The following is a 144,179-nucleotide window of genomic DNA, read 5'->3' as shown; positions in this document are numbered from 1 at the left end:
ATATATTCTTTTTTAGGTTCATCCATTTTCAAGCTGATTCCCATTTTTCCATATCATTAGTACCGTGTGTCCTCAATATTCCTCTTCCAAACAGGTTTCGACACAGAGTATAGGCTGTTCAGGTATAAGTTGAAAAAAGTATCCAAGTTGGTATTGCACAAAAACACAGTATATATCTTTAAAGAAACCAATGCTGTCAAATTCATGTAAAGAATTCTATTATTGAACAAAATTTTATATGACCATTTAACTCTTCAGATTGTATTAAAGAAACCAAATTTGATTTTATCAACATATCCCTCAACTGACCGCAATCCAAGACTGCTAATTGTTGTTTCTGTAGAAGAGTGCAGATCAAGACCTATAATTCTTCTTGCAGATTTTCTTTGCCATAGTTCTATGGCTTTTATCTGTGACGGAGTAATGCTTGACCACAATTAGCACCAATACATCACAGCAGGCAAAACTATTTCTTATCAGATTTTTAAAAAAAATTCATAATTCAAGATAAAGGTAAAAAAAAATCAATTCTTAAAATATACTGTTCAAATGTATTATATAAACCGCATTCCGTAATAAAGTAATAGATTTTCTTTGGAGGATCATCAATGTAAGTTTTTAAATGAGATCACATTAAAAAAAGGGTTGAAGTCGACACATTTGTCAATATTTTTTCCATCTGTTAGGGGACACTAGCAGATATGCATTACACATGAATGTGTAAAAAAGCTGTATCACAAAGCACCATTGTCTGACACAGCGTCAGTGATAACGCCTCATAAAAAAATGTGATTGTAAAGAAATAATGGTATAATTTTTTTTAGTAAAACTCATCCTTAACATTTTCTAGAGGACGAGAAAGATATAATAAGCCTTTAAAGTTTGTATTTGCATGTTATTTTTCTGCACGTACTTATTTTGAATTAATTTAAATTACCATGTTTTACTTTTAGATGTCTGTAAAAAAAACGTAAAACACGACTCCCTTTAAGTATTATTTTGTTTTCAAACCAATATTAAAATAAAGTTGCTCAAGCCAAAATTAAAAAAAAGAAGTTTCCGAAATCTTGAATTAAGAAAGACACTTTTGGAAGTGAAAGAAAAACAGCGAATATTTATTTATTTATTTGTTGATGTTTTTGTTTTATTAATTAACTTTTAAATTAATATGTTAGAAAGGCAGTAGAACACACATTGAGTTTGTATGAACGTCCTTCCAGCTGTATAGAAAATTGAACATACACATGTAGTAGATACGCAGTGGGTTTTTCACAAAATTTTCAGAAAAGAGATAACAAATATAGCAACTTTCTCCAGTTGAATTAGTTTTTGGGTTCTGTCAGATGGTACTCAGTTCAGTTTAAACAAATCGCGTGATTCACATGGAGTAACTGTCAAAAGAGAGTTGTTTTACTGTGCATGCATTTCTCGTTCTGATATAATCACTGGTGTGATGAAACGATTCCATTTATGTGTTTTTATTTTCTTTAGAGATGCATTGATTCAAACAAAAATAGTCTTTTTTTTTCCTGAAGATACTCTCTGGGAAAGACAATATAAACTGCACTTTATCAAATGCAACATTAACTGTACTATATCCAATAAAAGATTAACTGCATTATATCAAATACTACATAAACTGCATCATACCAGAGACAACACAAAATGTTCTGTTTCAAAGAGAGAATATAAATTCCACCATATCAAACACAATTATAAACTGTTCAACGTATCTAGTCTTACAAAACTCAACTTCACAGTGAGGGTTTCAAGAGAATCAGAAATATTGGTTTAACTTTATCTTCATCTTCTTCCATTCCTCTAGCTCTTTTTCTTTTTCCTGAATAAAATTTTCTGGAACACCACAAGCTCTTCCGGACCCAATCTCCGACTCCCGGTGCTTTATTACAATATAAGCAAGTCCCGGCAAGGTTCGAACCTCAGACCGAAGGGTGGGGTTTCTTAAATCACTGACCACTTCGCATGCCTTATTCATGGTATCAGAGAATCCATTTGACCCGGGAAAGATGCTTTTCCAGTCTGTGACACAGTTTATAGTTTTATCTACAGCACGATAAAATTTCTGCATAATTCCCGTATGCTGCCCAGATTGCTCTACGCATTCAAATAGCTTCTTGAAGAAGACAAATTCAAACTTATCAATATTGAGTTCTACACTGCCGTCTTCCATTTCTTCCCAGACGTCGTTGGTTTTGTATTCGAGTGATATACTTGATACCAGCTCTGTGTTACAGTTGGACAATACAGGATACGAGTTATGAAAACAATCTGCATCAGCTGATCTTCCGCAACACCGAATGATAACGTATCCAAACCCCACTCTTTTCAGCAGCTTCAAACAATTGTCACTCTAGCTCTTCGTTTAGGAGCGCACTTTACTAATGTCTTATTTCTGAATATGACAAAGCTACAAACTGAGATACCCTTACTTGAATACGAACCCCCCCCCCCATTCCTCTCTCGTAAATCTTCATGTATAGATTACGTGTTTTAATCGAATGAATGTATGTATATGATGTGTATATATTTAATAGTTACATGTGTGTCAGACACTGAGGTTAGTAGAATCATATTGTACTATACGTTGTATTGAAATTTAATATTCTGTTATTGAGGACTACACGTAAGACAGATTGTTTTACTAAAACCAGATGTAGTATCCTCAGAATAATAATAATAATGATAATAATAATAAAATAATACTATTATTATTATTATTATTATTAGTAGTAGTAGTATTAGTATTAGTAGTAGCAGCAGTAGTAGTAGTAGCATTGCTGTTGTTAATATTATTGATGCAAAAAACTCTGGTTTCTTATATTTTTCTTCGATTAAATCTATCCCCCTGCAATTTCATTCACAAAAAAAACCAGGAGGTCAAGAGCGCTTAGGTACTTGCGATCCTCTGGATTCATTCCTTCGCATTAAACCTCACCCACTCATGATCGCGCACACATTAATGCATTCTCCTAATATGCAAAACAATATTCATATTTCAATTGTATACAGATACCGAACTTATGTAGAATACAGCGATAATGTCTACGTTTTTTGAGTAAGTACATATAAGCAATTATTGCGCGATTGAAGTGCAAACTGTGTATTGTCACAAATTGCGAGAATACAGAATGTTTTCAATTCACTCGTGAAATACTTTCTTATTGCTACGAAAAAAGTAGGTTTTCTTTTTATTGTAAATTTTAAAATCCAAAATCTGTCGATTTGCTTGTTTCACCATTTTGTGACAGGAGGATCATCGGCTGTTTTACTGCATCAATTGAAAGAGGTTCCAAACTTTTTCATAATTTTTAGGACAGCGACTTTATACATATTTAGATTTTACATATAATGCTTAAAATTGTGAATTTTGTCAAATTAATGAACTGTTTCATACGAAAATGAAGAGATTTTATTATTTTCGTTACAAAAGTGTTGTTGGTGCCAATTGATAAGTGAACATAGCTGGATTAAGGTTCCTATAGTTCGGTCTAACAGACTTCAGGGCCTTATACCATTAATCAGCAGTTCTGCGATGTTTAATTTCAAAGCTTGTAATATTAACAATGAGAATTAAAGAGAAATAACTTTTATGACCATGTTGTTAGGTGTCAGAACACTGGAAAATGAATGAATCCTTATCCTGGTCATCACAGACTCCGGACTTCAGTATGGCAGATATTAAAATTCAAGCTTGAAAAGAGACTATGTGAAATTAAATTGGATTTCATTCGTGTTCCTCTTAACATTTAGGTCTGATGTGGGTATGTGAGAAAACTTGCCGGTAGCTTCTCGTGGGTCGATGGTTCTTTCCGGGGTTTTCCCGGGTTCTTCCTCCATCATTAATACTGGCCGCCATGTATAGCCTATCTTGTGCTAAAAATGGCGTTAAACCATATAACAACAACAACAACAACAACATTTAAGTCGCTTTCAATCATTCTTACGCCATAGGGTGTTATGACGCCATAACTCATCAATTACAATCTATGACACGAGACAAAGGTTTAATTACCAAGTCTTTGATTTTTAAGTGCCATTATCTTTAATGTTTGTTTCATGAGATTGGTTAGGTTTCGTCCTATGACGTAAATGTAAGTGGCTACTCACTTTTGACTCGAAATCCAACTAACTATCGGGGCACGACATGATGTCACTACATGTCATGTATGTCATGTAGGCGTTTAGCACCGACTATTTCAGTAATGGGCACAATTTGTTTCATTATGTATATCTTTAAATGGCGATTATTCATTTTACGGGAATCCTTATACATCCATACTAGTCTGGAAAGTCATTATTTACACGCATCGAGAAATGCATACAGCAAAAATCAAAGTTGTAGTACGTTGATAGTTTTGGACGGGGTCAGCCTAAAGGTACGGTCCAGTTCAAACCTGTTTGAATGTCGCATGCTGTGGTGTCATAATTAAAGCTGCGCGGGTTGAAAAAAAAATCATACTACACTGTTGTTTCTTTTGATAGATCAGACATATTCTCTTCTTCATCCACTTTAGTAACTGACCACCATTGTAAAAGTCCATAGCGATTAATAATTTTTGTCTGAAATTTTTACAAATTATAATTAAGGTGCACATCATTGAAAAATCGGGATTGAATACGCTTTGGTTAAACAACGTTAGCATCAAATTTCTGAACAACAATGAATATTTAATTTAATTTGAGTTAATAGCCAACATGTTAACATTCATTTTAGTAACATTACGACGTACTAGCTGCGTCATTTTATGGACGGTTTACCAAGCATATGTAAATAAAGGATATCTCCTTAAAAACGTACATTTTCTTTATTCAACACTCATCACTGACCTTTTTCTCTGTCGTTTTAAGATATGATTATGGTTGTGTTGACAGTTAAAATCTCATCTTAAAACAGTTTTATAACTATAATTTATCAAGATTGCTTCCTAAAACTATATGTTTCTCCTAGAGTGTTATAGGCGTATACTACCGTATGAGTGAAACAATATGACGAATATCACAACAGGTCATGAAGTTCAGTCACTAATAATTAGCATCGTTCATGTGAAAAACTAATTTAAATAATAATAATTGAAGCCTACGCTTTGTTGTTCGGAGTTCTTTTTTTGTGGCAGTTTTTGAAGGCCCCTTCTTGTTGATTACATAACTCTCCTTCCTATTACGCAAAAGTACACTAGATGATCAAGAGATTTTACGTATCTCAAGGTCTGAAGAAGAAGAAGAAGAAGAAGAAGAAAAAGAAGAAGAAGAAGACGGTGCTGAAGATAAAGAACGACGAAATATTCCTAAATAGGGATATATAGATTTGAATGACATACTAAAGAACAGAGACTTTTCCTATGTGGGAAAAGAAAGTAGCTGTAAAAAGTGATATTGTCATTAAATTTGGCATTGCCGCTGCGTCGATATCCTTATGCTTCCATTGATATATTTCAATAACTGATTATGAAATATATGCTAAATAACGGTTATCTTTGTCGATCATTGCGATAACCAATTTCATACTCCTCACTATGGATTACCTCCCTTTGGAAGGATACAACGAGGCAGTATAAAAATCTCATACTTCTTTAGGGGGCGCTCACCAGATAATATGTACTTTTGAGAGAGTGACGTATGTAAGGTGAAGTAGTTCGCATTTAAAACATGCACAATGGAGAGAATGTTGGCATACCTCTATGCTACATTAATGTAATGTGGATGATATTTCTTTTGGATATTGTACTTTTGGAAATTTTACATGATTTAAGCACACTGCTAACTAAAACGACTGCTCCCTTGTGTTAAAAAATCAGCCTGAATTAGTCTAAAGTACACTATACATAGCAGCTATTAAAATAGGGAAAATAAATTTTGCCACACTAGACAATACCAGCTTCTGAAAGTGCAATGAATGAATTACCAAATATATAAAATGTAAAAAAAGTTATCGGCTCTTTTTTATACAATTTACCTCTGAAGTTCAGGAAGTGAAAATGACCAAGTAGAGCTAGCACTTTTTTGAAATCTGCACATATGAAGTAAGGCCAAGCTGTATGCTCTATAACCCATAGTACAACCATCAATCATACACCAAAATAAAGGGAATTAAAGGTACTTTGCATTATACCTAAGATATACAAGGTCTTTTTTAAATAGCCAGTATAACCAGTGAGGAAAGCCGGGGAAATTCTTTTTCTTTAAAATCCTAACCCATGCAAAATACGAAACTGTAGAGCGCCACCTTATTAGTCCTACAACGTAAGACACAATATTTTTTTGGGGGAGGGATGGGTCTTACAGCCTAACTAACGTCGCTGTGTAGCGTGTTTTGATGTCGACTAACGGTGTAACGAAAGTCAAATTTTCAGGAATATCACACACAACTGGCAACCAATACCGACGCTTTTCTACAAAGTAAAGTTATAATGTTTTTGCTAGACTTTACTTACCCTGATGTCTTTTCTCTAATAAATTCATATTCTCACAAAAGAAATGGACATGTTTTCAAGTTTCGTTGGCCTACATTTCAGTTGGCTGGAAAGCGATTAAAGCCGATAATGCCGAAATCGGGTTAAGTTGAAATATTATTCTTTAACGAAACGAATAAAAGTATATTATGCTTATTGGAACTGTAAGCAACGTTTCGTTTCGTTCAAGAAACATGTACACGACATGAAAATACTTAAACAGTCTTTGGTATACCTCGACTACCGTCGCATTGCAACAAATTCAAATGTAAGTCAACGGAACATGAAAATGCATCCATTTGGTAGTGTCATATTTTCATTCTTTCAGGATAAAGACAACACAGTAAGTATATTAATTAGTGGAAGAGTGTCGATATAGGCGTCCAAGTGTGTGAGATATTCCTGAAACTTTGACTACTCATTCCGATATCAACCGACATCTGAACAGGCTATACAAGACCGTTATGTGGATAGAGTGGCATAGCATTAAAACAAAACCAACATGTGCTATGTCTTACATTGTAGGACTAACTTCTTCACTTGCAGAGATGGAACGCATGGCAGACGTCACAATATACCAATAACATAAAATGAAGCGAATCTATATGTATTGGATTTCAATCAATGATAATAGATGGAAGATAGGATGCAGTCAATGTACTGGTGTATTACTGTTCAAAGACGATGTATTAGAACTTAGATTACTCTGGGGTAAAATCAGCCTTCTGAAAGGGTGAGTGAGTGATTTGGATTTTTAAACGTAGCTTTACCAATTTTTGAGTCATATTGCTACGATGTCTGCAGTGTGTCAGTTTATAGTGATGCCTAGCATGCCGCAGTAGAAAGGGGCCGCGACGTATGCTACGTGATAAGTAAAGATCATCATATCCAATGTGATATGATGCTCGCACAAAAACCCGGTGTTCCGAATGTATTTTGGGTCCGTCCTCTCTGCTTCCGATTCGAGTCAGTTTCAACTGCAGAAAAGCGTCCCAAACTACCTCCGACTGCGTGTGCGAAGAAAAATAGATTCTTTTTAAATAACAGATATTGAAAATAATGCATTATCGTACGCGTGTTGATAATCCTATCAACACCCACCACACCCCACGTTTAAGCGATAGAAAATCAACTCCCTCCATAAAATATTACAGCCGCAAGGACACATAGAGCCCATCAGCACAATGTGGGGTTACCATTAGAGTAAACAAGGTGGGGAAAAAGTGCTATGATGGCGGCAAAGTTTGTGGGTCTTACAATGATGTCAACGTACACCTTTCGTGGCTTCATCTTGCGGTTTACTGGCTCCTTCACATCCACAACCAACCAACTAATACACAACGTAGACCGTATTGGCGGCGTCTGAGGAGTCCACAGGGTCTGCTAGGTCCACTACACACAAAGCGTTTATATCCAGGTCACCTTCCATCGGGGCGGACCCAATTTTACGTTCAGGCAGGCAGCATCCACAAGGTCAGCAGGTCAGCAGTTATGTATAAATCTATTTTGAGTTTTTAAATTTTGCCCATGACTGTAGATTGTAAGGTTAATTTGTAAAAACATTTACATAGCTAACTTATATCCTTGATTGTGAGTTGAACATAAAAATAATATTTTTAAGCATGTTTACATTGCTTTTTGACCTTAGAAGGTGAGAAGGTGAACTTGTTTATGAATTTGATGAGAAAGTGACCCAAAATCCTGGTCGTCTTCTTGTGTTTTAGTTTTTTTTTACATAAGGTTGTGGTCAACAAAATTATTTATTCCTATCTTAATATTAGCTTTTTAATTATGTTCAGTTATAATTTGAAACGAATCGTTTACAGGAAAAGATTTCATTGGAATTACAAAGTTAAAATTTATATATTTGACTAAATCATTCTTTTGGGATGATTGCGAATTCATTCTGGATTGCATCACCGTGTTACATCAAGACTGCTGGCACATCAGCTTATTCAAGACTATTTTTGCACATCAGCACTTTTAATACTGGAATTCATTCGGAACATTCTATACTTTTGGACTTGTGACAGAACTTTTAGGTATATTTAGAATTTAATTCACAATAAGATAAGTTCCTTTAAATTTTCACTTTGCATTTAGGGCAATACATTATTTGCTGTATTTTGAATAAACGTCTGGTTTTGCTGTTTAGGACGATAAAATCGTAACACAACATACAATTTTGGTGGCGTCGGCCTGTGAGGCGGTGTTGTGTGCAAGGTCCATGGCGCATCTTAAGGACATGCCCAGATGCCCTGATCACCAGTCATTGTTTTAGCGGCCTTAGCCACACATGTAGTAACTGCATCTACATTCCCTGTGGTTATCGCCACAACAGTTTCTAGCGCGAGATCAAATTCTGTCTATCTGACAATGCCTTGATCATACTATACTTTTCAACAGCTTCGTCCGGATGATCCACATTGTCCTATTCAACAGCATTGGAAAGCTAATATTGTAAACCCCCACGTTCTTTTAAGGCCGCATCGACATAGGCTTTGATTGCCGTATCTTGAGCATCCACATGCTACCCGTGTCAAAGACTCTAAACAAATACATAACCAAATTTATGGTCATGATATCACTGGCCGTATTTAGTTTTCTTCCTATGCGACATTGAAAATCATGTTTAAAGCTTCACTGACAGATTCATGACCTCAAGAACCGGTTCATCAGCACGCTCTTGGAGAATTTCTCCTTTAAGGGGTTCTATCACCTCTGGTTTATCCTTACGCTGCTCGGGAGTAAGAAAAGCCTTCAGACCCTCTCGCGTTGGACGCGGGTGCGAATTGTTCCATTTTGATATAGTAGCTGTTATTACTTCATGATGCATCTGCAGCTTTTTTTCTTCTCAAGCAGGCGAGAGAGTTCATCACTGGAACCGATTCCAGTATCGTTAACGGTATCGTCTCCAGTACCAACCGCGGAACTGATGACATAACCAAAGACGGTGGAGACGGCAACCAAGAAAATTCATCCAAGCAGAGTCTCAGCTAGACAAAAGACTGCAGAGGAAATGTGAAGGCCACGAGAGACTCCCAAATCGGATAGGCCAGAATATTGCAAAATGTATCTTTTCATTGCTGCAGTAAATTTTGGGCTGCTACTTGTGTGTATCTGCTCCTAAACCTTACAATTCAGCTATTAAATCCAGTCCACCTCCTTCAATCATACAAGCGGTTGTCCAACATGACCATTTTCGGATGGAATAGTCATTCCTATTAGACTTGATAGAATCGAATATTTATAGGTTACTGCATTTGTATGGGAAAATATGAACGATTTTTTTGGATTGGAATACTGGAACATGGGAGTGAAGTATATCCATCCGACAAAACGAGTTCATATTTTCTCATACAATTGCAGTAAACTTTTTATTATATGTTCATTTTTTAAATTCTACCCAAGGCTTAATTATATAAACAAAATACACTACAAGAAACAACGAAAGAATATGCTCTTGTGTATTCAGTATGCCGTATTCCAAACTAAATACACAAACGATTATTCATCATTACACAAAAACAGCATTATTACTGCGCACATAACTCAGCCCAGATAAATTTAAACTTAGTCGCGCGCTCGACATAACTTTTGAAAGAAAATGGCGTGTCTAGTTAAAATTTAAATTTGGAGTCATATTGTGAATGAATGTGCATGACAACAACTATTCCATTTGATCTGGAATGAATAGATTTTGGAATTTTTTTCGATTCTACGAAATTTCGTGATTATGGACTGGATTTGTATGTGACAATTCCACATGAAATACATGGGACTGAAGAAGCTAGGGAGAAGCGTGTTGACATATGCATATGTGTTTCTGTTTCTGTCACTGAATATTTGAAATCATAATGTGCGAAAAATATGAAGTCTTTCAATTGCAGTTGTCAAAAAGACGCGATGGAATTTAATGCTTATTTCATTTTGAGTGCAGTAAGGAGGATGTAATTGCACTTATCATCGAAATTACAGTATAATTTCGTAATATGTAATCAAGATTGAGAACCTATAGTATGGCCCATGTAATTCGGATTTGCAGAACTAAGAAAGTACATTTTGACGAAATTCCGGATGTAAAACTGTAAGTATATTTTTTTGCCATTCTTATCACCAGCTAAAGAAGACAGTATATAACTTGTCACTTGTATGTTATTTGTAAGGACTTTTTCTTGCGTCTGTTGTATACTGTAGCTAGGCTAAATCCGAAACATTGTATCAACGCGGAATGTGCCAAAGAAGCTGGTATGTGGCAGTCCACGAAACATCTGTTTTAGTTCATTCAGAAACAATTTTAAACAACCACGACGTAAAGCGCCTCTTACGCGAGTGCACATGATTTGTTTACAAATAAAAAGTGTTGGCTTTTGCGTCCATTGTTTGTTTACAATAGAAAGTAGTTCCTTTATGAACGTGAATGCTATATGTGTATTGCTGGGCGGGTTCAGTATCGGGTACTACTGCACGATTCTGAAAATATAAACTTAATGGGGAAAAAATGAGCATATAATAAAATAATAATACTAATGGTAATCAAGGATTTTGGCAAAATTCTCTAGCACGAGTCCGTGCATGCTGAACTTGAAAGTTTGTACTCTATGTTGGCTGCGTATCTGGGTCGCTTTAGATTTCGAGGATGCAGAGACGGCTGTCATTATTACAACGCTGAGCTTGTGGACTCAAAATATGTATCCTTTCCGCTAATATCATTACAAAAACATAAATGGTCTCCGCAGGAGGTATGAAAATGGGGTGTGCAATCGTTAACGGCATCTCCTTCTCTGACTTCAAATATGCCATTTCCTAGATAGATAATAAAAAAGGCAGATATCCGCGGTGATAAAGTCCTGGAGTCGCTACAGGAAGCTCAGACAGAGTACCAAAGCTGACGAATTGAATATTATAATCAACGTTCTTAATGAAAATAGGAGGCTCGCTTAGCTAAACATACTTATTAGGGAGTATGCATATGATGGGACGTAGGAGACTCCAAATGAGGCAACGGTAACTAGATTGGGGAGAGAAGCAGGATCAAGGCCAAATTTTTCTGACTTTTATACACTATTCACCGAGTAAACAAAAATGAATACTTATAGTCCTGGCGGAATGTCCGTTGTTGGCCCCTCGCCTATACGTCTTTTAATGTTAGATTATGAACTTGAGTAAAAAAAAAAAACAACATAATTAAGATTATTCCTCAGTTTTGTTTTACGGACCCGGTAGATACTGGACCATGAAGAAGCTTGCTGACAAGAATATGGTTTACTAAAGCAAGCCATATGACAAGTTTATCTTCCGACTATCCCAAAAACATTCTTAGGCCTCAGTTTGGTGTATCCAAGCCCAAATGGACTACATCATGATGACATCGTCTAGCTGTCTCACGATAAGGTTAGAAAAAAGACGTGTAAGTACTTCTGGACCTTAGTAGATGTTGATAGTTGCTGTAGGGAGGTAGGCTCCTAGCATAGCATAAAATCGTCTGAGTTAGCGAATGCGTTAAAGTCTGGCTATAAGATAGGTCCCCTTCAGTGACGTCTTTTGCTGCAGATTGATTCCGGTAGATAACTTATGGTCGCGGTGTCTCAGCTGTTGGTTAAACACCGCGTCTGGGTAAGGAAAGGTGACGTGGGTCTCCACCAGGCGCAGTGTATAGTAGATCGGTTTAACCGCACGCTGAGAGAAGGATTGCTCGGACATCATTATTTCCAGGAAATGCTAATTTTAGTAAGTGGTATAAAATCTCGTAATGTTGAATGGTTGCCCTCAGTGATAATGTCCTCAACAGCAAGGTAATACAATCTACAGGTAAGGCGCCTGAATATGCTAACAACAATATCCGCATAGATCTGTGTAGCTATCCCAACTTGCGTAGGCCTAATACGAAGAGGGCGGTGGGCGACGTGCCAGTTGTCCCATGTATTCTCTGCACACGTTTACTATTCGTTTTACAGCGATGGGCGATTCGTGCGTGAAAGGAGCTGCAGATCGTGTCAGGCGACTACTCAGCTAACTCCAAAGACAAATTTAGGAAGTTAGAGGGGTATTTAACCTCATTTAGATAGCTGTGCCTAGTCGGACATATCTTTCCATGAGTAAATAGAGAAGACTTGGTCATTGAGTGGACAGGTTCTGACGTGGACATTGAAAACACTCTTTGGTATCGATAACAGCTGGATCTTTCAAATATACTCATCCACAGAGAGTAAAACGTCACGTGAAAAAATATACTTTCCTGACCAAATAGAAGACATTCGGTCTTACACATTTTTGAACACAGCTAGGACAGTCGGTCAGAAATTTCATTACCGTGCGCATAGTTAATATAATTTGCCTTGTACAAGATGCAAGGCCCACATGGTATTATTTGATGATGCCGGGAAAATGGGTTCTTCCTTGTGTAATGAGATAAAACACCAATGCTTTACGATATAAATAGAAAACAAAAACTGTAGATGAAATTACTCAGTAGTTTAAGATTAGCATAAGTCATGTTAAAAAATAAAATATGATGTTTAAAGGAGATTCCAACGTTCACTAGAGACAAACCTAATTATTTATACGATAGATAGTAGAGATTGGGTTCTTGCGTGGAAAGCTTCTTATATATGTTGCAACACAATGCTTTGATATCAGTAAAGGTCGTGTCTTAAAATAAAGGTTCCACACAAAAACGAGCGACCTTGCGCCTGAGCATATTGAAGAAATGTGTTCCCTATATGGACAGATTCGTCAGTGGAGAGTTGCAAAACAGTTAAATATTGGTGCCTATCTGATTTATAAAACGAGGCTGCTGAAAGAAACAGTATCCTATGATCATATTTAGGAACGTAATTCGTAGGAGTCAATCGTATCGTGGAGGTCTGCGTCCTCCGCCATATTCTTACCGATGTATTCTGTCTTAATCTTCAGCTGCATGTAAGCGATATCGGTGTAGAGTAGCAGTGCTTTAGCACCGTAACGCAACATTATGTGTTTGTAATACAAACCATGCATCAAATATGTCGATAGGTCAATGAGGGTTTGGTCTGTGGATGAATCAGTTAAGATCGAGTCGAGATTTAGTGGAGGTTAGTGTCAGGACATTATCTTTAAAGAACTATGGGTCTCACAGGTTGGCTCGGCAATCAAACGTCGCAGCTTGTCATCTTGACCGTCAGACCGGATCATCAAATATTAGATAGAATGACTTCTAACAGCATTTCAAAGAGGGAATACTAAATCGAAGAAGCATCTTACTAAAAGCATTTCAAAGAGGGAATACTAAATCGAAGAAGCATCTTACTAACAGCATTTCAAAGAGGGAATACTAAATCGAAGAAGCATCTTACTAAAAGCATTTCAAAGAGGGAATACTAAATCGAAGAAGCATCTTACTAAAAGCATTTCAAAGAGGGAATACTAAATCGAAGAAGCATCTTACTAAAAGCATTTCAAAGAGGGAATACTAAATCGAAGAAGCATCTTACTAAAAGCATTTCAAAGAGGGAATACTAAATCGAAGAAGCATCTTACTAAAAGCATTTCAAAGAGGGAATACTAAATCGAAGAAGCATCTTACTAAAAGCATTTCAAAGAGGGAATACTAAATCGAAGAAGCATCTTACTAAAAGCATTTCAGACGCCAAAAGGCATGAAAGAAAGACATCTTGCTAAGAGCATTTCAAACAGCCAACACTCAATAAAAAGTCTTCTTAATAAGAGAATTTCAAACAGACAATATTTGATCGAAAGACATCGCACTAAGAGCACTTCAAAGAGAAAATACTAGATAGAAAAAGCATCTTACAAAAATCATTTCAAACGCCTGAATGCTTGATAGAAAGACATCTTACTAAGAGCATTGCAAACAGACTATACTAGATAGAGTGCGATCTTTCTAAGAGAAGTTCAGACATGGAATACTAAATCGAAAGACATCTTACTAATAGCATTTCAAACAGATACTACTAGATTAAAAAAATCTTCTTATTACTAGCATTTCAAACAGGCAATACTAGAGCGAAATACGTCTTACTATGAGCGTTACAAATGGCCAATACTAGACAGAAGAAGCATCTTACTAAATGAATTTCAAACGCGACATGCTTAAAAGAAAGACATCTTACTAAGACCATTTCAAACAGCCAACAATTGATAGAATGACATCTTTCTAATAGTATTTTAAACAGGGAATACTAAAACGAAAGACACCTTACTAACAGCATTTCAAACAGTCAATATTACGTAAAAGAAACATTTTACTAAAAGCATTCAAAACGCCAAATGCGTGAAAGAAAGACATCTTACTAAGAGCATTTCAAACACCAAATGCTGATAGAAAGACATCTTATTATTATCATTTCAAACAGCTACTAGTAGATTGATGACATTTTTCTAAGAGCATCTCAAACAGGGATTTCTAAATGGAAATACATTTAACTAAGAGCATTTCAAAGAGCCAGTACTAGATAGAAGAAGCATCTTACTAAATGCATTTCAACCACCAAATGCTTAATAGAAAAACATCTTACTAAGTGCATTTCAAACAGTCAATGCTAGATAGAATGACATCTTTCTACGGGAATTTCAAACAGGGAATACTAAATCGAAAGACATCGTACTAAAAACATTTCAAACAGAAAATACTAGATAGAAGTCTTCTTACGACGAATATTTGAACAAGACAATACTAGATCGAAAAATATCTTAATAAGAGCATTTTAAACAGCCACGTCTAGATAGAATGACATCTTTCTAAGAGCATTTCAGACAGGGAATACTAAATGGAAAGATATCTTACTAAGAACATTTCAAACAGCGAATACTAAATAAAATGTCTTCTTACTACAAGCATTTCAAATAGGCAATACTAGATCTAAAGACATATTACTAAGACCATCTAAACCAGCCAATACTAGATAGAAGAAGCATCTTAGTAAAAGCATTTCATACGTCAAATGCTTGACAGAACGACATCTTACTAAGAGCGTTTCACACAGCCAATGCTAGCTAGAATGACATCTTTCTAAGAACATTTCAAGCAGGGAATACTAAACCGAAAGACGTCTTACTAACATCATATCAAACAACCAATACTAGACAGAAAGTCTTCTGACTACTAGCATTTCAAAAAGACAATGCTAGATCGAAAGACATCTTTCTAAGGGCATTTCAAACAGCCTATACCAAATGGAAGAAACATCTTATTGCAAGCATTTCAAAGGCCAAATGCTTGATAGAAAGACTACTAAGAACATTACAAACAGCCCACACTAGATAGAATGACATCTTTCTAAGGGCATTTCAAACAGGGAATAATAAATCGGAAGACATCATACGTAGAGAATTTCAAACAGCCAACACTAGATAGAAAGTATTCTCACTAAGAGCATTTGAAATAGGCAATACTAGATCGCAAGACACTTTACTAAGACCATTTCAAACAGTAAATACCAGACAGAATAAGCAACTTACAAAAGGCATTTCAAAAGCCAAATGTTTGATAGAAAGACGTCTTACTAAGGGCATTTCAAGCGCCAATATTAGATAGAATGATATATTTCTATTAGCATTTCAAACAGGGATTAGTAAATCGAACGACATCTTACTATGAGCATTTCAAACAGCCAATACTAGATAGAAGAAACACCTTACTAAACACATTTCAAACTCCAAATGCTTGATAGAAAGACATTTTACGTAGAGGATTTCAAACAGCCAGTGCTAGATAGAATTACATCTTTCTATTAGCATTTTAATCAGGGAATACTAAATCGAAAGACATTTTACTAAGACCATTTCAAACAGACAATACTAGATAGAAAATCTTCTTACTACGAGCATTTCAAACAGAAAATGCTAAATGGATAGACCTCTTTCTAAGACAATTTCACGCAGCCAATACTAGATAGAAAAATCAAGTTACTGAAAGCTTTGCAAACGCCAAATGCTTGATTGACAGGCATCGTTCCGCGAGCATGTTAAACAGCCAATACTAGATAGAAAGTCTTCTTACTGCGAGCATCTCAAACAGGTAAATCTAGATCGGACGACATCTTATTAAGAGCATTTCAATCAACCAATACAAGATAGAAGATTCCTCATACCAAAAGCATTTCAAAGGCCAAATGATTGATAGAAAGACATCTTACTAAGAGCATTTCAAACAGGCAATACCAGATAGAAGCAGCATCTTACTAAAATCATTTCAAACGTCAAATGCTTCATATAAAGTCATCTTACTAAGAGCATTCCAAACAGCCAAATGATTGATAGAAAGACATCTTACAAAGAGCAATTCGAACAGCCACTACGAGACTGAAGAAGCATCATACAAAACGCATTTCAAACAGACAAATGATTGATAAGAAGACATCATACTAAGAGCATTTCAAACAGACAATACTAGATAGAATGACATCTTGATAAGAGCATTTCAAACGGAATACTAAATCGAAAAACAACTTACTAAGAGCATTTCAAACTGTTAATACTAGATAGAAGAAGCATTTTACTAAAAGCATTTCAAACGCCATATTCTTTATAGAAAGACATCTTACTAAGAGCATTTCAAACAGCCAATAATAGATATAAAGTCTTCTTACCGCGATCATTTCAAACAGACAATGCTAGATCGAAAGACATCTTACTAAGGGAATTTCAAGCAGCCAGTGCTAGATAGAATGACGTCTTTCTAAGAGATTTTCAAACAGGGAATGCTGAATCAAAAGAAAAATTACTAATAGCATTTCAAGCAGCCAATTAAAGAGAGAATGACATCTTTCTAAGCGAATTTCAAACAGGGAATACTAAATCGAAAGACATCTTACTAAGAGCATTTCAAACAGCTAATACTAGATAGAACGTCTTCTTACTACGACTATTTCAAACAGACAATACTAGATCAACATACATCTTACTAAGTGCATTTCAAACAACGAATACTACGTATATGATGCTTCATACTAAAAACATTTCAAATTAAGTAAATAATTCCGAAATCGCAGAATTACATAAGTAGAGATTTCTCTAAGCCACGGATAATCGTGGGCATGTTATCGCTAACCTCGATTACTTACTTGATAAGAATCGGCTTTAGAGTTAGGGTTTGAAGGTCAATTGAAGGTCAAGTGCATTGCTCTTCACATGTGACGCCTTTTCTTTTCATTGTCTGAAGGATCTATTTCACACATCGGTCATGGAAGTGAGAATTCGGTTTTCCTTGACCTGTTGTTTTTTATTACGTAGTTTAATGACTGCTTTTTTTTACAGGAGACCGGAGCATAACTGGTTTCATGATCGTCTTTCATTTTGGATGTTAGTGCTTTTTTTGTGTTCACATATAAAAAGCTGCAATCATCCGCATAACTTTACGTTTACCAATCGTATGTCACTTTGTTAATGTCATGCTTAGTGGTTAAGCAAAAGATCATCTATATGAACTTCAAACACAGCCGGGCTTGGTTATTTGCTGCGTCGGGTCCCTTTTTGTGATAAGCACTGGGTCATGGTGTAATGCAGTGATTCTCAAACTGTGTGCCGCGAGAGATTTGCAAGTGTGCCGTTTGAGTTTTTAAAAAATATTTAAAATTGCTAGCGTTTTGAAACCTTTAACATATCGAAAATTTAATGGTAAATCAATGCCGCAAAAGTTAAAACATAATATATATAAGTTCTGAATCAAGTTATTCAAGTTGTAAACTTAATAAAATCTCGACCGCTTCAATCTCGACTTTTCTTTCAACTCTGTGAAGCGATGGATTCAGATTACAACTGCCTGCTGTACCATACCGACGTTCGTTGGCTTTCAATGGGGAAAAGTGTTAAAGCGTCTCTTCCATCGCAAGATTGAAGTGATTTCGTTCTTGGAGTTTGAGAAAACAGACTTTGGATTCTCTCTTCATGACGAAATCTGGTGGCTGAAGGCCCATTTTCTCTCCGATTTATTCGACTAATTAAATTCCCTGAATTTAAGTCTTCAAGGACCATCAGAAAACATCACTGCAACATCAAAACTGAAGTCGTTTGATGAAAAGTTGTCGCTGTGGCAAAATAAGGTCTCGAAGGGAGTCCTCGACTGCCTTCCTACTGTCAAAGAATCTCATTCAAACAAGAAAATCATCCCCGAAATTCTGGATACACTGAGAGACTTACAATCGGCACTGCAGCATTACTTCCCATCACATGCAAGCGAGGAATATGGATGGGTGATCAATCCATTCGGAAACAACGAAACTACAAATCTTACAACCGAAGAAGAAGAAAAGCTCATTGATTTAAAAAAACGATACATTTTTTCAGTCAATATTTCTCGAAAAGAGCCTGGATGAGTTTTGGATCTCAATCAAGAAGTCATATCCTGCAATCAGTTCAAAAGCAATCAAAATAATCCTGCCATTTGTGTGTTTGTGGTTTTGTGAGTTTGGATTTTCAGCATTGACTGAAATCAAATCGAAAAAGAGAGAGACTTCTAAAAATGGCGATGAAATGCGCGCTTGTTTGTCGAATTAAAGCCCATTATTGTTAATATCTTATGTAGAAGATATATACATTATATGCATTTATATTTTCTAAATTATTCACCCATTTATATTAGATAGGAACGAACACCATTTCACCTGAACTGTTCGTGCCTGTAAGGGATGTTATAGCACAGGTGCCTTCGGATTGTCCTTGGACCTATGGGGCACTGCCTCCATATATTTGTCCAAGGTAAGGTCATCAAACTTTTACTTCTCATTTTTCTCATTGCTGCTTTTGTCTCATTTAATGCCTTTATCATAAGCTATATCTCCTTTTTAGATACACACTTTCCTCCTGTTTTAACTCCATTTGACTCACTGTACTTATTGTTTTTCTTTGGCATTTTTCTGTATTTTATTCCCAAATTTTACACCAAAGCCAACATAACCTCTTAGAAGCTGTGATCTACTATATTTGGTGACATATTGGTATATTGCATCAATTTTATTAACTACACAAAAGAGGGAAGCTTCCTGGTTGTGTTACAAAGAGGATGGGTAGGTTGACTTCTGTGTGAAGACTGGGGGTTGGTGAAATCATGTATCGGCAGACAGTGTAAAGTGTTCAAAACTTATTCATTTTAATAAGAATGGGTCATGTCCGCCTGTCTCTGATGTTAGGTTCTGCATCTACCAAACAGATATAAAGTTCTTTATTTTAGGTCAATTGTACTTTTTGAGGTAGAAGAGGTATATAATACTGACACATTGACCTTTGACCTAGTTATTAATTAATATGATATAATATAATTTATCCCATATCACCCATGTGGAGTTCAATAAGTGCTGATATGAATAAACAGCAGCAGGGGGGGCGAATCGGACATTGTGTCCAATCGTTATTTTGCTTAATTATTACTTCTGCACTCAGCGGATCCGGTGTAGTCAGCGCTGGTAAAAAAAAAACGACGACGACGCCGGGGGATCGTCCAAACGTCATTTGGTTTAATTAATACCTTCTGCGCGCCGATCCCAGCGTCGTCAGCGTCCGGTAAAAAAGCGCGACGACCGCGTCGATGTCATCGCCCCCCCTGCTGCTATGATCTTACAAACAGAGTGATCACTAACTCCTCCTCTTGTAGGTCAATTAGGTTATTTGACTGATCGGTAAGTCTGAAATTAATTCTCGTTAAAAACCGATTATGGCATCGCATATAGACCGGATTAATCGGACTCTCAATGATCAAAAATCCCGGAGGGGCTGTTGGTGAAAATGAATAAAGGATATATCCCTGTTGAGCTTGATTTGATTGCTTGGTATCCACCTGGTAACTCCCTTCGATAACATCACACACTAGATTGATCGCTATCACTGATGCGATATTTACGTTGTACGGGGCAATATGCCTACCACCATCTCCGTTATCGTGTTTGAGGATATAAGTTGATGGACCGAGAAAATCATTAAGAGACTTTCTTAGTTCTGGCGCGTTGTATCCTGGAAACTTGAAATCGGATAAATCGGCTTCTGTGATATTATACTCGGTTAGGAATTTTTGTTTACTACCATCGCTGTTATCGGATATCATTTTAACGACTCGTTCATTGATATATTCCATGTGTGATATAAGTTGATTTAACACCTCAACGTGTTTTCGTTCTTTTGTTTCCCGTAGCTGTTCTAGTTGTAATTGGTAATAATAATCAATCTCGGCAAACATATCAGTGATATCACTTAAAATAAATGTTAATATGGCGACCGATTCAGTAGTTTCCTTATGCTGAAAATACCACTGCATGATATTCCTGTCTTGAAATAAAAACCAACTGGGTGATAACGTGCTTTTTATAGTAGATAATTTATCTAGATACCGGGGGGTAATTTCATGATACAATTTCGCATTCGTGTGCAAGTCCTCGGGTGGATTCTTAGGCCATCCTAGTATGGTTCTTATTGAACTGTTATAAATATCAACCATATACCCCGGTGTGCTTATTTCAATCGTCGACGATAACGTCGGTTCATGAACCGTAATAGCGATTTTTGATTCTTTTCCTGTGATCGATTTTATCCTGCGCTGAAATTCTCCATTGATTTGTTCTATTTGGTATGACCCGGTTGGTATTGTAACCTCATTCCAGTCTGGGGTCCCATCGGGCTTATTTGTCCATGCAAAAACCAGCGAGTTATTAGGTTGTTGTCCGTTAAATGCGTCCGCTCGAATATTAGGCCAACTGTGATATACTCGCAATTTTGCCAGCGCTATTTCCTTCACTGGAACCGGCGACGGGAAGTTCACACTGAATTCTGGCTTCGTTGACGTTATCGATATCATACTTGTTTGTACCGGAGTGGTGTTCTCCGCGATCCGCTGAAGTAATTGAGACCCTTCGGGGTTCAGCGACATTATTATTATTCGTTGTTTTTAGTGTCTAATTTCAACAACCAGGTGGTTCCGACTTCCAGTTAAAAATCCTCGATTTTTGACATCGCGGAGCTATACAACTGGACCATCGTGGAGAATTCAACATCGGATATGAACAAATTATCAATCGATAACGAGATTAACCCGGATAATTTCGAGTACGCGTCGGATACTATTTGATGTTTTACTGTATACTCGTCGAGTTTTTTCTGAAAACACGATGATATCTTTTTACTGATTGCGTTGGCGACTCCAGCAATTGTTGTCATCGCGGAGATAGCGATTGGAACAGCGATCGGGGCTATCGTGGTCACCGTGGATAAAATAACACCGGTACCGGCTACTATACCCGACACCGAGTACACGACCGCGTCGATGGTGGTTATTTTTCGACGGTATTTTTTTATTTTTGCGCGGTATTGTTCGGAAAGCGTTTTCAAGTTCGCGGAGAACTCTTTTGCGGTATCGAATCGATATTGATGTGACGTCGGTGATACCTCTGATTCAATTACCCTGGTGGTCATTTTTATTTTAAAAGAGCTAGTGTTTTTAATTACTTAGATTCGCTACAAATTCCACATACCATGTGATGTTTGTCCTAAATAGACTGCTATCAACGGCCTTAATTACAAACCGTTCAATTGTATCCTTGTCAATGATTGTTGACACTGTATTGTTAAACCCGGATGAACTCGACGATGATATACTAAACTGCATCGCCGAAATCAATGTCAATCGATAAATGCCCTTAACAGTTGCGGTGATATTTACTGTATTCTGTGTAGGAGTCCAATCGAATGATCCATGCCGAATTGTGTATACTATGTTGATGATGTTCTCATGAGGGATTTTTATTTTTTCGAATCGCTCTGCTACTCTCGGTAGTCCGTCTTTAATCGCTTCAACATCAGTTCTGATTGTTCCTATTTCCTGTGTATGCCCGTCTATACTTTTTTTGTTCGCTGCAACATTAGTTTTGATCGTTTCTATTTCCTGTGTATGCTCGTCGATATTTTTTTTGTTCACTTCAGTATTAACAGCGAGTGTATTTATTTTCCTTACCCACCTGTCTATATTCCCTCTGTTCGCTTCAACCTCGGTTCTGAGCGTTACTATTTCCCCTGCACGCGCGTCTATACTCACTGTGTTCGCTTCAACCTCGATTTTGAGCGTTATTATTTCCTGTGCATGCTCGTCTATATTCCCTTTGTTCGCTTCAACCTCGGTTCTGAGCGTTGCTATTTGCCTTGCATGCACGTTTATACTCCCTGTGCTCATTTCAACATCAGTTTTGATTGTTTTTATTTCCTGTCCATACGCAGTGATATCATTTATAGTTGTTGTAATCTCATCCAGCTTGACATTTTTTTTACCAAAGAATTTATCAAAGTTGTTATCGATCCTGTTAAAATTTTTTCGTAACGTGTAAAATTGACCCGACAGCGTTGTAAAACCGTCTCGGATTAATGTTATCGTCGATAGATGTTCACCCGGTTTGAGTCGTCCGTCGCCGGTATACAACGCGATAGCGTCCTCGGCGGCATCACGCTGTCGTGTTAAAACGTCATCCAGCGACACATTACTGGATTTCAATTTACCCTGGCGGTCTTGAAATACAACTATTTCACCTGGGTCAACACTGGTTAAATTCAACGTATCAGCGATTTCATCCTCGATTAGTTTTTTTATGTCATCGGTGGCGGGCGTTTCCGTGGGCTTTTTCAGCGCCGAAACCGGTCGTCCCCAAATATCAATCATCGTTATTGTAAAAAAAAACGGCGTTTCTAATTAACCCGCCGGGCCTCTACGACCCCACTAGTGTATTCGTTTACAACCACATGAGGTGGTTTTCGCGATGATGAAATCGCCGCGAGTACGTTCAATACCTCACGGCCGCATATCGGCGGGTCGCTTAACTGCTGTGTTGGCAGCGTGGAATAAAAAACCCGGGCTGAACACGTCCGGATATACCGCATGAACTCGTTCGGCGGGGCTAACCCGTATGAATCAAAATAGACGATCGCACGCGGATCAATCGCGTATGCAACCCAATGAGTTCCCGCTCCGGAGGACCCATCGAGGTTAGTTATGCCGGTTTCAATATTCCTTGGTGCCGCCGGTAATTGATCCCTCATAAAAACACCCCTGAAGTTTTTTATCGCTAGCGCGTTTGCGGCGTCTATTAAATCAAAATTAGACATGGGAGTCAATGACTCCTGAGTCAATAAACGGTTCCCGGTAGTCTTAGACCCTTTCCCGAGTACCATGAATACGGGGTTCCCGGTAGTCTTAGACCCTTTCCGGCCACGGATCGTTTTTTTTTATAGCCTTTCCCGGTTGCCTTCTTCAATGCCATCCCCGCCGCGGTACCAACGGCCCCTAACGCAGCCGCCTTAGCCACTGCTGGGGCCGCCGCGGCAATCAATGCCGGAATCGCGGCTAACAACGGAAATATCCCACCGGTCTTTTCCATGTCTTTGATCGCTGCGGCCGAGAAATCTATTTGAACACCCTTTTTATTCTTCATCGCATTATTGAAATGTTTTATTTGACGCGCCGTCAACGATATCTTATGATTACCACCTGCCATCTGTGACGGCTTCAGCGTTATTGTGGTCCCGCATTGTTTAGCCGACTTTGATCGTAATTTCTTGACTTGACCATCAGTCAACTCTACACTGACGACATTATACGACATTTTATTGTAAACGCGTTTGTGCTTTCAATTACATGTTTTCCACTGGTGCATCAATGATTCTCATTCGTCCACCAACACCTTCCAACAGCATTGATTTATCGCTGAGAATGACAGCAACCGCTCTATATTCGGCAATACCACCAGGACGTTGCACACGAGCTCGGAAGTGTATATCAACGACGGATTGTCTCGTTAAATCGAGATGTTCCAACGAAAAATAATAAATCGGATACAGGTTTTTAAAATCAAGTTGTGATATTTGCAAACCAGTGTCGACGTTTTGATCACGACCCATATATGACAGCAATCGATGATACACACGTGCGATATGGTTGTCACCGTAATTGAGTTGTATAATCTCGGATGGTTCCTGCTGTCCGTTTATTCTCAACGAGACCTCATTGACACCGATTTGATCAAATATCATATGGCTGCGTTCTTGGGAGCCTAATCGCGCCTTATTCTGTAGCGCTACAAATATATGACGCGGGGCTGAAACACCCTGTTTGGATGCCAGGTGCCATGTAAATATACCATCCATATTATCCTCTTTAGCATCAGTGGTTACTGTGAGCCAACTCAACAGTGATTTACCACCTGTCTCCATGAATGAGAGTAATCGCTGTTCTGCGGTGATTGATGGGGTCATTACTGGCATCCACAATACTATATTCTTTATATTGACCTTACCGTCGGCAACACCAGCATCATGCCAGATTGCATCATTATCATTGCCCTTTCGCACGAGTACTACTGTATGCTTAGCCCCATAGATGACTTTTCTGACGTTTCTGCAGAATCCGAATATATGATGCAGTGGAATCGCGCATGAAAACTGTCGGCGTTGTCCTTGCAACATCCCTACTCGTGTTGCAAACCCTAGATTGTAATTAGTAATAACATTTATGACATCGAAGCTCCCAGCTGGTCTTACATACCCGGCCGGTGCTGGATCAACCGCGGTGGCATGTGTTGCCTTTACCCTAGAAAACTGATTGTGTTCAGCGTTATCGGTAGTATCCTTCGCAAACATCATAGACGGACCAGCCGACCTTGTATAATCATCTGAGTATCTCGCTAGCCCGATTATCGTCGTTGCAACATCAACATCGCGTTCTATTGATTCAATTTCTCGCCCGTCAATGAGATATTTTGCGCTCTCAAATAACGCCATTACGCCGTTGTTGACAAAACCAACTCGGATAGCCGGGTTGTTGTCGTATGGTGCATTATCGGCAGCATTTGTCACGAGTTCCCCCTCAATTTCGATAAACGCTTCACATGGCAGAAAGTATCTACTGGTATCTTGGACTTGAAGTTCAATTCGCGATCGTAGATTCGGTTGCGTTGCATAATAAGAATAATATTGATAATCACGGACAGAATCATCCCTGCGCACTGGGGCATCCATATCAAACGCGGGATCAGCGGTTCGCGCAAACATTTCTATTATTTATCATGTTGATATTTTCAATTGCGATTTTTTCGTCGTAGACCACTTCCCGCTATCGCGTTCATGAGCGCGTTGGTGGATGACTCAGCCGCCAACGACTCTAGTTTTTCTTCCACGGCGTTATTTATTACTTTACTGACATTTGCAGGCATCACCGTCGTTGATGGCATCACCGGTGGTTTCTGTTTTTTTCTTGAAAATCTCTTGGATTTCACCAACGACATTAGTTTGTCCCGCGCGGCTGAAAGCGCCTTTCCGGCAACGTCTCCAATAGCACTAATACCCTTATCACGAATAACATCAATAGCCTTCATTCCTAATTGTTTGGCTAACGGCGCTACTTTTGGAGCCATTCTTGTAAATAACCCCGCAATGGTGCTACCGAGACCATCTCCATAGTACGCGCGGTAAACAGGCAATCGCGAGTTTACCACGTAGACGAGTACTGGTTTATCGTGGTTGTAGTGTATGATCATCTTTATTATAAAAACACCGGTTTTTCAATTAGTGATTGTGATCACCCCCCCACCGCCGTGTGGAAAACCGGAATAAATTTTATCAAAATTTCCTGGGTTTTTTGCCCTCGATAAAAATCCGGTTTTTTTCCGGTTTTTTCTTGATTTTTGGTCATTTTTGGTCGTTTTTTGTTGCCTATAGTCGTTTTTTTCGATTTTTCAGCAAAAACATCGATTTTCTCTAAATGATTTCCTGGGGTTTTTGCCCTCAAAAACCAACCAAAAACGGTCAAAAAACGACCAAAAACGGTCAAAAAACGACCAAAAACGGTCAAAAACGGTCAGAATTAACAAAAACGATAATTTTTTTAATCATCCACGAGTTCGTCTATGAGCGTTCGATACGCACTAACGTCCATGATACCGCCCGTAAATAACCGCTTGCAAATATCAGCGGCCTCATTGATTATTTCCGGAGAGTTATTTCCGGCTCGTTTTCCTCCGATTAGTACCTCTAGCCGTGATATATCACTGAGAACACTGTTAGGACAGGTAACGCCGTAGGATTCTTTGCCAACAGAGTATCCTTTTCCTTTTTTTTGTTTTGCCCTTTTTTCAACTTCCTTGTGGAATGAGTCGTAATCGGGGCCATCACCACGTAGTAATACTTTTTCATGTTTACTCGCTAAATACACTATTCTTGTCCAATCCCTTAACGACTTTATATATTTTTCTCGTAACCGCTATTGATATGCTCCTTATCTCGTATGCTCTTAGCAAAATTGTTGGCGGTAAAATCAATTAATTCTTCCCTGCTCCTGCTGCTGAGGGCTCTAATTTGATCTATTGTGCTCTTCTTGAGTATATTCCCCCTTTTCTCTTTTTTTTCCGGTGTTTCTTCCGATGTTTCTTCCGGTATTTCTTCTTCTGGTTCTCTTGCGGTGGCGCCTGGTTCTTCCTCGTCGGCCATTGTAACATAAGGTTCTTGTGGTTCGGTTATAGCGAGTGGTGGTGGCCTCCGTGTTGCAGCAGCCGCTAGTGTTTCTAAAGACCTTTTTGTTTGTTTTGTCTCCGCCGCTATCTTTTCAAGCGCATCGAGGACGGGTACAGTTGCCGCCGTAACATCTTTGGTCGCTTTAGTTACCGGGGCAAAGAGTTGTTCGCTTCCAACAGTAAAATCGGTTTGTAGTTGTTGCCGCGTTTGAAGTTGCTCTCGGACCCTGTCTCGTAACGGTATGAACTTTTTAAGCGCCGCTAGCCGCTCTCTGGCTAGCCGAGTAGTAAGTGATTCGCCTACCATTATTGCAATTGCGAAGCAATTTCTAATTTCCCGCCGAGTGTACCATCGGGGGCTCCACGGAGTTTTCGTCTATAATCCTTCTAATGTTTTTGATCTTGCTAGAAATCTCCCGGCGTCGTTCATAAACACGTCCGAGTTTTTTTCGTATTATTTCAACGGCGGTAAATAGTCCAATGAATGCATTTGAGTCATTGTGGTACAAGTTTTCATTGATCGTATGTTGTAATCGTTTTATAAAAAAATACTCGCGGGCCAGGGTAAAACGCCCCCGTTTCGATTGTTCGTTAATAATTTCATAATCGGATAATATTTTTTCACTGTCGAGACCATCAGATAATTCAATTCCTTGATTTTTTAATTTTGAAATCTCGGCTAATATATTATTGATGTCTTCGATATTCATTATTCTTATAAAACATCTTGTTTTTAAATATAAAAAAAAATGAAACCCCCGTGTATCAATTCCGAAGGTGTTTAATAATTCGTTAGACGTGACCTCGTCAGCGCCATAGGCGCCGGTGACCTTGTCACTCGCTGATTTCTGTTATATATGAAAATCGAATTCTATGCCCGGTCTTTTTTGAGATCGCTGAATTCTGTATTCCTTCTGCAACAAATCGTATCGAGGCTCCACAAATGTCAAAATATTTTCCTGCCTCATTCATCGACTGAAATATTTTTTCCTCGTGAGTTGTTGTATCAAATGACTTTACGGGTTTTGCTTTCTTTGAGTATTTACCAGTTTCGCCTTTTTTGGTATTCTGACTTTGCGAGATAGCTTGCAAGTTTATAAGAGAATTATCAGTCTTATTATTATTAATATGATCAATCACAAGCCCATTTTCGATTAATCCGTTGAATGCTTCAAATACAATCCTGTGAACATAATAGTTTTTTCCTCCTGCAGTAAATTGCAAGTATCCCTGATTACTTACGGTGCCAACTGGTTTCTTCAGTTTGCGGTTTCTAACAACGCCGTCGCAAGATTCCTCGTAATTAACGAGCACAGGATGCGGCTGAAATTCTTGGTTCATTTGTATAATAATACTACTTGTCTAATTTATTATTTGGTTTAATTATGAATCTTTCAACGTAGTCCTGGGGGGTTTTGATGACGAAGTCTGCGGTAGGGTCAATGACGGCGTTTTTAATTCGCTTGTCATAATAGCGTTTTAGTTCCCTGTATCGCTTTCCGCCACAATTGATACACAACTGCGATTTTCCTCTTACACCGACGTGACAAACCAAGCACGGGAGGGGGCCAAGAGAACCATTACGAACGCTTTGTAAATGATACCCGCAGAATTCACCTCTACATGATTTATTGCACGGGGTTGTCGACCCAATCATCAACCATTTGCAGTGATTCATTACACTATATTCTTTCATTTAAATACTTGTTTTAATTATATGGATGAGTTCGAGAGATTAGCAGCAATTAAGCCCTGGAAAAATATTAAGTTCAATCTCGATAGAGTCCTCAAGGACGCACCAAAAGCATTAATAAACGATAAAACCCTGTTGAGTAAAATACGCGATTGTATCAATGAATTCAAACGTGATGGTGCATCTCATAGTTGGTCAACATTTCGAATTGATGGTGTTGTTGATGCTACCATGAACGACAACCGCGCAGCAATGATAATATCACAACTTGACGGTAAAAAGTATTTCTTCAGAGTAAAATTCATTGTCCGGGTGGAATCAGGTGATTGGATCATACGTGATAAATTTGAACCAGTTCTCAGCGACAAGAAAACAGTCACTGTCAGCCGCGACTCCAAGCCGGGGTTGTTAACCGGAATTGATAGACCATACTATGAACGAGCGTATCCTGAAACAGCAGTTGTTTATGGAATATACCCGTTAAATAAGAAACCTGATATCGGAAAACTGAAACCGATGAAACAGTCAACGGGGATAAATTGTGTAGCAGAACGAATAATAGAGCATTTTACAAATGCATGTCGAGGAAACAAATTGACTGATTTACGACGTAGCAAAATCAACCAGTGGGAACTAACCGTAAAAGAGCGTGGAGCAACCATCAGCGACATAGCGAGATTAGAAACATCGCTGAGATTTCCAATAACCGTTACAACGATAACCGGTGAAGTATTATACGAATCGAAGTATAAATCGAAGGGAGCCCCAATCAAAATTATTGATCATAACGAACACGCATGGACGCCCGCGATCACAATATTTCCACGGGATAGAACAGTAAAGTATATCCCCGAAGAATTCCTGGGAGAACAATTCTCCAGGGATGGTTTTCTCGCGGAGAGGAAACTATTTGATGCTATTGCCTACTTGTGTAAAAACGACCCTGTATCAGTGTGGTTACTTCGCAGCGCTGAAAACGATGCGGATACCTTTGATCAGTTTGTAAGACCAAACGGCGAATTATATCGCACTGAAGCATTTCACAACAGTATGAAAAAAACCGCCATAGAATTTGAAGAGCATGATGAACAACTGCTAACAAATTGTTTTACGATTACATCGGTTGTAGCTCATGTTGCAGCAAGGAAAAATGCGTGGAGACCAACGCGCAAGGAATTTCTGCCGGATGTACAATCCAGTTGTTTGGAATACTATCACGGTGGACTATGGAACACTGAATACAACCGCGACGCTATGATCTCGGTTGATATGGTTGCCTGTTATCCAGCGAGTTTTCTCGGGTATGGATCCGCCGCTGAGTATTTCAAACGATTTGGACACCCCAGTCATGAAATGACTCGTGTTGCTATTAATGGACCACTGCTTGATTTTGATTTAACCGGATTCGCTCGCATAGTATCATTTGAATTCGCGGCAGGACTCCATCGCTGTTGCTATATTTGGATCGGTAGACACATGGCTGAAAAGAAGTGGCTGCCAATAGCGCTGCTACGGTATATGATTGATTGTAGCATGCTAGTTTCGTTGATTGTCAGTGACGCGATTATATCATACCGGGCACAGACTGAAGTCTGGTTACCAGAACCGGAGCGTCTAGATAGCATAATTGACGAGTCCAGAAAAAACATTGATGCCGACGAGGAATATATCATCGAATGGTCCAGGAGGATATTTAACCAACGAAACCGCGAGGCAAAAGATCTCGGTAGAAGAATAATTGGTAAGTTCACACAAGGTGGAAAAAACCACGACTACAAACGATATTGCTCACGGCTGATTATAGATGACGCAGAATATGATTTCGTAATCAAGGACGCAGTGGCAAAAAATAGATACGTGAACTGCAAAACAGCTTTCTTGTCCAATGGAACAAGGTTGGGTACAGTTGTTACCTACAGCGATGGAGACAGCCCGGCGTATCCACATTTGAGGGCGTCTATGCTGGGTTATGCCGCTATCAATTTATTCTCGATGATAAATAGATTTCCCGATACCGCGGTTAGAGTAGCCGTTGATTCGTTTTATATTGACGTAGCGTATAAGGGAAACGTAGCCGAGTTTACTAGTCCGGACGAGAGTTGGGGTACATGGAGAATTAAAAATGAAATACGACGCGATTATTCCTCGTCAGCAGATGTCACCGTTGAGAACAACTACTTACGTGGTGATAAATTGTCAGAATGGTCTAATGCACCATCGTGTTCTGATCCAATTTGTAGACATAAAACAGTTTATTTAAGCGGCTGTGGCGGGTCAGGAAAGACGACTCGGGCAATTGAATTATTTCGAACGCGGGCAAGTATAATCGTGCTTACACCGACCCATAGACTAGCGCGAGAGATAAAACAACGAAATGTTGACGCCGTTACTTATCACAGCTTTTTTCGATACAGCGGCGGTGAGTGGACTCCTGATCGAATGGGTGAAAAATTTATTCCCGACATTATCATCTGGGATGAGATATGTACTGTTTCGTTAGATGTTTTACAAATGTTTCTTGAGTGGTTGCTGCGCGCGAATACAGCGGTGATCATGTGTGGCGACCATGGCCAACCACCACCATTTGTCGGCGAGGGTCCACATGATTGGTTAAGGGGTTTTGTGGACTATTATGAAGAAACCGATACTGATTACCGAGCACTTGATGAACAACTGCGCGAGGTTAAAAAATTAATCAGATTACAGCCGGATAGAATTCAATGTGAAATAATTCGCGAGGTGATTCCGGAAACGCCGTTAAATGAATTCTGGGAAACATGGAGACCAAACGATTTGATTGTAGCGAGTAGAAAGATAGTCAGAGACACACTTCAGCGGAAGTTGTTTACGTTGCATAAGAAAAAGTTTCCAACGCGCCCAGTGCCGTTATGCTATAGACCCGCGGACACACGGCGGCAGAACATTGAAGTTGAAATTCCAGCCCCGACAGCGTCGGGGACAAAAAAACAAATTCTCGTGCTGAATGATATCGTGCTCGTTGATATCGGTGTCGTCGAGGACGCGCTACGTGCTGATAAATCCCCGTGGACGCTAGGATACGCAACAACAATACATTCCTCGCAGGGACTAACCATCACGGACACAATTGTTTGGATAGTTGATAATCGCATCGAATGGTCGAATCTAGTCTATCTTGCAGTGTCCAGAGTACGAAGGATAAATCAGCTTCGAAGAATTGTTGTTGACGGAGTCAGTGACGGAGTCACCAACGACGAAGCCGGCGACAAAGTCACCATCGATGCAAGCGTCATTGATAGAAAACTCTCGGGTTACCGCCAACAGGATAAAAAAAAACAGCGGCGTTTTGATATTGATGCCGAATTAATAATCTCGCTACGACAACAACAGAATAATCACTGCGCGAGTTGCAATTGTATAATGAGTTGGCGTTATTCGGATAAAGACACTCGCCAATTTACCGTGGATAGGATCGATAACAGTCTCGGTCATGTCAAAAACAATGTGAGGTTGACCTGTCTTGAGTGCAATAGACGCAACGGCGCTAGTTAAGACCACGTGGGGGCAATTGAGTATCGTTAGGTATCACTTGTAGTTGCTCGCGTGTAAATCCGCGCTGAGGAGCAGTTGAATCCAGTCTGTAGATCGGTGGTCTACCAGTTGATCGTGTTATCGTTGATATGTTATGTGTGGTAACACTCCAAATAGGATCGGTAGCCCTTTTTTTACCGCCTTCAAGCTCTCCTGGTTCATATAGATATCTAACAGTGACATCGCCAAGAATCGGCTTGGAAACGCTATTTATTTTTGATTTTCCGGGTATATACTCGTATTTAATCACGTCGCTGGGCTTCATGTTGATTGCTCGGGTAATCTCGTTATTTAACGCTGCAATTACACCTGGCAACCTTTTAACCCATTCACGAGATCGTTTTTCTTGGATGAATTCCTTCGCGTATTGATATCCAAATAACCGTTCAGCGAGAGTCCGATTGAATCGTTCAACAATTGCCTGATCACGATGTAGCGCAGTATAACCTCGTCGTATCGCGACGCTATGATGTTTCAGCGTTGATAAAACAGCGCCGCGAAATTCACTACCGGGATCAACTTGTAATAGATTTGGCCAGCGCAGAGGGCCTCTTCGATAAATTCTTTCAAACGCAGCGGCTACTTCAGTTGCCGACTTTGTTTTTAACGGCTCCGCTTGTTTGTATCGACTCGCAACATCAACTACGGTTAGCGCGTATTTGTAACCGTTGTCATGCGGCAAAAATAGTATATCAGCCTGATGAACTTCATTAGGTACGCTGACATCAAAGCGCGAGAAGTTGATTTGTTTAGGCGGTGGTAGATAGATTTGCCATATAGCCTGTTTGGATAACCAATTAGCCGCAGTGGTCTTTGTTACCTTTGCAGCGCTTGCAAGCTTACCAATTGCGGCCTTCCCCTTCCAGTATCCTCTCGGAGAATAATAGATGGATTCCATGTTGTTATTATAAACGCTATCGTTTTCAATTACCAGCGCCAGAAGCTCCGCTTCCAATCATTAATTTACCTTTCATAGCCGATTTTACCAACCATGAGGCCAATTTTTCTTTGACGGATTTATCAGGAATAGCATTTAATGCGTGAATTAATTTTACATCCGCGATATGACGCTGTTGCAGATCGCTACTTTTGTAAGCAATATCATGAGCATGACACGCCTTATCGATAGCGTTTATTGGATACTCACCGGGTTTGGGCTGATTTTGATCATCGAGTCTGATATCTAATTGTGTTCCGGGGCCACAGCAGTTATATCCTGGGAGGTGTTTTTCTCCTGGATACTTTGCCCACGGTGTTCCGGGGAGTTTTGCCAATTTGGCTGCGATGTCACCTCCTCGCTTTTTTTTAAAACATCTCCGGGTCTAATAGAAATAAATCTAAATTTCTTTGTACCGCATTGTACACACTTGCCAGTAAGCGCCGATCTGTTATTTCTTGTCGTAACGGTTGTCATATCATTTGTGCCAGTACGTACTCTACACTTCACACAATATAGATCCATAATTTATGTATAGAGATATGAATATAATTGATTTTTCGGCGACTAAAACAAGAGAACCAGTTAAGCATGTTGCAGCGTTACCAAACTCGATCCGGATGATTATCATCGGACCATCTGGATCCGGCAAGACGCAATTGTTACTCAATTTAATAATGAGATGGATGAAGTGGGATAAGTTGTATTTGGTTGCTCCTAGCGTAGATGATCAACGATGCTACGAGGTGTTGAAAGATTTCAACGAGAATGCATCAGCGATCGCTAAAAAAAATGTTATTGAGTTTATTACGGATATCAATGATGCACCGGGTATTGATGATATTGATGGCGACGTTAACAATCTAGTCGTGTACGATGATGTTATGCTAGACAATAAAAAAAACCCAGCTAGGATATTTTCCAGAGGCAGGCATAAAAACACTGACGTGATATATGTCACTCAACGATACACTCAGATTCCAAAAGTAATTAGAGACAACTGTAATATTCTTGCTATGTTCAACGGCGTTGATACACACACGCTACGAAATATTTGGCAGACATGGTGCGGCGGTGACATGGACTTTAATGTTTTTCGAAACTTTTTTAGTCATGCTCAGTCGACCCCACATGGATTTGTAACGATAAATTTACATGATCCTCGGACACGATATCGTATCGGACTTGACCAAATATTCGGTTAGTTGTAAATAATTTTCATTGTAAATAACTCCTTAGCAGCAGGGGGGGGGGGGGCGATGACATCGACGCGGTCGTCGATGTGCTTACCGGACGCTGACGACGCTGGGGATCGACGCGCAGAAGGTGTTAATTAAACCAAATGACGATTGGACGATCCCCCAACGACGACGTCGTTTTTTTTTTACCAGGCGCTGACGACACCGGATCCGCTGAGTGCAGAAAGTAATAATTAAGCCAAATGACGATTGGACAAAATGTCCGATTCGCCCCCCTGCTGCTTAAACCACAACTCATAGTTAAAACAATTCATTTTATTCCCAATATATAGTTTGGTAGTAAATCACAACTATGAAAACAGCAGCTGAAATAGCTCAAAGACCATTACATACACATTAATATAAGACACAGCTTGGCACCTCATAACATTGTTTTTGACAAGCGAGACTAAGTACACTTGATTTTTGTACAGTCCCAAGCTATATCACAGATTATTGAAAAAACGTATGGTTAGCTATAGGTATAACGGTACCGATTGTATAACATCAGGTGGGCAGAGCTTAATATATAGAGAACATTGTATTCAGATATAAACAACAAAAGTAGCTGTGATTGGTGCATGATGTAAAATTTGTACTTTCTGTCAGGCTTAAAAAAGTTGAGCCTCTTGGTAACATGTGAGATTATGTTAATTCATATCTTGATCACATTTTGTACTTTTTATGATTTTTTTAAAAAATGTGGTACACATGACTGACAATGTGGTGTGACTTGATAACTCTTACCCATGTTTAGTTCCAGCAGAGTTATCTCTCTTAAATACAATGTAGTACCTGGTTCTGTCCTTGTCAAATTGACAAACTAACATTGTTCTCAATGACAGTGTGTAACATGCATGCTGAGCTAGGTTAAAAAGTATATTTAGTTTACAAAACATTAGCATTGAGGCCTATTGAGAAACAATTGGTACCGTATTACCTTATAATGGCGGTAGCTGTATTATAACTTCGACCACCATTTGCTGTCAATAAGAGGTTATTCTGTTATATTCTTTTCTATATTAGCACGAAAATTAAATGTCTGTAAATATATAAACTTGGACGAATTTAAGTATCCACACTAGAAATTTCATTTACACATGACCTTTTTATTTATTCCTTAGTGTACCGTAGAGAGCGAGAAAAAAGAAGGTGCAAGCAAACAATGCAAACAATAAAAGTGAAAAAGACACATAATACTGTTAGGTTTCGAACTGCTTTTCAGATTTTACTATCCAAGCTGCGGATATGGATCACAGAGTTCAAATAAGACTGGTGTAGCTCTACACATAATTGAATCATGCGTACAGAGTTCAAATAAGACTGGTGTAGCTCCTCAGAGGCGTAGCTATGATATTTTGCGCCCGGGGACGAACTATAAAATTGGCGCCCCAGCCCCCTCCCCGTTAAATCACATTTTTGAATATTACCCTTGTTTACTTATTATAATGTAACGTTGTAAGCCTCATTTTGGCGCCCCTGTACCTTGGCGCCCGGGGACATATGTACCCCCTACCCCCCCCCACCCCCCCCCCCCAGCTACGCCTCTGTAGCTCCTCTACACATAATTGAATCATGCGTACATAGTTCAAATAAGACTGGTGTAGCTCTACACATAATTGAATCATGTGTAGAGAGTTCAAATAAGACTGGTGTAGCTCTACACATAATTGAATCATGCGTACAGAGTTTAAATAAGACGGATGAATACTACAAATCATGTGATGAATTCCAGTTACGATACTAACACGAACAGCTATTGTCAGTTTATAAGTTGACAATCAAGTATGTCTCCTGCTGCTATGACGGCAGGGAGATAACTCCGAATGTAGCGAAGAACGCTTGTGCTAGGTTTACAAGGGATATTTTCTATTCATGTGTATAATGCCGCACCAAGCTGCCAAAATAAAGTTTATAAAAAATAAAATACGTCAGTAAGGTGAAACGATCCATATTTTGGGATAGCTATGATAGAACAAATCATAAGAATAGCATTCACTTGACCTGACACGTCCAAGGAAGTACATATCAAAGAAGTTTACACACCACATCTATAAATTCATGAATGCATTTTCCACGTCCAAAGGTGTTCATCGGTGTAAATAACTTGCTGATAGCATGTTTATAAATAACTAGTCTCTTTAATTAAATCTCAGAAAGAATACTAACGCTTTGTGCAAAACAACGAACAGTGCCGGTTGGAAGTCTTAACAGACTGCTGATTTATTATTATATTTTTTCGTTTCATTGTTGATGTGGATTTGTGGTACGTTCGTATAGAGACTCTTATGCTTCATTATCATAAACATCTAATTCCTGGTGTTCAGTATTTTTACTTTATCTATCGAGATTCCGTTTCAATATATTTACACTACGAATCAACGAGAGAAGTATTGCACAGATAGAACAAAGAATGAGATTACGTTCCGGACTATTGTGATTTACTACACTGAAAACAATTCATCATCGAGTAGTACCCATAGTTGAGAAGATACCCCTTGGATCTTATGGAAGAACAAACGTTATCTCCAATAGCTTCTGGCTACTGAGGAATTCAACAGTTGTATCATGCCGCTGAAACCAAGTTTGCGTCAGCTAGATGTACGACATTGGTTTATAAAAACAATCGACGTACATGAGAGATAAAACCATTAGATGAAACGTTTCCAGCAGTCAAACGAAGGTAACAGGCGACGAAACGTCAGTGGCAAGCAGATTTAGAAGATATATTTCATGTAGCGTTGACCAATTGAGATTAGGCATATTTTTGTGCGATATGGATCTGTTTTCGCAGTTAGCGTAGGTTGTTCGTTTGACTTCTAAAACAAGTTCAGAGTTTGTACCGGCTTTAAAACTGGTCTTAAAACTGGTCATCATCCTCTACGATGAAAAACAGATACAGTCACATAATTTCTGAACTTTTACTAAAAGAATTGTAAAAGGACATACTCATATTTCCACCAAGAAAAATCCCGAACCTAAAACTTGTGTAAAAGCTAATTTTGACAGAACGTGTGTCGGACCTGTATAGGCTGGACTCATATTAAAATTCAATTCATGCCTCCAAACACGAGAGATTAATTATTAAAAAATTCCATGTTATAGCGAACCTAGCCAATGCACCAATTTTAATGTTTACGTGTCACGCTGACCACGACTTAAAACACTGAGAAATTATACTACAGAAACCATTCAACAAAATTTGCACTATTACAGGTGGTGATCATTTTATTGTTAAGAGTTTTAAATTATATTTCATGCAAGTTATTTTACACCATACTTTGTGTGAATGTGATGGCAATTTTGTTTACAATAGGGGTGAGATGGAATATTATAGAAGGAGGTACAAAATTAAAATTCATAGGGTTGATGTTAGGGCAGTATGGGATGATAGAGATGGTATTTTCAATGGATATTTAATTGTTTGTTCTTTGACATCGTACCTTGTTTGAATGGGATGGTAGATTTTTAAAAAAAAAATATGAACGTAGGGGAAGGTAGAAACATTACAGAAGAGGATAGAGATATTAACCGTATAAGGGTTATTCTGAAGGGGTATAGATAAGGATTTCCTATTTATGAGGGTTTTAATTTATATTTGTATATACATTCTTTTAAATCATACACTATGTTAATGGGATGGTAATTTTCTTTAAAATAGGAGGGTAGAGAATTGTAAGGATATTATACATGGCTGTAGTCTCCCCCTCCTCTCTCTCATTTTTACGCCTGTATGATTATGTCGAGAGTAGTTTTGCTTTTGAAAAATAGGGTTGGTGAGGATGGGATATAATGAAAAGAATAGAAATTGTAGGTTTATAATGGGTATCATAAGGTGATAGGAAAAATCTATTTGTATTGAAAAGGGTTTTATATGATAATTTATATAAGTGTTACGTATATTTTATTTAATTTACATTGAATTTAATTTGTGTCTGATTTGATTTGATTGTTTTTTTGGGTTTTGGAATCTTTTTATTTTCTTGTCATGTCAATGTAATGTACTTTTTTTTAACTAGGAATTTGATATTTTCCAGAAAAATCAGTCTGACCTGATTTTGTCCTTATATACTTAATAACAGAAACACTTGTTTCTATTTTTAACTTAGTTCCTGGCCTTGATTGAGGGTCAAGTAAACAACTTTTTCTCGGAGTACAGTGATTGGTTGTTATCAAGGACAATTAGGCATTTCCGAAATGGCGATATACTTAGTATTAATAGTGATGTTTAGAGAGAGAGAGAGAGAGAGAGAGAGAGAGAGAGAGAGAGAGATCAGAGTCCGGGGTTTTAAGCTCTTGATGTCAAGTTGTTTTCTTCTGTTGTGAAAAGTATTGAAATATTGAAGTTTTGAGTTTTTGGATTACATGTTAATTTTTCTTCAGATTATTTGGACTCTAGCAGATTAATTAGTTTCTCTGGAAATATTATTGTATTCATACAGAACTCTTAAACAAGGACTTTACTTGAAAATTTTACTTGGATTTCCAAGACCAGAGGATTAATTATTATGTTTCTACAAGGAACCGTATACGTCAACACAGTACAAGCTACAACATACGTCATTGCCTTCCATCTTGGATTCTTCGTCGGGACTCAGACTTGGAATCATTATAACATTTCAATATTAGGACTTCAAAAATTTTATTCATGGAGTCTTCTTGGATTTTTTGGGAATTTGATTCTTAAAACCGTAAGTTCATTTTTTCCCCATTTTTACAAAGAAATAAATTATTATATTTTTAACAGCTTGTTGTTTTCACTCTTTCTTGTGTTACTGTTTATTTGAGTCTAAACACGTAACATAAGAATAAGTTCTTCTACTTTCTACCTTGTGTGAATGGAATGGTAGTTTGGTTTAAAATGTGAGAGTAGGTGAGGGTAGGTATTAGTAATTTTACCTTTATTTATAAGAGGGAATCATATTGCACCTGCACAGCATTTCAGTGGGTTCTGATAGTAGATAACTGATCGGTGGAAAGTAGATAATTAGGTTGTGGATAATAGATAACTGGGTGTTGATTGTAGATAACTGATCTGGATAGTAGATAACTCGTTGGTGAATAGCAAATAACTGAGAATAGAACTGGTGATTGTGATAAATGCCTTTGAAACCAGCTTGTGGAATAAAACAAAAATACAATATACATAAAAACAAGTGCAACTAACACAGTGACCTGTTTCCAGTTGATCGTTATTCTGTGCGTGTACTCTCTTTTCACTATACTACTTATGGTATGTAATGATAGACCTTCTTGATATAATCCGATGGACCTTTACCCAGATAAATATGATAACATTACAGATTGATATACATAATCACGTTCCTAGTAACATTAGCTGGTGTGTAAATAGAAAGTTAAAAGCACGACAACAAATACTGCTTTTGACAATAGAGAGCAACCGAACACATTAACCAGTGGATACCAATTTCAAGGTGAAGTTACTTTTTGGACTCGAGGTGAAAACATAACTCAGAATGGAGGAGCCTAGACAAGAAAGAGATGATAACAGGAAAATAGAAATTGAGGAAAACGTGTCATCTTATCTTCACTTGAAGAGGCGTATAGGTATCTTTGGAGCAGCATCTTTCGTCGTCGGCGTCGTTATAGGTGAGATATTCTTGATTTACTGTTCTGACTTCATGATATCTCAGGTCCTGCCAGCATGACTGGTAAACAATACAATATTGTTAGCAAATATAAGAAACTATATTGCGTCGACTTCATTAATTCGTATTTGCGAAGAGAGAAAATTGCGTGGTACACAAAATCTGGGACCGCTCCTGTGACCTAGTGTTTAGAGCGTCCACCTCGGATGCGGGAGGTCGCAGGTTCGAACCCCGGCCGAGTTATACCAAAGACTTAAGAAAATGGTACTAACAGCTGCCTCACTAGGCACGCAGCATTAAGAGTTTAGTGTTAGAACTGGTCGGCCTGGCGTCATGATTATCTGATTGGGTGGGACATGATTCTACATGTCTGCGGCATGATGACCCAGTGCTAGAAATAACTACAGCTTCCACACTGCAAATACCGTAATAATATGACTGGAAAATTGTTAAAGCTATGTTAAAAATCCAAATCACACACACACACACAAACACAAGCTGGGCATCATGTTTTAGAGCAAATTATCTTACAAATCCATTGTATTAGAGGCCGGTTAGGTACATAATAGGACTATAAAATAGCATATTGTACAATAGTAAACACTATTAACATTTACACCAGATATTATAAAGTCAGATGGGATTAAAGATCGTATTATCTGAATTCTAGTAATATCTCTTAAAATGCCGAAGATTCGAATTCGCAGACCTTTTAATTGCTGTGTTGTGCATTTGTCTTTCTACCATTGAAGAAAAAGCTTCAGAAAGCCTTCATAACTCATCAGTTAATGGCAAAGATAATTTCATCAGGCACTTGTTTGGAGTATGTGGTCGAAGCTTTTATATTTATACTTGCAATACAAAAGAAAAGAACGAGAGAGACCGCAATACTTTAATGAACTGCAATTTTAGTGAAAACAATCGTTTGGAGTTTCACACTTTTGTATCGACAATTTTTTTCGAAAACTTGGGTATTTCTGCGAAAAGAGCAACAAATGTAAATGAATGGTAATAGTAATTGTTATTGAAGCTGAGAGAATATATATATATATATATATATATATATATATATATATATATATATATATATATATATATATATATATATATATATATATATATATATATATATATATATATATATATATATAGTTTGTCTTTATAGGAACAAAAAGTTACAAAGATGACAACCTGATAATTGTGTATGTTAAATAGGACTAATAGAAAATCCATGTCGCGCGATCGTAAATTATTCGTTATAATGAAATGATATCTGATTCAGGTTGAAACGAATCTGAAGCAGTGCTACTTCGACAATGTCTAGCGATTGTAAATCTTCACATCATCCGCTGCCCTAGCTAATCCTGAACCCCCTTTTTCTGCCCTACCTAATCCTGAGACCCCTTTCCCTGCCGTACCTAATCTTGAGCATGGTGTGACATATCAGTTGATTGGAAGTGTTCGTGATCATAGACAAGATGCCACGAGATAAAAGCAACATATATGTTGATGGAATAATATTCGGTTTTGCACCACCATACTTTTCCACGAGTTATAAATTGACTACATTTGTTTAAAAAAAATCCATATATTGATCATATTGATTTATAAATCCATACATTGATCATATTTATAAATAAATAATTACATTGATCGTCAGTGTTAAGAAACTCATGCACCAATCATCTGTGAAAAAAATTCATTCATTGCTCATATCCGATGATAACCGATACCACTAGCGATTATTTGTTGATGAACAATGTTTTAATCATATTTGTCGAAAGTTGTTATATCCGTCAGTGAACGTCGTGTACATGTCTAGAGTAGGTTTTACGTTGTTTTAAGTTTAGCTAGCGAGAGATGGAGCAAGTGTGTGAGTCAGCTTGTGAGAGATTTAATTAGCATAAATAGCCTCGATGTGGCTTAACGCCATCGCCCTTACAGGTCACTCACATTTTATCTCTCTCCGCGTCTGCTCGAGTCTGTACTCGACCAACTTTAGCATTTCAGAACGCTTGCAAGTATCTTCCCGGGGGTCGGTAGTTCTTCCTGAGGTCTTCACGTATAGATGGCCATAAACCCTACAAAATAAAATTAGCACAGGGTTAATGTACCCGTTTCCATGGATACAACAAGTAGTTTGGTAATGTAACTTCATATGAGTATATCATAAACAACGCCTTGTAATTAAATAAAGCCGAGAATACTAATATTACCTTGTCGCAAATTATTAATAGGCAAAGTATTAAATCAACTGCGAAATAGCAGGGAGGGCTGACCAACCCCACATTTGAATTTATAACGCTCCATTTTCACGCTCGCCACGGACCGCCCCTTGAATTTCTAACTGTCTATTCTAAAAACTGAGCCTATTTTTTTTAATATAAAATAACTGGCTTTTCCTGAGCCGTAGTAGAATGAATTGTCTTTTGGAACAAGGCAGCAATCGGTAATGAGTGTCCCATAAACGTATACTACTATTGCCCACGCACGTCGCCAGCTTTACTAATGTTTGACGGTTTGATGTAGAACATTTTAGTATATAATCTATTTGATTACTAAACTAAAGATCCTATAGAGACCAATGTGATATCTTGTTGATGGATCCTATATATTGATTATAATGAATCCATGTGGGGTTTTCTGAGCATGTGCAAAGAAGTTTTTAAACTATGACATGTTCATATCGCCGGGGCACCAAGCCTGATGAATATTTCTCAGCGTATGTGTATCAGAGCCGTTAAAGATTACCAAAACAATTACAATTAGTTCTCTGATCACTTCGGGGATCTCAGCGTATCGCTGCGTAAAGTACAGGACGTTTGCGTTTTATGTCTGCCTCGTGAAAATATTCTGGCTGAATTTGTGTGTTTGTCAAGGATGACATCGTCGTTAACCACAATATTATTAATGCGACCTTCAAGATATTCGATAGACAGAGCATCATTGATGTCAGTGATTAATTCAACAACATCTGTATCAAGATCTTCGATGCAATATTTTCCAGCATCATTGAGTTCCTTGGGGACATTATAACATAGCTTGTCGTTCGTCTGCGGTGCTGCTAAGTAAAGTGAAAACCCTATCTGAGCCATCTCATTATCAAACTGAGTAGCAGCAAAGTTTTACCAGACTTAGACGGGCAAATGATAATGGCGCAAACATAATTTGGTAATGCTGGATGATGTTGGACGGGTGCTTGTTCTTTTGTCGCTGGAATGTCAATCACGTTCATGTTGGGTGAATCTATTATTTATAATCATGAGTCTCTATTGAGTTCGGCGCAAGATGGGCACTGATACAAGTGGATTAAAAACAACAACGACAAAGCATCGTAGGCAAGCACTGTTAGGAACGTGCGTAAAATGCGGTACCAAAAATATAAGTTTGGGCCTTCTAGGACTAAAGGTGGTGATATCACCGCGGCACTCGGGAAATTACCAGGAACTCCATACGCTAAATATCGTGGTGAGAAGTAGAGTCTAGCGGGCAAATAAATGTCCGATAATTGATAATGGAATCGATTTATTATAGTTCAAGAGGATACTGGGAAGGTACAGTGGCGATTAGCAAACTAACTGATGCAGAAGGTGGCAAACCTGTTGTTACCGAAGATTGGTTGCTTCGACAGACCATATGGCAAATTTATTTACCACCACCTAAAATGATTCAATATGGATGGTTTGATGTCAGCATTCCCAACTAAGATCGTCAGGCAGATATCTTGTTTTTGCCTCACGAAAAGGCAAGCACACTCACAAACAAATATGCTGACAGTCGTTGACGTTGCAAATAGATACAAAGAAGCGGAACCATTATCAAGTGAAACATCAACTGAATTTCAGCCGTGTTTGAACGAATTTATCAACGTGGCGGTCTACATTGGCCGCGATTGCTAAAGGTTGATCATGGCAAAGACTTTCTTGGTGCAGTATCATCGCAGATGAATGCTAAAATCTGACGTCGACACGCCACAGTGCCTTGTGATCAGGCAATCGTTGAACGATTTAATCGAACACTTGCTTAGAGACTGTTCGAACGTCATTATGATCAGGAATTATAACTGAATAAACGCCCCTGTACTGACACTCGATCTCGTGAATGGGTTGCAAGACTACCAAGCGTAATAGCCTTGTTAAACAACAAAGAAACGCGTGGAAGTTCTATAAATCACATGGACGCAGTTGCGAATAAACGCATACCGGCATATCAGGTCTCACAGAAACCAGTCCTGGTTGGCAAAGTAACAGTCAGGTACTTATATGAACCTGGTGAACTTGAAGGTGGTAAAAAAGCAACTGATCATATCTTGAGTGTAAACACACATACAATTTCCAGTGTGCTAAGATCTATGAGTAAGCCTTCAATCTACAGACTAGAACAATGACAAGTAATTCCTGACAATACGCATGGCTACTGGGTTAACGTAGCGTTGCCCGGGGGGGGGGGGGGGGGGCTAGCCTACCCCTCCGCGTCGGTTACATTCAAAACAGGTCACCATGACATTGTCGTGTGTACGACCCTGGCTACTATCGATTCGGTCTACGGTGAATTGTCGTGGGTCATTACGAAAGTATTGCCACAACATTATTGTGTTGCATTGAGACAGCGATTATTTTGATGTTGAAATTAGGATCACGATCAAACTCGAGTTTTTATTCTTGTCTTCTCGCAGATAATCAGCTAATTTTTTCTTCACCGTACCAGGAATAGGCGCGCCATGGACTTTAGTACCGTGAATTGCCTGAAGTTGATTACTGTCGTAGGACAGCTTGCTGAAAGTGTAGACTATCTTCTATAGCTGAGACAGTCTTGTAACTCTTGATACTGCTAAATATACTAAATTTGACCATTCAGCGTAGTCATCTACAATCCACTTATTGGTATCTGAGATAATTAACCCTGCGATGAAGGAATTGGTATTGCATATTCTAAATTTCAGCATGATGGTTGTACTAGATCTGCTTCAACAACGTCTATATTAAAATGAACGATATCTTTAAGAACAAATTTTTGTTGAGAACTGGAATCTTGAATCTCTACAAAAATATTCTAAAGACGAATATCTTCTAGACGGCAATACTGTGGAACTGGCAACTTGGGAAACTTTTCCTTACGAAACCTAAATAATTCTTACTGAAATGAATCGTGAACTATTTTTTCTGGATGCAACTATAAGATCGTTAGGCAGCCAGAAGTTCCAAAAATCATCAATTTTTGTTACAGGAATTGCACTGCGTATTATCTTGCATTGAATCTTGTCAGATTGAAGACTAATTCTTGTTTTAAACTACGTTGATTATTTGTCTATGGCTCTATGATCTATCAATATGTCTTTATAATAATCAACATGATCTTTTAGCCAGCTAAGTGGCGATTCTCTCTTGAATGTGGAGGTTGCCCTTGATCTCCACACATGATAATATCAGTTTGTTTAATTTCTAACTAATGAAGATACTTTTTTAGATCTTCTTTTGGTACCGTGCAAATCTCGTCCCAAATGGCGATTTTGTGATGTATTTCTCGCCCGTTCTTTCTGGAATCCATTTATCGCTTTTCCATCTGAATAAACTGTGGTATGAGACTTAACTCCCCTCACCTTCATCTCTCAAGCAAGCATGTGAGTAGGCGCTAAAAAACCGTCTAAAACGTTTTGAATAATTCTTTAACCCTCATTGTTTCACCAGAACCGTCAGAACCATTCAAATAAACAGTTCTACATCGCGAAATAGGATCAACCAGTGATGATAGTTATATTTTAAACCACCCAGCGATAAATAAATCAGAAGCTAATGTTAAACGATACGAAAAAAAAACTGTGAAACAAATACGAGATGAGTTTGAAACTATTATAAAAACCATGCAAATAATCACATTTCCACAACTCCTTTGTGAATACCCAAACAAAGAGTTACAGAAAAGACCTGATGTTGATAACGCTTTGTTATTGATCGGATTAGAATCTGTAAAGTATCATTTTTGTAACAAACTTAGCGAAAGCATGAGGTGGAGAGACAAGTGGAGGGTTATATGTTATTAACCCTCTTCTCTTTGTGAAACGGTATCTGATGATGCAAAACGTGCTTATCATATTAAGTTCCAGTAATTTACATAGCGGGAATTAGGAGTCGTGTAAATAACACGATTTATACTCAATTGTTACAACTGGTTTAAAACAAACTGGTTACAAATGGGAATCGATGGAAGGAAAAACAATTCTCAAACGTAACAACGACCCAGATCGTGGTGGTCGTAATATATCGCCGGGTATATTTAAAATTAAGTTGACGATTTATGTAAATCCTTGTTTGTGACCCCGTGGATTGTAGTTATCAGGTTGGAATCGGCGGATCACAAGCACAGCAAGGATATGTTCTTTATTGCTTTTCTCCATAGGTACCCCATGATAGCTTGATTGTGTCGGTACCTACTAATCATGTTTATCTACGAGATCATAATCAATAATACAATTTCGTCTGCCTGATCAGATTCGACATTGTCGTCCACGTATTTTTTTGTTGCAGTGTTACTGTCTAATGCTGGGTCTCTCAGAAGAACAATTCCATTTCCGTTCATGTGGAGTTCACCGGTCATTGTATTACTGGTTTAAGTAACATGCTTATCGTTTCTGATCGCCTCTATTGATACGTTTGAGTCTCTGATTGTCCCACCATCAGTAAATACAGCGTTGTTGTCGGTGGTTGCACCTATAACTCGCTAGATAATATAGACATGCTTAATATTGCTCGTCTTTAACTTTCCATATTGATCCTGAAAAAATAACTTGATCTCTGTCAACCCAGGCGAGATTCATGAGATCAGCCATCTCATCTCTATCTGCATATTTGGACAAATCAACGTCACCGAGACCAGGTTTAGCTTGACCACGAGCGGAAGGGGAGGTTCTGATGAGTCGAAGCAGCGTACAGTAAAGCAAGTACTTCTGGACCACATATCAGTGACTCTGTCAATGTCCGCGTTACTAACAAATCTATCGATGTATTTTAACAATTGTTTCGGTAGCACCAATCCATGCGAATAAAAAGCTCTATGTGGCTCAATAGCATATGCAACCTGGACCTGAACTTCCATTGACATTAATGAAACCAGTTTCAGCGCGGTTTGGTCGTTTTGATAACTGATCACGCATGAAAACTCCTCTAATGTGTTTTATGCTTAATCGCCGAGCAGCATCAAGTAAATAAAAATTGAACATGGGGAGTTTTAGTAAAACGTTCCCAGCCATCTAAGACCAGATCCTTAAACGGGTCAACAAAGCCGTGTTCCTGGTAGTCTTAGACCCTGGCCTACTTGTCTTAATTGTCTGATTTTTTTAAACCGTGTCCCGTCGCTTTCTTCAATGTCATCGCAGGAGCGGTTTCAACGGCACCGGCAGCAACTGCTTTTAAAACAGCTGGAGCTGCAGCGGACATCAGTCATGATATAGCTGCAAGAAGTGGGAAAATACAACCGTCTTTATTTAATCGTTGATTGCACTTGCAGAAAGATCAAGTCTAAGGACAGTCTTTGATTTCTTAGCGTCATTAAAGTGTTGCATCCGACGTTCAGTTAATGCCAATTTATTTGGGCCTTGCAACTCCGTTGATTTCAATAATATTGTTGTTTCACAATTCTTTTGTGATCGTTTCAATCTGACCTGGTGTCAGTGTAACATTGACGTATTTATATCACATTTTATACAACATCATAAATGATTCAATTATATATTTTCTATAGGTAGATCAACGACCATCATTCGTCCACCAAGGCCTTCGTGCTGCATCGTTTCGTCTGTTAATATTACAGCGATTGCACCTGCTGATCGTACACGAACTCAAAAATGTGTGTCAACGACTGACTGTCTGAACAGATCCAAGTGTTCCAATGAGACATATTAGAACGGATACAATGTTGTGAATTCACGCTGAGATATATGCAAACCAGAATCACTTTCTGATCATGCCCCATAAATGTCATCAACCGATGATACGCACGTGCAACACGATTGTTCTTAAAATCCAAAAACACTTATTCGGATGATTCTTGATGTCAAATTATTCTCAGAGAAACTTCACTAAACCTAATGGTTTTCGCGTCTGTGATTCTACTCGGTCGGTATCCTAAAAACCTATGAATAAATGTCACGCTGCTGAGACTCCCTGCTCTGATGCTATATGCTACGTGAAAAACTAGCAACATTAATATGAATATTATATGCAGTCATCTTCGATTATGACAATGCTGAATGGCCGCCACTATCCATAAAAGAGAGTAGCTGTTTTTTTTCAGTCAGTGATGGTGTCAATGATGGCATCCACAACCAAAGTGTTATCAGTATCACCTTACCATCATCAACCCTAGCTGGGTACCAGATTGCATCGTTGTCTGTGGCTTTTAGAACAAGTACAATTGTGTGTTTAGCACTGACAATAACGTTTTTAACATTTCTGCAAAATCCAAAGATATGCAATTGTGGAATTGCACATGAAACTTATTCATCGCCGTTTAACATTGGCCGACTGCTGCGAATCCCTGGTTGAAAAATTCATTCATCGATGCGATTCTAGTCATTGTTATGTTACGGTTCTTGGGTTGATCAGTGTTATGTTTGGTGATTATCATTGGCAGACCAACGAACCGCGAATAACCATCAGAATATCTTGCCAGACCCAGTATCTTTGTGGGAACATGATTCGTGTTCTCTTCATCAATCATGTATCTGACTGTTATACAACACCATAACACCATTGTTAACTCGTTCTCCAATCTGATATGCTGTATTATCTGCTTTCATAATTTGACCCTCGATCACTAAGAATGTCTCAGCGGACAAGAACTATCTGCTTGTATCTTGGACTTGTAGTTCAATTCGCCACGTAGGTCAGGTACACGCGCATCAAAATATGGTAATTATGCACTGATTCATATTTGAATGCGGGATCAGATATACGCTTGAACATGTTATTATATTAGCTGTTTTTTAAAATGACGTCGAATCAGACCAATTCCTACTATTAAACTTGCGATTATCATTTTTCTCTCTCCACAGCTTATTCTTTTGTCAGTGACATACCACCTAACTGAGTCGTTCATTTGCAGCTTGATTTAGTATTCTACTGACGCTTGCTGGCATCATTTTGGTGCTGGGCAGTTTTACTGGCTGCGGTTGTCGTCTTATTAATCGTACGGGTCTGTCCCTGACGACTGAGAATGCTTTACCAGCAACATCACCAACGGCACCAATAGCTTTCTCACGAATAACGTCGGTAGCTTTCATTCCTCATTGATGTGTAATCGGGATCGCTGTTGGCGCTACACTTCTGAATAGACCTTGAACGAAATCACCAAATCCATCTAAATAATTAACTTCGTATGTTGGTAATCGTGAATTTATAACCTCATTATTATGGGTCCACGTTGAATATTTTGAAGAATCATGCTTGATATAATTGACAAATTGTTGTCATGATACATAAACAGATCATCATCAATAATGTCACAGATAAGCGCACGATAGATGTGTCTGTCCATAACACCACCCGTTTAAAAACGATAACATACTGCATCTGCTTTATTAACGATTTCAGGAAAATTACAGGGAAAAGGTTGAACATCTGATTGTCTGTTTAAACTTATATGCTGGTTTCTATTTAATACAAAGTAACATTCTTCAGACTCGTTAGCAAATCTCCAGGAAAAAAAGTAAAATTATTAATGATTTTTTTATGGACCATAACATAAAACAATAACAGCTGACCGGCCTAATTAGTGTAGTGATACCTTAGGAACTCTGAATACCGGAAATGGCAGTTGTGTGGATCATTAACCTAGTCTCACACAGCGTAGATCGTGCAGAGTCAGGCGAGAGTCTGAAGGAGACTTAGGATGCACTAAACACTTTCGTTGAATGCGGTAAATTTTGGACTGGACAGACATCCATACTTTATTTACATGTTTTTTTCCTCTTTCTTCATTGGTGTTAAGATCGAACGATTTCGTGTTGTATGCACATGGGAATGATACAGAAACACATTTGTGCTAGCTTTAGTTTGAGATAAAGTTTTGGCTTGCATTGTGCATTACCGGCTGCCTATTGTATACTAGTCATGTTTTCATGTGTTTACCAATTTTGCAATAGTATGTGATTTTATGGGAAATCAGTCTGTTTATGGTCCACTTTTGTCATCATTAAATCAGCGTTTGGGTCGTAGCTACCATAACATTAGAAATGAAATGTCTCAGATATTATTTAAATGTTCTTTATAGGGTTGAAAATCTCGAGTTTTAAGGATTTTCACGCGTTGCTGGGAAGAGGATTGATCTGACCCTGTGCGGGCTAATCATGGAAGGATCAGCTTTGTCGTGTCAATAACTTTAGTGACGAGTTTGCAGACGTATACGTCTGATATTGATCACATAGTCGGTAAACTTTGCTTACAGTATGTGCAGTTCCATAGTTTTGATATTATATCATGTAAGCATATCGCATTTTGTGATTCTGATTGGTAAAATTAAGCCCACGAATCTAGTGTGCAGTATTCTCTTTACTAATTGCTTGCGATCGCGGGAAAACGTTTTAAACCCCTCCTTCTGGAATGTTGTGCTGTGAATGAATATTTTGGTCGTCATTTTTAGATTCGATTCACAAAATGAATTGGGCACAAAATGGTCCCGTCTGTCTGAATATAGCCAATTTAGCACAGCAGGGGCTTGGTATATCATATATAACATATCATAACATGAAAAATGGATAAAACTACAAGACAAGAACAACATCAATAACAAGTACAACTAAGGGTATTGCTCAGTTCGTAGCGAATGTGTAAGTTGGGGATGGGGGGGGGGCGGTAAATCTGAAGCATGGAATCCACCCTGTATACAATCGTGGTTTAAATTTTACTTACAGAAGTAAATAAGCTCATCTCTGATTAACAGAAGAATGTGGATATAAACCGGTCTCCAAAATTGTCAGAAATTTATCCAACCACTGCATATTTACGCGGTAAATATGTGATGCAATTATGACTAAAAATTAAATTTGTTCAACTTGTATATTCTGTAAGCTGTTGTTCCAAGTCAAATACTGCAAATATCCTGTCACACATACATTACAGTAGTTATGTGAATTTCTGCACCCAGGAAACCTTCTTTCAAATGAATATTGCAACACTGTCATGTTTAGTGGTGAAAGTGACATGTTAAGTTACGTAAACGTGAACCATATAATGCATTCTAAGATGTACTGCATCAACCAATGTGACTTTAGGAGTATTGGACATTCAGTAGTGAAAAATGATTTTGAATGTGTAAAATTTTGTTTATTCGGAAAGACACTTGTTCTTTGACTGATAGATTGCAAGAAAAGTATAATCTACTTTTAAACGTTAATACCAGTTCAACTTTGTTTGGGACTATTTTTACGATGCGTTGAGATTAAAGATTTTTTGGATGAAAAACTCGCAAACGTTCAAACTTTCATTTTAAATCGGGTGCAATGCATATGTCTTATCAACAGTCTAAATTAGATTTTCTTTCCTGTAACAATAATATCTTAGACGTATTCACCACGTTTAATATACTATCGACGAAAACTATAGACTGATATAAATCTTTTGTTTATGCCAGGTTCCGGGATTTTTGTGTCACCAAAAAACGTGCTAGTTTATTCAGGATCCATTGGACTGTGCCTGTCGATATGGGTTGGAGTCGGGCTCTTTGTCCTGATACGTATGTACAAAATCTACTTTACCGGCCTAAATATAAGAGCTAATAAAAGCTTACCTTCAAATGGTTGGAGACTTTTATTTTGATTATTTTATTTTAAAAAAATCAATAAAACTTCTTAATACATGTTACAAAAACAAGACTGATAGTTACACAATCGAGACTGATTTAAGTCTGGGAAAAGAAGACTTTAACAGTGTTACAAACCTCTACATTTACATTTTGAAAAGCAATCTTTTTATTCAGAAAACAACCAGAGTACTTCATGTTATAACCCAGACATTCTATTTCAGCTCCTTATATATTAACGATATTGCCTAACATCTGCAGTATACCACGGAAAGTACTCCAGAGTATTCTTATTTTAGTGTCAAGCATAAAAATTGTGATTGAAGCATTTGCAAAGCATACACAGATTTTAAATTGGAAATCCTATTTAGTAAAAAAAATACAAAGGTGTTTTACCACATAAACACTGAAAGTAAATACTCACATTACACACTGATTCACAATGAGCTGGCGATGGACTGGTCAGCAATTGATAGAAATGGATATTTCTGTTATTCAACAGATGAGTGACAGATGTCGAGCGTTATCACCAGAAGTTAACTTACTCTGTAAATCAATAATCGTACAGCTTTCAATCATTCCGGTGGGGACTACATATACATCAAAGATGCATTCGGCGGTCTTCCTGCCTTCCTTGTCGTATGGGTTCAGGCCATGCTGCGAACACCAGCAAGTAGAACTCTAAAGGCCCTCGTATTCGCCGATTATGTTGACAGAGTCGTTTCTAGCACTTCATGCAGCATTCCTAGAAGCATCAAAATAATGATTGCTATAATCGAAATATGTACGATATAGTTTTTTTTCTCCACTTTATACTGAAATTACAATCAGCTACACGTAGGCAAAACTTTATAATGAAGAATAATTGATTGTAGGAAAGCAAAGTATTTAAACAGTATTATGTTGGTGATGATGATGGTGATCATCGACTAAGAGAAGACCACGACTTGTTTCACAAAACACTAATCTCATGGCCAAACATTTGCTCTTTGCAAATTCAAGGTTGACAGGCGAACATGTCAAAAGGATGGGTGGTTGAGTGGGGAATATATGTTGCAGTATATTACTAGTCACTTAGGATGAAATCGTGAAATGTAGGCCACGGCGGTGAGTCTAGGACACATACTGAAGAAAGTATAGGTCAGTTAAATTGTCTGTAAATCATGTATCTAGACTCACATTTGCTTAAAGTTCAAAGTTTAAACATATATCAAGTAAAATATATTTTGCTGATATCAAACAACCATAAAATGTAGGAGAAAGCAACGCAGCATTGGAAACGTACTGTGTTAACGCCGAGGATAATTTATATACAACGTTTGATGAAAGTTGGACAGAACGTGTTTGAGTAAAAGTTTATTTAGAGACAAAAAGAATGAACATGAAACGTAGGTCACGGTGCCCTACTTTTTGTACCAGTATGTACCTATGTTTTATACCAGTATATACGTATCTTCTACACCACTTTGTAATTCTTGCACAGATGGGTCGATGCATACATTTTGAATAATGTAGGACATCTAGTGTCAAAGATAAGATGCTAAATGCCTTTAGGTGACAAAAATGACTAAACAAAAATCGGTCAAAGTGACATTTGGCATGGATTATGTGTTATTTATATGATGTCCCCACCTGTCAATTTAAATAATTGAGCGTGGAAAAAGGTCTATAGTTTGCGACGTATGACTAACAAGCCTCTTAAAATACAAATTATTCAAACATGAAAATGATTACAGTGTCCGAATTGTGATATGACTGAGTTAGGTATGTTACGTCCTATCCACGTGCTAATTTTCATGATCATTGGAGTCCAAATGCGTGGAGACTTTCTCAAGATTTGGAGACTGTTATTAACACCCCTCACAAAATTTAAAAGTCAATAAATTTTTGAAAAAGGTTCGCAGTGACCTACTTGGAAATGGTTTATTAATCTTCTATTAATCACCCACGCACTATTCTTGATGATTATATATGAATTGGGGCGCACCCTATAAAGGGTAATGAATGAACCTATAAAATTACAAAACTACTCAAGCGTCAGATAGATTACTGCGACTTTTAATTTTAGTATTGCTGAAATACCATGCATTTAAGATCCATCCATATATACATTCTTATGAGTGCAGGCACAACAGAATTCGGTATATGAATTTTTCAAACGGGCAAGTCTCTCTAAATGCACAAGACGCTAAAGCATGAAATCAGGTCAGATTGGCCTGTTTTGGTAACACATAAATTACCAAGCTTGAGACATATTTACATTCCAGTTATGATAAGTGCAGGTGAAATTGAGCCCAGGTAGGAGGGTGTTACTATCGAACTTCTCAAATTACAGCGTGTAACACAGATCACAAAGTTCAGGTAGATCTTTAAAAAATAAAATAAAATCTTTTATCAAGACGAAAGGAAGATATTATGAATTTATTATAAAAAATAACCAAACATACAAATGAACGAACTAGCAACAACGTACATTCAATTTCAACTTTTTTGGGAGGGTGTAGTGCTTTGAAGTTTAAAAACATTCAATTTTTAAAAATTTGCTACATATAAGGGACATTTTATTCAGAAATAAGGTAATCATCAAATATAGGGGACAGCTAAGTACTGTTAAAGGAAAGATATTGAAGATATTGGCTAGTATTGAACTTTGATATAAAATGACGGAAGCGACAAATGTTGCCTCTCTTTCATTATAACAAATGGTTAAAGGTAGCAAATTGCTATTTATGATATATATATATATATATATATATATATATATATATATATATATATATATATATATATATATATATATATAGTGTCTCTCGCAATAACCAATATGATCAGTGTTCGTTTGACCACACATATACAAGTATTTTTCACGGCCACGAAGGTTGTCGCCCTAGTCGTCATAGGAGTTGGAGGAATTGTGAATCTGGCTCAGGGTAAGTACCATCAATGAAATGATGGGTGAACTGCTCTTTGATCTTCTGTATCTGTCTACCTTTTCACTGAAATTCGCAAATAATTGTTCTTGCTTTGAAATGTTTAAAACAATCTTTCCCTTTGCGCGATTGGCAACAATGCCGTTTTATCTGAACCTTTCTGCTACGGTTCTAAAGGTTTTGTTATTGACAAAACAGGAAAATAGATCGTGGTGGTCTTCGAAATGTCACCTATGATAAGAACTGATACGTAGTCCGAATTAATTCGAATTCACTAAAGAATAAAGGCAAAGCCCTTGCGATTAAAACATAGTTTGTTTCATTTTATTTTCAGGAATTCCGAACTTTTCAAAGAATGAAAAATTCCCATGTTCACAAAATTAATGTTTAAAATACATTTTTCATTTTTGTAACCTTTTCCCCTCCTGTGAAGAATCCCAAAATAGCCATTAGTTGTCCCAGCACGATGATGTAATTCTCTTCAGAGTAGAAATAGTGCAAGTGAAAACTGTAGCTTGGATCGTAAATTCTAATATTGTGATAACGAAAGAAACGCAAACGAAACGCAATTCAGCCAAGTGACCTTGCAATGAAAATGGAAAGTTCTGTCCCCGCTTTGATAAATATTACAATTTATAGACGTAAGGAGCTACAATTTTTCACACTGATTAAATTTCAGTGCAGTTTGCTCCAAGAATAATCTATCCATATATTGCAATGTTTCAAAATGTATTCAATGGACTTTGTGTAAAATAAATTGCACATAGTTTAACCTGAGATTTTGAGCAGAATCCATAATAAAATATGTTCATTTTAAACAGTTTGGGCCCATTATATTAAAGAAACTGCCGTCTGTATACAGCCTGGGTATTGATATGTATAATTTATATGTATTGGTAACAACGGTTTTTTTCATCTCCACTGATAATCACCGATTAAAATTATTGTTCCTTTCATGAGTTGCATCTTTAATATATTCTACACACGTGGATGCATTTTAAGAGTAGAATTCTTTTGCAATCCTAAAGATTCACACAATTATATTATTACTCCAGTTGGTTTATACACCGAACATTGACCATCTAAAGTGGATGCAATTGCATTAAACTGAATCTATTGCTGTCATGGCACACAGTTTCAGAATCCATAAGCTTTCATAGCATGGCTGTCACTGTATTTCATTCCAGATCCCAATCGCTGTCGTTTAATTATCATCAGGGCACTCCATTCTAGGACTTTGACGCTTTTATTTAATGGCTTCATTGCTCTCCATTCCAGAACTCAGACGCTTTCATTTAATGGATGTCATAGCAATCCAATTCCATTTCAGTCGATGTCTGTCATTTAAATCCATTCCAGAACCATGATGATTGGATGCATTTCACTTCCACAATATTGTCACGCTCTGTTAATGGTTGCTGTTGCACTTAAGTCTAAAATCGTCCACTTATTAAGTGTTAGTCTCTGCATTTAACCCATACATAGTGGCACATAATTGATTAGTTGTCATTGCACTCAAGTCCAAAACATGGATGTACTGATAAAAGTTGTTTACATTGCTTTACTCATTAAACACTCCGTCCTGTGCTTAAACGACCATTATTGTAGTCAACTCCAGAGTAATAACGTTTTGATTAATATCTGCCATTACATTCCACTATACTGACTTAATCCCATCAATGTCTTGAATCAACACTTAACAAATACTGCCTCAATACTTCTCCATCTCTTTTTATTTCTGCATATATTATAGGCTAGCTAAATATGCATATTTAATAAATATTTCAGTTTAATTTAATTTAAATATTAAATGATATAATCAATGCCATACACTTTAAAAAATAATATTTTCTACTATTCTAGGCTCTTTTGGAGAATTAAAAACGGGATTTGAAGGCACAAATGAAGATTTTACAGTAGTTCTAGCAATTTACAGTTGCTTTTTTGCATATGACGGATGGTAAGCATGGACAGGTTAATATATATATATATATATATATATATATATATATATATATATATATATATATATATATATATATACAACCGTAAATTATATTGACATCAAGAGAGTTGTGTTTTTGTTTCTAGTTTCATTTCAAACAAACACAACAGCTACTTGCTCCACTGAGTAGCATTAACTTCGTTTCCTTCTTGTTACATAAATGTACGGAGCCGAACCGCATCTTGCATTCTACAGAACATACAGTTTACTATGCATTCGATACTACAGAAATGAATAAACAAAGCTATAGATCCTGTAATAAAAGGTCAGAATATACATTTCAGAATCTATTAAACAGTTATTTTGTAAGAAAATTACAAATGTTTAACGTGCCTTATTGCACTTTATTTTTGCTCTAAGTATTGTTTCTCATTTCCTTCTAATGATTTGTTCTATCTCTTGTGAGTGGGTTTATTGAGATTTGCTATTATTCCAAACCACTCCTGTGCCTTTTTAAAATTGTAATCGTAGAATAAATGGATTCGTTCTATTTGTTGTCTGCTTAACTCTATCCAACATCCAAGATTTTCCACTTCATTCACTAAGTTTATCAACGATTCACCTAAACGTTACCATATTTATGGAACGAAATTTTGCAGAATATAAAAGGATGCATTTTAAACTGAGCACAATGTGTAGCTGACATGTATTTGCTAGACCTCACTTTAACATTTTCTTTCACTATTTATATGAAATCCGTATCGTGTAAATATTACAAATCTCACTCATTTACTGTACTGTACAGATTGTACATTTCAGCCATTATCTTTATTCGGTAGTATTCGTGTCATTGAGGAATAATATCTTTTTACAAAATTTAAGACAAAACCTTGCATGGGTCTGCTGTCAGTCATGTTGCCTACAGAAAACCATAATCTTGGGCTATTTGTTATATGAGCTTGCACACTTTTTACCATTTTTTTTATAGTTTAGTTAATTTATCAATCTTTCTTTAATTTTGTAATTTCTCTTGCCTACGCTGTATTTGATCATAATCATTCAATCGTACACGGTTTGATACTTGAGGGAATAGTTCCATAATGATTCAATTATACACGGTTTGATACTGAACGGAATAGTTTCATAATCATTCAGTTGCACGCGGTTTGATACTGGACGGAATAGTTCCATAATCATTCAATTATACATTGTTTGATACTGGCCGGAATAGTTCCATAATCGTTCAATCGTACACGGTTTGATACTGGACGGAATAGTTCCATAATCATTCAATTATACACGGTTTGATGTTGGACGGAATAGTTTCACAATCATTCAGTTGTACACAGTTTGATATTGGACGCTATAGTCCCATAATCATTCAATTGTACACCGTCTGATGTTGGACGGAATAGTTATATAATCATTCTGTTGTACAATGTCATGTTGGACGGAATAGTTTCATAATCATTCAATTCTACACGGTTTGATACTGCGTGGAAAAGTTCCACATCATTTTGCTTTGTGGCTTTTCAGCGCAGTTTTATTTGTGTATCCTTTATATAAATAATTTCAACGTTTATTATATACTGCATGTCCTTCTGCATTCTGTCGATGTACGAGATAAGTTTTTTTTTCAACGTTTTGGCCTCATGAAATGTCGCCAAAATGCTATCTGAAACTATTGTTATTTTGTCCACACGTGTTTATGAAACGTATACTGCTTTGCATAATCAATTTAGTACAGTCACTGATGATATTAATTAGAAGAAACGGATCCTTATTTAGTTTTAGTTTTAATTTGTACTACACTACTGTGCAACTCTATTTCCTTATTTTTCCGTGTCAACGAGTCATCGAATAGAACAGCAAAACGTAACGAAAATGCTAACAAGTGATGGTTTTGAAGTAAATCAGTGTATTGCTAATATAGTCCATCTTTTTCCGGTATGTAGTATCTAATTTTAGTAAATTGCTGGTAGTATGGAAGGTCAGAGTCTCTAGCGCACCAGATGTAATGGTTTCCTAAATGTGTCTAATAGCACACATCTGAGATTGCTTTTACTTGGATTACCAGAGTAGCTGCTGTACGTAAAGTTATACAAGAAACAAATAGCAAGTAGACATGCCTGAATGATGTCCGTTCATGCTGCAACGATAGCATGTAAACATTCTTTTTTATGAAACTAACCGATGCCGATTTTTCCAGAAAGTAATGTAAAATTTTATTGTAAAATTTACTAGAACACTAATATTTATTTCACAATTTCTTGTGCCAGGCACGTCAAATTAATATTGCTGATGATTGTAACACTGGACAACAAATTTTTACAAAAGTCATGTTACTGAAATAAAATTAGTCAATTCTTATCAATTTTTATGTGCTGAACACGAATATGACAGTCAAATTGCAAAATTGGCTCTAGTTTTTTTGTAATCTGCAAGAAATTAATGTTTACATAACGAAATGCATTCCAATAGTAAAAGGTCAACTGTAATAGCCTACCTATAAAAACTCAAGTCATTGACTACATCTTAGATTTCTTCGCCTGTCTCTTGTACAGCTGTTCGGGAGCATCTCTGAGGAGTGTCCAGCAGTAGTCAGCCAGCATTGTAGTGGACCATTTTCCCTGGTATCTTTGTTCCATTGTTGCGATATCTTGATGAAAACGTTCGCCGTGTTCATCACTAACAATACCACAGTTGCTAGGAAAGAAATCCAAATGGGAATGAAGGAAGTGAATCTTTAGAGACATATTGCAGCCAAGTTTCTTATACTTCATCAACATGTCTTCTACTAGTTCCTTATAGTTTTCTGCCCTAACATTTCCGAGGAAGTTTGTAGAAACTAGGCGAAAAGCATTCCATGCTTGTTTCGCGTCACCTTCCAGCAAGTTGTTGAACCGGTCATCTTTGAAAAGCTCTCGAATCTGAGGACCCACAAAAACTCCCTCTTTAATCTTTGCTTCGCTGAGTCGAGGGAATTTTTCATGCAGGTATCGGAATGCAGGCAAAGTCCGGTCAATGGCTTTCACGAAGTTCTTCATCAAACCTAGTTTGATGTGAAGGGGTGGTAGCAAGATTTTCTGAGCCTCAACCAGAGCTGGGTGTTGGATATTCTTCTCTCCAATGGCTACATTCTGCCTGTGAGTCCATTCCTTCCTCATGTAGTGCATTTCCCTTGCTCGGCTATCCCACTCGCATAAGAAACACATGTATTTTGTATATCCTTGCTGCAGTCCCATTAAAAGGGCAACTACCTTCAAATCACCACAGAGGTGCCAGCTGTACTTGTTATACTCAATGGAATTCAGTAGCTGCCTTAAGTTATCGTATGTCTCTTTCATGTGGACAGCATACGCTACTGGAATAGATGGAAGAATGTTTCCATTGTGCAAAAGCACAGCCTTGAGACTCAGTTTCGAAGAGTCCACAAATAGTCTCCATTCTTGTGGGTCATGAGTGATTTTTAAAGCATTCATGAGGCCCTCAATATCGGAACAGAATATCAGATTACTTTCCTTTCTGAAGAAAGGCTCCAATTGCTGGTGGCGCTTTCGATATGCAGTAATTGTGACATCTTCTTCTAGAAGATTCCATTGTTGGAGTCTTGATCCTAGCAATTCTGCCTTGTTCTTTGATAAGTCCAAATCACGAATCAGGTCATTTAGTTCTTCCTGTGTTATTCTGTGTGGGGTTGATGATGCACCACAGTGAAAATCTGGATCACTGCATGCTGATGGACCAGGAGAAGAACAGGTCGACTCACCTTTGTCTTCGTCAGATGAATCAAGAGAATATTCTGCTGGAGGTTCTGGAATAGGAAGTCCCTCACCATGTGGAACTGGTCTCAATGCAGACGGAATGTTTGGGTAGACTATTCTCGACTTCTTTCGCTTCGTTATTCCGCCGGAAAGAGGAGGAACCAAGCAGAAGTAACAGTCATTTAGGTGGTTGCTTGGCTCTCTCCACACCATTGGGACTGCAAACGGCATTGATGACCTTTTGCAATTCAACCACTGTGAAAGCTGTGTTGTACATGTAGCACAGCATATATGCGGAGCCCAAGGCTTGTCTTGGTCACCAACCTTGCATCCGAAGTAAAGATGATATGCCTTCTTCACTTGAGAATTGATACTTTTCTTCTGGTTGGCAAATGTCACTTCCCCACAAACATAGCAAAAATTGTCCGCGGTATTAACACACTTTCGAGGCATTACTGTTCTTTATTGTACGTAAATGGATAAAATAATAAGTTTTATGTAACAGTAGCTTGAACTGTCTCGCACAACGTCTAAAATATTTTAAATGCTGAACCTATCTGATTGGGCTTTATATAGTACACTGCTTACGTCAGCTTCAGCAGCCGCCTGGCATTAGTATAATAGGCCTACACATGTATAGTACACTGCTGACGTCAACTTACTTCAGCAGCCGCATGGCATTAGTATTGCATTGCATCAGAAAATGATGCAATCAACTGTGGATGATGTGAGCATGATGGTATTATGCAATGTTACATCATTATTCCGGATGTTGCTGCAGTCCTACTGGAGAAATTTACACAGTGAAACATAGAAAATGAGGTATATGAATATCTTCAAAACGAGAGCCAATACAAATTTTTCACGGTTATATTCGTGTTCGGCACACCAAAATACTACAGATTAGGGCCTTTTCAAGTCAGTAATGATTTCACTGTTGACCAGTGTAATCTTTACTATCAACCTCATATTTATTTCGCACTCCCTATGCCAGGCATGCCAAAAACAGTATTGCTGATGATTGTAATCTTTACTATCAACCTCATATTTATTTAGCACTCCCTATGCCAGGCACGCCAAAAACAATATTACTGATGATTGTAATCTTTACTATCAACCTCATATTTATTTCGCACTCCCTATGCGAGGCACGCCAAAAAACAATATTGCTGATGATTGTAATCTTTACTGTCAACCTCATATTTATTTCGCACTCCCTATGCCAGGCACGCCAAAAACAGTATTGCTGATGATTGTAATCTTTACTGTCAACCTCATATTTATTTAGCACTCCCTATGCCAGGCATGCCAAAAACAGTATTGCTGATGATTGTAATCTTTACTATCAACCTCATATTTATTTAGCACTCCCTATGGCAGGCACGCCAAAAACAGTATTGCTGATGATTGTAATCTTTACTATCAACCTCATATTTATTTCGCACTCCCTATGCCAGGCATGCCAAAAACAGTATTGCTGATGATTGTAATCTTTACTATCAACCTCATATTTATTTCGCACTCCCTATGCCAGGCACGCCAAAACCAGAATTGCTGATGATTGTAATCTTTACTATCAACCTCATATTTATTTAGCATTCCCTATGCCAGACATGCCATAAACAGTATCATCCTAATATTTATTTGACACCTTTTTATTCCAGGCATGCCATAAACAATATTGCAGAAGAGATAAAACAACCGAAAAGGTAGGAACCAGCATCGTGCAGTGAATATGTCCAGCTGACCCCCCGCCCTCTAAATAAAATATCGTAACATGTACGATTTTTCTGGGGATTTTATTGTTTGTCATGTCTCTGTTTTGTGTTTGCCTTTGAAAAAGGCTCATTTAGAGTCGAAAGTGCTCATGCCAGTTATAAACCAATTTGCACACTGTTCATTGTCAGCATATTATTACACACACACATACACGCATACATACATACAAGCATACAAACACGCACACACACAAATTACACACACACACACATATATATATATATATATATATATATATATATATATATATATATATATATATATATATATATATATACATACACATACATACATACACTAAACACATTACTTATCCTGAATACTTACTCTTAATTTAACTTTCATATTACACCTTCCCATAATCAACCATTTGTTTATGTTAAGTCCTGTATATACTGGCTTTATTTAACTATGTTTTGAAGAACGCCAATTACAATATAGGGATTTTAATTACGGCTTCCTTAATGCATTAAATCATACATTCTCAGGCTCTTTGTACATTACTGATGGTGAGAAGGTGGGATTGGACGTGTAGAGTTATACCTCATTATACAATTGTTCCTGGGAAAGGTAAAAGTGTAACTCGTTCTACCGGTCGCCTGATTCTATGGTATGCGATACCCAGTTTAATTTTGTTATCGTCGTTATTTACCCAGAATAACATTATCGTGAGGTGTTATGTACGCTGGTTTTGGAAAGATCTGTAGATCATACTATGTCTTTTTCGCTTCTTTTTTTTTCATCCCGGAAGAAATATTCCCTTAGCTCTGGTTCTTTCTACGCTGGTCATCATGACAGTGTACGTCCTTGCCAATGTGTCCTATTTCTCCGTCTTGACTAAGCAGGAGTTTCTGGCCTCTTGGACCGTAGCCAGTGTAAGTACCGTCTGTGACATTGTCACTGTCGTCGTTGTTGTCACCATCATCATCTTATCGAAATCGGCGTCATTATCATTGTTCCTGTCAAAACTATTGTATTGTTCTTGGCAATTATAAAAATAAGACCATGGTATAGTTATTGATGCTGTCATTGCATATATTTTTCCTAATCATCTGCGTTTTCTTTTTCTTCTGTCTCATACACGTGTAACAGCTTTGGTGGCCTATTGGTTAGAGCGCCCGCCTCGGATGACAGATGCCGCGGATTCAATCCCCGGCCGAGTCATACCAAAGCCATAAATTGTACCTGCAGCTGCATCGCTTAGCTCTCAGCATTAAGAGGTTAGTGTTAGGACTGATAGGCCTGGTGTCAGGATAATATAACTGGGTGGGATATCATGCTACATGTCTGCTGGATGATGCCCCAGTGTTAGACATTACTATAAACTGCCACACCGCAGATATTGTAACATATGACTGAAATATTTTTAAGATGTCCCTCCTCGTAAGCATATATCTTTACGGGCCGATTATAAAGTCATCATCTCCACTCTGTAAGTAGAAACCATACCTGTGGGTACGATTCATGGATGATGTGGAAATGAAATGGAACGACTGGATGGCAAATCTAGACAAATTCATCATGCAGATCACTGCTTTCAATCAATCGATCAAATTTCCTGGCAAAATTTCGAACACAGACCATATACTTGTTGATACAAAATCTAAAATTGTCAATAACACACTTGATAGAGACATTTATTCCAAACCGACTGACAAACACCAGTACCTTCTTCCATCTAGCTGCCACCCAAGACACTGCACCCGTAATATCCCTCACGGTAAAGCACCTAGGATCAGGAAAATTTGCTCTGCTGAGGCAGACTGCAATAACAGGTGTAGAGAACTGATCCAGCATCGGACAAAGTGGGGCTACAACAAAGATATAATCGTCGAAGCAAATCATAAAACCAAACCAACAAACTGTGCTGACCTCCTAAATTACAGGGAAAAAGATAATGTGGAACGAAACCCTTTAGAGAACCCACAAGTATGTCGCATCATTCGCAAACAATGGTCATTCATGGAATCGTGTAAATCGTTTAAATTGATCTTTCCACAGAAACCAGGAGAAGCGTTTCACAGAAATCAAAATTTGAGAGACGTGCTACTCAGTGCAAATTTAAAGCCACCCTCAAATCAAAGATTAGATGGGAAACGGAAGCCTTGTGGAAACAAACGATTCAATACGTGACAACACATGCGTAGAAAAAACACATTTTCCAACAGCGACGCAGGCGAAAAGCTTAACATTCACAACAATAATGTAACATGCAGCACAGACAATGTGATGTACCTTATCACATACAAGGTACGCAGCTCCCTATCTGCTGGAGAAACGTAGAAATTAAATATTAGAATGAATCTCCACAGATCACACTGGCAAAACAATAAAGTGGAAAGGAGCTTAGCGGTTGAACTTTTCTCGTCTCCAGGTCATACTTTCAATAACGTAATCCTGACTGGGATCGCCCATAAAAAAATCGTATTGGATTCGCCGGCTGGGTACACTCAAACCCAGCGGCTTTAATCAACAGCCAATTATCAATGCATAGATAACAAGGAACTTACAGGTGACTAAATTCACTGTTTCCTGCCAGTTATTCGCTTTTTGAAACACATGGCCTTAACTATCATTTTTATGTAAAAAATGTCAATAAAGACATATAGAAGTCATACAAAGTTTATTAAGCTATTAAATACTACACACTTAGATGATTCAGTTCTGCTCTAGAACATCAATTCATACAACTTTTAACATACAACCAGAGAAATTTTAGATCCAGGATGAACTATTACATTCGTGATTAACTGCCGACCTATTAAAACGCTTCGATTGGGATCGGTTATTCTAGCCTAGTAGCCCTCGCCCTTTTTGCTTTGCTAGCAATAAAATGTAACGAGACCCAACATCGTTCAACCATTATTTTGTAAATAACTGCACCTGTTTATAGAAACACAATGTAGACTTTTTATATATCGCACGTGTTTGTAGTTTCCTGAGCTTGGTGGTTTTCGTTTGTGTACTTGTTCTTTTGTAGCTTTGTGCCCTTGAAAAAAAGGAATCTTTAGATTCCGAAATCGCTTTGGCTGGTTTCGCACCAGTTTTACACCGTTTGTCAGTTTTTCTGTCATACTGTTTATTTTCCTGAATAAAACTGTCTTTTTTGACCCAGTCTCGTTGAGATGACAGTTATTGGTTGTGTGCTTTTTGTAACAATCACATGGTATTTCATTTCAGCCATCGTATCTCTCTATTAACATGTTTATATGCGTATCTAATCCATCAACATATTTATCTTGAAATATCTTTGCATGTAGATACAAATATACTTTTGCTCTATCAACATGTTTATATTTAAATATTTACGAATGTATTTTGAATCCATTTCACGTTTATATTTAAATATCTACGCAAGTTTGTACCAGTGTAGTTTTAATCTATCAACATGTTTATATTTAAATATCTACACATGAACTTTTAATCTATCAGCATGCTTGCATTTAAATATCTAAGCAAGTTGGTACGAAATGAACTTTTAATCTATCAACATGTTTATATTTAAATATTTACGCAAGTAGGTACGACTGTCTTTACAATCACGCATATTCATCAAGTCAGAATTAATTGATTTGTCTTACAGTCCTGGGGACAGAAAATCCTTGGTCCGGCAGCAATAATCGTACCTATATCAGTTCTGTGCTCCATCCATGGATCCAACAATGGCACGAATTTTGGAGTTAGCAGGTACATTAACAATTTACACTGAAAGACAAACGAACCATACGTGAAGCAATAATTAACAAGAATCCCAGCTGGGCTTGATTTGGCATACCAAGGGTAGATTGCTCTAAAAGGCCAATGCGATGATAAAAAAGCAGGTGATAAGGAAGGTAGCTTGGGTTAAAAGACCCCTTGACAAGATAGTTTCCAGTCTGACCTGGTGGGGGTGAGGGCGACATTGGGACGATAGTCCAATCTAGTTTCCAGCTGTCTGGTTTAAATTTGTGGTATTTGCCGTGTTGTTTGGAATAAGTTTTGCTGAGATGTATGTTGCATTAGCGTGGAAAATAAGTAATTGAAAAGAATTATTGGCAACAAAGTTTGTAAAATTCAAAATATAATTCATTTCCTTAGAATACATAGTGAAAAATGTAAGAAAGAACTTACCGTATTGCGAATTAAATCACAAATAATCCTTGAATTTCTAACACAAGTTCTGAATAAATTTTAAGGGCGTTCCAAATTAATCCAGCGCTGGAAGTGTTGATATGCCTGTGTTGGCCCGTGTCGTGGTGATGTGCCAACAGTGTTTTCTTGAATCACAATACTACAATCCAAGAAAATATGCTTACCTGAGATTTTACTATAAATCCAAGTTTCTATTTCCAGGAATATTATCTTTTTCCAGAGAAGAATAACTTGAATTAAATAATTTGAACATCTAAATTCCAACCCAAATTAAATAATGGACACGACAATAATATAATTGCTCTGATCGTACTGCACGAATGAATAATTTCTAGAAAAACAAGATTATATAGCTCTCTACTTGACTTCAGGTCACAATTAACATTTTTCAAAAAATATTTTACCTAATGGAAAATTTCATTGTGGAAGGTTCCAAATGTTTCCAGTATAAATCGTAGTTACTGTTAAAGGCCTGTCACTAAATTTTCGATATAAAATGTGGTAAACAGTAGGTAGACCCGTCATTTCATGGGGTGTTTGAAATGTTCTGGACTCAGACTGAGATAAACATGTTTGCAAAACCAATTGTGGACTAGGTCAAGCAAAAATATAATTAACCATATCAGATAATGAATAAAGAAACTAATCAGCAATGCAAATTAAATATACAGATCAAACATACGTTTTCAGGCTAATATTTAAAAAGGCTACACTTTTGCTCTTGGAAAAGACCAGCACAAAATTTTAATAGAGCATTTCCTTAGAAACACTCCAACAAAGTTTTATAGAATTGGCTTCTCCGTTCTAGAGAAGTCGAAAATTGGTTTTCCGTATTGGACAGGCTTTACGCCTTACCATAAGTCCACAGGGTCTTCGTCCACGTCATCTAATAAAGATATTGGAACACTGACATGGGACCGGCAGTGTTTTCCGTAGGTATCAAAGAATGCGATCAGTTTCAAAACGAACCTGTTCCAGATTTCTGATATATGAAAAATTCCCAAATGTAACAACTGCAGATTTAGAAGAGTGCAAGTGATTGTAGCAATAAAAGAAAAGGAATTTCCCATGCTATTAAATAATATTGCAAAACATAAATTAGATAAGGTTTTGTTTGATTACATTATGAAAGAAATTTTGACGTTGGATCGTCTGAGAATGAAAGAAAAGTAACTGTGACACTTTCATTACCTGTGCACATGCTTTTTAAAAAAATAATTCTTCTGCGTTTTTCGCGCAAAATTAAAAAAGCTCATAAGAATATAATCTAATGCTTATTCTGCATGAGAACAAAACAAAATGTATAGTCGAACTAAAATAGATAAAAATAGGTCAGACTGGCACACCGGTACCGATACTGTCATTACGTCATTATTACTATTGAATATAATATTGGTCGCCTGAAGCATTTTGATATTGATTCTAGCTCATTTAAAATATTCTTGAAAAGAAGTATAGAGTGGATTTTTTATATGGATAATAGCAAATAATCCAAAGCAGGGATTCCATCAGTGTGCTCAGGAGATTATGAAATATTTCTTCTTTTTGTTTAAATAGGCAGAACGAAACCTGAAAAATTGATAAATTTATTTTTTCAACCCTATGAAACATTTCACACACACGCGCGCGCGCGCACGCACGCACACACACACACACACACACACACACACACTTGCATTTGCTGGTTGTCGAGGACTCGGGCATGGAACCTCGCACCGAGGACATTTGTTAATCAGTTTCTTGCAGTAAATTTATAGCAAGTGGTGACTTATCGATGAGGGTACTGTATGATTAATTCTAAGGAATATAAAATTTAGCAATGCATGTGAGGACGAACTCATTATCATTGATATTCTGTACAATCCATTCAAACTAAGGAAACGCATAATATTTTAATATTTACAAAAGTAGTGTCTACAATCAGTTAAAACATGAACAGTGGAGATAATGGCACGACATAGACAATCAGGACATATTTACAAAAACAGTCTGAAATAACAGTTCAAAAAGGACTAACGTAATTATTGACACAATATATATAAGCGGAGCAAAATGGGATAGGATGGGGAAAGGGAGCATACTTACACGGTCTAAAGTATCAATTAGAACTAAGAACTAGTATAATTATTAAAATAAAACTGATACTGTATACAGTCTGACATCACATAAAACTGTTATGTTACGTGTTTAGGCTCTAATAAACAGTAACAAAGAAAAAGTAAAGACAATAGCATTGTAAAATTTAACAAATAATTTATTTCCCTGGAAAAACAAGATATATATATATATATATATATATATATATATATATATATATATATATATATATATATATATATATATATATATATCCTTCATAAACCTTCGAGCATGGTAATACTGTAACACACACGGTATGAAATTGATTGACCTGCTTTTTCACTGAAGATTGCAATTAGCATTAATAAAAATATAATCAGATACATTTTATTTGTGCCTGGCACATTCTCAGAATCAACTGCAGTGTTCCTCGAGGTATTCTGCCAGAATGATTCGTATACGTAGCAATTCGATTATCCCATGGATCCGAAATTCGCGTATCTCGGAGTAATACGACAAAAACAAAGATTTACAAAGCTTGTTGTCCTCTTGGGTTTATCGTTTATTCATTTTAAAATTAATATTGACCAATGCCCACCTTTCTTGCTTCAAGTTTGTCATGTAACTTTGGAAATTGTCACTTTTAGATACCTTTAAAAATTGTGTGAATCAGAAGACATAAATTAGGGATCTGACTTTGATAATTCTTCGATTTGGAAGTTGACGTCATAAATTAAGGTTCTGACTTCAAAAATGCTATGAATCGGGTCTTGAAGTGATAAGTTAGGGGCTTGACTTTAAGAATGCAGTCAATCAGATCTTGAAGCCATAAATTCAGGGCCTGACTTCAAATGCCATGGATCAGTTTCCAGTTATTGTTGACTCAAATATAAGAATTAATAATGAAAAAAAAAAATCAGGGACCGTTATACACACCAGATTTGCCTCTCCCGGTTTGGCGCAGTTATTGGTATTTAATGTTGACACAATGTTAATTGGAGGAAATATGTTTTGGAACTCTGCACTTTGATAGCACAAATTTCTTTCCACTTGCCAATTGAAGACATAGTTACGGGTGAGTGTAACCATAGCTTCTGAGGAAAGGTACACAAAAAAGTTGCAAACACTCACCAAGCCTGTAAACGGTGAAAATGTTAAAAATAATGATTTTACAATTGAAGGTGAATTTTTTTAGTATATATATATATATATATATATATATATATATATATATATATATATATATATATATATATATATATATATATATATATATATATATGAACAGTCATGTTTTTTTTTTCTTCATTGTTATCTTCTATTTCATTATAGTCAATGTATCCTCCGTTTCATTATCTTCAATCGTTGATATACCTTGCATTATCAGCATGTACCATTTCTGACTTCACTTTTTTCGGAATAGAATTATGTTTGCCGCATCACGAGAAGGACAACTGCCAGAACTAATGTCATACCTACACGTGAATTCGCTGATCCCCACATTTTCCATCGCTTTCTCGGTAAATATGTATTTGAAAAGAAACCATATCATATAATTTGACGCCATTTGTTGTATACACCATCCAAAAGTCGATATTATTTCATTTGAAGCGGTGATTTACTCAATATTGATCGTTATCACTCTTTCTACCTTAGGGACAGGTACAGTTTTGAAACTGCACTGAGCTAATTAATAGATGACTCTCAGCCGCAGTATATTATTTGACCGGAAGGATGTAGTTTCGATTCTCATCATCTAATCAGATCTAATCAGTTGAAATTTTAAGACCGGTGTGAGTCTCTGATCAAAGAACTTTACTTAACCCATCACCAAAACATTTTCAAATGGTACTGTGCAACCAAGCACCAAACCGCCCATACATCGTCATTTTTGGACAATCCTGAAATTTTAATTTCAAATTTTTGCGTTTACTTCACTTGCACGTTTTTGGGAATATGATTACAATTTCCACAAAATCGAGAGACAACATGATATTATAATGATGTGAATTCGTACATATTATGTAACACAATTTATGACTGACTAAGTTCTAAAGCATTTTAAAAATATTACAATTATAATATTGCAGACCTGTATATCGCTGCTGATGCTGATCCCAGCGGATATCGGACAGCTTATAAATCTCGTTGGATTTGTAACATTTGTTCTCGTATGTGGGACGATGGCCGCCAACATAAAATTCCGGTTAACCATGAAAGACTATAGTCCTATATTTAAGGTTCTATACATTCTTTATTACCTCACTTTTTAGACATGTTTGAACAAATTCAAGTTAAATCTTCGCATAATGTAATAAATCTCAGTCGCTGCTCTTGTCTATGGCTGGATGGTTCAAATGTACTCCTTGAAATTTAGTCTGATCCTGTACAATAGATATTTAAAAAGTGTTGAATATATTTATTATATTTTTCTTTGTTGTTGATTTTTGAACCAGTCAATAAATCTAATGCTGGTTGTAGGACAGAATAATGTGCTTCTAATATGATCTGCACCCCCGCTGATTTGGATAATGTTTACGGATGTAATTCTCTGTCAAATCCTACAATTTTGAGATGATTTCATCGGTTTAAAATGGTTTTGGTTTTGGATCTACGAAAGGTACCTACGTTCTCGCAGAGCTTTGTATGCAAGCGGAGAAATGACTGCTACGAAGGGGGAAGATGCTCGATTTTCAGTGGAATATATTTCTCTTCTCACAGACATTGATTCCTAATCTGTTTTTAATACACTGAGGAGTAATCTTAAGTTCAAAAAGGTTGTGCAATATCTGATTTGGTATGGCTGATTATTAACAGAGACAGTTTGACGGGATTAAATTTTAATTCGCATACACCCACCATTGTCACACACTTCGTGAAGAAGCATAGCATTCAAATATTGCCACATCCGCTGTACGGTACTGATTTAACTCCCAAGTGTCAAATATTGCCACATCCACCATGCAGTACTGATTTAACTCCCAAGTGTCAAATAGTGCCACATCCACCATACAGTACCGATTTAACTCCCAAGTGTCAAATATTGCCACATCCACCATATAGTACTGATTGAACTCCAAATGCCAAATATTGCCACATCCAACATACAGTAGTGATTTAACACCAAGTGATTTCTTGCTAAATTCCATTATCATACATTCACTGAGTGGCAGACGATGCGACTGGAAGAACAGATTCTTGTGTGTGAACAACATATTAATAAATGAATATAAAATTACATTTAATAATTGGATAATCAGACTGAGAAAGTGTTTAGATGTACATGGGAAATACTTTGAGAGATTTCACTGACGTGCTGTTCACTAATAAAGAACTCTGTTGTATATACAGAAGACTGAGTTGAGTTCCCATCTGTTGCAAAGCATATTTCAGTCTTAGCTGAAAAATTAAACGTGTAATAAATAATCAAAATGAAGTCATGTTGAAGATTGATTGTTTCAAAGGAATCAATTTTTATCAGCCACAGATCTGTTCGCCGCCAGCAGGAAAATCTGTTATGACAGAGATCGTCTGTCTTTGCATCGGTCTGCATGATATCTTTAATCCTTAACAACTTACATTGACAAAACATTGTGAATATCATTAATACTTTCACACTGAGGTAAATAATGACTAAAATGGAACATGTGATCGCAAGATGTTCTTAGTTGTAGACTGCCCAGAGAAAGTGCAGCCAGTATCGTCTAGGGTATAGAGCAAAACACAAGGATAAATGTTTTGCAACACAGGAAAACCAGTACTGCAGATTACGTCCTCAACTTGTTTTTGTTATTGAGAATTTCACTGAACTATTTTTTTGTTTATGTTTAATTATAGTTTAAATATTTCTTTGAAATCTTTACATGACAACTGTGAATGTAATCAGAATAATAACAACTCCTGACGTTACAAACGAGTCATTATGTCACGCAAAGCAAAGCTTAACGGTAGAGCAGCCCCAATACCATTTCACAACATTCTTATGCTGTGTGATCACGCATTTGTCGTCATACGATAAATACAATCGTACATTTGTGGACATCTTGCACATTTTCGCATAGCATTCTTAGCAGAGTTTCTAAGTTTCATATGTTTCTAAGTTATATGTATGAAATAAGAGAATATGTTTAAATTGGATTTATCCTAAAACTGGGAAACAAAGAAAATCCCGGTTGCAAGCAATTTCACTCGCGTCCTTAGGATATATTTCCAATGTACCAATGCTGTTTTTGTAGTTGCATAACAACGTTTGTACCTTTGTGTAGCTTTGATGATGGTTTGCTGTTATTGTAACGAAGTTGGCTATACATTTTGCGGTTAAAAACTTACAGGTGAAGGTCACAGTGACACACACACAGAAGGATACATACGTTTGTATTATAAAAACCTACCTTCTCTCAACATTCATTAAGAATCTTCTAGTATCGATTAAGGAATAAACCGAATGTTGCTTGATCATATAAAGTTTAATATATGCCCTGTTTTTGCCCATATACTTACATACATATAATAAAATGCGATTTATTTTTATTTTCAATAAGTTTTGTTTCTTTTAATATTTAAGGTACCATTATTTGTTCCGATGATTTGCATCCTCATCCTTCTGTTTCTCCTTATTGTGCCATTCGTACACAAACCACAGACAGAGTTTCTGTATGGTGTCGCTTTCGTCGTCGGCGGACTGATTCTCTATCCTTTAGTTTACTTCAAAATACATATTCCCGGATATTGTAAGTTTCAGTTTACATATTTTGGGGATTAAAATATTATCGGATAGCTGTCAAATAACATATTTATGACGTGCATGAATGCAAAATACCTTCTTTGAGCTGTAAGAGATATGTGCGGTATGCATTATTTATTGCACGTATGAGTGAACGACAAAAACAGGGTTATATACAGATAGTAAGTTAATTATTCTTAATTCAGTAAAACTCCGTCTCTTTTGATTTATCTTTATATTTGACTTTCTACATCTATGTGCTTTTGAACTGTGTAATAACTCTTCAAATTATCCTGCAATATGTGTCATTCTCTATCATAATTTTGCAGACAATGTATAAATACATGTATTGCATATTAAGTCATCAGATATTTGCAAGTAATAGTATTATGACTGTTTTCCTCAGTTAAATAAATGGCTTGAATAAAGACCACACATATAATTTTCAAAGCAGGGAACTGTTTCATTTCTCTTTAAATAGTTTCGAGTACCAATTTGAAATATGTGAATTGTTTTCACTCATAGCGGTACGATGATTTATGATGTGTGTGTGTAATTGTATATTTAAGTCGTAAGTTGTGAATGGGGATGGTATAGGGTCTATGGGACTTATCATTAAAAATACCCTTGGGAACATATAGGGTCTATGTAAATTTAACATGGAGAAAAATCGTGGGAACATATAGGGTCTATGGGAATTAACATGGCCAAAAACCCTGGGACAATATAGGGTCTATGGGAATTAACATGGCCAAAAACCCTGGGACAATATAGGGTCTATGGGAATTAACATGTCCAAAAATCGTGGGACAATATAGGGGCTATGTAAATTTAACATGGCCAAAAAAAACCTGGGACTGTATAGGGTCTATGTAAAATTGAAATAGGGAGGGTCTCTATTTTTTTTAAAAAAAAAAAAAAATAAAATAAAATAAAAAAAGGGGTAGGCAATGGAAAGGCTATCTCTTTTCGAGAAATATGGGGGCCCTGAAAAGGGCCTTTGGGTTTTCTTCTTCTGCTTCTAATTTCTTCTTTTCCTCCACCAACTTCTTATTTTATCTCCAACACTCTTTCTCTTCTTTTCTTTCTTTTTTTTCTCCTCCTGTTCTTCTTTCTTCTCTTCCTCCTCTTCTTCTTTCTTCCTCTTCTCATTTTCTTCTTCTTTTTCAATTTTTTCGTTCCATTTGCGTATTCTTATTCTTTCCTCTTCATCCTCCTTCTCCTCCTTTATCTCTTTCATGACACCACTAATCTTGTCCTTTGCTTTTCTTAAGTTATTAATTTCCATCTTTACACGATGGGGACTATAGGAATAATGGTCTTCAACGAGTCTTATTAGCATCTGTTCATTATTCCTAAGTTGTCTAAAACGTCTTGCAAGGTTTGTATTTTGTCCATTTGGTTTGACGCCATCTTCTTTTTATTCTTTGCAGAATGGTTTGAACGACGAATACTGTGGGTTCTTATACTTAAAGCGCGTACGTGAAGGAAAACATCCCCCTAAAAACATAAAATGGATCTTACCTAGATCATGACCAAACAACGCGCGGACGTGAAGGAAAACATCCCCCTACTTTTTCATTTCATATAATATAACCCAAACTATACTCTCCACAATTGCTAAGAAACAATAAAGAAACCCATAATCTACTATTCGCACAAACATACCTTTACTCTTACAAACACAAACACACAAACACATACCCTCACATTTTTTTTAAAAAAGAGGTAGTGTTTATATACACACTACTCTACCTACACACATTGGCAAATTAATAGTTATTTCTTTTCTAGAGTATTGGGTAGCCCTGAAAAGGGCTGTTGGTTTTTTTGAACTCCTGATGCACCTATCTAATGGTTGCACCTTCCTGGCCTGGCGCCACACACGCATCTTCTTCCCCAGTCTTCTTTCACCTTTCTTCTGGGGAGCGCAGAGGGAGGATGATTCGCTTCAACACCCCAATCCTCTGTCTCGGGAATATTGAACGACATCCTCTCTTCTCTTTTCTTTTCCTCTTCTTCCCTCTCTCTTCTCTCCTCCTCTTCTTTCTTCATTCTTGCTTCTTCTACGATAGCCTCCGCTGATAGTTCGTTTACTATGCGCCTGGCATATTCCAGGTGCATCTGGAGTTCTAGCAGCTTCACAATCCTTGTATTCATTGTCTTGCTGTTAACAGGTCGACGATGGGCCCAACTGACGATTAGTTTTTAATTTATACTGAAAGCGCGGACGTGAAGGAAAACATCCCCCTAAAAACATAAAATTCGTCTTACCTAGATCATGACCAAAAACAACAACAACGCGCGGACCTAAAAGAAACACTCACATTTTATGCTACCCATCACTATTTTAAAATTTTTTCATAAATCACTTCAATAGACTATCCACATACGCAAAGCAATCCAATCTAACCCCAAATATACACCTCAAACACCAAAAAAGACATCATTTTAATCAACTATCCACACCAACTTACGTGAGCTCTTACAAACACAAACACACAAACACATACCCTCACATTTTTTATAAAAGAGTTAGTGTTTATTTTCACACTACTCTACCTACTCACATTGGCAAATTAATAGTTATTTCTTTTCTAGAGTATTGGGTAGCCCTGAAAAGGGCTGTTTTTTTTGTTTGCTATGGCATTCTTTTTTAGTTTCTAAGAATGCGATGTCCTCTGAGGATAGACTTTCTGGCGATAGGTCTGCTTCTTCGGAAAGAGAAGAAGAACTCTTTGGTGTCGATACGGCAATCGACAAAGCCTCTGTCAGCTTCAGGTTGCTGCTGTTGTTCTTGTTGTTGCTGCTGTTGCTGCTGTCTCTGAAGTCTGTACTTCTCTGTCCATTCTTCTTTTTCCCTGTTCATTTCTTCTCTGAAGAGCTCTTCTATCAGGTCTTCAGTGATTTTTAACATTCTCACATTCTCTATTTCTTCTGGCTTCGGTATCAGACTGTGTCTGACCCTATGCAAATTCACGTAGGCTTCGTTGAGCTTAGCTAGTTTGGAACACATCTTCTTAGGAGGATGAGACGACAATGGATGGTTAGACTGGGAACAAACCGGTTCTTAAAGTCAAAGCGCGGACGTGAAGGAAAACATCCCCCACACGGTTTTCGAGTCGCAACGTTTAGTGAGTGTCATGATAGGGATAGTAAGAAATGAAAGAGCATCAATCCAACAGTCTTATAGCTAAACAAAAGACAAAAGCATTTTTTCAAAACACAACATTTTTTATTCAAAAATCACTTAACACTAAACAACAACTCTAACATTTTTAACAATAATCCAACACTATAACATCAAACAATTTTTTTCAAATCACAAACATTTTTTCTCAATGGACAATCTACTTTAAACAGGGCTGACAACGTTGTGAATGAAATTGTGATTTCCACTGTTGGAAATCATTAGGCCATTGATGGACACTACGTTTCCTAGCTTGAGACAAAAGATAAGCATAATGGTCACAAAACCATCGATCTACTTTCACATCATTTCTAGCAGAAGAACGAGGATCGAAATGAGTCACTAAATGTTCTAAGGAATAGCCCAGGCTGCGATGATGCAGAAAATACACACAGTACTGTCCACACACCAAAGAATCTGTGCCTTGTAATTTCACGTTATTGAATCGGGTGGTTTGAGCATTTCTTCTCATAAAGTCAATGATATCGTCTTCCAAAGGGGGCAATCCGTACGAATCGAAATATTCCACACATCCTTCTTGAGGAAAGTAGACGGCTACCCAGTGGGTTCCTGGGAGATGACTGTCGTCCGTGTTGATCACGTAAGCTTGATGGTCTTTAGGTTTGCGATGAGGGAGTTCATCTTTAGCACAGACAACAGGATTCCAAGAAGCCGTATACGAACTGTGGTTCAAAAGGTAATACAGTTCCCAGGTATCCATTTGTTTTGTTTTCTTCTTCACAGGTAATAATAAGTCGTCAATTCGATCCTGACTTTTTGTTTGAAAATGTCTGACGAATAAACGGTTATTCGTTCTGTTTCCTCACTCTGATTCAGGAGAGCTTCGATACGATGGATCTCTTGAGTGGTTAATGGTGGACAAGAATGTTCACGCAAGTCTTTATACCACTGGTGCAACACGTCTTTGTTCGAGATGAGACTCCAAGCTTCGTCCAGATACTCGTCCAATTTTTCTTCTTGACTTAACATTAGGCATTTATCGTGTTGAATTTGACTGGGATGATCGTTTTGACATCCATAGCAATTTTTCTTGATCAATTCCGTCATTTTATCGACCAAGTGTTTGGCAAAAGAGGAGACTAAATGGGCTTCTTGTTCTGGCCATCTCGACTTCATTATGGTCACTTCTTCTTCTTCCACAGTCTCCTCACATTTCATGTCCAAAGTTTCTCCACTAGGTAAAGAGGGATAACAGTCTTCCATGACTTCTAGTAATCTAGAATGACTTCTCTCAAACTGTTGATTTCTATGGTATTGTCAAATTCTGCATACAGGATGACGTTCACTGTGTGATCTGGAGGTGGATTTGCAAACTGAAGTTCCACACGAATCTGGCCTGATTTTATAGGGTGGAAATGTCCCTCGTCGCTGCCTTGGTCTGGAGTGAAATCAAAACCCCACAAAGCATAGCCTCCTGCATAATCGTCGTACGAAATACCGTGACTGGTGCTGGTTCCTAACTGTCCCGTGGCTTCGTACAGGGACAAGTACGATCTCAAATAATTCTTTGCGACACCAAAGTTGGGCTCAAAGGGTCGGGTACACAAGGTCTTGCCGTCGCGACTGACTTCGATCTTGGACACATTGTAATGTTGAAACTCAAAAGGATTTTGATCGTGGGTTCCGTTGAAGGCTGAATTCCTGACGATACCAACAATCAAACGTTTGGGTAACTGTCCTTGGAACAGATGATCTTCGATCATAGATCGCTGTCCAGCAGGAATGGTGAACGTTTTCACTTCTACGCGTCGTATCGGATACTTGGCAGTCGTTCTGCTCAACGTCTGACTGACGTCGTTTCCCACTTTAGGTAACACTTCCACACGACGCACGTAAAGTCGGGCTTCTTGAATGATAGTTTTGTATTCGTTGGCATGGGCCATCAAATGGAAAGTGGCACTGCTACGATTCAGTCTCAGACGGATATCCACCCCGTTGAGCAAATACTTTTCTTGTAACCACATGTCCAAATGCAAACGATCCATCAGTTCTAAACTTCGCCCTTGCAGAATTTTCTTACGACGGTCGTTAAACCCCACATTGTGAGGATTGTCATCTTCTGTCAGGACTGTGTCGCTAAACGTGCCTACACCTGCTGTGTCAGGTTTCCATACCACGCAAGCATCCAGATGAGTATTCTTGGCTTCTTTTCCGTACGTCAAGAGATTTTCCAAGTAGGCACGATATGGGTAAGTATCCATGCTGCTGCTGACCAGTTTGTTATTCAAGTACAAGTCCACTTCGCTAAATAAGGAATGCATGAAATTGTTGACAGGAGCTACTCTAGCATCGCCTCCTGGATTGGTGTTGTCCGTTTTGATCACTTTCACTTTCAAATACAGGTAACTGCTATTCAGATCGATGTAATCTTCGGGCTGTCCTTTGATTTCAAACTCGATGGGAGCTGATTCCGTCAAAGAGGAGACGGGATGAAATTCCACCCACTGGGATTCTTGCATGGTCATCATGGTGGGGGGCATGGCAAACAGGTCCAGTTCCGTCTTGGAACAAGCGCAAGACTCTCGGTGCATCATTTTTTTTCTCTTTCTCAATAATCGAAAACGTCTAAGTCTCGAACGGTTCTTCTTTTCTTGGCCTTTCTCGCTTGAAGTCTGGTGAAAGGGTGTTTTCTTCTTCGTCGTCTCTTTCTGCCTTGTCCTTGCTGAATGCCTGACTCGGTAGCGTGCAGGGCATTTATAGGTGTGTCTCGTCGGCCCAAAATGTCTTTGCCCGTTTGCAGCAAGACATTTTTGCCTGCCCTCATGAAGGCTTCTTTAGGGTTTTGTTTGTCGATGATGACATTTTGGAGAAATTCTTTGCCTTGCGTCAGTGCCGCATCTTTCAAGGCGTGCAATCCGCGTGTCACCATCGGTTTCAACACCGGGGCCACCGAACGAAAGGACGATTTTAACATATCTCCTAAACCGTGTCCTCGCTGTAGAGCCACCCCTCGGTACACTGGATACATGACTTACTTACGAGTCGTGAGAGAACCGTTTTCGCAAATGGAGTTTCACCGTGACTTTTCCTTTGGTGAATGGAATATTTTGTCCCAGATCTCCTTTTATAGTAATGTTGACCGTGTCCAAATACCACTTGCTGACAGGCAAATAGTGAGGATGGACAAATTCGCGGTGGACGTGGTAAGTGTTTCCACCTTCCTCGTCAGCGCCCGTGGCAGAATCTACTTTGAAAGGAATGACACGCAGTAACGGTACGGAGGTGTGTCCCACCACGTTATACTCCACCACATCGGAGTACACAAACATCAAATTCAGTCCTTGGTTCAGTTCTACCGGGGCACGAAATAACTTGCTAAAAGACTCGTTGTCGTAAACGATGGGTAATTCGTTTTTCTTCATCATGGCCATTCTCATGTCCATGTCTCCGCCCAACATGTCAAACAATTCAGGACAAAATAAAATGGACAGGATTTTACTCCCGTCAAATTTCATCAAGAAGCGACGAGCTGCTTTGTGGTATTCCATGGTGACACTTTTTTTGACACTTTCCAAAGCTTTCAGAAACACGACATTAAACCTGGAGGTAATGGTGCTCACCAAATGTTGACCACTAAAATAATACCCTGGGGGAATGAACAAGTGATAGGTGGTGTACTTTTGATTTTTTGTGCCAGGGGTTTTCTTGTCATATTTGCCATAGGTATCCAAGTACTGTTGCAATTGTTCGTCATGAACTTCCACATCAAAAACATTTTGATTGGGAAGGACATTGAGGACTTGGGTCGGGTGAATCATTTCTACTAAAGCCACTTCCCAATGGGCTTCGTGATCTAAGAGGATGGTCTGAGGTAATTTGGCCGTGTAACAGCACAACGTGTTGTGGGGAAACACCTCCATGGAACTGTCACTGGGTAAGGTTAAGTAAAATTGGTTTTGGTGACTCATAATTCCAGAGTTCTGTGGCTGTCCGAGGGGTTATTAATGGACGTCAGAGGCGTGTCTCCGCCCAAAATGGGGTTGTGATTGTGGTTGGAGTGGTGACTGGCACTGGCACTGGACACAACGTTCCCGTTCGAGGAGAATTTCAGGGAGGGATTGGGAAGCAGGTAACCGATGCAACTGCTCAATAAAATGGTCCACAATTGTTTGTCTCCTTGTTGCAAACTCAAATTGGCGATGGCTGCCCCGATGACACAATACACCACGAAGATTTGGCAGAAAAAGACGATTTCCGTTTTAGGCACAAGTTCTCCACACCACACCCACAAGGGTTGTTTTTGTAAATCTTGCACAGAAGAACTGGGTGAAGAAAGAGTGGTCGACGTAGCTGCGTCTGATGTGTGAAAGGGCATGATGGTCACTTCTTTTTATAGTCGATGACTTGCGAAGCGTCGATCCAAGAATCGAAACTGGGTGGATATCCTTTCCAACGTACTTTGACTTCTTTGACACGTCGTTTGCCCACTTTACGGGTTCTGCGTTCGAGAATGCTTTCGATGTCGTACACGTCGTCTTCTTTTTTGGTGACACGTTGTAACTCGGGCAAATAAAACGTTCCTTTGAGCACTTCTCCGTTCATGTCTTCCAATTTATAGACGGCAGGATTACGGCCATGCACTCGTCCAGTGACGCGAAACAATTCGGTCGTCCAGTTAGGTAAGTAACCTTTGTCGAAAGTGCGTTTGGTTTTGCCAATGCGCACCCAATCTCCTACGGCCAACATTCCACTTTTCTTGGGGACAGCCCTCGTCGGGGACGTACCGAACAGGCGCTCAAACACCAGCACTTCGTTGTCGGGAGTCACGTCTTGCGGGGCACGTCCGATGCTTCGATGGTAAGATTGGTTGTACGCTTGCACCAGGTGCGGTAAGATGTCGATGTTCTTCAGAGTGTGGTGATGCGTAAAATATTTCCACATGCGTTCTTTCAAAGTGCGTTGAAAACGTTCCACGATGCTGGCTTTGGTTTCGGGATTCTCGGTGGTAAAAAAATGAATGTCACGTTTCTTTAATTCTTTTTGGAAAGCTTGGTTCAGAAATTCGGTGCCTTTGTCCGTTTGCCATCGAAGAGGGTGACGACCGCTTTGTTTCAACACCCGTTGCAGGGCTCGCACTAACTCGCTGCTCGATTTGGAAGTCAAGGGCACGACCCAGGCAAATTTGGAAAAGACGTCGATGACACAAAACAAATATTTGTAGCCACGATTGTAGCTGGCCAAATGAGAGACATCGGCTAAATCGGCTTGCCATTGATGATCGATGCCTTCCACTCGGGTGCGACTTCTGGCAAACTTGCGTCGAATGGGTTTGTGTAAAGTGTAGGTAGCTTGTTCTTGTAACCATCGTTGCACTTGAGGTAAACGGAGACTTTTCAGTCGAGTTTTGGCAGCACGATACAATTTTTGAACTCCTGCGTAACCTGCAGGATGCGAGGGATCGTAGTAAATGCTGGCTAAGACTTTTTCCATTTTTTATTTTTTTGTGTTGGTTGATGTGTTAATAAGGCACCCACTCTTGGAAGAGGCTACTCTTTTTCTCTTGGGGTATTTTCTTGGATTGCAAGGCTTTGCGTGTGCGGCCAGCAATAGGTGTCGAAGAGGAGAAGGATGTCTGACCGGGGGATATCGGTTCTTGTTTCACTTCTGTCTTCACTTCTGTCTTCACTTTCTTTTTCTCTTGTGAGGAAGAAGGGGTGGCCATCATCTTTTTAATCCATCCAATTCTGGAGGTAGGTGGTGTTGTTAACTTGCGTACTTTTTCTGGTGGAGTTTGAAACCCTTCCTCTTCTTCTCCTTTTTCTGTCTTGGTCACGGGTACTGGTGGTACTGGTACTGGCACTGGTACTGGTGATGGTGCTGGACTTTTCATCAAGGTCTTAAAATCTTTCAGAGTGGGTAGAGCTGTTTCGTCTAAAGCTTTCTGGTGAAAGAGTTGCAGTCGTTGCAAGAGTTGACCGTACTTTTGCGATTTTTCTGTTTCGGACAAATCTTGGCGATCCATCAAGGACTGCAATTCGTGTTGTAACTGGGACATCTCGCTCAAATGGGGATTGGGAGGTAAATGCGGGGTGCGTTGTTCTTGCCACCGATGGTATTCCATCCATCGTTTGTAAGGCACTAAAGCTAGTTTTCGTCCTTCCATGGGGTTGTCAGGGGTCGATTCTGAGATCTTGGGACTTTCGAAGGCCTTTTTATCTTGCTCCCACCAGTCCTCCCAACATGGTTCCCAAGACTCCTTTCAGTATGGGGCCTAGCAAGAGAGGCAAAATGCCTCCACGTTGCACTAACATCTTCTTTTTTTGACGAATGGGAATTTTCTTTCGAACCATTTGGCGAAGAACGTGACGATGTTTGCTTAAGCATTGTTTCTGGTGTTTGGACAAAGGGATCGTGCCTTTCAAAACGTTCAAACAACATTCGCACACGGTATCGATGACCTCTTTGGAGGCCGTTTGAATGAGTTTTTTTCGTAGGGGTGGAGAAGCTTTGGACAGGACAGATAACAGGTCCCCGTGTCTGGCTAAACGTGGTGGCAGTCCTTTCCTTTTCTTTCCTTGGGGTTTTCTGGAGGGTGACATCTTTGAGTCTTTAGGAGCACCTAAAAAACACTGATACCCTACTCGGTCACAGGCCTTTTTTATACTGGAACGCGTCGCCACTGATTGTCTTTACGTCGTATCAGTTTGAGGACAGGCATGACACGTCGTGCAGGGGTACATAACGGACTAAATCGAGCCAGTTCTTGCTTGGACAAATCCAGTAAACTTTGTAACATGCCCGATCTTTCATGGACTTTGATTTTGGGAGAAGGTACTTTGTGAGCAGCAGCCACTGCCACTAAATTGGAGGGTCCTGCCACTGGGGAAGTTCTTTTGGGGGTCATCAACGGAGAAGCTCTTGGTGTGATCAACGTCTCCAAGTACTCTTCAGTTCCTGGTGACATCAACGGAGAAGTGGATAAACGTGAGGCTGCCAGAGACGCAGTCACCGCTGTGGCAGGTCGTGGTTTGCGAGTGTAAGGTTGCGTCCTGGCCGAAGTGCCTCTCTTGCGACTAGTTTTCTTCTGTGGACTTTTCTTTTTCTGAGGACTTTTTCTCTGTTTCTTTTTCTGGGGGCTTCTTTTTCTTTTTCCGGGGTGGTGGTGTCTGGTAAGAGGAGGGTCCTGCCACTGGAGAAGTTATTCTTCTTGGGGACCTGGTCTTTTTCTTTTTCTTCTTGGGGCTTCGTTGGACTTTTGTCTTGGGGATAACTTTGGGGGCATTAGGATCCCATCTTAAGAGTGAGCGAATGATGACCCCTCCTAAAGTACCGCTCCCTCCAGGTTTCAAAATGATTTGTTTTTTGGTTTGAGTGTCGATGCGGGGATCGGCCAGTTGGACCAAAGCGACTTTGTTTCGATCGAAAAAGCGTTTGGTTTGATGAGGAATCTGAATGATTCCTTGGAGTAATTGACGTGCCGTCACCGTGAACCATCGTAAGACTTCTGTGAGACTAGCTTCTAAGACACGAGCTCGTGTTTGTGGATCTTTTTCTCGACTGATGCCATACAAGGCACGAATCAATTTGACGGGAAGATGCGACTGAAGGGACGTCATGTTCACACTGTGTGAGACAGACGAAAAAGGGTCTGAGGTTTTTATAGATTTTTTCATGGGGAGTGAAATGAAGTCGAGGACGGAGACGTGTACAGGACAGGCCCTCCGTCTTGGCACCAGTGGTGAAACAAGTGGGTACGAAATCGCAAATCCTCGGGGGTCGTAGGTTTCAAATCGACGAGTAAATAGGCGTGTGGCGTTTGAGTGGCATCGTCGTACGCCTGAGTCAGCCAAGGCGTTCCTAACTGTTTGGCTAAGACTTGCACTTGCGATTTATCTCGAGGGCTTTTAAACAAGACCACGTAATGCGCATTGAGACTGATGGTGCGATGGACTTTACTTTGTTGAAACAAATTTTGGGTGATGTAAACGACACTGGCATTACGGTGATGCCCTTTGCGCGTAAACCACAATTTAATTTCTTCTTCGTCTTCTCCTAACATGTCGTCGAAAATGACCAAATGGGTTTGACGGGAGTCAGAGACGATGCCGTCATCTTCTTTAGGAATGCCTTCCACAAACACGATGGAATCGCCTTGACTTTCTCGCAAGAGGTTGTACGCCGATTGCCACTCTTTGTAACACCACACGATCCGTTGAGGGGGCCGATCGATCAAATGATGTTTATGTTCGATCAAACGTTTGACGAATTCGGTTTTGCCAGAACCGCTAGGTCCAGCAATGAGCATGTTAAAGGGATGGCGAAGATACAAAGCCTCCCAACTGGCACGATCTAAGTGTTCGTCGATGACTTTGACAGTAGAGGAAGAGGGAGCAGAGACAGCAGAGGTAGCCATGGTGTGAGAAATGTCACTTGTGACACGAAAACAAACAAGACAAGAGTTTATATACTTTTTCAGAACACGTTTATTGAATGTTTTTTTCAAACATGAATACGAAAGACAAAAATACATAAAAGCCAAAGGCTTAAGTACAAGGATAAAAGGCACATGATAACGATGAACGTGGAATAAACACAAGTGTCTGTACAACATGTTTTGGGTAATGTTCTAACCAGTTCTATAGTAGGGGGTAAGGTCACACAAGTGTCCTCCCAAAAGGGTCTTTCAGGCCTGTCCACGACAGTCCTGTCCTGGGTGACGGGTTCTTCTGACACCGTCACTAACACGGGTTGAAAAGTAACTTTTTTCCTTGAACAACTCTCGTGCATACTGGGCCACTTCTTCGGTCCAAGCCTCAAAACCCCATTCTTTCCAGGCACGGACATCTGTCCAATGGGGATGTAAGTCACAAGCTACACACACATCGTCATACACGTCTTGGGTAGCTAAAAGTTGACGAATCTTTTTTTCCTGTTGAGGTCGAGAAGTATCCAGATGAAACCGCAAGGCTTTGAGCAAAAGGAGTTTTTCGTGACCATTTAAGGCCATGGAGGTGGTAAGTACTGATCGTAAAGAGTCCACAAAGAATTGGCTGGTAAACGAAATCCCAGAAAACAAGTCACTAAGACACACACCACTTGTCGTCCCAAATTGAATGGATACAGTTCTTGTAATAATTGATGGTAATGATCCACGGTTTGAATATGGTCATTGAGTTCCTTCCACGGAATCTGTTGGATGACATGTGACATAAACCGTGGCATGGCAGCCTGTTTTTATATTCTCTTTTTTTCGGATGCAATACACGTACTTTCTAGCCAGAGATCTTCGTTCTCCAGTAGGGAATCTAAATCTTGCATACTGTAACCGAAACGTCAGAGTTCGTTTAGAAGTTTCCTCTTCCGCTAAGTAGATTCCACGTAACAAATGTTGGTAATCCTTTAACTTGTCTTCCTCAATGCGTTGCACTAGGTGAATCTCGAAGTAACCATAATCATGAACATGTCGATCATTAGCGACCTCAAAGTTTTGAACAATGTCTGACCATTGAAAGAATTTCTGACGAATCAGTTCTCTTATACCATTCAGGTACCAGTGGTTAAAGATCTGGTGACGTATCGGATGCAATTGTTCTTTACGTTTCACTTGTATTTTGACCAGCTCTCGGTAAATCCTTTCTCTCAACTCCACAGGCAAAGCACGAATGTTCTCTTGTAAAGTATTCATGAATAGGTCAGTCCGTACAATTCACAAAAGTAATCCACATAGTGAGTAATTTCTGACCACTGCCATTCAGGGTAACGTCCAAGAATGTCACTGAACTCTTTTGATGTAAACGGTCTAAAGCGATACAATAGGAGGAATGCACCCTTGACCCAAAGAAATCTAACACACTGGTTGACTTTTTTCACTTTCCTCTTATGAATTTCTCGGCACAAAAGTTCTACAGTGACCCATTGAGATTTCACTCTGGCAAACCCCTGCCAAACTTCCTTGTAAATCTTCTCTTGTAGTTCTTTAGGTAATGATTCAATATCGTTTTTGAAATGAAGTTTAAATACTGGTCTCGGTGATGCCCAACATTTGACTCCTAGCCAATCTGTTTTCTTCTTCGTCAACGACATGGTAAGTTACTTCAATGTCTCGGTCCCACTAAGGGTAAGTAATGACAATTCGGTGACCATCGAGCATGTTCTACGTAGGCCGAATCTTGCGGTTCCCAGTGGTGAAGTGACACACCGCAACTGAAGCACTTGACTTTATCTCCTTCGCCCAAGTAGAAAAATCCGGCTCTGGCTAATTCTTCGGGGGTCGGTCCTCCCAGATACTTTGGCCATTTTCCTTTGAACGATTGAAGACGATTTTCAAAGTCTCAGCATTCCGACAAACGCACAGGAAACGAATATTCGTCTTTCACAGGTTCGTTTCGATGAGGGTTGAGTGACATGGGTAGGAGTTTGCTCAGGGTTGGATGACATCCGTAGGGGGGTAGACGTGAAGGTGAACATTCCCCTTTAAAACGAAACCCAGTAAAATGTCCAAGAGGACGAGCGGCATCGCTTTCGCATCCCTCAGGTTTGACACGCACAGCATCCCTTTCCATGATAGGGGCAGTGAGAACAAAGTTCCCATGATGCTTTACGGCATCGCTCAGGTCACAAGGTACAGCATCGTATCCATCGCAAGGCTCACAATCGCACTCGTCTGCAAACTCCGTTACGCAATTACAATGGTAACCACATGGACAATCGCAGTTTCCTTCCGGACATTTTCCGTCGCAATGCATGGGTCTTATCCATCCAATATTAGTCACACTAGAGGAAGATACAACTTTTTTACAATCCCCAAACTGGAACGATGCCTCTTTCAAAGTATTCATCTTGTTCGCTCGGTCTTGGTAGTCACAATGAACTATCGATCTTGCCTAGGGTTCCTTTTTTATATACAGACCAATACCGACGTGACCGTACGGTAAGGTGAAATGATTGGGAAGTCGCACTCGCTTCTGGTATACAATTTGATAGACTTTTTCCAAGGGTCGACTGACGATGTGGTGAGTGGGTAAACGTACAATCTTGTTCGGTTGATAGGTGGTCACTTTAAAGTTTCCATCCTCTCCCGATTGCAAGGCTTCTTTCAATACCCCAAAGTTGACCACACGACTGGTACGATAATTCAGAGTCAGTCCTTTCACTTTGCACGTCGTGTGCACTTCTCCTTGTTTGTCACGGTATTCGTAGCCGTAATTTTTGGGACCGCCACTGACGAAACTTAGAATCTTGTCGTCCGGATGCTCGTCTGTCCAGGCTCCTAAACGGTCTCCTTCGATGTTAGGGTGATGTTGAATCGGGTGATGGATGTAAATGCAACTGTCCGTGTCAAAGTACAGGACGCGTTCCCCTAACAGTTCTAAAGCTTCGTACAATTTTAAGCGAGCATGGGCTGTCACGTAAGCCGCAATGATGACATTTCCAAAAGGGTCGTCTTGTACAAAGTCCAGATCTTCTTCGTAATTGACCAAGATCAAATTCTCTCGAACGACGTCCACGTGTTTCATGTATTTGGTTTTGTCGTGAATCATCTGGAAGTAGCGGGAAGGTTCTGTCAAATATTCCGTCTTGGGTAAACACGGTCGTTGTGCCATTTTACCCCACAAGCAATTTAACATCACTTTGGCAAACGATCGCCTGCCTTCGTTTTTCTCGATGTGGTCTAAAGTGATGCCTTCTTGTTCGTAGTATTTCTCTTTGAATTGTATTTGGTCTTCGGGAGTGTGACACCAGGAAGGATAGCCGCTGGCTTCTTGCTTCAGTTTCAAAAAGGCATCCACGTAGTCGGCGAAAATGCCTTTCTGCGTGGGGTCACCCTTGTGGTATTGTTGTGTCTTGGGAAAGTGGCAAATTTCGTACACTTCTAACAGTTGGTATCCCATGTCCAGAGCTTTGAACAATTCTACGCTGACCCAGGTTCCCGTCAAGGCCCGTTCTTCCTGGCTGTGATGGCAAGGTTGGTCTTGGTTGCACGTTTCGGCACAAGTACGGCACAATGGAAACATCAGTTTGCCTTGACAATGGTGAGGTAACACGGGATGGTATAGGTTCGTGGGAGGCAAAACTTTACACTTGATCAAGCCTTCGTATTGTCGAATGTTTTTCAGGTCGATGTGTTCCGTCAGCAATTGCGGGTGCCCTACGGGAAAGCGACAATATTTGCACACGTAGGGATACAGCGAACACACGTCCAAGTATTTGATTTCTTCTCCTTTCTCTTCGTCGGCTTGGTACAGCAAGCAGGTGGCATTGGTCCTTCCTCCGTACAAACTGTCCCTCGGGTTCAGCGGGTCCATGAACTGGTAACTTTCCACGAGGCGTTTAAACTCGGGATCGGTTTTCATACGGTGATCGTACTCGTGTTCCCACATTTCCACCACTTGGTATCCTTGCTGTTCTAACTTTAGGCGCCGCTGACAAGTGTCCTGGTACAAGTCTTCCATGGTTCGTTGCAAAAACTGACTTTTAGTGCCACGGTCAGGGTAACAGACGGGACATCCGTGAAATAAGCAACCGTTAAACTCGTACACGATCTTGGGGTTTTCTAAGTCCCAGCCATCGACCGAATACGTTCCGATGGTCTTTTCGCCCCCTCCGTTGCGGGCATGCTGAATCCACTTGTCTTCCTTGTCGCACAAGTAATGTAACCAACGTAGGGCTTTGACCGAGTATTGACGTTTGACAAAGTGGGTCGTTTGAGGACTGATGACAGCCACGGTGTTTTCAGGCATGAATCGTTGTCGATACACTAAGGAACACGCTTTGGCAATGGTGCAAGCTTCTTTCAAAGGATCGACCCCTCCGTGTTCCATGAACAGTTCTCGAAATTTTCCACAGCAACGCCGTAAAATGTCCACGTCGGAACGACAATACTTTAACATTTCTTCCTGAAAGTCGAAAGGGTCCGAGGCGTGAGCCTGGTACCAAGCGTAGAAAGCTTCTCGTTGTTCGGTACGCATGTTGTCGGGGTCGTAATAGTGAGCCTCGGGTAAATGGGGTAGAACGGCGTGTTGATTGGCTTCCGTATTGAAAAAGTGTGGAAAGTACCCTTTAGCCATTTCTGTCATTCCAAACGTTTTAGGCATTCGACTCAAAGGCATGGCCAAATAGCTCATCGAATCTTTAAACTGTACTTGTCCCACTTGCATGAAAATGATTTTGGCTCCGTTCAAAGTCACTTTAGGACGTTCGGTGCCTTGTTCCGTATAGTACCTCAAAAGAAACTGTCCATCGTATCCGGAGAAATTGTGAGCCATCACTGTGGCATGACGATGACAATCTCCGTAACATTCGATGTCCTCTTGGCTCCACGTCTTGTCGACGGGGTCTAAGACCCATTGGGCAAAATCGGCTAACGTGTTCGGTCCCCGAAAGATTTTTTCACGCCCTCCAGGAATCTTGCTGCAGTGAGGGCAATGACTGAAGATAGGTTCTTGAATGCACTTCTCGCACGCTCGATGAGCCACGCAGAAATTAGGAATGTGAATGCCAGTCTCATGCATGCATTCGAAATCGAAAAAGATGAAATTGCCTTTCTTCTTGTGACCGTCCTCTTTCTCTGGTGGGGGTTGGTATTTTTGCACGTAACATTGGTGTTCCAAGTCCACGATGTGGTGACAAATGTGACATCTTTTCTTTCCTCGACATACGTGTGCCTTGGTACTATTGGTACGTATGACTTGTTCACACGTAGGGCACAATCTCAGGAGTTGACAAGCACATTTCTTCTGTGAACCTTGCGTTTTCAGATGTTGTTGGTAACAGGTAGGGCTGACAAACGTGCGCAGACAAGTTGAACAAGGCACTGGTTCTTCGCTCAGACAGGGTGAAGAGGCCAAACATCCTGAGCATTTCCATCCACAATGCTTGTGTTGCTCTCGATTATTATAACCATAGTCACATTTCTCACAGTAATAACCGTATCCCAGGAATCCAGTGATATTGGTAATGGTATCGAAATGTTCATCGTGATGATAAACATGAATGTATTTTCCGTCCTTAAAGTCTTGCCCTCGAAACAACAAAGACCCGCGCACTTCTTGAGGGTGCACTTTCAAGGTGTATCGTGGAGCTAGGGCATCTTGTAATTTTTGCATCTCAGGAATGCCACAGGGTGTGTCTTTGGACAGTCCAGCTTGTCGTAACAGGAGTTCTGCTTCACTTCGTTGTTTGGCTCGGTCCGATTGTCGAATGTTCTCCCAGTCTCTTTTCCATTCTACCGTGTCGTTCTTGTTGGCATAGGTTCGTCCCACCACGATGGCACGGGCTAAACACATCTGGTCATGAGGATTGTGAATTCGGACAAGGCTACGCTTAATGCTGCGAAGGTCGTTCACCAATAACATCTTTTTGCGTCCGGTCCCTTGAGGAGGAGAGACGTGGGTCATGTCCAATGTGGCTTTTCCATCGGTGATGTCAAACTGGTCATTAGATTGTTGCACGTGTTGAATCTTGTCCATGACTTTGGAAACGGTCAATTCTGCAGGGGTGCTAAACTCGATCCAAACAGGGGATTTCAAACCGTCGTGTTGTATGGAAAGTCTCAAGCGATCGTCTTCTTTGGGTTGACATTGTCGCTTGAGTGCAGTGAGCAGAGAATCCCACACTCCGGTGATGAACCCTTCTGCTTTCTCTAACGGTACTTCGGACTTGAAATCTTTAAACTTCACCGTGTATTTGTAAGCCGTGGTTCTAAATTTTCTAGAGGAGCGCTTTTCCGTCTCTCGAATGGAATAGTATTTTTCAGGGTTGACTAAGGGTGGTGAACTTGGTTTAGAGGTTTCAAATTCTGGTTCACTCATGTCCTCTTCAAAATCACTGGCATGAATTTGTGCCAAGATTTCAGCCCTGGTTCGAGGCGATAGATCACGTTTCTGCCTCTTACTTTCTTCTTCTTCTTTCTTCTCGAATGAATGGGATCGTTTCATCTTGAAAGCAAAAAGTCAAATGACTCAAGTTCAAACACCATGAGCTACTTTATAGTCATAGCAGACCAGCGTATATAAAAGGGTGTGTGTCTTATCCTTTCACTATTCATTTCACTCTCAAGCCGAGTACAACGATGGAAGAGACTAACCAGATGGAACGTTTCGTCAGAGCTTTGCGAGGGGTCATTAGAAAATTCTCTTCAGACCAGCCTACGGACTACTCTCCTTCCTTTCGAGATAAAAGTCAAGATACTTGCTATATCTGTCAGAAGAAAGGGCATTGGTCTTCAGAGTGTCCAGATCGTCAAAAAAGAACAAAAACAGGGACTAAAAAAGACAAAAGTCAAGATACCTGTTATTATTGTAAAGAAAAAGGACATTGGTCTCCAGATTGCCCAAAAAAGAAACAAGAGGAGTCAGAAGAAAAGAAGGATTCTTCAGAAGAAGAGAGGGATTCTTCGGAAGAAGAGAGGGATTCTTCGGAAGAAGAGAGGGATTCTTCAGAGGAAGAAGAGGAAGAAAAAAGACAATTCTATTTACAAGAGGCAAAGAAACAGGAGAAGAAGAAAAGAAGAAGGGAAGAAAATGAGGAAAAGACGGTGAAGAAATTCAAAAAACAGAGAGACTAAACAAGGAGAAAGAAGAAGTCAATGAACTTTTTATTAAAGTGTTGTGTTGTGAATTGTGAATTGGATTGTAAAAAATGGATAAAAGAATAAATTAATGATATAAGGTAAGTGTCTTTGAGTTTTGATTTTAAAATAAGAACGTACACTCACGCACTCATACACAGACACGTACTATAAGGGTAAAATGGGTGGGGTTTATTTTTGAGTTATTGGCAAATTGAAATTGTATTTCTTTTCGAGAAATGTGGGTGGCCCTGAAAAGGGCCTTTTTCTCTTTATGATGTAGGGGTGAGTTTACGCAATCAACTTTAACTGCCTTATGCCTTTGCCACGGCCAAGGCCTACTTCTGGACTGCGTAATGTTGATGATGATGATGATAATGATTGGGTTGAAATCACTAAGGGTGGTACGGTAGGCTTAGTCACAGGGTTGACGTGTTTAGCTCGGGAAGGTCGTATTCTCTTCGGTCGTGATAAAGAAGTCTGATACATTTGTTTCAGACTTCTTAACTCCGCTAAAATGTTCAACAGTACCGTGACCGTTTGATTTTCACCCTCTTGTTTCTTTGCTGCTACTTCTTCTTGCTGTTGTTGCTGTTGTTTTTTTCTTACCTCTTCTTCTTGTTGCTGTTGCTGTAGGAGAAAAGCCTGTTCCGCTTCCTTTTGTCGTTGTATAAATTTCTCCAATTCTTCTTTCTGTCTCTGTCTAAAATTCTCCACTTGCGGTAATGAAGAAGGTAACGAAGGTTCCGGAACAAATTCTTGCGAGGAGAGAAAATCCACAAAATCCCAATTCACCTCTTCTGAAAGTAAGTCCGAGTTCCCTTGGGCAGTCTCCCCTGCTGGTGCACCCCAATGGATCGTTTTCTGAGTTTCCGTCATGTTGAATCACTGTCGCATAGATTGACTGCACACAAGCGCTAGCGAATCTATATAGACTACGTGACGTCACAGACTGCTATCTTCGGATTGGATGCGAGCTGACTGAATTCTGTAACGCGTGTTCGGATTGGTAAATGAACTCAATCCGTTTCAATCCTTCTTGTACCTATAAATAAGCGCCGTTCAATGCATTGATTCACCTGTTCTCGTCGCTTCAAGATGTGGACTACAGTTGAGTCATCCACCCTTGTGTCTTCCATGATGTTTCGGACAGACTTGCTCATGTATGTCCGATCGAAGTGGACCGTTGTCCACAGGACAAACACCAGCCTGTGGATACGTAGGATCTACGTCGAAAGACAAGGATGCCTGAAAAGAATGCTGATGTACGGACCAACAGTAAGACGCAGCCTAAGGACAAGAAGAAGACCAATGCGGTGCCCTTTATGTTTATGAATACATTAACATAAACCCAAAGGCCCTTTTCAGGGCCCCATATTTCTCGAAAAGAGATAGCCTTTCCATTGCCTACCCCTTTTTTTATTTTATTTTTTTTTTTTTTTTTTTAAAAAAAATAGAGATCTCCCTATTTCAATTTTACATAGACCCTATACAGTCCCAGGGTTTTTTTGGCCATGTTAAATTTACATAGACCCTATATTGTCCCACGATTTTTGGCCATGTTAATTCCCATAGACCCTATATTGTCCCAGGGTTTTTGGCCATGTTAATTCCCATAGACCCTATATGTTCCCACGATTTTTCTCCATGTTAAATTTACATAGACCCTATATGTTCCCAAGGGTATTTTTAATGATAAGTCCCATAGACCCTATACCATCCCCATTCACTACTGTCGTACGAGAGATAGAGATTGGGCGCGGGGGGTGGGATGTGTATACTTATTATCACTACCGTAATATAACCTTTTACATCATGTTTCTTCTGTTTTAGATCACGTTACTGTATTCTTCCAGTTGCTTATGAATATAGCCCCGGCAGGGAAAAGAGAGTGAAGTATCCTTGTGATTTTCTCATCCATGTAACATAGCTTAATGTTTTATTGTTGTCGGGGATGAATGTAACACGTCAGAAATAAAGCTGGACAAATATCTGTGGCTGCGTTAAATATACTGAACTTCGATCTCTCTTTGAATGTCTGTTATGGAATTATACCCGATCTACAGCAGACCAAAGTATGGCCGTTACTATAGAACATTCTCAGAATGTATTCATGTCTTCATGTGACCCTGGGTCAACAAATCCAAAACGAGGCTAAGCTAGGCACCAGCTTCACTTTACCTCGCAACATGGCTGCTACAATTGATACGGACAAGGGAAAAATTGTGACGAATATTGTTGTGTTCCGTTGTGAAATGGCAATGCTAGAATTCACATAGATATAAGCTTCCACCATATTCCATCAGTGAAGAAGATGGAGCTTCGTAGAAAATGGATTGTTGCAATACGTCTTGATGAGGGGCCGAATTTTAGGATAAGAAACTGGATGATTGTTGCTGTGTTTGTATTTTCTTGCAACTGACTGATGTTATAAAGAGAAATCCAAATGCAAAATAAGTTCTGTTGATGAAGCAAATGAATGTATGTATGTGTGTTTTATAATGGTAAGTTTCTAAAAATGTTACCCCTAGTCCCATTCCATAAAACGGGATCATCGAAATCTCTGCTTACCTCCAGGCGGCGCATTCATATCAGCGATTATGAATTGATGTACGAGTAAAGAAAAGGTGAACTTTATTATCTCGTTGAAATAATAAATAGAAACAGTAGAATGAAAATTACCACGATAGAGAAGAGATATAGCACCAGTAAAATGAAAACAATGAGACGACAAGTTGAATGAAATTACGAGAGAGAGAGAGAGAGAGAGAGAGAGAGAGAGAGAGAGAGACTGGATAAAAATTAATGAAACTGTTGATAAAACCTATTGATGTGTGCAAACGTAAGGAAACATACACACTAAAATCACAGGCCATTTAAATTATATCATCGTATCAAGTTAATGTCAGAGATTTCCCCCAAAAGGGAAGAATATATGTGTGTGTGTGTGTGTGTGTGTGTGTGTGTGTGTGTGTGCATACATGTACATATGCATATTCAGGCATTTTATTTTACAACAGTGATATAATTTCAATAGCATGTGCTGAAATAATGGTTTGATTTTTGTTGACAACTAATTATTGCAACTAACTCATGGTTTAATTTTTATTTTGGAGACACCCGTGATGAAATTCTCAACGAATGCAAAAGAAATATCTGGCAAACAGCTCATCTCATTACTCGATGTGCAGTAGGACTCCATATTTTTTCTAGATCTGCCTAGCTTAGCCTCGTTTTCACGATACATTAATATTCATGAACATCTCATTAAGAATGGTCTATATTACACTCTAATACTGATAACGATTTACGTACCGTGAGTGAAAAGTTAGCCTTCGTCGAAGAAAGTCTCTTCGTGCAGGGATATAAATGGCTGGTTGATTTCTTAAATATTCGGATATTTGACACTACGTTGACAGTTGAAGCTTGACACCAGATTGATCAGTTATTATTAGTATCAGTGAGCCGTGAACGCTTTGAACACAGCGAGATCAACAATTAGTTGTCAGGTTTTCTCTTTGTGCTCTGCCAAACACAGGTAGCTCATCGGTTAGATATGCCACGTAATCTTTATAGCCCAACAGGTCGGTTTGAAACTCGGCCCTCAAGGAACATGTATGCTGTTAGAGCGGTGTGTTGTGGAGTTTATTGCTTTGGTTGTAAGAGTAGCATCAGAACACACATGACGTATTTACTACGACTAATAATTATCACTGTTATTTTTATCGCGTAATTGGTCACTGGAACTCAGATCCCACTTTCGCTAGTAGGTCGGGGTCGGGGGAACGTTTCAAGTAGTCACTCAGGTCTTACATTCGATATTGCATTGTCCCTCACCCCTTTCCTTGAATAGACTGGGGACAGCGATCACCGTCTTGTAAATTTTTGGATGCAACATTGTCTTTTTACCTCCCTCATTTATTCTAATATTTATATTTAATTATCTTTACATGTTTACATGGATTATAAAACCCTAGTTTCTTCTCAGATGCAAAATGTAATCCCACATTATTATCCCCTTAAATACTAAATAGTATCACACACTGATTATCTATGTTTTTCTTGTTCTTTGACTAGAAGACTAGCATAAAAAAGAAACACAGAAGGAGTATCACGGCTGCCTATTTCTCTCATTGGTTATTTCTCCTTTGTTTAAATACAACTTAAAATTCTTTGTAATTGTTAATCAGACTTGCAAATAGTCTTCATATTTAAAATTCGATGTAGTTTAAAAAATATATAAATTCGTTGATTCGTATAGGTCTTTATTCGTGCATCTTAACAAAGATTGTATATTGAATTAATTCAGCTAAATTATGGTCTTCTATTATCTTGTTTTTGTAAATCACTTCATCATCTAGGTTCCATTTTAAAATAAAGCTTGACATGTGCTTTTCTAAAAATCTCAATAACGAAAAGGCTTTAAAGACCGATTGATATTAAATAAATCGGACATTTATTTTAGGACGTGCTTGCTTTTTTTAGGCGAACTTACTTTTCATGCGCAAGGTTTTGGAAAACCTAAAAAAATACGTAAGTCTTTTACAGATATTTACAAAGTAGATTTAAAATCCCTTCCTCTGTTTCTGCTATTGACTTATTTTGCGGAAAGAATATTTTGAAAATGTACTTCTGGACAGTGTAACAAAAAGTAATTATCATTTTTTGTAATTGAAGACAGTGACTGGTGTTTATCGAATTTATCTTTTGCTTAGCATCTTTTGGAATGTTTGAACTAACACTTATATATCTATATTTATAACTGCGGACTCCATAGTCATCACTATGCCACAGTGTTAAAGTATAAGCTAATACAAACTGTACATACAAGGAGACTCTTTCCGTTTTAAAAAAGGAAAAGTCGTTGTTATAAATAGTGCGTAATGATTCTATTTCGTTTTCACTGATAGATAACAAAAATGTGTGGAGATTAAATTTTTGTGTAATATTTAAACAAAATTAGGTTCTTCGGTTCCGTTCCTTTTAAATGTTCGGTACCAAAGGTTTACCATGTACTAATAATGATCCATTTACATCGACGTTGAAAAGTAGACAGTTTTGAAGAATGTAACGGGTTTTCGTGATTACCTGCCCTTGAAATCAGCTTATGGAAAGAAGAAGAAAAAATAAAATATGACTCAAGGCAAGAGAAACTAACATTGTGCACCGTTTCTGTGAGAACTTTATTCTGTATTTGGTAGTAGTATATTAAATGGTGAGTATGGATTACTTTGGAAGATTTGATAAAAACACTGTGGCATTTTCTGTATACTGCGAGAGCCCACAAAACTATCACTTTCCTCGGAGAATGTTGTTATTTTTGTTGGTTGAACATCATTTTTCAGTACACGATAATTTGCAGCCAGTATAATTTACTTTAGATTTCTTTCGTTTTCGCTCCTCTCTCTGTTCCTCTAAGGAACAGAGAGAGGAGCGAAAACGAAAGCTTTGTAAAATTCAACAAATTTCCATAGAATATGAAGTGAAAATTTACAAAGAACTTACCGTAATGTGAAATAAGTCCGACATAGTCCAAAATGTTCTATCACAAATCTACAAGTATAGAGCATTCTGAATGAATTGCAGTGGTGTTCCGAATGAATTTCAAACCTCAAAGAATTGATATACCAATGACCTAGAATAATATGTGCTAACAGCCTTGACGTATCCTAACGCTACAATCCAAACAGTCATTGAATTAATTCACAATAATCCATAAATAATGATTTAGTCCGAAATCAATAATGAGCACTTTGTAATTCCAAAGAATATTGTCAGTAAATGTATCCTCAAAAATATTAAATGAACCACAACGTATATTGACTCACTAAGCTTTTGTTAAGATATGGAAGAAATCATTCTATACCTCACTAGATCTGTAAACAAATCAAAGACACACTAAAAGAAAAAGGATGATGGTTATTTTCTCCTCACATTCATAAATAAGATAACTTTTAGACACTTACAAGATCAACAAAGACACGTAAACATGTTTACCTGCTGGTGATAATTATTTTAATATATAATCTACATTCGTTGAGAAACATTTTATATGTAACATGTTGTTTATAACACAAAACACATTAGTCAGGTAGGTGCAACTTCATCTTCTACCCTCAAATATGGACAAAGGTCAATCATACAATACAAATCAAATACTAATAACAACGACCGAGTTGGATTTAAGCATACAAACCTTTGAGAATGGTGATCAGGGAGACTGGACCAAAGAAAGTCTTATTGTGTCAGAAATATTAAGGACAATTCCTATGATCTAGAAGATAGCATCATCTTCAACATCTCACTGACATACGGGCAACAAACAATATATATGTCCTCTGTAAACAACCATATCTGCACTCTGCAACAGACAAGATGCATGCGTCTTGAAGAGAAATTGTATCTATTTGACATCTGTAGTTAGATGGTGAGAAATAATTGTGTTGTAGTCTTCCAACATATTTTTGTTTTCTACTGGCTTATATGCGGAGTATTGTCTTGCATACCTAGCGTAATAATTGTTTATTGAAGATGTAATTGAGCTTGAGAAATTTCGTTCGTCCTCGCAAGCTGAATCAATATGTCAAAGATTTCGTTAATCGCGCCGATTCTTCCTACGACAAGTAAAATCACGCCAACTTATTTCATATCAGATTAATTGTTCCTATGTTATAATGTAAGTAAAATAAGCGTTCTTATGTTTTTTTTTATTCAACAGTGTTATATATTGTGTTAGTTATTATTATTTATATCACATACGTACATTTGGACAAACCTATTTGAAGCTATTAAACAGAAATCCTGATATGAAATTTCATCTGGATATTATTGCAGTGTCATCCACAGGCAATCCTGAAATACAGATGTTGAAAAATCATTGGCTAAAAGACATGAAATTTGTAACGAAAACTTTTGCTTTAAAAAATCGGCGATGTGAGTGTCAGTCACGTGAAAAAGTCTTCGTCTGCTACTACAACTAGCTGTTGATACGTTACACAAACATGAGCTTCGTTTTGAGGGGGCTGACCTTTGCTGGCTACGATGAAACGTTCATCATGCGACCTCGAAAATTGGTACCTTATCACAATTTTAACACAACCGTAGAATCCAATATAAGAACGATTCTATCCGATGAATTGTGTTTGAATAGCGGTATAAACGTTTTAATTCCAAGAATGATAATACTGAAACAGAGGTGCATATTTCAAACCCAGTGCGAGCATTTGACATGGAGACAGCTGATGTCACAAACTGACAAAAATATAACACAAGAGAGTTACAGTAAACCTTATGCAACTTCAGAAAAGCAAACGAGAAGTAGCAGTTGCAGATTGGCGAATACGATTTAACTGTTATTCCTGAGTATCAAGTTAATTAAGATGAAACTCCTGCTAGTTACTAGTGCGTTCTCCACGAGAAACATAGAAGCAAAAACATTTTTCTCTCACCACCATATCAATATTGGCTGCGTGGAATGACAGTGCTTCTTCTTATCCAACTTTGCCAATCTAATTATTTTTCTGCCGTGATAACACCATGATATTTTAAATTCTGTCGTACAACTGATTGCCGTTGATATGATCTGATGACAATATTTTTTGTATGTTACCATGCCAGCGCTCAAAAATAAAGTGATGCACACTTAGTACATTTAGACATAGTCTTATGCTGGAGACTGCCATCTGAATGCAGCCATTGATATTTGGATTCTTGTCAATTTTACGACCCAAGATTGGCCTAACTTTTGTGCTCTGATTTACTTTAGATAGATTATAGTTCTCTCTCCGTTTTAAACGCTAAGATAAGCAACATAAATATGCTCGTACCGGATGTTTGGCATGATAAATCTTTCAGTTTACTTAGGAGCTATGGAAAAGTTCTGATCGCTATCATACTATACCCAATCGCTACTGTGAACGGCTTCAGAGTCGGACTCACCCATAACCTTTTCAACAGCCTGTGACCTTTGCGACCGTGCATACTTGACAAGTTTGTTATCCACTAACTGTTTGAGAATCCATGCTGGGCCCCAGCTCGAATGCCAAGACCTGCAAACCCTGTGAGACAACATAGCTTTCAAAATATACTAATACAGAAACTCTGTCGCACTGTCTCTCTGTCTCCGTCTCTGTCTCTCTCTGACCATACTACGCTGTCAAGTTTGCGGATGGCAAAATTTGAATGTCACGTGTTGCCAATAAACGAATGTGGGCAGAAGAGGGTTTTTTTTGTGTGCAGACGGAGGTCACTCTTGTGTCATTCAAAACATGTGTGGTAACACAAGTGCAAAAGGTAATTGTTTTGCCTAAAGTGACTATATGCCATTATCTACCTTCGTTTTTTCTAAACAAAAAAATATAGGCATCTTTAAGAGGAGGAAACTGGTCATTGTCAAGGTTCAAAATTATACGGAAATAGCGGCTGTGCTAATACAAAAAAATGCAAGTGAACCTATGATCTCTTTTTACTGTACTACTTGTGGTATGTAACTATTGAGCTACTGGATATTCTCTGACGGACATTTACCCAGATAAACATAATAACTACTTTGTTTTATATGCATGATAATTACATTATTAGGTGAACTGATAAAAACTGAAATGTAAGAAAGCAGGTGCAGCTTTTGGCTATAGAGGGAAAATGCACATGTTGACAAGTAGATAACGATTTCAAGGTTTAGTTACTTTTTGCTTTCGACGTGAAATTATAACTCAGCATGGAGGAGCCTGGACAAGAAAGAGGTGATGAAGGAACAACAGAAATTGAGGAAATCTTCATTTTATTGGTCTTATAGAATCAGCATCTTTCGTCATCTGCATCATTATAGGTTAGACATAAAATACACTTATATTGCATTAGAGACTAGTTAAGGTCATAATTCAGCCTTTCAAGTACAGTATAAAGAAATAGTAAATATATTTCAAATTCACGCTAGATATTGTAGACGAAAGTCAGATGGAATCCATCGGAGGTTGTTGTATTGAGGTGTGTTAAGTGTTTAGGCTCTAATAGACTGTAGCAAAAGAAAGAGTGAGAAGAAAAAAACAAGCTTTGAAAACTTTAACAAATAATTTATTTGCCAGGAGAAAAACACTGTAAAAATGAGAAGAAAAAAAAAGAACTTACGGTTTTAAGAATCAAATCCAAAAATAATCCATGAATAATCCACGAATTAAATCTTAGAAGTCCTAGCAATGAAAATTCTAATGAATTCAAGTTCGTGTCACGACAAAAATTTCAAAATGGAAGACTATGACGTATGCTATATACTTTATTGTACAGATGTGTCTACAGCTCTTTGCCGATTCACAAACAATATTCTGGTGTTTGAATTTCCGAATCAAATTTAAAGAAAAGTTTTTGTCCAAGAATTCTGTATGAGCACTCAAATATTTCCAGATTAAAGAATTAATCTTAAAGAATCCAAATAATTTGGATAAAAATTAAAATAGAAGTCCAAACTAGCCACAACAAAACGAACACCTTACGTCCCAGTGTTTAGAAGCTCGACTGACTAATTTCTCTATAGACAAAGGTTATACAGTAATTTGAGACGCAAAACAGATTCCCGGATGAGGATTACGTGATCACATTCTAGAATGGTTTAGAATGTATACACATGTCGAAGATCACGTATTACAGCCTCAACTTCACTATTATATTCACAGATTAAAATTGAACTAAAACAAAAGAAGTTATTTACTTGATTCTCAATCAAGGCTAGGAACTAGGTCATCAAAAGATACAAAGTTCGGTATTTGCGATTCAGCAGTCAAGTCAAACTAATTTCTGGAAAATATCATACTCCTAGTACACAAAATTATATTACTTTGACATGTAATGAAATTAAATTGAAAAGATTTTTAAAACTTACAAAAAATTAAATCAAATATACATAACAGGTGAATGTATGAATCCTAATAATATCTATTAAAATGTTGAGGATTCGAATTCTCTAATCATTATATTGTTGTGCTATGCATTTTCCTAGATGAGTTTGAAAAGAATTTTAGACAGCCTAGATAATTCATTACTTTACTGCATTAAATATTTTTAAATCATGCTAAAAGCGAAGGTTGCAAAGTGAATTTCACAAGACATCTGAATGGAGTTTGTTGTCAGATTTTGTAAATGTTTTCACTTGAAATATTAAATAAAATAAAATAAATGATTGCAGTATTTGAATGAGCAATTGTATGGAGTGTGTATAATTTGGAATTTTAACGTAGCTTTAACAATTTCCAGTCATATCGCTACGATGTCAGCAGTGTGGCAGTTTATAGTGACGTCCAGCACTGGATATCATGCCGCAGTCATGCAACATCATGTCCCACCCAGTCACATTATCTTATCACCAGGCCGATCAGTCCAATCACAAACCTATTAATGCTGAGCACCAGGCGAGGTTGCTGCTAGTACCATTATTACAAGACTTTGGTATGACTCGGCTGGGGTTTGAACCTGATACCTCCCGCATCCGAGACGGACGCTCTAACCACTTAGGCCACCTGAGCGAGCAAGATAATATTAGATTCTCCTGGACAGAAATATTTAAATTGTAATGAAAACTGACGCATGATAGTGACGTGTAATATATGCACGGTAAGGAAACGAAACGAAATGAAACACAACCAAGTGAAATACGAGAATCATTCTTTTCCCGCTTTCATACACATTACCGCTTGAAGATATAATCAATTGCCATTTTCACAATGATTAAATTTCAATAAAGTTTGCTGCAAGAATATTTATCTATATTACAGCTTACTGCGTTGTTTAAAAGCGTATTCAATGCACTGCGTGTATAATGTCTACTGAGATTTTGAACGAAATCCAAAATACAATATCATCATTTTTGACAGCTGGGATATGTTATACTAAATAAACTACTGCCTGTGTACAGCCTGGGCTTTGGTATGTATAACTTATTTGTACTGGTCACAACTGTTCATTATTTCCCTAATTTTCCCAGGTTAAAATTATTGTTCCCTTCATGACGCATTTTCAGTTTCTTGAATAGATATACGGAAATGTTTCAGGAGCTAAGTGGAAACAATCTATAGTCAAGAGTGGTGAATGAATATGTAAAGATTTAAGTTTTTAAATTTGTTTCTTTCTACTTTCAAACGTGATTTTTATGTATGGCCTTGGCAGTTTATTTTGGAAGCAGACAATTTTCGATTGTACCATGATCTCTATTTAAAATCAAAACTAGTCAACCTTTATTTCTTTTACTTATCAGTTCTTTTGAAATTTTAGGGAGTAATTGGAAACATGATAATATGGCTTTGTAGATGATTAAAACATACAGGGACCACTTTAATCAGCCGGAGTTTTTGTTGGTCAAAGTTGCATATTCCCAAAGCACTCAACATGCAAGAATGATTCTGACTGCTTTTCCCATCCATTTATAATCATACAATCTAACATTTTAAAGGACTTGTAAAGACTTCTAAGGCGTTAGTTGTGGAGATCAAAAGTGAAAAAGCCGACACAAACGTACGATTAATTTTTGATAGGAAGTAACGCCTCGAGAATGAAGGTTAATGTGTTAGAAGCTAACGCATTTAAAAAAAAAAAAAAAAAACACAACTTGTGATGAGTTATAAGATAGTTCCAAAATATTGGTTCATTTGGTTGCAAGTGTTATGTAGTGGTTAGTTTAAATGGTATGCGTACAGCAAGTACATTTATTAGACTGGTATACAACTATTCTGTTTACTATTAGTATTAATAGGGACAATTTGGCTTTTTCGTCCTTCTGTTTGTTTGTTTGTGGATTCGTCCGTCAGTTCGTGTAGTGCACTCTTCCATTCTGAAAATGTACCGTTTAAGATAAATTTATTAAGGTTGGAACACCTTCTTATTTCTAAACCCGGCTTTCATAATATGCCTATTTATAGGTTGAAGTAATTTTTCATCGTTTGGGTTGTATTGCGACATAAGTCAGGTTTGAAGTATTGCGACATAGATCAAGTAGGAATGTATTGCGTTATAGCGTCGTAATAGGGATGTGAGGATTTATATAAGGAGAAAGAAGTGAACCATTTTCCTATCTATTACTGCTCTTATTTTATATTCAGTCAGCAGAATTATTTTCATGTTGTGTTTTGATGTAATATGAGAGGAATCATTTATTTAAAGTATTTAATGAAAATGAAGTGCTCAAATGACTGTTTGGTTTAAAAACTAGTTCTGTATTATTGTGTATTCATTCAAAGACTTTCTGGACAATACCATTATGATTCATCAAGAGTGTTAGTACTTCAGCACATTCAAGGCTATCAGCACATTAAAAGACATGGAATTCATTCGGAAACACCCTAATCTTATGGACTTGTGAAAGAACTCTTAGGATTATTTTGGATTCAATTTACAAAACTGTAAGAATGTTTTGAATAAAATTGCTTTGGTTTCGATCAGTTAGCCTTTATCAGACTCTGACATAAACGTAAATGAATTAGAATTAAAATACAAGATGGAATTGGAGCTGAGGAAGATGGAACTGCAGAAGGAAAAAGAAGAAGAAAATAAATGCCGTTGCAATTGGATAAAGAATAAGAACAAATGAAATTGGAGACAGATAAAGAACAAATGTTATTACAAAAAGAACAAATAAAGTTACAATTGGAGAAAGAGGAGAGAGAGAGAGCGACAGGAAAAAGAGAAAGAAAAACAAATGCATTTTCAAGCGGAAGTTTAAGAAAAAGAAATACAAATGCAGTTACAAGAAAAACAAATGCATGTACAAGCAGAATAAAGAGAGAAAGAGAGGGAATATCAATGTAAAATGAAAGATACGGAACTGGCTTAGTGCAAGGCACATTTATACCTCAAATCCAAAATTAGGGCTTGATCTTGCAAAGATTATTAGATTAATGCCCCCTTTCAGAGAAAATGAAGTAGACAATATTTTACTCGTTTGAAAAAGTTGCGGAAAATTTGAAATGGGCAAGGGAGCATTGCACTCAATTGTTAAAATGTGTACTCACTGGTAGGGCTAGTGATATTTAAATTCACTCTCAGTTCAACAAAGTGAGGACTGTGATACGGTTAAGAAATGCATCCTAAGGGGTTTTAAGCTAGTCCTTGAAACTTATCGGCAAAATTCAGAAACTATAGAAAAGAAGCTGGACAAACTCATGTTGAGTTTGCTAAAGATAAAGAGCAGTTATTTGATTTGCTAGATGGTGCTTAGCCAAGAACGTTGAAAGAGATTATGAAAGTTTCAAAGAACTTGTATTACTTGAAGATTTCAAAAACTGTACATAGTGACATTAAGTCTTATCCTGACGAGCATCAGATTGAAACCTTGGAAAAATGCTGCTCGAGCTGCTGATGAGTTATCTTTAACTCATAAAGTTCCTTTTGTAAAAAGAAAACTTCTACTCAACAGTCTTCTGGCAGAGAAGTATATCAGCCTAATACAAGGCTTTCTAAAACTCAGACTGTCACAACTTCTAAAACTCAAGCTTCACATAAGCTTGATTCAAGATCCTTGTCTCTTCCTAGGTGTACATATTGCAAAAAAGGACACGTTATTTCTGATTGCTAGTAAATGGAAAAAGGCATCAGAATCAAGACGACCTATTCCAAATGCTCTTATTTCTAAGAGGAAAAGGTCAATATCACGTATTGAAAGAAATACATTTGTTGGGACTAATAAACCCCAGTCTGATTTTATTATGAAGAATTGTCAACCATTCATATCGAACGGTTCAATATCACTCTTGTGTGATTCAGCCAATCATATCCCTATTAATATTTTAAGGGACACAGGACCTTCTCAGAGCATTTTACTGTCAGGTACTTTGCCTTTTTCCGAGAAGTCTTCTTCTAATGAGAGTGTTCTTATTCAGAGAGTATGAGTGCGGCTTTTTAATGTTCCTCTTCATTGTGTAAATTTGTCATCAGACTTAGTCTCCGGACCCCTGACAGTCGGCACAGTGTTTGTTTTGGCCGTTGAGGGTATTCATTTCTTACTAGGCAACGACCTAGCTGGAGACAATGTTGTAGTTAATCCACTTGTAACTGACAAGCCTTGCTTGGATCAGAAAGTCAATCCAGTTGAAAAAGAATTCTCTGATTTATTCCCAGCTTGTGCAGTTGCCAGAGCTATGGCAAAGAAAGCTTTTGAGAATGGTGTTGATAAGGAAAGTATTCCTTTAGCTGACACATGTATTGGGCAGGCTTTTGATGAGGTCACTTTCACTCCTAGTTTGGATCAGTCAGGCGTTATTGATAATGAGTGATCCTCTTTTAACTACACATTTTCTTTATTCTAATCAGGGTGATTAACGACAATCACTTGTCGTCGAATAGGAAAAACATCCCGAGATCTCCTGCTTGTTTCAAAAAGTCATTAGTGAAACTGAAGCTACTGATGTTCGTATCTGTTATTTCATTAAAAAGGGGATTCTTATGAGAAAATGAAGACCTACCGAGGTACCTACTGGTGATGAGTGGTCAGTAAACTATCAAATAGTACTTCCAAAACCGTACAGACAGGAAATACTTAGTCTGGCCCATGAAACTACATTTAGTGGTCAGTTTGGGAATAATAATACTTATCACAATATCTTGACTCACTTCTTTTGGCCAAAAGTCAAAAGTTATGTTAGTAAATACTATAGATCTTGTCATACTTGTCAAATGGTAGGAAACCCAAATCAGGAAATTCCCAAGTCTCATCTATAACCTATTCCTGCCTTTGACAAACCATTTAGTAGAATTATGGTAGATTGTGTTGGTCCCTTATCTAGTACCAAGTCTGGTAACCAATACCTGTTGACCATTATGTGTGCTTCAACAAGGATTCCAGAGACAATTTCTTTGAGGAATATTATCACTTTGATAAAAATGTCTTACTCAATTTGGCATTTCTAAATCTGTCCAATCGGGTCAAGGGTCAAAATTTAGCTGTGGAACTTTCTAGTTTATTATGCTTGAATGTGGCGTTCAGCAATTCAAGTCGAAAGTGAAATTATGGTTTGATGGAGAGAACTTTTGAATTTGGTAATAATGGAGTTCTGTCTCTCTTGTTCATGCCTCACACTTTTCTTCAGATTAGATATTAAGGCCCTTACAAAATGAAGAAGAAAATGAATGAATTAAATTATAATATTAGTGCTCATGGGATCTAAATAAATTATAGGAGTACCAGTATATTAAAAGAGATAGCCAGGTTACACATGCAATTAATTTAGTTGTACCTGTCCCACTCAGTGAAGATTTAAGTGAAGGAATATCATCGGATTCTACTGATATTGGAGTGACAAATCTTCGGAATTCAGAAATTATGACAGATCTGGACCAGAAACTTTCACATTTGCAAAAGCGAGAAAGAAATGAACTTAAACAGTTTTTATTTGAATATGAGCACTTATTTCCAGATGTTCCAACAAAATTTTTCATCACGTTGAAATTTTAAATTCCATAACTGTGAAACAACACCCGTACAGCACGAACCCTCTCAAATAGGAATAATTGAGAAAGGAAATTCAATATTTGCTACAGAATGATTTTCTGGAGCCCAGTAAAAGTGATTGGAGTTCACCATGCATACTTGTTCCAAAACCAGATATAACCTTCCGTATGTGTACTGATTGTAGGAAGGTGAATAGTGTGACAAAAACAGATTCAGTTCCATTACCAAGAATGGATGACTGTATTGATAAGATCGTTAGTGCCAAGTGTGTCACCAAATTTGAGCTTCTGAAAGGAGTTTGGCAAACTCCACTAACTGAATGAGCAAAGGAAATTTCGGCATTCGTTACTCCAGATGGACTTTACCAATATAAAGTAATGCCGTTTGGGAGGAAACGGTCGCCAAGTACTTTTCAACTTCTCATGAATATGATTACCTCTGGTCTAGACAATTGTGATGCTTAGATCGACGATGTCATCATCTACAACGGCACCTGGAAAGAACATTTAGCAACAATTCGGAAATTCTTTCACAGTCTCACAGATGCATGTTTGATACATAATTTATATTAAGGTGAGTTCTGCAGTGCTAGTGTAACTTTTCTAGGACATAATGTGGTATGTGCACAAGTTAAACTAATAGATGCTAAGGCCAAGGCTATCTCTGAATTCCCTGTGCCTGTAAATAAAACGCAACTGATGCGATTTATGGCTATGGCCGAATACTATCGAAACCTTTGTTCCAATTTTTCTATAACTGCTGAATCCCTGACAAATTTATTGAGTAAGAAAAACAAGTTCCTTTGGACGGAGAAATGTCATGAAGCTTTTGACAAGTGAACGCCATACTTAAAAGCGCGCCAGTTCTTACAGCTCCAAAATTCAGACAATCATTTAAAATGTCAGTTGATGCAAGTGATGTTGGGGTTGGAGCAGTTTTGATTCAACAAGATGAAAATGGTAGTGATCATCCAGTGTGTTATTTTTCTAAGAAATTGGATAAGTACCAAATAAATTATCCAACAATCGAGAAAAAAATGTTTGGCTTTGATATTGGCGTTACAACATTTTGAAGTTTACCTTAATTCGTCTTCCTTCTTCGATTATTGTGTCTAGTGGCCACAACCCACTTACTTTCATCGGCAAGATGAAAAATAATAATCAAAGACTACTTAGGTGGAATTTGTTGTTACAGGAATAAAATCTTGACATCAGGCACATAAAGGGTAAAGACAATTTATTGCAGACGCACTTTGCCGTGTATGACAATGTATTATTTCATGTACAATGTTTGTAATTTATGAGTTCATTTTAACCTGATGTATAATATGTCCGTGGCAAAAATGGAAAGCTTTATCATACAAATCTTACTTTTTTATGAGGAAGTGTTACTTATATCTGTTTTATTTTATGTTTGATTTAATTTGCGTTTGATTTGATTTGATTATTTGTTGGTTTTGGAATCTTTTTATTTTCTTTACATGTCAGTGTAATGTAAGTTTGTTTACTAGGAATTTGATATTTTCCAGGAAGTTCAGTTTGACATGAATCTTTACATACATACCTAATAATAGAGACACTGTTTCTATTTTTGATTTAGTTCCTGTCCTTGATTGAGAGGAAACAACTTGCATTCTCGGAGTAAAATGATTGGATCTTATCAAGGCTATACATGGGCTACTTAATTTTGTTTATGTAAACATGATCACGTGATCCTCTATTTCGCAATTAGGCATTTCCAAAATTGCGAAATGATAAATTTTATAGTGATGTTAAGAGAGAGATCTCAGTTTTTATTGGCTTTTAAACACTTGATGTCAAGTTGTTTTCTTCTGTTGCGACCAGTATTGAATGTTTAAGTTTTGAGTTTTTGAAGTTTTTTTTTTATTTTTCGGATTCTAAAAGATTAATTCGTTTCTCTGGGAATATTTTGTGCTCATACAGAATTCTTGAACCAATCCCTTTCTTAAAACTTTTATTTGGATTTCCAAAACCGGATGATTAGTTATTGTGTTTATACAAGGAACTGTAGACTTCAATACAGTACAGGTTACAGCATACGTCATCGCCTTCCATCTTGGATTCTTTGTCGGGTCTCGAACTTGAAATCAGTAGAACATTTTATTATTAGGACTTTTAAAATATTAATCGTGGATTATTCTTGAATTATTTTTGGATTTGATTCTTAAAACCGTAAGTTCTTATATTTTTATTTCTTATATATATTTCAGTCGACAAAGTTTTATTTAGAACTCATCATAAATTCAGCACGTGTCCTTTTTTGCTTTTATATTTATAAGTCACGCTGCCAAGGAATATATACCCTTGACATATTTCTTGAATTCACAGCGCAACCAGCTTTGGGTAATGATAATATTTGTCTTGAGTAAACTTTTTAAGTAATCAGGTCCTGTGAGCATACGATATGTTTAAAATGGTAGTAAAATGACACCATCATGGTGCTTATCATGCAAGAAGAATACGGATAGTCTTGAGGAAACTGTGTCTAAAACCACGAATCACCGTTTCGTGGAGAGAGCAATATGTTCTGTGTGCGGCAAGAAGAAAATCCAGGTTTGTCAAAGCTATGGTTGGCAGATGATGACCTGAATAGCCAATAGTTATCCTAGATACCAATCTGATTAAAATCAGATCTCCACGTTATACATGAAGATCTGACAGCGCCTGCTTAGGGGTCATGTTCTGGTAGCCGGTGTTATTACCATAATCGCTAATCAACCTATCCGATGAAGTCATATCTTCGCGTTTGGAGTCTAAGCAGTGTGGATGAAGAGCATCTATGTGTACCGAATGATTTGATTCACTTTCAGAATTTTGAAAGCTGCCTTTCCATTGGCTAATTCAAAGGTCACCATAACATGACCATTTAGCGATCGTCGTCAGATCTTCACGTTGGATAGCGGAAATCTGATTTGAATTAGGTTGTCATAGATACTTAATGTCGTATAAGCTTTGTTGCTGTTACAACCTGTCGTCTTTGTGTCAGAGTTTACAAAATGTTGTTTTGTGTTTCGCTTTCATATAATGCATGCCTGATCTGATGATATTTGTATCCCAGACAATAATATAGTTGACCACAACCTGTCTGAGAGCGACTCAAAATGTATGGCAGCGCCTTTGACCTTCATGAAATTTTAGGAAAACTTCGTAGGTTAAGAACCATTTAACCAAGTAGACGTCACATCAATGCAGCATACCATTTGCTGCACAGAAGACAACAATGCGATAACAGGAATGAGAGAACCTATAGACAAAGCATTTGCCATGGGCGCTATTGGACTGAAATATAGGTCTGGCGTATGAACTATCAGACAAATATAACACTGGCATACATCAAGTTAGCAGCGCAAATGTCAACAGACTTAAATGTCAGCAATCCGAATATCAACAGATCAAGGAAATCAATGGTCAGCACACCTAACAAACCTAATGAGAGTCAATAAAAGTGTTTTCATATAGTTATTGCTAATGCGGTTAATGACATTTGGTGTTCAGATCTCATACACATCAGAGACTATTCCGGAGAAGACAAATGCGTTAATTACCAGCTAAATATTGGTCTACATAAAGCACGCGAGGAATTTACCACGAAATAAAAGCAGGCGCTGCTATCAGACACGTGTTTGTATCTTTGCATGTTCGTGACATAGACCAGCAAAGCTCAGGATAGAGCTTGAGTACAACAATCTATAAGCCGACAAATTATTCCTCCGTGGCATTTATAATCTTGGCGAGTGTTAACGGCTATATTGTGTTTAACTCAACAAATAATTTATTAGCCTAAAATACAAAGTGAAAATGTAAAATGTACTTTCGGTGTTGTGAATTAAATTAGAAAAGATTCTTCAAGTTATATCAGAGGTCCAAAGGTACAGGGGATGCCGAATAAATTCCAGTTGTGTTCCGAATGAATTCCAAACTTGAAAGTGCTGATGTACCAATTTTAGATGTGCTAACAGTCTTGTTGTATCACGATCTTACACCCCAAAACGTCCTTGAATAAATTCACAATAATCCAAAAATATTGATTGAGTCTGAAAATATTAATGAGCACTTTGTAATTCCAAAGAATATTTTCAATAAATAAATCATCTCAAATATGAACTGAATCACAACTTAAATTGAGTCCGCTAAGACTGATGTTGAGATATGGAATGCGTTATTCTGTTTATCACTACCTCTGTAAATAACTAAATACTAAGACATTATAAAAAAAACCATGATACGGGTCATTTTTTCATGAAATTAATAAAAAAGATCACTTCTAGAAACTTGCAAGGTCGAAAAGGCCATGTAATTATGTTTACTGACAAGTGATAATAAGGTTAATTTTTAATCTACAATCACAGATAAATGGTAGCTATGTAACATGTTGTTCATAAAAAAAGACTTTAGTCAGGTAGGCAAAACTTCTACCATCAGTTATGGACAAAGGTCTATCACACAATTAAAATATACATAACATCAACTGAGTTAGACTTAACAGAAGCAAGAAAACGTTTGAGATAGGTCGCATAGCAATATGGACCAAAGGAATATTTTGGTGTGTCTGAAATATTAAAGACAATTCTTATCACGAAGAAGAGATCATTATCTGCAACAGCTCTCTGACACACACACAAACATGAGGTTCGTACTGAAGGGGCTGACCTTTGGTGGCTACAATGAAACGTTCATTGTATGACCGCATAAACTACTGCCGTTTAAGATTTTGATCATAACCGTAGAACAGTTAGAACATAGCCGTTTTTGTTTAGATTTTTGGTTAAAATTTTTGATGCAAAACGTGCTTGACGTCTCCTTTCTAAATTATATTTACATAGATTGTAAACAAAATGTTCTTTGCACTCCATTAGATGTAAGTATTTTTCTATATCGACTTGCACATTTGGTTTGTAAACACTAATGCAAGCATCATCAATATGCCAACGTTTTGCAGATAGCTTATGAGAAGTCGGCCATTATGTGACACGCCAAAAATCAATATTTTTTTGAAAAAGCTAATTGTTCGTGCCACGTACTCGCCCTGCTAAATCTTTCAGTTCGTTAGGAGCGATGGAAGATAATGCTAGTGTGAGCGGCGTCGGTGGCTTGCTAACCCATAACCTGTTTAACTTCCTGCAATCTTTGCGGCCTTGCTGACTTCAGAAGTTAGGCCATACCCAAACAACTGTTATAGAATCCTGGTTGGATCCCAGTTTGAATACCAAGACGGAGTGGCCAACCCTGTGATACGACATACCTTTCAACAGCTAATAATTCAGAGACTCTCCGTCTGTCTGTCTCTCAATCATGTTTGCATAAAATCATTATATGTCATCATCTGCTGTCATTTTTATCAAAACAAAAATATAGAATCTCTAAAAGGACATTACTGTAATCAATTGCATGGTTTCGTAAAAGCGCAAACGCTGTCATGAATAACAGAATGAACAGACAAAATTCCGTTGTTTTTGTCAAGGCTCAAATATTATACGGAAAAAGCGGCTGTGCTCTTATAAAAACATACAAGTTCTCCATGTTCTCCTTTCACTATAGTACTTGTGATATGGAACATTGAACTACTGGATATTCTCTATGTAACCTTCACCCAGACAAGCATCATAACTACTTATTTTTATATGCATAGTCATGTTTCTAATTACATTGTCTGGTCCGTTAATTTAAAAATTTAAAATTTAAAGGCATGACAACACATGCAGCTTTTGGCTATGGGGCAGACCCACATATTGACAAGTGGATAACGATTTCAAGGTGAATGTACCTTTTGGGGTTAATATGAAATTTTAACTCAGCATGGAGGATCGTAGACAAGAAATAGGTGATGAAAGAAAAATAGGAACTGGTGAAAATGACAAAACCGTTCTTCACTTGAAGAGTTGTATAGGTCTTATAGGAGCAGCATCTTTCGTTATCGGCATCGTTATAGGGGAGAACATAAAATAAAGATCTTACGCATCGATTTTATTAGAGACCGGTGGAAGGCATAATACAGACTATGAAATAGGTTATTAAACAACAGTAGGTATATTTTGAGCTCACACCAGATATTATTGATGAAAATCAGTTGGGATCCATCAAGGGTTGTTGTATTGAGACGTTGAGGATTCGAACTCGCAAATATTTGTATTGTTTTGCAATGCATTATTTTTTGCTGAGTTTGAAAAACAAATTTAGACAGCCTTGGTAATTCAGTTTTGTGTTGTTATCACTCAGTATTGGAGATGTTCCTGATAACTGTGGTCAGTAGGTTGTCATCAAAGTATCATATAAGTTCTTCGTGTTATTTATGTCTGCTTTGGACTCAAACTCGTCTGCCTTGCTGCTCGCCCATGAGACTTGCAACTCTCCTAGTTTGCATTCGACAGTCCTTTTAAAGTTGTTAAAAGCTGCTTTCTTAGATGACATGCTGTCTTCTAAACGTACATTTTGTAGCCGATGTTTTCATTCAGTATTGTCTATATGGCAGTTTTGTTTTCATCGAACCAATATTGATGTTTACATGTGGTGGATAGAATGTTTTGGATGCAGCTTGGTACGCAGCTTGTACGGCTGGGTCATCAAGGTGCAAGTTTTATACCAAATGCTTCTGATTCGCTGAAAACCACTTTGCTGCATCTTTATTAATAATTAAATTTTATCAATGGAGTAAAAATCCTACTTATAAGACAAGATAATTTATACCGATAAAGCACAGTTGGAATAGAAAAGCAGTAATAAATTTAATTTGATATATGATTATTGTGGAAAACAGCTGTATTCATGTTGAAATGTATATAGTGTACACACTAAAGAAACAATGGATAAAGCTATGTCCCAGATTTGTTGTGTTAGGTACTCAGCCAGTTGTTAGTATTCTATAATGATGGGACAAGAAACATGTTTAATAGCTCAAATGCAAAGCTTTTCAACATCAGTAAGCATATAAAGTGTTACTCTCTAATCCAAAAATACAACTTTAGTAACCACAAAAGGTGACCTATAATAAAAAAATAAATCTCCAGGGTGACTCTAACTTTCTGACCGGTGGGTTTGATTTCTGTCATGAAGACGTAAACCATCCTTTGAGGTACTGTATATCAATGTGGTAGTTTGAACAAATCCTGGCGAATTTTGCCTGGTACATTGGACATGTCCTAATGAGGCCATGGTATCAATATCTGCGTGCGAGATAACATCCAGATTAATCCAAATCTTCGGCCTTTTTCTAAATACCAAACCAGACCTGAAAAGAGTATATATTTTTAATCTCATAGATCACTTAAATGTAGTAAAACAAAGTGAGGAAGTGCTAGATAAGGATATGTCCAAATGATATCAAGTGTGCTAGATAAGGATACGTCCAAATGATATTAAGTGTGCTAGATAAGGATATGTAAAAATTATATAAAGTGTGCTAGATAAGGATATGTCCAAATGATATCAAGTGTGTTAGATAAGGATATGTCCAAATGATATCAAGTGTGCTAGATAAGGATATGTAAAAATGATATCTAGTGTGCTACATAAGGATATGTCCAAATGATATTTAAGTGTGCTAGATAAGGATATGTCAAAATGATATTAAGTGTGCTAGATAAGGATATGTCAAAATAAATGATATTAAGTGTGCTAGATAAGGATATGTTCAAATGATATCAAGTGTGCTAGATAAGGATATGTCCAAATGATATCAAGTGTGCTAGATAAGGATATGTCCAAATGATATCAAGTGTGCTATGATTATTGAAAGAAATACAATATATCGCTATAGCCCGTAGCGACAACCAATTGCTAGTAAGCACAAGAGCATGTACAGTCTGGTGTATATATTATTGTTTTCATCCTCTGTTATGTATAATTAATTTAATTGTTGGTCTGTTAGTTTACATTTTTTTTAGGGAAATAAATTATTTGTTTAATTTACAAAGCTTGTTGTCTTCACTCTTTCTGTTACTTATTTAACACTTCGTTCGCATGTATGGCACTGGTGGTCCATTATTTACTTCACAATGTGGCCATTTTTGCTTGTATCGTATTGACTGGGTCCGTTTTGACTTGATAACCAGCACTGGTGATGAATATAGTAACATTTGTCTCCCTTGTTTCAATGTTTACATCAATATAAAAAATAAATGCAGCCTATTTTGTCGTCTGTTTCTACAAAATAATACTCTTTCCAATGTTTTCTTGTGGTTTTGAGTATGCTTAGCTTAATTTACATCATGTTTATAGTGGATTTGGGCAGGTTTGGGGTGAATCGGGCGGCCGTTATTCCACCGTTACATGCAACTACATGCATAAGTATGGTGTCAGTTTGTACCTATATTAATCGAAGATTCCAAATGAGAAATCGTACCCGCTAGAATCCACCTTACTTTTCTGCAAGTTAATATATGATGTAAGGTACGATAGCTCGTGCAATTTTTAATTCCAAGCAAGGGTGCATGTAAATGTATGTGTGTATATGTGTGTGTGTCTTAGAGAGAGAGAGAGAGAGAGAGAGAGAGAGAGAGAGATTAATCCTGTGTGGCATTCACTGTTGATGTGTGTGTGTGTGTGTGTGTGTGTGTGTGAGAGAGAGAGAGAGAGTAACGATTCTCTCTATCACACACACACACACACACACACGAATTACCGCATCCTAAACGTCAGCGGTTCCCCAACTTTTTGGGACCATACCTTACCCCATAAAAGAGCTACTTAGTAAGTTCAATTCAGAAATAAATAAATAAATATTTAAAAGAGGAAGACTGACAGACAGAATAAAAAAAGATAATGAATCGTTACACTAACATGTATCGCAGATGTGATGCTGCCATTTCCCGTATCTATTACAAGACGACGGACGTTGGCGAGGCCTGAAGGCACATTGTCAATCCATACCCAAGTCGTTTGGTACCCATTGTTGTTGTTGTTGTTGTAGGGTTTAACGCCATTTTTCAGCACGATAGGCTATACATGGCGGCCAGTATTAATGGTGGAGGAAGAACCCGGAAAACCCCGGAAAGAACCACCGACCCACGAGAAGCTACTGGCAAGCTTTCTCACATGCCCACATTGGCTGAATCTTAGACTCGAACCGCCGCAGATAGAGGTGAGATGGCAGTGATCCGTAACGAAGAGCGCTTTAGACCACTCGGCCACTCGGGGCCCCTTGGTACCCATTAATTTACAAGGTCAGATACACAGTATTGTCATATTTACCGTTCCCTCTCTAGGTCTAATATTTTTAAAAATTGTATGAGCAAAGCATATCCCGACAAAAAATTAACCAAACAAGAATAATTACAGTAATTGTATTGTTTTCACTGTATAATAACATCTATGTGCTATAAAGAATTAATAAAAATTCACATTTAAAATAAAAAATAAGACGTTGGCCATGTTTAATTAATGTAATAAGTTCATTTTTTTTCTTAAAGCATGGAAAAATCCGCAGAAAATTTGGCTGCACACACCGGTGCAAATGTTTATCCTATCAAAGCAACTAGAAATTATGCGATCTTTTTTAAACGGGGCTGAATGCAGATAAAACAGTGTTGCTTGATTAAGTTTCTCTTCTCCAAGGACCAATACTGGTGTTAATTTCAATTTTAATCGCGTGATTTCAAAGGTGTTGAATGTGGTATTCTATACGGACCGCCAATCCATTTTTGGGTACACTGCCAGCCGCATTAGCATTACTTGTGCAACGTTTTAGATACTTTCACCGATCACAAGAAACTAACAAGTTGGTGGCATAATTGAAATTCTTTCTGTTTTCAAGTAAGTATAAATATTAATGTTTTTCATGGCAAGTTAAAATTTGTTTTCATTGTTTGGCATAAGCTGTTTGATTTTGTTATCCTCCTAAATATAATGCACATAAATAATCGCACAGAGAGAGAGAGAGAGAGAGAGAGAGAGAGAGAGGATAATTTAACTTGGCACTGCATTTTACAAATATTTACTTCTGTGTTGTAAAACTGATTTAATTATTTAAGTAATCGAAGATATGTATGCATGCTTTGATTCTGCCAGTATTGAAACGTTTGCAATACAGTACCCCAGTTAATACGGCATATATTTTTTTCCAGAACAGAATAGCAAAAATTACAATCCATTGAATGATTTTAGGAGACGTCTCAGTAAGACGAAAGATTAGCTCAAACAGGTTTCTTAAACAACAAAAGACTAACAACATTATTCTGAATTGTACATTCGAAAGTTTTATTACATACATGAAGAAAACATAATTATTATAAGCATTTATGTTTTCAGATTTAAAAATCATTGCATAATTATGCAATTCATTTGCCTTGTCAGTCAGTTGTCGGGCCGTGTATGTTGCTGCAACGTTTCAGTAATTTTGGGCAGGAAATAACGCCGTTCTGGTACTCTTCCCACGCCGAGAATATTCTCGTCTGCATTTGTTTAATGTTTTTCTCTTGCATCTTCTCAGCTTTATTTTCTGACACCAGTTGAATCTGTGTAACAACTGACGTGGCTTCGTCGTATAAGAGGCTAACTAGCACATAGAAAGGAAGTGAGGTAAATAGAGTACTAATGTCAAATAATTCTCGACACGGAATTTATTAAGATTTCTCCGAATCTAAAGGTTGCTGAAAAACAGGGACCTCGTGTAATTATTTCAAAGTAAAACAAAAACAAACACAAATAAATAATCAAACACGTGTGAAATTGAATTAAAGGAGACCAGAAACCAATGGAAATATTGGATAATAATAAAAGTACTATAGCAGTAAACCTTATTCTGAAGTATCATCTGCGACCGAAATGCCAATATTAAAATATTGGCCTATCTTCGTGGAGCTGAATTTCCGTGACCTCGTATGCAAAATTTCCGCGCCTATTCGGTTACTTTCGGTATGTGACGTCATAGTAGCGACTCCAGCAGCCCAAGTGGGAGTTGCCAGAGTAAAAGACAATACCGTTTTGCGTTGCTTGCGGGTGTAATAAAACATTAAGAAAAGCCAGTGGACAACATTTTTTTTTCTTTTCCGAAAGATAAAGGCATACTGAAAGAATGGATACATTATTACAGACGAGTCGATTTCAAAGCAACACCATACAGCCCTATGTGCTCGTTACATTTCTCAAAGAACTGTTACGACAAGGATTCTGAAAAAATGGCAGCTCAAGGATACGCAAATGCTAGGCTTAGACAAAAAGTTGGCTCTGTTCCAGACATAACGTTGAATATTTTAAATCCTGGGAAAAGTGTTGAACGTGCGAGTTAGGAAAATAGGCAGAAGGCCGAGTAAGTGACCACAAAATGCAACAATCAATTCACAGATCTTTTATCTACACCAGCAGTGCTAAAAATAAATCTGATAGCCCGACACCCTGGGTCCCTCTGGTTTTAGTTCCGGCCCATCCTGTATTCAAAATGAGGTGCCCGTCAGGCTTGTCGAAACAAAAATTGTTTGCCTGAGGAAACTTTGATCGCGCTGGTGAAATTAGTATTTTCAAGATGTTGACATGCATGCCTTAACACGGCACAATCTAAATCAAATCAATACTGTCCAAGGTGAAATTTAGATTTGATTTTAATCAAATGGAGGCTTTGCCAAAAATAATATTCTAAACCTGTCGTGTTTCGAGAAAACACAATTTTCAGTAATCTTATAAAAATTACAAATTTAAAAAAAAATCATTGTATACATGTAGTATGTATAAACGGTAATCTGGGGGGGACTATTGACCCAACCCCTTGCCCCAATGTGCGAGCGCCCATGGGACGTACCTTTTCTCCATGTGATACGCCTTATTATTCTCCCAGGACAAGCCCATTTTGCATATTCTGGTCAGCTCTGGCTAAATTGCAAAATAGCTAAAGTTTTGATTTAAGTACGCAAACAATAAAGCCGATGTGACCGTTCCGGTGGCCTAGTGGTAACAGCGTCCGCCTCGGATGCGGGAGGTCGTGGGTTCGATCCCCGGCCGAGTCATACGAAAGACTTTTAAAATGGTACTAACAGCTGCCTCGCTTGGCGTTCATCATTAAGAGGTTAGTGTTAGGACTGGTCGGCCTGGTGTCAGGATAATGTGACTGGGTGGGACATCATGCTACATGGCTGCGGCATGATGCCCCAGTGCTAGACTTAACTATAAACTGCCACATTGCAGACATCGTAGCGATATGACTGAAAAATTGTTAAAGCTACGTTAAAAATCAAAATCACATCACATCACAATAAAGCGGATGTGACTGATGAACATATTCCATCCTTGCATTGATCTTGTGAAAAGGACTGCCCTTCGGACATACTTCAAAGAAACCCTGTTCGACAGTGTGTGTGCGTGTGTGTAAGCACCAGCAGTTGATTGCCAAAATAAACGATGCCTATTTTGTTGTTACTTACGATGCCATGGACTTCAGGTTTAAGTCTTAATGCATGTAACACTGTTTGCTGAACAAAATATTTATTCACAATTAGTTCTTTAGGGCCACATATACTGCATGGTATATTTTGTTTTATTCCTTTTAATTTAATTATGGTAATTAAACTTTACATATACGGTCGAGGAATGTCAAGTGTTAACTGGCCGAGTTTCTTTGGCGGAAATGGAGATGCGATTTTTGTTTGCAGAGAAAATTTCACAGTGATCATTCATTTAAGCTAATTGGTGACAATTGTATTCTTTTAATTTTGTTATACTATAGTACTGTTGTAGTTGTTTAAAAACATCTGAAATTTACTTGAATAATGTTTAATTTTCACGTTCTATTTTCTGAAGAAGAAAAAAAAAAGAAAAAAAATGTTGTGTGATATTAATTATTTCGTCCAGTGCCGGATTTAGACGTATGTGCGTGTGATTTGAATTTTTAACGTAGCTTTAACAATTTTTCAGTCATATCACTACGATGGCTGCAGTGTGGCAGCTTAGACTGTGGATTGCATACGTTATATCTATTTATAAACGGTTTGGGGTTGGTTTTTTCTTCATCTGACAAATGAAAATTGACAGACATAATGTAATTATCGGGACTTCGCTGCGAAAAATTTAGAGATATTACGAGATCGAGATGTAGATGAGGAAATACCCCCAAAATCAGGAGGTTTTTCTCCCGGCTTGAGAGTTGACAGGTATGAACTGTCCGGGCTTGTGGAATTTCAGTCAGGGCTTGAGTTTATTTAAATCACCTGCCCGGGGCCTGTGCCTAAAAAAATTCTTTTAACACTGACCAGTACGGTACATAAAATATTATATCAGACTGCAGATTCAAGTTTTGAATGTGCAACCCAAATGTGGTCTCCTTCCGTCTGCCTCGCTCGCCAATGTTTATGTTTGTATTCGAGGACTGGCTAGTATTGCGTCACGGTACCACGTGATCTGTCGTCTCATTAAAACTCGGAAAAACTCGGCAATTTACGGAATCGTGGTATCTTCCATGCAATAAAATCACTACCCACTTACGATATTTAATTTATAAACATGTCAGTCGAATTAAAATCTGTAGAGAATTACATATGTAGAAGGAAAATTTTGATTTCTAGTCTCCTTTAAGCTTGAAAGCTCCAACTTACTAGATATCCGTGGATTTTAACATTTGATAACCTAACATTTCAATTATGCTTCCCTTTACATTATACAAGGTCATGTAATATTCATATAATATTATCCCTTAATTATGTTCCTATTATTAATCGTATTATTATTATTATTATTATTATTATTATCCATTTATATATAGCTGTTGCTTCACTAATATGTAGATTCATTTTAGCACTGATCGTTCGTGTAATTACCTTTGTAGTTATGTATGTATGTATGTATGTATGTATGTATGTATGTATGTATGTATGTTTCTATCACAAAAGGAAAAAAGGCAACATAGAAATAGTTTATTCTGATGAAATGAAAACTATAGCGTTGGGTACGAAACGACCAGCACCTTGGGTTCGAAACGACCATTGCTTAGGGTACGGTACGAAACGACTCATCTGGGTAGGAAACGATTTGGGTACGGAATGACCGGTTACCGGCCTGATATGCCTATGATATTTTGCACAAGGATTAAACGCCATTGTCACAATTAACACAGTTCAGTTCGTATTATATCAAAATATATTCGATTGAAATGTCACAATATAATCTGGTTGTCACGTTTCCTGCCCGCGATTATGTAAGCCAAGAACAAAAGGATTTGGTTAGAAGCCATGTATATATGTTAGTCCCCGCGGCTATAGTGGTCCTGTTCGTAATTGTTACGAGAGCTAGCTTTGTTGGGAGTCAAAAATCACATGTGAACGTTGAAAGTTTTCTTCAACAACAAAGGACCCTTATTGGTGTCGTAAATCTCACCAAGTTCACAGAAGGCCGGAACATTGTCTGCTAAGTTGAATTGAACAGGGTAGAATCGATATCCAGTCGGAGTTGAGAGAGGGTGTGGTCACCATTTCAGTACGAATTGAATTGAGTAATTTAGACTAGACACTTCAGTAATTGTGAAACATCGTACTGGAAAGTTAAAGCAATAACTCCGGGAAAGCCACTTGTAAATTCTGATACCTGATACTCCTTCTTGAGAAGTAAAGTCTCGTACAGAAAAACAAAAAACAAATGCGAAGTACAAAGCAAACCGCAAGAAAGTCCACCGGAGAAAAAGCTCCTCGAAAGCAATTGGCAACCAAGGCTGCACTATAACTTCTCTGTATACAGAATCAATGGAATACATGGAATAATATACAAATCGTGACAATAATACAAGACAATTTACAAATACATACATAAAGGTGAATTCATCTCACGAGCGAGGAGAAGAGAAACAAGAAAACATGGCGGAAGCTCAAAACTCATGAAAGAAATTAGAGAAATATTTCAAAACCAAACATATAGAAACATAAGAAGGATCCTTTTTAGAATGTAGCTGTAAAGAGGCAACTCAAGAACTAGACATGATTAACGTACCAAGGGAAAGAATACCGGATACGCCAAAGTATAGCATTTACATAAACACTAGTAGGACAGGAGGGCCTCCCCAAATGGTCTCCGAAGATCAACCAGGGAGAACACACTTCAAAAAAAAAGTTAATTAGCGGGAAATCTTAGGAATTTCTAGGAAAGACAAAGTTTCGTAAAGGTTATTTGCTCGATTTTGTAGAATACTGCGGCATTGTAATTATGTGCAGTACGTATACTTCATTACTAGAATCGTTAGTACGTAGAATTACCTTTGTAGTGTTTAATTTACATGCGTATTTGAGCTATGATTATGTTGTTGTGGGGTTTAACGCCATTTTTCAGCACACGATGGGCTATACAAGGCGGCCAGTATTAATGGTGGAGGAAGAACCCGGGAAAACCCTGGAAAGAACCACCCACCCACGCAAAGCTACTGGCAAGCCTTCTTACATACCCACACTGGCTGAATCCAAGACTCGAACCGGCGCAGGCAGAGGTGAGATGGCAGTGATCCGTCACGGAGAGCGCTTTAGACCACTCTGCCACTCGGGGCCCCAGCTATGATTATGGAAAGAATTATGTAGATTGCTAGCTCGTGGTTAGAATTAATATTGTAATTCGCTGTTTGGTTACTTCATAGTAAACTAGTGTATTTATTCATGTGATATTCTAGAGTTTGCAACTGTTCAATTGAATTGTAACTTTGGAAAATGGTTGCAGTGCGTACAATTTTTTAACATGGATATTTGAATATTTGTGTATACTTGTGCGAGTGTAATGTACATAAATGCGTATGATTGCTGTGCTATTGTTTAATATAATGAGATTAAGAACATATATACTGACGTGACGCAGTTTATTGATATCTGTATGATAAGTAGTTGATACCGTGCTTTTCTTACGACGTTGCTTACCATACAAGAGCACATGGGTATTTCGATGTGCAGGAATGCGTGACCGAAAAATGTAATAGCCTTTATCTGATGATTGATTGTTGGTTTAGTGTGAGACGAGATGGCTAAGGAAATATGCTAACGTCCTTGTGTTTTCACAGGAAGCTTTTATGGGACATACTTCCGGTGTGGTTTTGTACCGAGTCTCTAGGAGAGAGACGGAATAGAGACTAGTGGAGAAGTCGATTGTGAATCGAAGGATAGTCGGAGAACAGAGTCAAGGAGGAAGAGGTAAAGGAGTCGAGGAGGAGGAATTGGAGAAGGAGCAGTTTAGGAGAGGGAGTTAGGAGGGAGGTCGGAAGGAGAGAAGAAATTAGCGGGATAGGAGAGATACAGATGAGTAGAAAAGGACATGTGGAAAAGCGATCTCACACTATAAATCAAAGGATTCAATAGGCTATCACTTGGTCGAGAGTAAGAAGAGTGATTGGAAAATTATTATCATTTGAATATTGAATTGTATTAAATTGTTATTCCTTTGAATTTCACCTTTTGTGTTTTCAATAATTTAACTGTCGGCACTGCTGGCTGGGGGCTCGGAGCCTTACCTCTCTCTATCACTAATTTCACTCCCTACAACATCGAGCCTGGGTAGTGGGACTTCTATGGTAATTTAAATAATATATTGGGAACACCCCACCCAACCTTACCAAACGCCAAACTGTATTTACTATAAATTAATCCAAAATTTACACACAATTATACCAAACACCTTTATTAAAGCTTACATAAAATTGAGCATGTAATGTAAATTTTCAGCTCTTTTATACAACTTACAGCGTGTGGTACGTTTAATTTTCATATCTTTTACTTTTCATTCAAATTAGCATGCATTGATTAACTCAATAAAAGTTACTTTAATTATAACTAACTGTTGACATCTTTTTCCTCCGATTAACGGTTTGTTTTGATTCTTCAATCGCAGCCATCAGTTAATAACCTTGTAATTAGTGTCAATGACAATCAGCAGTGTGCTAATTATTGTTTTTAAAAAATCGGATTTCTTTTTATTCAAATTAGCATGCATTCATTAACTTTATAAAAGTGTCTTTAAATATAATTTACCGTTGACATCTTTTTTCGGCGACTTAGCGATGTGTTGGTATTTTCTTGAATTGCAGACATCAATGAATAATCGTGTGTTTAGTGGAAATTACCATTAGCAGTGTACAAATTATTGTTTTAAATATGCATGAATTGGGGTCTAATTGTCCCATGGCTGGAGTTGAAATGCATTGTGATCGAAATTTCTTGGGAATTTTCTTGGGATCGAAATGTCTCGCTCCCCTGTGGTATTTGCAACTTATTGACAAATGTGGATAAATATTGACGTTTCTTAACCAAAACACTCTGCGTCAAAACGGGAGTTATTTCCCTTGGCTGTTCTTGACCTCACTACTTTTCCTGTTACAAAAATAATCGCTAAATATTCAGAAGTTTTGTTTACTTGTTTGTTTTTGTTGTTGTTGAAATTTAAAGTAGGTATTTTGTAAAGTCTTAATGTGTTCTTGGAGAGTCTTGGGATATATTGGGGTGTCCTTGGATGTCCAGGGGTGTTTAGTGAGACCCCAGTTAAGGGAAATAACTCTTAAATGGTTCCCAGCTTGGACGTTAGCACAGTGAACTTCCGTTTTGTGTTAAACGGATATGCACTTGATATCACTGGTGCAGTTTAGATATGTAGATTGAGACATGTATAGTCTATTTAACTTAATGACAATCATGAATGTGATCCACTGTTATTATCTAATTAGTTTATTTTTTTGTATATTTGTATCATCTGAAGCTCGTGGTAAGTACTGTAATGCCAAAGTAGGCTATATCAATGTTTTAGTTAACAAATTACAGCATAGCACTCTACTCGTTGATTGAGAAAATGAAAGTGTTTTTTTTTTTTATATTATTGATATCACCTTTTACAGTTCGTTTCTTTAAACATGTACTGTCTGTCCGTCTGTCTGTCTATTTGTCAGTCATTTTCTCTGTAACTATAATACGCCGTCTTTGACGTTAAGGTAAACTTTAGCCAGTTTGTGACTACAGACACTTGGGGAGACTGGAATTGGGGTAGTTTGGAGGTCATGGTTGGTACACAAAACCAACCCCAATAGCCATTCTCCTCCTTCCACCCCCCCATGCAGCAAGAAACATGATTTGTCAAAGAAACATGAGTACTAATAAACTTTATTTGCCAAAAATCCAAATTATGCCAGTTTTTCTTCGAATTCCACTCATAAATGGCAAATCACTTAAGTCTCTGTTTATTAACATCATTTTGCTTAACCTTCCATCCCTTGTATCTCAGGTTGGCCAGGAATTAAAAAGGTGACCCAAATTCTCAAAGGTCACATATCTGTAAGGGCCAGTTTTTGTCAGACCCCAGGGATAGAACAATACACCGAATACAGTATCAGTTGTGACTACTAGCCTGACATTCCTCAAATCTTTTCCAGCTGCTTTATCTTATTTGAGTTATACTTGGGCACATCAATATATCACACCCTCAGGGCATTAAATAAAACATTTTTTACTACATGGACTTTCACAATAAGTAAGTTACCAAGTTAAAAGGGAGATCAAAACAGTAATGAACAAAGCTGCAAAAAATACAGATATACATACAGATGATATCACAATATTTTTGATACTGTTTTGTGTGAAAATAATTGGGATAACAAAGAATAAGGCTAAATAAAAAAATATGTTAAAAAAATAAGGTAGGTACAAAAGCTTCTTTATTTGTTTGGACAGTTAAATAAAGCATAAACTAAAAAATGAGCTTTGAATATTGATACATCTAGGCCGATAAATCGGCCTCAATCCTGTACTGATAATTACTGAAGCATTTAGGGCTGATCTTGTCTATTCTCTGATAAGTACAAATATATGTAGACATATTGTGAAATTTAGACACTTGTCAATCTCATGGCTCTTGAGTTATTGTCAGCTGCTTTTGGCAATATGTACAGACTATTTCTGATCAAATCCTATGTTTGCCAAGTTGTAAATGCACTTGGAAAATTATTAACATTACCCTACCTACTGTTGCCATTTCAAACTTCATGTTTATGTCGGTTGACAACATGGAATAAGCTTTTCCTTCCAGGGATGGTGCTGCCATTAATAAAGTTATTGCCAAAAAGATCACCAACCTCAATATTTTGTCACCAATTACAAAAAAAATATTGCCATTTTCATAGTACAGTACTACCCATTTATCTCGATATCCCTGTGACCTAGTAATATTGTCCACTTTGTTGAGATACGTTTTGCACATGGGTGGTGGCTCAAAGGTTCAGATTTCATATAGAAGTGAAATATGTAAGAGCTAACCTGTAGTCAGTGAGTTAAGGATTTACAATGAGAGTGTATATTGAAAAGTTAAAGTGTAGAGAAGAATCCATAAAGCGTAAGTACATATATATATATATATATATATATATATATATATATATATATATATATATATATATATATATGAAAAATCCATGAATTTGAGTATGGATCACATATTAGAAAATTTAAACATCATTCACATCCTGTTAGAAAGAACAAATAACTTGTATGTAAAAAAAAATGTTAGTCCTCGTTTGATCTATATCCCATTGTCAACAAACGTGTCACTAAATAAGTCACTGAGCTATTCATTGTTGCCAGTAATATATGGCTTTATAGCTGTTTACATGTACATGGCTTAGATTTGGTAAGCTGGAGACAGTTATCATCTTGCTGAGGAAATAAAAACACATGAACAAATTAAAAAGTTTAACTAGCATCTTTGTAACCAAATTTCTATGGTATCATAATCAAAAGAATTTTAAATTTAATTTGCATTTATGCTTCCTTTGATAGCGATCATAATCATAAATATTTTTCATGCAAAGCAGAAACTTTAACAGCACAAAAAAAGTTTTCCAATTACTCTGGAAAATGCAACAATTGATCAGATTCAGTTGCTTTTATTTAAGTTTGGTGCTGACTTCCTTTGATGAAATGTGCTTTTTTATTGAAGATTGTAGTCGGCTTACTTTGAAGGGTGCATGTGTTGAAATTACCACTAAATGCAAACTTTTGATTACCAAACAAATGCCAATTTGTTATTGTGTTGGTAATGTCAAATAATTGTAGAACACTGATTGAGACTGATATTTTGTTTAATTTGTTCACTATTTATACAGAATAATTAATATTTCAAAAGTAATCAGTTTTCTTTGAAGTTTCAGCAAAGCTATATTTTTTGGTTACATTTTTTATAAACGAAAAACATAACAAAGAAAAATAGACATCATAAAAGAAAAAAAAGCAGTGGTCATTTGGTTGATAGTAGCTGTTCCTGTTCCTGACTTTGGAGGTTAATTGATTGAAACTAATCCATTTACATGCCAGGCTAGGTGTCTTCATAAGCAGTTTATGATGTAAAAATGTGCTTTTAAGATACATTTGTCAGTATGAAGAAATGATTTTTATATGTAACAGTAATTAGATACCAGTGCATTTAATATCCTTTCATGGTGCCTTTGAATTTCTCCACACCCAAATCCAGGATTTTATCTAGAAGTTTAAACAGCCTTAAAATGTCATTCCAAAAATTGACAGATGGTATATTTTGTCACCAGTTAGGAAAACAAATTGCAGTTTGTGACATTGGAGAAGCCCTGCACCATCCCCGTCTTCAGAGGAGTTGCACTCAGCAACATGGAATTCGAAACTATTGCAGACTTTCTTGATAAATTTTTTGGTAAGGTTTTTTGGTGGCTTTTAAGTCAAACTTAATTTGAAAACGTCTTTGAAGATTTCCATCAGTATACAGGAATAAAGTATGCCTCGCACAATATTGATTTATAGCAGTAGATGCATGATAATATTGAAATTTGTTGCTATTTTTTGGGGTGGTGATGGTGTGTGTCCTTTTTGAAGGCAAAATTAGTCCTGTTACATGATCACAACATCCTTAGCATGTTTTAAATTGTTGCATGGTGTCTCTGCGATGTCAAAATTACAGACTAACTTCTACCAGGTATCCATGGATCCTAACGATCAGTTACCCGGGTAGCTGATTGAAGGGAAATTGTATTAAATGTGAACCTGAACTGCTTTGTTGTAGGTTCATACATGCCAAACCTCAAGAGAGGTATAAGCATAATTATTGCTAATATGAGTGGCAAAAAAGTTTATCTGAACATTAAAAGAGCAATCTGTATTATACAAGCCATAATTATGGAAAACTGTATGAAAAACATTCATTTTTGCTACTGTATCTGCAGTTAACATTCTTGTCACAAATCAACTAAAATCATGTGGATTTAATAATTAATAAAAGAGTACAGACACAGAACAAATTTATAAATTATTTATGCATAACACTCACTTTAACTAGTCTACTGTATATGTTTAACTTTTGCAATTGGTTGTGAAGTCCATAAATGATGAATGTTGTATTGCATCACTTTAATTTTTCTTTTAGAATTTGTAAAGTGTTATTGATTTGTCCTTTTCTGGATGCAGCATGTTTTTAAGTTTAACAAAATTCCTCTCCTCTAACATTTTTCAGTCATCTGTGAATCACATCGATAAAGCCTGTCTCTATTAATATCTGGTACCATTTTTTAAAACTTTAGTATGGTCTTCTAAGTATATGTGTATCAAAATGGAATGACTCTGTGATACGTGATTTCACATTCAAGATACCGGTCTGTTTTCTTGGAACTATTTCATGTACAGCTACTATAAATACAAAATAATGAAATTAGAAGGAGGTTTAATGATGAATAAATATGCAGCAGCCAGTATACGCATGGTATGAGTTTCAAACTGTACAGCAGCCAGTATACCCATGGTATGAGTTTCAACTGTACAGCAGCCAGTATACCCATGGTATGAGTTTCAAACTGTACAGCAGCCAGTATACCCATGGTATGAGTTTCAAACTGTAAATGTTATTATATGTCTTGGTTGTTCCTGATGTCCTTGATCTAAACATAGAAACATGCTTTATTTCGAGTTTTTTTAAAAAAAAACTGTTACCCAGTTGCCCATTTTATTATCCGGGTAATTATCATCAGGTGAATACCCGGGTATCCATTGACATCTTTAATGATATCCGCATGCTACTTTTGGGAATGTAGGCCTGAAAAGTATATTTTTAAGAAACAGTAGAAAATGTTTCCTTGTTTCTCTTTCTGTTTTATATTTCTGATGCTGCATTCAGTAGTTTTAATAATTTGAGCCTAAAAATTATAATATGAAGGTAGGAAGGATATGTAGGGACTGTTATTATTGACATGTGGAACCATACTTTACAGTTTTAAAGTTTATTCTGAATTGTTATATGTTTCATGCACGTCATATTTAACATTTTTGGCATTATACATGTATATGGAAGATGTTAAAGGTCTATTGGGACCGTTGCTATTGCGCAATGAAGCCATATATGTATTTCAGAATATAAATGTCAAAGAAATAATAAATAATGCTAAACAGTTACCACATTTTGAAGTTAGAAATCAAACTATTATTTCTGACATCATTATATATAAACAAGAAATTATAAATATAATAATTAGTCGTAAACTAAACAAAGCCACTGGACCCAGTCTTATTAGTCATGGACCCAATCATATTAGTCAGTGTCACAGTCATATTAGTCATGGACCCAATCATATTAGTCAGTGTCACAGTCATATTAGTCATGGACCCAATCATATTAGTCAGTGTCACAGTCATATTAGTCATGGACCCAATCGTATTAGTCAGTGTCACAGTCATATTAGTCAATGTCACAGTCATATTAGTCATAACCTGTTAAAAAGTGTAGTTGAGGAAATATCTGTGCCCTTGCAAATGTTAATGAATACATTAGTGAAGTATGTTCCCACACAGTGAGAGCTAATTTATGTCAAACCAATTCGTGAGTAAGGAGACAAAAGGATAATTCTATACTAGTTTCTCCATTGAGCTGTGTGCCAAGATTTATCAAAGAATTATATTCAGACATGTATATAATGTGATTTCAAGATATAAATATCAGTCTGGTATTCTTCCAAGCTGTTCAACAAATTGTGAACTAACTGATTGATATCACAAAATGTGTTTTTCTCTTGATTCAGATGTTCAGACTACATGTTAAATGTTCATTGATGTCAGTAAAGATTTTGATGCATGGAATAAATGGTCCAGAATATGTAATTGCTGGATAGCTTCTATCATGGCTTGAAAACTGCTTGTCAGACTGCTACCAGAGAGTTTTCTGTTTGCGATGCTTTTTGATGAAATTTCTCTTGCAAATGAAATGCCTCCTACATTTACACTTCATAAACAGCCATTTTATTAATCACATACAGGTAGATAGACCTTTTCCTATCTGAAGTTCTCTTTGACAATATGCATTTGCTTCTTGTTAAAAATCATAGACACATTATCATCTGATACAAAACGGACAGATCATAATCATTGCACGCTACTAATAACTCTTTACACAGGACTGCTTTAACCAAACTATGATACTTTTCTTATGTCCACTCTTTGGAATGTGTTTCTAAAGTTAGGATTTGAAAATTATAACAGATTTGAGAAACAAGTTCAATTGAAAGCTGTAACCATTTATTGCACTCGATAGCCTCTTCATGCAGAAACTGGTTGGTAAACACTTGCACAAGAAAGTACTGGACACCATTAATTTTTGAAAATGAAAATAAAACTGCTTGTGGATATGTGTCATATTGTGATATGTGTCATATTGTGATATGTGTCGTATTGTGATATGTTTCATATTGTGACATGTGTCATATTGTGATATGTGTCATATTGTGATATGTTTCATATTGTGACATGTGTCATATTGTGATATGTGTCATATTGTTATATGTTTCATATTGTGATATGCATCACAGTGTGATATGTGTCATATTGTGATATGTGTCATATTGTGATGGATTTGGAAGAATGATTCGGCAATAACCTTGAGTTTATGATTGTTATCAATTTTCTGTTTCATTTATGCAGATATGAGTGTATTGGTTTGTTGAAAGTGAAGTCTTTATTAGCATGTCATAGTGGCTTAGAAAATACAGATGTATCACTTATGTGTGGTGGTATTGTTATTACTTGATATGTTGGATAGTCCACAGGTGTGTGAGTGAGTGTTACCTATCCATGCCTTCTCTCCTCTGGTTGGTTTGTAAACTGTAAATGTTGCATAGTGAAGGTGGGTGTGCATGGTCAGTACATTTCATGACTGTACCTTGTAATTTGTAGCTTTAGGTTTTTATGAGTTAGGGTCAGTCATGGAAGGGTCAGTCAAGGTAGATGTTGACTCCTGGAGTTTCTCCATGTTAATTCCAGATATGGTCATTAAGATCATGTTATTTATTTAGCTATACTGTTATATCTTCCATGGAATCTAAAGGGCATAACTTCATATTTAATGTTGAACTTCCATAGATTCCCAGAGTGTTATACTTATTGTTAAATTCCCAATGAATCCTATATGGTCATGCTTAATTTTAAAGTGTCAAAAATTCCCATTGATTGATACTTAATGTTAATTCCCTTAGATTACCATAGGGTATACTGGATATATCATTCCCCATACCTACTTATTATTACATGTTTCTAATAGTAATTGTATCACATTGATACAATCTGAAATGTCCTTAAATGAATTCACAATAATCCCCAAATAATGATTTGGTCCAAAAATTAATAATGTGCACTTTGTAATTCAAATGAATCATTTAAACAAATCCTCTCAAATTCTACCTGAAACAGAACTTAAAATGATTCTACTAAGACTTCTGTTAAGATATGGAATGAGTAATTCTGAAGTAGGCAACATTGATATAAAGAGCTAAGACACAATAAGAGAACCAGAATGAAGGTCATTTTCATATCTAATTCATCAACAGCTTGCTTTTAGAATATTCATAATTTTAAACATAAACTAGATGTTGAACTCAACATCTGTAAGCATGTTCATCGCCAAGTTGTTGTTGTGGCGTTTAACCCCATTTTTCAGCACACGATAGGCTATGCATGGCGGCTCCTAATAATGGTGGAGGAAGAACCCAGGAAAACCCCAGGAAGAACCACCAACCCACAAGAAGCTACTGGCAAGCTTTCTCACATACCCACTTTGGCTTAATCCTAGACTTGAACCCACTCAGACAGGTGAGATGGCAGTGATCCATAATGGAAAGTGCTTTAGACCACTCAGCCACTCAGGGCCCCTCATCGCCAAGTAATAATGATCTTAAAATGTAATCTTAAATCATGGACAAAAGTATTAGTTATGTAATATGTTTACAAAATGATAAGATATTAGTCAGGTAGGCCCCACTCCTACCCTGAATTATGGACAAAGAGCAATTAATTACACAATGCAAATTAAATATACATCACATATAGCATTGGACAAAAACCTTCACACAATACAAAAAAATACATAACAGAAGATAGGAGCAGCTAGTCTAAAGATACATCCAGCATGTGAGTAACTTTCATACATTTTCCCATAATCAAGAAATCCCTATGTTCCATTATTTTTTATTAAAATGTCAGTCAACTGTTAGAACTCTGTGGCCTTAAACTATGTAACAAAAAGAAGCAAAATGAAGAAGTTTTGTAAAATTCAACAAATAATTTGTTCCCCTAGAATATAAAGGGAAAATTTAAAAGTAACTTACAGGATTGTGAGTTAAATCTCAGATAATCCTAATGTTCTTTCACATGTCTAAAAATATGGAGTATCCCAACTGAATTCCAGAGTCTTGGATGTGCTGATATACTAGTAGTCTTGAATGAGTTGATCTACCAATAGTCTTGATATACCACAATGCTGTAATCTAGAACGTCTTTGAATGAGTCCTCAGTAGTCCCAAAGTAGTATTTTAGTTCAAAAAGTCAATGAGCACTTGTAATTCCAATACATAATTTCAATAAATAATTCCGCTCAAATTGTAAATGAACACAACTAAAAGTGATTCCACAGATAAACTTAATATAGAAATTAATTATTTTGTTTACCACAACCTGATATAAAAACCAAAGACACAATAAGATAATGAGGATGTGGGTCACAGGTTTGATTCCAGAACATTCCAAGTTTGTAAATGAGGCTAGACCTGGAACTCAAATATCAGTAAATAACTTATTTATAACTATTAGATTTGACAAAAAAAAGCATCAGAAACAGAACTTTATCCATACTTTTCAACAAAGGGTTGCTGCTTGAAAGATTGTGAGTGAATGCCTGAATATGTAGTCAGTTGCAATAAGGCAGTGTCAAGTCCATTATGAGTGTATGCCTGAATATGTAGTCAGTTGCAATAAGGCAGTGTCAAGCCCATTATGAGTGTATGCCTGAATATGTAGTCAGTTGCAATAAGGCAGTGTCAAGTCCATTATGAGTGTATGCCTGAATATGTAGTCAGTTGCAATAAGGCAGTGTCAAGTCCATTATGAGTGTATGCCTGAATATGTAGTCAGTTGCAATAAGGCAGTGTCAAGTCCATTATGAGTGAATGCCTGAATATGTAGTCAGTTGCAATAAGGCAGTGTCAAGTCCATTATGAGTGTATGCCTGAATATGTAGTCAGTTGCAATAAGGCAGTGTCAAGTCCATTATGAGTGAATGCCTGAATATGTAGTCAGTTGCAATAAGGCAGTGTCAAGTCCATTATGAGTGTATGCCTGAATATGTAGTCAGTTGCAATAAGGCAGTGTCAAGTCCATTATGAGTGTATGCCTGAATATGTAGTCAGTTGCAATAAGGCAGTGTCAAGTCCATTATGAGTGTATGCCTGAATATGTAGTCAGTTGCAATAAGGCAGTGTCAAGTCCATTATGAGTGTATGCCTGAATATGTAGTCAGTTGCAATAAGACAGTGTCAAGTCCATTATGAGTGTATGCCTGAATATGTAGTCAGTTGCAATAAGACAGTGTCAAGTCCATTATGAGTGAATGCCTGAATATGTAGTCAGTTGCAATAAGGCAGTGTCAAGTCCATTATGAGTGTATGCCTGAATATGTAGTCAGTTGCAATAAGACAGTGTCAAGTCCATTATGAGTGTATGCCTGAATATGTAGTCAGTTGCAATAAGACAGGGCTGGTGATCAGTGTCAAGTCCTCTTGTTCATCTTATTTCTTACATCCAATATGAATAAATAAAGGAAACGTGTTTAAAACGAAGTATACATTGGTTCCCTTCTTTGTATTTAATAATGTCTTGGCACTCTGTAACGAGAGGCCCTGCTTCCTGGACCTTCACGTACATGTTCAGGACTCACGGTTATAAAAATCTGGTCCTTATTTTTCAGAGCTCTTTGTAGAGAGAATCTCTTGTTCCAGGCCCTTCAGTTGCAGATGAAAGATTCTCAGTTATCAAAACCCAGTCTACAATTTTCAAAGCTTCCTGTCCAGAGAGTCACGGCTTCCAGACCCTGAACTTCTGGTTCCAGACTCTTCTTTTTCAATATGTCAAATACAATTGTTGACATAGCAGACTGTCAGAAATCTGACCAAGCTCTGTGGTCTCTATAAATTTGCTAGTATATAGTATCGATTCTCTGTTTATTATTGATATATTCCTTGACGCTGTTTTATTCGTCTTTTCTTCTAGTGTTCTTTGTGCCAGATAATGCCGAGCAGATATTAGCTGAAGGAAACGCAATTAATATAACCTGTGTTTACCAAGGTGATACTATTCCTTCAGAAGAGGTAAAAATAAAGAGGTATGTATTTCTCTTCAAACTTTACCTAGTACATTCATAGTAAGTTGCCTCTTGTTATGTATAACCTTGCTGAGTTAGTTGTAAAATAATGTACCGTGTTATAGGTGTGTCTGCCATATACTGTTTAGAAAGCATTCAGTTGATAATAACATGAAAGTCAAGATACCATTCCAGTTTATTACAGTGTTTATCCCTCACCTGTTTTAGGGGGTGATGGAGTCTTTTCTCCCAATTTGCAGGCCTTGAATTTAACTTAATTGTTTTTGTAGCTAAATATTTACTAGTCCTGCGGAATCTTCTTTAATCCTGCTGACCACAAAACCATGCCTTCTTTGGGATGCAACCTATCCTCGTTGCTGCTTGCTGTGTCTTAAATCACCAGAGCTTTCATACATTGCACATAATAACATTCACATCTTGCAGTTTGTCCATAAACTGTACATCACTGATCCCTGATTTTTACTTGCAGTGCAAACATTGTCTTTAATGCACTAGCAAAAAGCATAAAAATGTCTCTTTGCAAAGAAGGTCACCTGAGAAGGGACGTTATTATGCTTAAAATGCATTGACAGGCAATCAGCTCCCTTCAGGGGACAACTGTGTTATTATATTATTTCTGTATGAATCATCAAAATAGAGAGGGACAACTGTATCAGTTTCATGATTAATAATAACAATTTTCCAACAACCTTTTCCATATAAATGCATCCACCTGTACAGATACAGAATTGTGCCCGGCTAGATTGGCAGTGACAAAATTAGTTTAGCAAAATCAGATGCAACCAACATATGGTTAGTATTTAATGAATCGGTAAACACATAAATGAATAAGAATCCGGTTATAATTGGGATTTTATGTATTATAGATAAATGAAATAATTTTGGGGGTCTGGAGAGGTTCATTATGATTACAACGATAAAATATTCCACTGTTTGACTTATATTTACAAGTGGGATTGTGGATGGCAAGTAATTTTTTTAAGCTACTTGTTGAGTGAGTCTAGTGCAATTACATAGGTTTCAACTTGTACTGTTTACCCATAATTTGTACGTTTTTTTTCATTTTTCATAATTGATATGGTTTTTTCATAAATTTTTTAAATTAAAAATATTATTTTTTCATTTTTTGTGCATCTGGGACTCTTGACATAATTTTTTTAGCACGAGAATTCAGTGAGACTATGGTAGCCCGAAACAACCAATCAAATCATACTCAAAACCGCGCTTTTCCTTTGATAATGAAACGAGTTTCATTCATGGTTCAACTCCAGTGTGTGAAGATCTTGCCGTTTATCGCTTGGAGATTAGACGCTCACTCGGATTTCTAATATTGACTAACTACCTGTGTAGTAAGTATGTTTTCTTATTTTGTACATTATTATTTTATTATTTATACTTGTAACTATCAAATGCATAAAGTTTGCATCAATTTTTTATACTTTACATAGAGTGGCAATCATGTTGGTGTAACCATAATTCGTCTGACTTTTTTGTGTGGAGATAAAGTCGATTTATTAAAAATTTAACAAGATACTAATTAAAAATCAATACTCTACTGATTTTAGCACTTGCATTTTATCGTGCTGTTATAGTTTTGAGTTAAGGTTGTCAGATAGGTAATACAAACAGGGAGATGCATTGCCATAATGACAGACATAGTACAGATACTGAGTGACTCGAAAATATGTAACACTGCCAATTTATATCAAGTTTGTGACCAAAATCGGCAGACCATATAACAAATTCATAACTTTTCAAACACTAGATACACAATTTTAATAGAAATGATCAACAGCTTACGAGGTGTAAACTTCCGGACTGCTAGTTTGTAAAAAAATTATTTCTAGATTTCAGTTTTGGGATAGCTCCTGGTGTAATATCTTGGGGTTTATGGGACAAATATAAATTCGTAACATATTTGTAATCGGGAGATCTTCCTCTATCACATGTCAAATCTAAATGCTTTAATTTTTTTTTTATTTCTCTCATCTAGTTGAACTATTCCATCCATCAAATGGCTGAGCCTAACTCAAAAGAAACGCAAGCTTGAAGACACTGACCAAGGTTGTGGCAAGTTTCAGGCTGATTGGATTAAAGTCTTCCCATGGCATTGTAGATGTATCCAAGTTAGGATCTTCACATGCTTTCTTTAAAGTATGCAATAAAGACAGGTCTCGCTAGGATTTTAAAACTAGGAGTCCAGGACTCCCATTTTGGTAAAAATAGGAGTCCCACCATCAAAAGCTGCAGTCCCTTCTTTCCTACAGAATCAACACAAACATGAGTGCATCTAGTTTTCGTAATGTAATCACTCACTATGATGTAGCTTCATTACAAAGGTCCATTGACAGGATCGCAAATTTATGCTTTATTCATTTGTATACGTACTTGTAGTGATTTTAGGCAAATAGTATCTGATTTGCTGTTTTTTCCCGTATTTTTGCAAATACGTGTCAAGTCAGAAAATAGTTTAGACCTTAAAGCGCATCTCGTGAATTCCACAACGTAGCATTGTCCCATACGTTTCTGACCTACATAATTTGCATTTTAAAGTTAAATCTTTAATAAGATAACACCTAGGCTTTGGTTTCAATAATTTGTATATTTTTTCTGAATATATTTGCCTGATGATTTAAGAAAACAGACAATCTAATAAACTGATCCATCCCGGACTTAGCGAAGTCCGCCATTATTTCCCATTATTCCTACTGGTTCACTGACAGTTTCAAACTAATTTTATGATGAAATGGTATATAAGAGGCAGTTAATATATATCCAGATCACTGATTCTGATCTTAAAACACAAGTTTGTATGTTTTATCGTCAGAGGATAGCATGCAGGAAATTGATAGTTGCTACCTTACTTGGAAAAGGGTTAATGGTCAATTAGCGATCAAACATAATGCTTGTGAATGGGCAAGAGTTTGTTTGTCAGTGTAATTGATATCAAAACTAGGCCTAGCTACTGATGCCTTGATGAATACATTTCGCTACAACACTAGAACTAACTGGGCTAAGGCGAGGGGCATTAAAAAAAATATGGTATGGTCAGTCAATGTACCTCTTAAATAATCACAGGGCAAAGTTGTTTTCGCTTTCCTAACAGAAGAAGGCGAAGTCTACATTTTTAGGTGACTTGTAACCCACTTACGGATGGCATTTTGTCTCAACATGTCTTGATTCTGAGGTCACTTGCACTGCTTATTCCGCTACATTCGGAAATGAACACAATAACAAAAGCTGAAGTTGTTTATTTGATGTACTTTTATAAATGACCACAGGTACATCTCTGGGTCTTTCTGCCTCTGAATTCAATCGCTGTAAATATCTACATTTTCCCATGCGGCGCCAGTCAAAGCCTTTGAACTTGCCACCCAGTTATTGCTTCATGTCCTTTTTTTATGTACTCTTATAAAATGGCAACATGTATGTATCAAGGGTTTTTCAGTCACTGAATTCTGTCATTGTAAATATCAGCAGCTAATTAATCAACACATTTTCCCACAAAGCAGGTGGCTGAAGCAGGACTGACAAGACTTTGAATTTTGCTGCACACCTATTACATGCGTATGGAGGACTTCCGCCTCAGTGATTTTCTGCGTCCCAGATCAAAAATTGGCATCCAGATATGTGTAATTAAGCGTTTCCGAGATCTCTGGTCGAGCATATATGATCTGGAGGAACACTTCAGGACAAAACTGCATGAAAGAAATTTTGAAATGAAGATGGGAGCAGCCATCAAAAGCTTCTTTGCTTAGCCAAAGCAGGAAGATGATAGTGTTATAAGTAAAAAGAATGAAATAAAGTTTCAGAAATGTAAATAATTATGTAAATATGTGTCATAATAATTTGTGTATAGCTTTTGTTATTTTTTGGTCTTTGTAAGGTTTTTATAATTACACAGCTATAATGAGCGGACTTTACTCTTAAATTTTTCCATGCATAATAGATGTGTACCAAAAATGTAAAATGATTAAAATTGCTGTTAAACGTAACATACACTACACTGCTTAACAGTTAACAGGCAGGCCTATGTGTATGGAGTCGAATAGATAATGGGTGTTCTACTTATAGCGCACTGCACTGGGTAAGTTGGCTACTTGTGTATCGGAGGGCTAAAAAGGCATACACTTTACGAGGTAAAGGGGTCAAAGGAAAATCCAGCCACAAAACTAGTTATGATCATGTTACTCCCCATTAAATTCTTATCAGAAAATTAAGATGCAGGTAGAAATGAAGGTATCCAAGTACTGCCATGTTGGTTCTGTCCAGGTAAGAGATGAACTTGATTAACTTTATTTGTTTTCTTGTGCTGTGGTATCAGTGCATATGGTAGTAGAGTAGAACCTGTCTTGAAAGACCACCTCTTTTGCATAAACATTATGGTCTCAAGACAGGTGGTCTCTCATAACAGGTCACAGTGCTACATAATAAATTTGTGCACTGAGAATTTGGTCTCCCAAGACAGGTTGTCTCACATAGCAGTGGTCTTCAAGACAGGTTTTACTCTAATGGTTGGGATGTTTTCATAGATTCTTAAATTTTTTTGTATATTTTTGTACCAGTTAAATTTATTGACAGTTTATTAATAGATGAATAGTGAATAATTCATAGCAATAATCTTAAAATTCTTGTTCTCGCTGCTCCTCATGGTCAGAAGATCACATTGATTATGGGCTTAACAACACAGAATACTTCTTACAATGTCTAGTTGATCCTTAATAAAAAATGGAACCTATCAGGCACCAATTTTGACCACTGCTATCATGAAACTGTTGTTATCACTACTCCTTCTGAATGGACGGTCGTACTGATTTGGGATTTTCAGTAAATAAAAACTTCTTACGATTTGTAGTTATTAGTACATGAAAGTAGTTATTTTGATTTCAGTAAATAAAAACTTCTTATGATTTGTAGTTATTAGTACATGAAAGTAGTTATTTTAATTTCAGTAAATAAAAGCTTTTTATGATATTTAATTATTAGTACATGAAAGTGGTTATTTGATTTCAGTAAATAAGAGTTTTTTATGATAATTAGTTGTTAGTACATGAAAGTGGTTATTTTGATTTCAGTAAATAATTTTTTTAATGATATTTAATTATTAGTACATGAAAGTGGTTATTTTGATTTCAGTAAATAAAAGCTTTTTATGATATTCAGTTATTAGTACAGGAAAGTGGTTATTTTGATTTCAGTAAATAAAAGTTTTTTTATGATATGTAGCTATTAGTACATGAAAGTGGTTATTTTGATTTCAGTAAATAAAAGCTTTTTATGATATGTAGTTAATAGTACATAAAAGTGGTTATTTTGATTTCAGTAAATAAAAGTTTTTTTATGATATGTAGTTATTAGTACAGGAAAGTGGTTATTTTGATTTCAGTAAATAAAAACTTCAGTAGTTATTTTGATTTCAGTAAATAAAAACTTCTTATGATTTGTAGTTATTAGTACATGAAAGTAGTTATTTTGATTTCAGTAAATAAAAACTTCTTATGATTTGTAGTTATTAGTACATGAAAGTGGTTATTTTGATTTCAGTAAATAAAAACTTCTTATGATTTGTAGTTATTAGTACATGAAAGTGGTTATTTTGATTTCAGTAAATAAAAGATTTTTATGATATTTAGTTATTAGTACAGGAAAGTGGTTATTTTGATTTCAGTAAATAAAAACTTCTTATGATTTGTAGTTATTAGTACATGAAAGTGGTTATTTTGATTTCAGTAAATAAAAGATTTTTATGATATTTAGTTATTAGTACAGGAAAGTGGTTATTTTGATTTCAGTAAATAAAAACTTCATATGATATTTAGTTATTAGTACATGAAAGTAGTTATTTTGATTTCAGTAAATAAATGCTTTTTATGATATTTAGTCATTAGCACATGGGGGCCCCGAGTTGCCGAGTGGTCTAAAGCGCTTTCCGTTATGGATCACTGCCATCTCACCTCTGTCTGCGTAGGTTCGAGTCTCGGATTCGGCCAATTTGGGTATGTGAGAAAGCTTGCCAGTAGCTTCTCGAGGGTCAGTGGTTCTTTCCGGGGATTTGCCTGGTTCTTCCTACACCATTAATACTGGCCGCCATGTATAGCCTATCTTGTGCTGAAAAATGGTGTTAAACCCTACAACAACAACAACATTAGCACATGAAAGTGGTTATTTTGATTTCAGTAAACAAAAGCTTTTTATGATATTTAGTTATTAGTACATGATAGTGGTTATTTTGATTTCAGTAAATAAAAGTTTTTTTATGATATTTAGTTGTTAGTACATGAAAGTAGTTATTTTGATTTCAGTAAATAAAAGCTTTTTATATTCATTTATTAGTACATGAAAGTGGTTATTTTGATTTCAGTAAATAAAAGCTTTTTACTGATATTTAGTTATTAGTACATGAAAGTGGTTATTATGATTTCAGTAAATAAATTATTTTTAATGATACTTAATTATTAGTACATGAAAGTGGTTATTTTGATTTCAGTAAATAAAAGCTTTTTACGATATTCAGTTATTAGTACAGGAAAGTGGTTATTTTGATTTCAGTAAATGAAAACTTCTTATGATATTTAGCTATTAGTACATGAAAATTTTTATTTTTTTTATTTCAGTAAATAAAAGATTTTTATGATATTTAGTTATTAGTACAGGAAAGTGGTTATTTTGATATCAGTAAATAAAAGCTTTTTATGATATTTAGTTATTAGTACAGGAAAGTGGTTATTTTGATTTCAGTAAATGAAAACTTCTTACGATATTTGTTATTAGTACATGAAAGTTGTTTTTTTGATTTCAGTAAATAAAATTTTTTTATGATATTTAGTTATTAGTACAGGAAAGTGGTTATTTTGATTTCAGTAAATAAAAGCTTTTTATGATATTCAGTTATTAGTACAGGAAAGTGGTTATTTTGATTTCAGTAAATAAAAGCTGTCTAGGTGGTGCTTTACAGTTTTCTATTTTGCATAGGTTTAGAATTTTAATGAAAAAGAATTTCCCCAGCTTTCCTCACTGGTTATACTGGCTATTTAAAAAAGACCTTGTATATCTTAGGTATAATGCAAAGAACCTTTAATTCCCTTTATTTTGATGTATGATTGATGGGTGTACTATGGGTTATAGAGTATACAGCTTGATCTTACTCCAGATGATGTGTACCTTTCAAAAATGTGCTAGCTCCACTTGGTCATTTTCACTTCCAGAACTTCAGAGGTAGATTGTATAAAAAAGAGCTGATAACTTTTTTTACATTTTATATATTTGGTAATTCATTCATTGCACTTTCAGAAGCTGGTATTGTCTAGTCTGGCAAAATTCATTTTCCCTATTTTAATAGCTGCTATGGATAGTGTACTTTTGACTAATTCAGGCTGATTTTTTAGCACAAGGGAAAAGTCATTTTAGTTAGCAGTGTGCTTACATAATGTACAATTTCCAAAAGTACAATATCCAAAGAAATATCATCCACATTGCATTAATGTAGCATAGAGGTATGCCAACATTCTCTCCATTGTGCATGTTTTAAATGCAAACAACTTCACCTTACATATGTCACTCTCTCAAAAGTACATAATAACTGGTGAGTGCCTTCTTAGCTGTTAGTACATGAAAGTAGTTATTTTGATTTAAGTAAATAAAAACTTTTTATGATACTTAGTTATTAGTACGTGAAAGTAGTTCTTAATCAGATCTCCAATTTCATTGTGGCCATCTTGAAAATTTTTTATATTCCTACTTCTCTTGAGCAGCAGGAATGGTTAATGCTACAAAAGTTAGGAGGGTCCATTCATAAAAATAAAGCTTTCTTCGAAAAATGAAAATACAAGGTCAATAACTCCAAAACCAAAGCCTCTAACCATCTGAGATTTCTCTATTTGGGTTAGTTCATTTTGTTATTTTATTTTGATGCTTGTGTTTTTGTTTTTTATGCACGTTTATTTACCCACCTGCTCATTCAATTTTTGTCATCACTGTCCCAGCTGCTGTAGTGTGTGCGTAATTAAGTAATTATTATATCAATAATGGAATCTCACACAGCCAAACTAGCTCAACAGTGACTAGAGGCAATTAAGAAATATCTTTCAGTCCGTGATTCTGTCAAACAAAAATTACAAGAGCATCAGGAGTCTCAGGTGAAATTTACAGAAGGTGCAAACAATTATACAAACTGGATATGAAGGCTACCGAAGGAGTTACAGAGGCTACCAAAGATCTTCTTCCCATGTTGGAGCAAACCGCTCAAGCAACTGGAAAAATAGCAGAAAGAACTAAAAAAAACAAAAAAGATTCTACAAGAACTTTCAGGCGAAATAGCTGCAGTTCATCCACAATTACAAGAAGAAATACAACTAGTACTTGAGAGTACAGTATTGACAAAGTTCATGAGGAGGTCGGTGATGTAAGGGATCTTGTTACACCAGAACCAAAACTAAAACCACCAGCCTGATTTACTGAAGAAGGTCATTGGATATTTCGAGAAAACTTTATAGCGGTTGCCGCAACAGGGTATCCAGATAATGATAAATTATTAGATCCAGACACCGCCAGTGTTATTTAAAAAAATTGGGTTCCTTTTGTATTTCAAAAGTCCCATGGTACATGTATATCCAGAATCACTGATAAATATAAGGATGAATTTGCAAATTTTGAGAAACAAGTCGAAGATGTTAAAAGAGTGCCATTGCCCAGAGATATATTATCGCCAGGAAAATCGCCATTCAGACCACGTATTGAGGGAGAAGAAACAACTGGAAGTGGTATTGGTTCATGTACCATGGGGAGTGGTCTTATTTCTCCATGTCCCAGCAATGTCCTCGCCGATGTTGAATGACTAGAAATTTTTGATTGGTGGAAAACGAGCCAGTAATGATTTCCCAGAAATCATTAATTAAGCAGCTTCTATTTGTCAGAGATTATTTACATGTGGTAGCATGGATATTAATGTTTATCGGTCCCTCATTGATGAAATTACTGATGATTATTACTGCAGTGACTGAGGGTATGTAATTAGATCAGTGACAAGAAAATAAGATGATCATACATAATGCTCAACATGGACCTGTAATGGTCAGGGTGATAAATTCACAATTACCAACATACAGTACAAAGAGAACTACGGTGATGGACTTGGTATGTTGTTTAGTGTCTATTTAGAAGGATAGTTTAAAAAGCAATACTGATTGCAAAACAGTTATCAATGAAAGCTATTGACATTGTTTGTGATAAAGATATTGGTGCTGTTGGTGATGTTGCTGGTAAAGCATTCTCAGCAATTAAGGACATACTAGCATGATTAATACGATGAA

General features: G+C 37.3%; 2 protein-coding genes and 2 long non-coding RNA genes across 4 annotated transcripts in view; 2 read left to right on the top strand and 2 right to left on the bottom strand.

Annotated features, from left to right (window-relative positions):
• The first annotated feature begins 39,683 nt into the window (after positions 1-39,683).
• LOC149801389 (b(0,+)-type amino acid transporter 1-like) lies at positions 39,684-95,899 on the top strand. Its single transcript, XM_089956796.1, has 12 exons — positions 39,684-39,989; positions 51,614-51,778; positions 52,350-52,565; positions 54,586-54,711; positions 56,575-56,671; positions 62,085-62,129; positions 62,951-63,074; positions 65,783-65,886; positions 69,833-69,929; positions 70,500-70,649; positions 72,974-73,139; positions 93,685-95,899. Exons 1-12 carry the CDS (start codon positions 39,857-39,859, stop codon positions 93,744-93,746), a joined length of 1,485 nt encoding a protein of 494 aa, XP_089812922.1. The 5' UTR covers positions 39,684-39,856; the 3' UTR covers positions 93,747-95,899.
• A 17,348-nt stretch (positions 95,900-113,247) lies between these two features.
• LOC149801388 (uncharacterized) lies at positions 113,248-116,420 on the bottom strand. Its single transcript, XR_016420638.1, has 2 exons — positions 116,074-116,420; positions 113,248-114,523 (listed from the first exon to the last, which is right to left on the bottom strand). It is a non-coding gene; the product is annotated as an uncharacterized LOC149801388 (long non-coding RNA).
• An 8,364-nt stretch (positions 116,421-124,784) lies between these two features.
• LOC149801387 (contactin-5-like) overlaps positions 124,785-144,179 on the top strand; it is a 61,238-nt gene continuing 41,843 nt past the window's right edge. Inside the window, exons 1-2 of the mRNA XM_089955460.1 lie at positions 124,785-124,935; positions 134,760-134,871. Of these exons, the coding sequence (XP_089811586.1) occupies positions 124,836-124,935; positions 134,760-134,871 (212 nt within the window). The 5' untranslated portion in view covers positions 124,785-124,835. The remainder of the gene's footprint in view (positions 124,936-134,759; positions 134,872-144,179) is intronic.
• LOC149801385 (uncharacterized) overlaps positions 126,612-144,179 on the bottom strand; it is a 147,942-nt gene continuing 130,374 nt past the window's right edge. Inside the window, exon 4 of the long non-coding RNA XR_016420640.1 lies at positions 126,612-126,872. This is a non-coding gene — a long non-coding RNA (uncharacterized LOC149801385). The remainder of the gene's footprint in view (positions 126,873-144,179) is intronic.

Source organism: Sinohyriopsis cumingii, chromosome 4 (genome assembly GCF_028554795.1).
Source record: "Sinohyriopsis cumingii isolate HCF-2022 chromosome 4, ASM2855479v2, whole genome shotgun sequence".
Classification (NCBI taxonomy): domain Eukaryota; kingdom Metazoa; phylum Mollusca; class Bivalvia; order Unionida; family Unionidae; genus Sinohyriopsis; species Sinohyriopsis cumingii.
This window is presented reverse-complemented; position numbering and strand designations above follow the sequence as displayed.

What these genes read in the sequence shown, in the direction of transcription:
- LOC149801389 (XM_089956796.1), top strand. Translation starts at nt 39,857, where the DNA reads ATGGAGGAGCCTAGACAAGAAAGAGATGATAACAGGAAAATAGAAATT. An exon ending in TAAAAGCTTACCTTCAAATG is followed by an intron (nt 51,779 to 52,349) that starts GTTGGAGACTTT and finishes ATAATCGTACAG; the next exon opens with CTTTCAATCATTCCGGTGGG. An exon ending in AATTGTGAATCTGGCTCAGG is followed by an intron (nt 54,712 to 56,574) that starts GTAAGTACCATC and finishes CTACTATTCTAG; the next exon opens with GCTCTTTTGGAGAATTAAAA.